This window comes from Lutjanus erythropterus, chromosome 19 (assembly GCF_056507025.1).
Source record: "Lutjanus erythropterus isolate fLutEry1 chromosome 19, fLutEry1.hap2, whole genome shotgun sequence".
NCBI classification, from domain to species: domain Eukaryota; kingdom Metazoa; phylum Chordata; class Actinopteri; order Lutjaniformes; family Lutjanidae; genus Lutjanus; species Lutjanus erythropterus.
The window spans coordinates 10,359,046-10,503,224 of NC_139335.1; the positions used below are offsets into that span (position 1 = coordinate 10,359,046).

At 38.7% G+C, this 144,179-nt stretch overlaps 1 protein-coding gene across 1 annotated transcript; it reads right to left on the reverse strand.

The window, feature by feature from the left end:
* Positions 1–20,473: 20,473 nt before the first annotated feature.
* hs3st4 (heparan sulfate (glucosamine) 3-O-sulfotransferase 4) lies at positions 20,474–117,348 on the reverse strand. Its single transcript, XM_084744630.1, has 2 exons — positions 116,025–117,348; positions 20,474–22,596 (listed from the first exon to the last, which is right to left on the reverse strand). Exons 1-2 carry the CDS (start codon positions 116,618–116,620, stop codon positions 21,942–21,944), a joined length of 1,251 nt encoding a protein of 416 aa, XP_084600756.1. The 5' UTR covers positions 116,621–117,348; the 3' UTR covers positions 20,474–21,941.
* Between the last annotated feature and the right edge of the window lie 26,831 nt (positions 117,349–144,179).

Sequence of the window (144,179 nt, forward strand, 5' to 3'; positions counted from 1 at the left end):
CATTTGATATCCTCTGAATCTTGAATTTAGAATAATGCTCTGTCTGTTTGCTTGCTAAATACTTGGCCTGCCTAGCACGGTTATCTAAGGTCAATGACTCATCAGTAGAGGGTCCTCATAGGAATAGAAATACCGTAATGTTTGTGTGTGTGTGACTGGAAGTTAAGAGCTTTTCTTCATTTGTACATTGTGTATAATTGACCAAAGTCACCACAATAGCTCACATAAAAGTCTCCAAGATAGGAGAGAAAAACAATCAGGCTCTACTGGAGTGCAAAGAAGCCTAAACCTGAAAGCAACAGAGCAGTATGAACAGTTTTTATTTTCTGTGATCTCTAAGCGGAAAATACATCCAATTCTCATGTGGATGTCCAATCAGTGTTGATATTAATGTAGTCAACTGAAGATTTAGTTTTCTTTTTAGCAAGCTGGCTTCTCTGATATTTACAGGCAGTGTGTTCCACAGCTTTTTGGTGTTAAGTGACAAAGTCTGCATTCCTGATTTTCTTTTGTTTGTTTTGTTTGATTGTCTTAAAGACAAGTAGAGGACAAGAGAGTTTGCAATGTAGCTTGGTCCTTGCCCGTTAAGGGCTTTGTATGTAAGGAGAATCAATTCTTAAAGTAACAGGAAACCAGTGCAGAGCAGCTAAAACTTACCAAGTTGCAAAGTTTTGAATGAGTTGAAGTCTGTGTGTGTGTGTGTGTGTGTGTGTGTGTGTGTGTGTGTGTGTGTGTGTGTGTGTTTTGATTTTAAGTAAAACATGCATAAGAGTAGGCTTGAAAGAAAGGCATTAATCAGTTTTTCAGCACCTTTAACAATGTTTCTAAGGCGAAAAAAATGTGTTTTTGTCACCTTACTAATGTGAGGCTGGAAGGTTAGATCTGAATCTAGAATAACACCAAGGCCTGCCCTCAGTTTTAATCCAGATTATTAAAAAAACATTTCTCTTTTTGATTTAGGACTGACTTGTAGGATTTCAGTTTTGTCAACTCAAATTTCTCTGTCAATATAGCAGCATAGAGGAATTTATTGCTTTAATTGACTTGACATCCACATAACAAAGTGGTGAATTTATCCTTTAAACATGCCATTTATATAATACAATCAGAAAAGTATACAACAAAGAGGTTAGAGAGAATTGTCTTAATTCTTTTCATGTTGAAGCCAGTGAGGAGATGATCAGGGTATTAAATGTGGTAAAAGTGGAATAAAATTTTTTGGCTGACCTCTGATAAAGCAGAATATTAAGTTGCGTTTGAACAAAAGCACTAACTGTTTAAATTACAGAAGATGTAGCAAGTCCAAGTTTGAGGCAGAGAAATAAATTCAGTCTAAGGTCATCACTGCAACTGTCTGGAGTTTAAAATACTGCATGGCAGACGTGGAGTTTCTGCATCTCTCGTGGCCAAAAAATTTGTGATTCTGGTCTTATTTGCATTCAGGCCCACGATGCTTTTCATCATCCTAAGATTTATGCCTGTCACATGTAGGGTCAAGTGTACTCCTTCAAACTTTATCTGCAGGCTGACAGAGGTAGTTCTGGTGCAGGAGGGTATAGTATATCATTTAGTAACATTTGGAGGAAAAATTTATGTTGATAGGAAATGTAAACTGTTGTCATGACCAGCTGGAAGAGTGAGCAATCATACATAGTGAAAAGATGCCGCTGTCAGCATTCCTGCCTGCTGAGGATAGATTTAACATGAGGGAAATGATAAGAATTACAAGGCCTATTTCATCCATCCTAATAGTTATTTTTAACAGTGTTATCCCCTATTTATATTTTCATGTGCAGTTGTTTCTTATCAATCTTAATATTTTACACCACTGCGATTTACAATTTACAGTTTCATTTAGCAGACACTTTTATCCATGTACATCTGAGAGCTGCTACAACACAAGCAAAGATCTAGTCCACACAGAACAACACGAGTAAGTTACATGGAGCAAAGTTCAAGGCTGAAGGATGTAGATGCCCACAGGCAGTGCCCGTGGCAATGTGTAAAGAGTGCATAAGATCCATTGCATTTTTTAAATTAAGTTTTTTTTTATTATGGATATCATTTGTGGTCAGTCAAGTGCACAGGAGTTCATGAAAGAGTTGGGTCTTCTGTCTTTTCTTAAACACTGAAAAGGACTCTGCCAATCACACAGAGTTAGATAGCGTGCTCCACCATCGGGTAGCCACAAAATCGTCTCGCAAGTCTAGCTAGCGACACTGGGCCCAGTCGTGGTGGTTGAATCAGGTGTCTATCTATAGGGTAGACTGGGGAGAGTTGCAACAGGGAACGGCTGCAACAAGCCTTAATCCTTAATTTAGCTGCTGCAGACAAACAAAACAAAACAAAAAACAACAACAACAATAAAAAACTGAACTTTTTGTAAGCTGTATTTTTATCGGACTTTTGTATTTTGAATCCTTATTTTGTTGACTCCTAGATGACTAGTGTCTAGATCCATGAGTGGGTTATAACGCAGATTATAACGCAGCTGCCCCAAGGGTTAGGGTCAGTTGCAACACCTGACGTCTTTGTTTCAAATAAAAACATTGCAAACAATATATAATATTTTTAAATGGTACCGGTAACTGAGAAACAGATCTAACTTTAATATAGCAAGATTCGATTGGTCTAGTCTGAATACTGTCTGAGTAAATGACAGAAATGCAAAAGATTTGCAACTGTCCCCAGTCTCCCCTATTTCCTTTTCTCCCTGTACTTCTATTGAGTCATTAATGTAACATAATAATTGTGTTTCAGAGTACATTACATACTAACATCACTATATCAAGACTCATTGCCAAAATTTTAAGATGCATCTGAATTATCAGGCCACTGACAACTGACATGTTCCTGAATCCATGCTATAATTTTATAGTGTAGCTATTATATTCTGTAATATTTCACATTATTTTACGTTCCTGTATTTCTTTAGTAAGAAAAGAATCCACTTGGAAAATGAATGCATACACTTTTGACACTCTTCCCCCACACAAAATACCCTCATTAGTGCCAGACAATGGGCCACTGGGTGTTGATTCCCTGAAGTGTGAAAGTTTCTGCCTCCCTTAAGTCTTGCTGTAACGCAACACTCACTTCTTTCTTCTACCTACGCAAAGTATTCGTCCTCCATTTGAACACTGTCATCTTGTTAAGCTATAAAACTGTATTTTGATTTAAACTGAGACGTACAGTATACAGTATTTTTTATCTCATCAGAACTTTTCACAGTTTTATGCTCCACGGTGACATGAATCAGTATGCATCTGATTTGGTGTCCCCCTTGTTGTTCATTAAATATTTTAAATGGAAATATTCCACATATAACCAGTACGTTGCATTCACCAGTATCTTACTGAACTCAACTGCACCACCAGGCCTTACCATTCTGGGCACATCCGCTTTATGCACCTTTTTTCCAGTTGTCTTGTTTCTGTAAAACTCCCTGTTTGGTGGAGGATTTACTGGACTCCTGTTGTCGGTGTCTTTCAGGGCAGTCAGTAAAAAATGAATGAATGTGGTATTCTGGCGTGGAAGCCCATAAACTGAAGTGAGGCTCATGTGAGGAGCACTGAAAGCAAAAACAGTGAATATAATTTGCAGCGTTATATATTACTCAATATTCAAATGCAGTTTGGCTCACGGGAAAAGATTCACAGTACGGGCTTGTGTTCACTTGGCCACAAACATTTGAACATTATAGAGTGAATTGAGTTGTCAGGGAAAGATGTGGACAGGAGAGTCACTTCAGTGACTCTGGCAACTGTAATTACCATCACTTTAAAAATGACTCACAGGTCATGTAGTGTACTTATACAGAAGTAGTGACAGCAAACGTCAGTAATGGTGCAGTTTTACAGAACTTGAATGTAATGTTTTTTTTTATTATTGGATTACTGCTGATGGCAACTTCTTCTAAGACATTTTCAGTACACAAAAGATGACATAATGTTTTCCTTGGAAGCGAATAACTTTTTGAAGGATTGATATTAATCAGTATCAGCCCAATACAAGCACCGTAGTGATAAGAAGAGACTGATTCTTTTAAGTAATCTGGTTTGTTTTGTTAACCCACCACAATTGAACCGACTCATGAGCGACTCTTTGGGAATGACTCCTGAGAATATTATTGATCCTAAGATGAAACTGACAGAAGGCCAGGACCGAGAGAAAAAGGTGCGATGACAAATCTGTCTGCTTCTTCGGCACCACAGACAGCGCCATGGATTTATCAGCACACTAAATGGGACACGGTAGGCTGGGTGGAGCAGGGTTTTTTACTTGCTGCAATTTCTCAGGGAATTTAAAGTAGGAAAACTCATAATAATGCAGTTTATTATGCTTTGTTTGGAAGTATGGACTATATTAACAGGTACTGGATTAATTAACTGGTTCATGTTAACTACAAGATCATGGATATAACTTGATTTCATTGAATTATTTTAATGTGCAATGTAAAAACACCCACAAGACTTCTCTGCTGTGCTGCATCGTCTCTGGTACAATAACTTATTTATTTTAAAAGCCGTTCGAAAGGAAATTCAGAGATTTTCTTCCAAACATATAAATCATGATATAAAATATTGGTGAAAACGTGAGAGGACTGGAAACCTTCTCGTACTGAACTGTGGAGTTAGACCTTTGAGATGTTTCTCACCATTTCTGTGTTTTTTTGGTCAGACCTGAAATATCTCAGATGATGCACCGGAGCTACACGTCATACAAACTGCTCAGAAAACGACACTGACCCCCTTGACACCCTCGCCAACGGTCAATTACAAATGTACCTTTAGAAATTCTTTCAGTCCCAATCAGCCGCCAGGTACTGCTGCTGTTCCGACAACCGAGCCCTAAAGAAACCTGCAAAAATGTGTTGCCTATACACCAAATTTAAAAAGAAAATTTGAATAGTTCATCAGCTACAGTGCATCATAGCCTACATCTACAGCTCGGTGCTTTTTCCACTATATTTTGCCAGTGTCTATTCTTGAGTCTCCCTAGTCTAGTTATGGTTGCCAGATCCAAAAGAGGAAATGTCTCTGGAGAAAATAGAGAATTTAATAGTTGCAGGTTCCACACAGATTTTTTTTTTCTTTTTTTGTCCAAAAACTGGCTCTTTTTATAGTTAAGGCTGCCCACCCCTGGACTAGACTAACATATTCAAATAAACAACCCCGCTGCTCCTGCACTCTCTCTTCTACTAGTGGATTTAGTGAAGTGATGGCAGGGTAACAAGGTGGGTGGCATCCCCTCTCATCCCCTCTCAAGCACCCACCTTTCCTTATTATATAATAATTCTGATTAGAAATAAGGAATTAAAGCAGGAAAGCACAATTAAATCAGAGGCACATGAACCATGTCCATATACTGCAAACAGATCATATGTGCATAGAGGCAATTACCAGAACAAACCAACAATCAATTCAAACTTTTAAATAATCAATAACAGTGAGTCAGTATCAGTGAACTTGGAGTGAAGTAAAGTGGGGAGCTGTAACCAGGTGCTGACTGCCTGCTGCAAAGTTATGAGTATTCAGAGCATGATAATCGTCCTCAAAATACATGCATGACTACACCAAACAACACAAATAATCCCCCATGTCACTTCTGGGGTGAGAGATTAGAGCAGTTCTGTTCGGTGGTGGCAGTGGCGGTTGCGTGTGTGTATGTTTGTGTGGGGCGGGATCAATAAATCGATCATCAGGGTGTAAGAAGTCAGCTGGACATCATGAAGGACCTCTAATGTTGGGAGCCTATTAATTGTTTTGTTTATGTAGCTGCAATCACAACATACCACACCTCTCCCACAGAAAATTAATGATTACTGGCAAAAGGTTAATATCCACTCAGCTGAAAATGAATCAACAGTGAATTAATGAGATCATTACCTGCATGGATTGATAACGAAATTAGTCTTCTTTCAAAGCAGGAGTTTCTGGGATGTGGAGGTATTGATTTGAAAAATAATGCATCTGTTGGTGAAGTCCTTGACCAGATGGCCTGCACTGACTGCTGGAGGTCGCAGCCACCGGAAGAACTGCTGGAGTTGGAATAAAATGCGCTTTTACACTGGTAATATTTGATGTAATTTAATATTTATATGAAATGCTGTGTTGACGGACTCCAATAAATAATAAATACATGTTTTTTTCAGGTCTAAATTCCACACACTTGAAAGAAATAGCTTTTTCTCCCAACAATGTAAAAGTTACGAGTGTGTGTCTCGCTCAAGAGACTCAAGGTTTTTTGTTTTTTTTTTTTTCTTTCACAGGCCTGTTTTTTCAGTTCTGAGGAACTAAACTATCAGCAGGTCCCCACAGTAATTTCAGAAGTGATTCACACTCATGAAATATGTCTCTGCAGAAAATTGTACTGGGTTATTAATTGGCAGGGAGTCAGACAGTACTTAGAGAAGGCTCTAGAGATGACTTGATTCATGTATCAATGCTTCATTTGAACAGCACTTCAAAGTTAACCAGTCAAACTGAATCTGCGACAGAAGTGAAATTCTATATTAGTAGCAGCCGGTTAGCTGAAGTGTGCTTTACAATTTTAAGAAATATAAACATAAAACCAAATGTCTCCAGAGAAGACAGCTGATCACCTATTTTCTATAATGAGCTTAATCACCTCACCCTCCCAAAATCACGATGTTAAAATTTTTCTGCCACACTACAGGGCTGTACTTTTCTCCTCTGATTTCTTTTTTGTTTTGTTGTGTTTTTGCAGTCTCAAGGTTTTTTTTTATTTTTTTAGTGAGGAGAGGGTTGCATTTCCTTATCTTTCCTACTCTCCCCCGTGTCTCCCAGCGCTCCCCTGTCTGCTTCTCCTTGTCTGTGTTTGTGTGTGTCTCGGCGGGCGCGGCCTCCCCAGCTCACTCTCCTGGCTCCCAGCGCCGCTCATCCTGCACACCTGTCTGCAATCGGCTCATCAACGGTGTACGCACCTGCCATCTATCACCTCATCAGCCTTGCAGTACTTCAAGCCCGGGTTCAACAGCAGAGACCGCGCCAAAACAATATTTCATTTAAAGGGAAAGTTTGAGAGTGGAAGTTTACACAATATTAAGAATATTTTCACAGCTTTACCATTGTAGCACTGTTGTCTCATGTGTTTGACGTCAGAGGCTGCACTATTACTCATTTGTTTACAAGAAGGGTTGTTTTGTGCAGTGGGGGAATGGCGAGAAAACTTGTGAATGATGATGATTTTAGCAAAAGACTACTTCTGCATGTGGAAGGAGCAACAAAAAAAGCCCCATGGAAGCACGTTATATTTACCTGAGTGATCCTGGAAAATTGCTAATGCATTCAACTATCCTGGCAAGTTAGTTCAGTCGTCATCCAACAAGTCTGGCACCATCTTTTTGTGTCCAGACCACATCAAAACACCGAGCACAGAGCCTGAAGTGAGGGATGTTGTCATCAACTGCTACCAAACACAGTAAGCCACAATTCTTGGGAGCGAATGACTGCACATTGAAATAAAGCAACCCTGAGCTGAATCCATAAACTACAACAACATAGGGAAACTTTCAAGTACAAGATTTGTGACTACAAGTTCTGTTCCACTGACATTGTCATCAATAATGGATTCATTTTGATGCATCAAAGGTTGCTGGTATATGACAGCTTTGGTTAGCCTGTTGTTAGTGTGCTCATTCTGCATGTGCTTTTTATTATTAGCCTCACCAGTTAAATTACTTTCTGTCTGTTAGCGTTTAGTGGTGCAGCTAAATGTATTAAATTAGTTAAGTAATAATGGAATACATTAAAAGAAAAAGTGAAATGCAACTAATAAAAACAGCCCAACTAAAAGAGTACATTGGTATATAGGCTATAAGCATTAGTGGGAAATATGAGCTCAGAGTATGTGTTGTGATATTTTGAGTTAGCACATTGACATAATGGATGTTATGTCTAATGTATATTTTGAAATATAAAAATACACTGAAAGTACAGTGATGGAAAAGAGAAAAAACACATGCTGTTGAAAATGTTTTAATAAAAAAAATATCTATTAATATCAGTCACTGTGATGAGATGTGTGGTTGAGTCATGGCCCTGCACTTGAACCTAGTGCTTCATTCATGTGCTCCTCAGATTGGGAAGTCATTCTTCCAACTTCGGTGTGTTCATGAGCTTTTAAGTTGTGATGGGGGAACAGCATAAAAGTTGTACCAGTACATTTTCATAAACCACTAAAATATTGCTTTATCTGACTTGTTATCAGTGTTAATAAGTATAATAGGTCAGTCTATGTGGACAGCAACTAATAATTACAACCCAGTACCATTACATGTGAGCAAAAAGTCATTAACCCACCATATATTTTTGTCTGTCATATGTGATGTCAGCAGACAACATCTCTGCAAAATGTGTAACAGAATTTTTTCTGACTCTCCGAGTTATTGTTCCGACTTGAGGGGGCATTTGCATGAATTTCCCGATCATTACAACACCACATGAATGCAGGATAAGTTAACTGATTAACTTAATTTTTCTCACAACCAGTGTCAAATCGTTGCCTCAGCTACAGCGGTAATGAGTCAGCACTGGGCCCCAGTGTGAGATCATCAAACGTTGCCCTTCCCATCACAATCAGAACAGAATGTCAGTAGTGGATGAAAGAAGCGGAAGCATGTAGCTTTAAAACGACCAGCAACAGCGATGCCAAAATGAATTGAAAACAGACCATCGTTAAAAGAAGAGGAGTCAACAAGGCCAAGATGGTGATAGACATGCCTACATGACACAATCTGGTGTTGAAGCAGTAGAACAGGTGGCACAGATGAAAACTAACAGGACAGCGCACCTGCACAGAATAACCAGTGATGGCACACCTTCACATTGTCTGCGCGTAGGCTTTAGCCTTTAAACAAAAAAAACAAGTGTGTAGGTTGATTATTAGTCAGATAAAGAATAAGTTCTACTTAAATCATAGGAGCACTCACCTTAATATATCCACCGGAACAACAGCTTGTTGTTTTGTCTTTCTGAAACTTTCTGAAAGATGACTATTTTTTGAAGCTTTGCTTTTTCTTTCTCAACTGCTTCTTTCCATTTTGCTTCTGAGACCCGCTTTTGTGTTTGTACTCCATTGCTTGTTTCTCACTTACTTGCTGTCTTAACACTTTTCCAGATAACCTTTCTGTGGGTATTTAACCTCACAGTGGTATTGCACATGTGGATAATTGGACCCAGAATTCTGCACAGGCACACTTTGTATATTTTTGAACATCAAATGACCAATAAATCATTAAACTTAGTTTAGAAAGGTGGCCTAGGCGTATGAGTCAATAAACTGTATGCCTGCGTATGTAAAACCTTTTTTTTTTCACACAGTAAAAGAACCACTCATGTTTGTTTTAAAATGGTAATGACAAATGTCGTGCATGAGGGCCCTGATTGGTCACGAGCCCTAATGCAGCTGCATTACCTGCATATATGGTATTTCTGCTGCTGGAGGTAATTTAGTTCAGTTTCTACTGCGCTTTGTGTTTCATTCTCTGTGTTGATTCCTGCCTGTTGCTAACTGTCTTTTCCTTGTGCTTCAGGATCATCTCTCATCTCATGCCTGTCTGTCTGCCTGCTAACTCCCAGGGTAACTCCAGTCTGCCCGTGCCACTCGCCCTCATCTGTCTATCCAGCCTGGCTCGGCTCTGCCATCCACCGTCGCCCCTCTACCCCTCTACTGTTCCTGCCAGCTAACTCCTCCATTCCTCCTGTTTCATTACAGTCGATCTTTAACTCACCTTTCTCCCTGTGTTCTGCATTTGGGTCCTCCTTCATGTTGGGAATTAAAATGGTAATATTTAATAAAAATAAAGCATTGATTCCCTAGTTGTTTTCCTGGAAAGAACTGTAATTTGTTGTGACTCACAAAAGGGGTGGTTTTCATTCTTAGACACGATATTTGGTAAACTATAGATTGTGTATCAAACACTGAGATGATTGGTAGTGATAAGGACACGCAGACATCTACACTGTAGTCTAGAGATGTCGCTTCCTCCGCCTGCAGCATCTCATCCTATTGTGTGCATTTATGTAAATGATGTAACGCAGCACAGACACTCTGGCAGAGCGGCAGCAAAGCTTTGAAATGAAGAGCGCACTCAGAGGAGTAAAGAGTGGTGTGATCATAATAAAAAGCTTTTTAAAGGAAGGAAAGCTAACGTGTCAGAAGGTGACTCCATTTTGACAAAGTTCAAAACAGGGTTCTGCTTTCAAAAGTTGAAAACAGAGAAAAGATCAGACAGAGGTGGTGTGTTAAAGTTCCAGTGTGGGTTTCTGACACAGTTTTTCATTTAGCATAGTTTTTTTTTCCATTTAGCTGAACTGATCTTTTTCAAAACTGTATCATAATTCTTTTAAAAAATATCTACTGCCCTTGTTATGTTAATATTTAATATTTGAATGTAACGTCATAATACAGCCTGCAGTTTATAGTGCAATTTTGTTGTTTGAATCAGGTACTAATAAAATATTTACCAGTTCCTACTGGTACTTAAATGTAAGTAGAGTGGAATTAAGATAATAAGACTATAGGGAACAGGGGAGTAACAGTTTTACAGCATTTTAGGGGAAGAGAGGAAAAACTATTTTTGTAAACACTGGGTGTCTACAGGGTACAGTACTGGGAAACAAAACTGACGTTTGGGGATAATATAAAAATTGATATTCTGCAGAACCTAGAAAATAATATATAACTGTCATGAACAAAGGGCAAAAGCATTTGTTTTTATTGTACTATAGTCACTGCAAAGACTATAATACGCTGGTTGGCTACACTGTTTAACTTAGCATTGGCGTTCATCTTGGAAACATAACCAAAATATTTTATATGCTCTTCATTAACATAAAATATTGATAGATTTTCCAAAAGCCAATTTCTGTACTTCTCTGGATCCCCATTGTTTTGCTATCATATCAATGTTGTTAACACCACTTTTACAAAACTTCAGTTTTATTTCCCAGTACAGTTCTAAAATGTCCTATTGTTTCTCCTTTGTTACTCACAGTATTATTTTCATCCACTGTACCTGCACTTAAGTACCAACAGAAACCAGAGAAAAAGAAGAGACATTACATCACGATAGAACTTTCTACGCTTCTTCATGCCAGACTTTGGTACTCAAAAACCAAACTATCTACATTGTATGACCTTTGATGAAGACGTACCTCTAAGCAATGAAACAGCAAATTTCAGAGAATAACATACTGACTGCTTTTACAAAATATGCATAGCTGTTTATTTGCTTTTGGTCTCAAAGTAGCATGATTGCATCTCCCATAAGCTTCAAGGACTGACACTAAAGTCAGCAACAAAGAGTGTTTTATACTGATGTAATGTCCCTTCCTGCATCCTCCACTTCCTCAAGGGAGTGAGCTTTATAATAATGAGCATCATTATAATAATAATAATGCTCACTTCCTACCTGACTCGATGATGAAACAATGAAATCTGAGACTAAATATGGCACTTTATTGTTAATATAGAAACACTGAGAAAAAGAAACTGCTTTTGTTTTGGCCTTTCACTTGTACTGCATTTTGCATTGGCTTAATATACAATAAACAGTTTAAATGATGATAGAGTATATTTATTATATATTTACCATATCTCACTTTATGTTCCCTGTATGCGTCTGTCCTATAGAGAAATAGTTTCTCCTGTTGTTTTGTGCCATAAAAGCTCCACCACTAATATTACATCTGGTTCATTTGAGGATTTGTTTTCTTTCTCTTTACAACTCTGAATGACTCCAGTTATGCAAATGGTTCACATTTTTTCAGGATTCAGCAAATGTCTGCTGAGATCCTTATTTCTTAGAAGAAATGTCCCAGTTTTTTCTTCACAGACTGCTGATGTTTTTACCATCAGTGATTTCAGCAAACAACACAAATGATCCTGAGGACGGGTTCAGCACTGATACTCATATAGGAGCACATACATCACACTGTTAATGCCGCATTTGGGCTCTTTTTTTTTTTTTTTCAATACAAGTAGCTTCAAAATCCTTGGATTTTCCAACAGTAGAGCTCATAAATATATTGCTGTCCTTCAGCCAGCTCTGAAGATTATTTTCATTAACACCGAAGCTTGGCTTCTGGATAAGAATCAGGATAAGACTGAATCCAACTATGACGTAGTTGCCTCAGGCCTACTCACACTGCCTGCACAGGGCTCATCATTATCAGATGCAAAATAAATAAATAGGAAACAATTTTAAGAAGCTCAGTTCTGCTATTTTCTCAATGATTATGCTCTCACTTCAATAATATTTTGCAGAAATTACAACACTTTTACACCCTTTCCAATGTCTTGGATGAATAATGATTTGTCAGACATCATTTGGGTGACTAATCCCATCCAAAAAGGCTCAAAGGTTCACAAAGAACACAAAAATAAACAAACAGCACATATTAAATTCTCCATGGCCGTCTGGAGCCAGGCCTTCAAGTTCAGCAGAGTTTCAGTTTCTGCAGCGTGTTTATCTTCTCTGGAGACCTTGAAAAACTAGACTGCTGCCCTACTAGTACTCCTGCTCTGCTGTATGAAGGCCCTCAATTCAAGGTGACAGAGGACCACCTTCGAAGAGCTTTTCAGATGGTGGAGTGCTGCTGGGCTTCATGACAACACCTGCTGTTGGCCTGCAGCCTAGACACTCAATTCTGCTCCTTGAGGGTAGGTGTCCTTCAGTTTTTTGATCCTCGTTCTGATCCTCCTTGATAGTTAATGTCCCACACTTGGTGCCAACAGGATACATAGCCAGGCGTGGCTGGTTAACTGTCAGGGTGCATCAAATATCTGCAGGACACTGGCCCTGAAAGACCAGATTTTAAGAACCAAGGGGCTACAGTACAGGAGAAATTAATTCTTGCGTCTTTTGCCAGTTCTCCCAGTCTGGTTACCTGTTCAAGTCACATGCAGTTACGTGCAAAGGTATCAATTACCTCAAGATTTCCTCAGAGGACAACTTTCAACTCTCCAGAGAACCCTGAGCATTTCATTTCAAAGCAGAAACAACACTGACTCTTAAACCATGGATAAATTAAAGAGTATATATTCAATAAGTTCTTAATGAGTGTCAAACATGACCTGTAGTTGTTGATGTTGATGTAGCTCAGGAGTCTGCAACATTTACTTGCGAAAAGGATAAGAAAATCTGACTGCAGCAACTGTGACATTTTCTATTTTTTCAGAGACTTTTTAAATTTATTTATTTAAATTTTTTGGCCTCCACAGCTAGCCCAGGGAGAGCCACCGGCAGAATTTATGAGGAAAAGTTGCTGAGCTGTAGGTGCAGGCTATGATGCACATTTTAGTTGTTGAAACATTTTTTCTTATTGAGTGTACAAGCCTCACATTTGGAGCAGGACAACAAAACAAGAAAACCTGTATTTATTTCCATTTGCTGTGTGCTGACCTGGATCTTAAATTGTTAAAACCACCATACGGTCTGGTTTATGTATCAATATTTTTTGGGTCCTGACACTTCTGATTTAGTACTGGAAGTTCTTATATTGCCATGTGTAAGTCAGGATCTCATGAGGAAACAACTCTAAAACGCCGTGCCCTCGATTGCAGTTTTATTGCGTGTCCTGATGTGAAATAGTGGGATAAACAGTTGTTACCAATGGTACTAATTAAGATCCTGTTCCATTTCCAGTGAGCCGTCATGTACAATAGCAGCACCCTGACTGTGTTTGACCTGGATGAACTTTAATTAGTGTCACTGGTAACAACTGTGTTTGCCCCACTACTTTATGTCAAAATGGCTGCTGTGAAAAGGGTCTATTTTAGGCCTCCAATATGACTGATATCTTGTAAATGTATGCTTAAAATCACTTACTTATATAAATTATTAATCATTTTATCATTCATATAAAAATAAATCATTTTATTGTTGAATTGATATATTTTCTGTGTTTCTATTTTATTTATTTGTATTTGTAACATTTTTTGGTTGTTCTTATTTTCATCAGTCTTTGCTTGTTTTTATTTTTTTTCCCATCTGTTGTTTTAATTTGGCTACGTGAAGCACTTTGGGCTGTATGTGTGTATGAAAGGTGTTGTGTAAATAAAGCTGAGTTGAGTTAAAATGTTCTTGGTTCACACTTTATCCCAGTTTTCATTTGTAAATAGACACCTCACTGTGCAGCTGATAAACTGATTTTGTACTGGCAAATCGTTAAAAAAAACATTTTATTTTTAGTATGTGTATAAACCTAACAAATGTCAAGAAACTTTAAGTCATTAAAAACAGTTTTGCTTGTTTCACAGTTCACAGTCAGCAGTGCGACGGATGAACCAAAATACTGGTTTTAGATGAATCCTAATATTATATTTTTTGCAATATGGTAATAATTTGTCCCATTTTTATACTATGACTGAAAATTAAACTTCCCATTACTAAATAGAACATTTAGATGTAAACATAGCCAGATAACTGGACTATTTTTGGACAATTTTTGATCATGTTCACTACTTGATGTGCTTCCAGAAGCTTCTGCAAGCTTTTCTCAAGAAGTGTACAGTACTTTTTATAGACCGGATCTTAATGTTCACTCAAAAGAGTATTTACCTCGGCAGAGAGGAACAAGTGCACTTCAAAATGGGCCACGTACCTGACTGACTGCACTGAATACTAAGTCCATCAACCTTTGGTTGTTAAAAAGAGGTTTTTCAGTTTTGATTTTGTTTTTTTTTCTGCAGTGAGATAAAAGAGATAAAAATGCATTATGTGTTTTACTTGATAAGTTGGGCTCCTGGGAGGTGATGTCAGAAATGTCTTTTTTGTGCAGATAAAGGGTGGGGAATTCCAAATTTCAGTCTGAAAATATTAATGTGATATATGCCAGATCTCACACTGCTGATGAAAAAGAAAATAACCTGTGTTTATGACAAAACTTGATGCTAGAAATATTGGTTGGACTGACCTTATTTTCTTACAAAACAAAACAAATTGACACTACCCGGTGAAAATCAATATAATCAAACTGTTTGCAAGTCACCAAAATGTAACATTCAGGAGTGCAGGGCATTGGCCATCTTTTGGTGGGGAAAAACCTACATGAATGACTTCCTGGAGGAAGAGAGAGAGAAGAATGTCCACGAGGCAGAAAAGAGTAGTGGCAGTTTCCTCCAACCAGCTAGTTAATTCTCTCTGATTAGAAGAGAAACAAGTTGGGCCTTAAGACTGGAACTGAATGTGCCAGTTTTAACCAGTCACGCACAAGAATTATGTAAAAGACCAACTCACATCGTGAATCTGTTCCTGTGTTTGTGAGAGTTGTTGTTATTGTGAGTATTAATAAAGGAGGAGGAGTGGGGGGGGCTACTGGGTTAATACTATTCAGTTGCAACTGGATTAATGCACATTATCATAACACAGTTTGAGCAGCCAATGCGATTTTCTGCTGATTTCATTAAACATACATTAATTATGTATGCCTAATTTATTGGTCTACATTATCAACAGGTTTATCTCTCAGTGATTACTGTTTAATTGGTGATTATATGATAACTGTGAGCACTGATGCTGAGTGGCATTTTTTTTTTTTTTTTACTTTTAAAATCATATTTGCTCAAGCGGACCTTTAAACAGCACCATACCTGCTCTGACACGCAGCATCTCATTAATTAGTAGAACACAGGGAACTGAATTAATAGTAAACAAAACAAGGAGGGCAAAAATAGCTCGGTAGCAAATAAGAAGAGTACTGGACTCTTTCAGTTGCAATAATGAGTCGACCTGCATTTCTGCTGCTAAATTGCTGACATTCAATTTGAGGTTTTGGTCATTTTTGCACGCTTTATTTCTAATGTCATCTGCAATTGTAATGATTCTGATCAGAGAGCTCACCGAGGTATTTTAGAGCCTTCAGGCCATGGCTAGGCATTTGCAAAAACACAAAAGATTAAATTAAATTTAGTCACTGTAAAGACTTGACGCCGGCCTGTGTGTAGGCAGGAATCAGAGAACATGGTGGGGATGGAAAATCACCCGAACAGCTAAGAGGAGAGGAGAGGTTTTGAGTCAAGATTTATGAGAGGACGCTTTTCCTCTCCCGAGGTGGCTGAAGAGGAAGCTCCTGATTTAGGAAGCGGCAGCAGATGAAATGATTACTCCTCCTGGTACCAACTGTGGTCTGTGGAAATGGTAAGAATTGTTGATCTGAGGATATTGTGGTGTGTGATTGAAGGGATTTCTAACTAGAAGACTGCACTCAGTAGAGTAGAGATCTTTATAGTGGAGTACTGGGAAGTGACAGGGAAGTTGAACTTTGACCTTTTGAATATAAAATGTATTCGCCTCAATACCATATCCTATTGGATATCTGTGTGCAATTTTAGTTATAACTACTTCACAAGAACATGAACATGAGGTCACAGTGACTCTGACCTTTGACCTTTGACCACCAAAATCTATTCACTTCATCTTTGAGTCCAAGTGAACATTTGTGCCAAGTTTGAACAAATTCCCTCAAAGCTTTCTTGTGATATTGCATTCACAAGAATGGGATGACCATAATGTCTCTGGCTGTAAAAAAGACCTATAAGTCCTTCACGATGGTCCTTCAGTGTACATTCATTATTGTGCACAAGCAAACAACAACAACAACAACAACAACAAAAAAAAAACGCTGATTGGTTCATTGACTTTCAAGAGTAGCTTGTAGATGCAGGTCTGATGATCAGGTCTGATGATCATGCATTCACACACTCACTCACATGTGCACACACAGGCAATTGCATGAGCCCCTGGTGGGAATAATAAAAATAATTTTAGTCCTGTTATTGTGGCTGTTATTGTGGACTTTGTAATGGTTATTACAGTAACTTCAGTCCTTGCTCCAACATGAGTTTCAGCTCTGAAAAGGGAGCAGAACATCATTTACACTCCACAAAGCAGGGCAGCACTTAAATACATTTAAGATTCATGGAAAATTTAGAGAATGTGGAAATGAGGAGTCTTTTGCAGAAGAAACAGACGTTCGGCGTTTGGGTTGTGAATCTCAATATGTGCAGTCGGCAATGTACAGGTTGTCCTTGGCAACCAGTGGATGCATTGTCCTTTCTCTTTGACACCCATCACCCGTCTACACACCTGAAGACAAAGATATTGAAAAACAGAGCAAAAACAAAAGTGTGGAGAACGAGGGGGGGATTGTGCTTAATCCTTAATTTGGTGATCAATATAATTCTGTGCATGGGTAAATTCAATGAGTGACTAAGCCACCTTGGGAACGTTTCCATGCAGATACAATTGCAGTATGGATAAATGAATGATTTTGTTGAGGATGAAAAAGATGAGCGCCTTGGGAGAGTGTACAGTTGCATCTCATTTTCAGCTTATTTCATTTTGTGGATATTTGTTTTTCAATTATTCACAGCTGTTGAAAAACCGTTACTGTATGTTAACGAAGAACAAATACATGTTGTTTTCTTAAAGAATTTCAAACCTTTGCTAAAACTGAATAGCATGCATCTGCTGTTTTTTTGGGGGGGGGGGCTTGGATGTTAATGGGCATTATACTTAATCCTGAGGTTCTCACAGACCCCAGAGGTCTTTACTTACATGGGTCACTGATTTTTAATTTTTGTTCTGTCTGTTCTTTTAATCAAGAAAGCACTCTGTGATTAAACTTGACATAATAATAATTATTATTATTATTATAATTATTACAATTATTGTTATTATTACTATCTCAAGGTTAGCCCAGTTGGTTTCACTTATTATACAAATAATGTTTACATGATTGTAAAGTTCCTAAAATAATACCCAGGGGCCTAATTACAGAAATATTTCCTAAGTGCTTGTCTTATTTCCTACAACAGAAAAGTTCAAGTTTTCTATCTTCCAGCTGCATGAATAAAATTCACAGTGAATCATCTTGGCAGTCGATGTGTGCCCATTAATAGATGGTCTGGGAAATTTAAAGCACAAATATGCGTTTTCGGGAGCTTTTGAGTTATGACATTTCTGTCTTCATGTTGTTCCCCTTCGATCTTCATCGTCACGGCCTTAGAGACCTAACAACAGTGGTCCTGTCATTTTTGACAGTATTTTGAGTTTAGGACAGTGTCTATACCAACTGAACTTAGGATTCCTAATTTAAGAAATTCTTCACTTAGGATGCTTCTGTAAAGCTAAATTTCAGTCCTAAGATAAGATAGGATTTTCTCCTAGATGCAGTTAGGAACCATGTTTCTGTGATACCAAAAATCCAGAATGTCACCCTAAAATGAGATAAAAAGGGATTTAAGACTCAGGAAGCTTTCTGTAATGAAGCCCCTGATCTTTTTTTTCAGATGGCATTGAATACATAACTAATAATGTTCTGAAAGGAAATATGTTAACATTTTGCTGTGAAGGCTGTTTTTCTTTTTACTGCAGTTTATTTTGGGGGGCCTCTGGGGACCCCAGTCTGTAGTCTGTGTATGTAGGATGAGGGTTAAGAGAAGGACGTTTGGAGACTAATTCAGAGTGGATTAGAGCAAAGTTAGTTGCAAAAGTTGACACCATTGTGCCTCTTTACGCAGCTCGTAATCATTCACTCAAATGAAGTGAAAAACCAATTAGTTGGTAGTAATGGAGACTCCACTGGAGGTTTTTTTTTTTCAGCCCAAACTATTCACACTGGTTTGGTCCAAACTGAGCTCGCTGTACCCTTTGATTATGCCCCTCAGCAGTATATAATTTCAGATCATATAGCAGAAAACTGAATACAACGCTTTAAAGAACCTCTCATACAGAGATTATAGCCCTTCAACCCAAAATAAACACACAAGCAGAAAAATGCAAATCACTTTCGAGGTACATCCCATAGTGTTTCCATGCCATGAATTACTGTTTCAGCACTTCGCAAAATTGTCAGTAATGACTGACAAATACGAATTTGTACTTGATTTTGAAGTGACAGCACTTAAGCAGTGACAGTTTGATGAGCAGGCGACGCTCGTTCTTCATCACAGTCTTCTTTACTTGATGCTGAAAACACACATGAACCGCGCAGCGCGGCATGACCCCCACCGGGAGGCACACATGAAGGACAGCTTAGCATGTCTTTCATGCGTCGTAACTCTCGCAGGATGTATCACAGCACTCCGCCCGTACCTAAAACAAGCAAGAGGTACAAAAGAAAAAGGTGTGTGTGTTTCAGTTAATGAGAGGTTGGATCCAAGTTTTAACTTTGGAGAGGAATTCCCTCATGCGTGTGATCCTGGAAATGCAAATGACAGCACGAGTGCATATTCATAGATGGAAAATGGAGTCATATCTGTCCTAATAAACCTGTAGGGTACCTTCTGTGGATTTCTTTGAGCGTCTCTACACTGAGTAGGAGGGACTGTCTGGTTTGGAAGGTGGATTATACATGTTCTAAAGCTTGGGGGGAAAAACGTGAATTAATAAATAATGATAAGGCTTTTCTTAAATGTATGATTAGCGCGCCTTGCTTGCAGTTATCTTTCTACAGAGCTCTGCACCTTTGTGAAACAGCTTCTCGGCTCGGAGGATGAGTGTGGAGAGGAAGAGAGGAAAAGGGGGGAGGTAAAAGTGCAGAGAGATTGTCAAGAAAACACCAAGGGATGGCTGCACAGAAAAGCCTCAAAGTGGAAGTTGTGACTCTGGGATAGTGAGACTCAGAGGTAAGTGTTCAGGCTTGGCGCTACAAAGGGCAGTATAGTGCTTACTTTGATTGAATCAATTGCTCTGTGTAAGTAGCTGCTGGTGCCGGCCTCCCCAGGGTGACAGAGAGGTCTGCAGAGAGTGAACCAATCCAGCCATCCATGGCCAGAGAACAGCGAGGATTAACAGAGCAATGCATCATAGCTGTAGCAAGCAGTGATGTGTAGCAGACTGTATTTATTGACTCATTGACTGTATTGATTGTCTCAATTGATGAAAAGTCCAGAGACAACAGACAGATGCACAGCGGGTTATGCAAAACAAAAAAATAATAAAGAAAAGATGACGGGTCATGTTGTTATTTCATTGGATGAGAAAAGGAGCATTTCACAGCAAAATCCTGTTATGTTCAACACAAGCATCAGCCCCCAGTTGGTCCTGCTGATCACAAGTGTTTGGTAGTAAACCTCTGGTTACAGCACATTTCCCTGGCAGACATCATCTCATTCAAGTTAAGTACACACAGTAATGGCTTGATCATTTACCTGGGCATGTATGTAGCTTTTCCTTGACAGCAAATTCTCTCTGACATTGACATTGTTCCAGCAGCAGCGGTTTATTTAACACGCCATTAATCTCTAACGACAGAAGACCGCGCCGCAGCAGATGTTTGTTAACAAACTTCTGCTCGGTCCTTCCGGTGTTGTTCTTCACCCTCGTTGACATGTATTACTGTGACAAGAGCAGGGTCACGAGGCAAACAGTGGAGTATTGCAAGAGTTAAAGGGACAGTTCACCCCAAAATTAAAAAAAAAAAACATATCTCTTACATGTAGTGCTACTTATCCAACTAGATGATTCTGGTGAGAGTTGCAGAATTTTGGAGATATCAGCTATAGAGAAGTCCGCTTTCTCTTTAATATAATGAACCTAAGCTCCTCTCAAGTATAATGACAATATAATGAGACTAAATGACATTAGCTTGTTGTGCTCAAAGCACCAAACAAATACATTTGAAAAACCCTTTCCAGAATCTACACACCCTGTTGTGAGCAGTTGCATGAGGGAAATACTTTCTCACAAGTAGAAAGAATGAAGTTCTGGTAAATTTTCCTGCAGAAAGAAAGTAGTTTCTACATGAAACTGCTCACAACAAGGTCGTTGGTTTCTTGAGTAACCAGATCATGATTTCTAGACTAGGGTTGAATTTTTCAAATGTATTTTTTGGCACTTTGAGCACCTCAAGAGTCCCATTATATTGGAGAGAAGGCAGAAACCTCTGTGGCCAGTATCTCCAAAATAATCTGCGCAGATAAATAGCACTTCAGGTAAAAGGAAAATAGTTTGATTTTGGGGTGAATTGTCTCTTTAACTGATTTTTGAGTGCCTTTTGGAAACAGGAAATGTTTTTGTCAAGATGCAGAATAATTTGATCCACAGCCCACCCTTGATATTCGCAGTACACGGATTCATTTGTCAAATTAAGCCAAAACCACTGATACTGCAGCACATCTGAGTGCATGGTCATCAGTATGCTAATGTTCAACTATGCAGTGAAACAATCCAATTATTGAATGATGGCCACTGTACATCAGCTCTCTTATTGAATATGTGTGCAATTAATGGGTGCAGAACAACCAGAACACTGACACTGAGTAAATTAACACTTTGGTAAACTTAGACTGACAAAAAAGGATTGTCTCCACTCAGAATATGGGAAACTGAAAAAGATGAGCACATGTCAAAGGAGTATTGTACTATATGTCTATCATTTTTCTCTTTTCTCTTTCTTCTAAAGCAGCAGGACAGTGTGAAAAGACAGAATACAGAGCACTTCATGGCCTCAGCCATTGAAATAGAATATCTTTTTGTACTGAATGCTGGTGAGTGGGTGTGAGGGCAACAAACTGCAGGAAAGTAAAGGGAGAAGAAACAGGCAGAGTTTACCCTTAGGGCTCATGAGGTAAGGACACTTAACTCATCGCATGCATTGCCATAGTCAACATGATTTTTATACCAGCTCTATGCTTTAAAAACAAAAAATGAATAAATCATCTCCTTTTCACAAATATAAATATATTTTATGTTTAGTATATACAATAATGATTTGCCATCATCAACAACATTAGTATTGAAGGGAGAGAAAAAAGCATGTCAGTAAACTCTTGCTAATGGATACAGACACTGCAAAGACAGCCATGATTGATTGGCGTGCTCAAGCACTCTCTCTGAAGACGAAGCGAGACAATAGTAGTTTTATTGAGAAGGCTGGTGGTGTGGCTGCGCCGTGCCATGCCGCAGTCTGCTAGTCCTGAGAGCTACGAGATTCACTGTCCTCCTCCAGCTCCCATTCAAAGTTCTGGCCGGTCATTTGGTAGAACATCATGTTAAAGGGTTTGTAGAACTTGTGCAGCCGCCGAATCACGTCCGGGTCTATTTTAGGGTGAGTTCTCCCTTTCGACTTGCCGAGGCATCTGGGAGTGCTGCTGTCCTCCGGCTTCTTCAGGCATGGAAATCCCTTAGTCTTATTGAAGTAAAAGTGTTTGTCTGTGACGATCCGTTTCAGTCCCAAGAAGTCCTGCACTTTGGCCATCTCGCCCGCGGGATCCACGATGAGCCTCTCCCCGCTGACAAAGTGCATTTGGGAAAGAGGGAAATACTGCATCCAGCTCTCCAAGTGGAGCGCATATATTCCTATACGCAAAGCGCTCCATGACGCGTCTATAAGACCCAGCGTCCGGTTCTTAAAAGCCAGAACCTCAAAGGTGGGAATCTCGGGTTTCTTGGACAAAGTCTGAGTGTAGTCTGAAATGGCTCTAGTGACAGGATTACGCACCACAATAATAAGCTTGATGTCCCTGGCCATGGAGTGGATTCGCTTTGGGGCATGGTTAGTCACAAAGTAGCTGGGCGTCTTCTCCATGGTGATCTGCCCCTCCAGCGTCGAAGGCATCAGGTCTCTGGGAACACAAACAGAGAGAAGAAGAAAAAAGCAGCTTAGCACAGTATTATCCTCAACACCTCTTCTAGTGCAAATGAAATACCCAAGGACACAGTGCAAGCAAATTTGGTACATTTATTAAGCAGTACATTATTTGAAATTACAAGTGAAAATAACTGTTATTATCACTGGACATTATGTTGTGAGGAGAAACATACAGCTAATTACATCCATGGAGTAATATGCAAGAGATAAAAGAAAGAAGATGAAACGGCAGGCAAGCAAGTATGCTCATTGCTTAATTGACTCCATCTGTGTTACTCCAGGAGCTGTTTTGGAACTTTAATAATGAGTTCGCTGCATATCATTAATACTGGGGTGCCTGGGGTATTGTTTTGTCATACATTTATTATGCATGCAAGGCTCACACTCTGTGCAGGCAGTTTTATTTCTTATGCACATGCACTTCCAATGCAATGGGTGCAGGCAGCTCTTTTCTTCTGCTCTCTGTACTATGTTTAAGGTTGGGGGCCGTTCATTGAAGGCAGCAGTGATTAATTATCAGATTCAAGGTGATAATTTGTAGTACAATAGAAATGTCCCCGACTTGAGAAATTTATCCCGGGAATAACGGGAAGCCATTTGCCAGTGCCACAGATATTATGTTCAACTTGGTCTGTGAGAATGAGTTGTTGGATCTGACGGTGCAGAGGCAAGTATATCATACGCACAGGAGCAAGTCTTGTTGCTACAGATGCTATTTTTGTATCAATAATAAAGCATAGCATTCGCCTCAAGCAAATCCTTATCAAATGTTTACACTGATGTTCATTCCAATCCGCGCTGTTTTCTTTGTTTGTAGGCTATGTGATTCAGTGCTAAATTGGTACATTAAATCCTCTGTGAGACACGCCGTTTATTTAACTACTAACAAATACGAGCACAGGAGCTCCACAATATAATCTAAAGTGAAGCAGAATCCAAGCATGCACACTGTTTTTGCCTGCACAAATTAAGTAATATTTACTTGGAAATTAATGCATAAACAGCCAAGCAAAAATCCAAATGATTCCATCTGGAGTCTCACCGACTTAGGGCAGAAGAATTCTCCATAAATTCTGGGATAAAAGCTATTTCCTTCTCCCTGCAATATTTTTTTCCATTAGGCTGCCCTGCACCCCAAACCTACAGTTGTAACGATATAGTCACATCAATCATTTGCATCTTGGACATATTCTAAATTAACTGTTCTCCAGCAAAGAATCCAATTTACTCTGCAAAACATAAGAGCTGTTATGCACATATCGACCACCCTCACACACACACACATGCACCCATGGATACTGGGCTGAAAGTCTCACAAGTGGCCTGGTAATTGCATCTCAGTAACAGTATTGCCTTCCTGATGGGTAATTTCCCTCCGGATTATGTTTGTCTCTTGACAGTATAGAACTGTGGTTACTTCTGGGCCTGTAATGGGATATTAACCATATCTACAGATAGCATAGTGACTAGAAAGAGTATTAGTTTTCATTATATTCCATCACTTTCCACACTTCCTCCTTTACAGTAATGAATAGCTAAAGATTTTTGTAACCTTTCAAGGTCTTCAGCTCTTTCTGCCATTTAACTCAACCCCAAAGTACAGTAGGTGGTCGGAGGATGCAACATCACCATGCGCGGTAATAAAAAAACATACACCACAGCATATCACCTTGAAACAACCGGTATCCTACTGTACGGACATGAGCGGCAGAGTCTCAGTGGTAATGTGCTGTGCATCTTTGGAGCATATCCAATTGACAGGACAGATGTACAATGTTCAAGGTTACCTCTTTGAAGGCGTGCACATAACAAGCTATTGTCCTCATTGGGCTTAATCATCATACATTTAATTATAAAACAATGAAAACTGCACAAGCCAAATACTTTGTTGTGTTACAGGCTGAGGCTCCATTTTGATTGGGAATCAGTCATGGATCATGTACGTCTAAAATGTCAGTGGGACGGCGAGGCGGGACGGAAATCAAAATGCTGATAAACAAGCTAATTTCTCTGTGCATGGCAAATGACTCCTCTGGCCTTGCAATCTAGTGGAACCGGAGTAAACAAGAGCAAACTGTTAACTCTCGCTTTCTTTTTTCTCTCCGCATCAGCTGCATAGCTCAACACAGGTCATTCAGGTGGGTAGGTAAATAAAATCCATAGCGCTAAAGAGGCCCTGCAAACCATCTGCTGTTTACTTCCTCAGACCGAGGACATACTACAAAACATTTCTTGCATTTCACACAAGCATGAAGATAAAGGTGACTCATACTTGGAGCATGGAGTAACTTTTCATGATCACTACTATAGAAGGCATGCTACAGTATGCCTACAATAGAACATTTGTTGCAGTGAGATATATAAGAGATGGAAGTAAATAGGGGTTCATGCAGAATGTGACTGTGATACTTCACTGAACAGAGAATAGTCGAGAGGCATTAAATTTCCCTGGGAAACATCTGAATGCAGTCTCATTACTACTCTATAATTCGTAAAAATGCTCACAAAATCCATTAAATGCAGCTAAAACATCATCCAAGCCAGACAAATAAATAATAAAGGAGAAAATCAACCTTTTAAAACGACATTTCTCCAATCGCACTGAGGCTGTGTAAGATAACTTAGGAAGGAAATCCATTTCACACCCACTCTACATGAAATTCGGATCCAGAGCATGTCCAGTCGTCTCTAAAGGTTGATTCATCATTCAGAACGTGCGAGTGTACCAAATCACAGCAAGTCTTTGTGTTTGTTAAGACAGAAACTAATCTTCGCAGATAATCACAACTCTTCATGCCTAAACGCCCACCGCGAAAGTGCTCTGGAACATGCCCAAGCATTTAACTCAATGTTTCATTACGTTCTGTCAAATTAGTGCACGGGGAATATTTTGAGGCATGATGAGGTGAGAGGATCACGCTAATTTACATTCCCTGATACTAATAGGTCCAAGCTGTTTCTGGAGGAATAGCGTTTCTCCAGAGAAGCTAAGTTCTTTCTAATAAACTCTGGCAGGGAAATAAAAGCTCCCCCCAGTCTCTCATTTGGATTGATCACGGCTCTGCTGCAGAGTATCAATCCGCCGAGCTTCCTCCATGTCATGTCAAATACAATCAATTATTCCGAAGGAGTCCACTCATAATAAGCTCCTGAGTCCTCGAAAAGCACATTTTTGAGACCGTGCCGGTGATGTCAGCACACTACTGTGATCCTACTGAATAAAAAAAAAATTACAGAGGGTGTATTTGCACTTGGGTGAAAATAGGCACATGATATCTATTCATCCAGTCTCTCCCAAACCCCTTAGTTCAGCTATAAATAGCAACAAATTTGCTGCTAAAAACAGGTTGCTGTGGATGGATGGGTTATATGGGAGAGTAGAGTTTTAGTCTAATGTTATTTTTATAATGTTACTAGTTTTAAAATGATTATTTTCAGTTTTCAGTCACAGTTTGGTTAAGTTTAGGCAACAGCTACTAGGTTAGGTTTAGGCAGTCTTGGTTTAGGCAGCACCTACTTTCTTTAGTTTGAGGCAACAGCCTATTTGCTTGGTTAGGTCCAGACAACAATGACTTGGTAAGATTTAGGCAACAAAGCTGTTTGGTTAGATAATGGTTTGTCTATGACATGCAGCTTTTTACATCCTGGGTGAAAATAGCATTGTCGGCTACAGACGGAAGAGATCATGGATCGTGTAAATGGCCACATTGGCTATTCCACCCTGGAAGCAAATAGTATCTGCCAAAAAATATGATGGTACTGAAATAGAAATATAGAGATCTCTTTTTGCTCTCTCAGAGACAAAGACTAATCAGTCTGTCAGGAATGTTTAGAGAGAAACTTATTAACTCGTTTTAAAGTATCAGGCATTTTCTCAGTAAACCAGCCTCAACTGTCAGTGCAGGCAGACGATAAAAGTATATCAGAAGGTAAATGTTACTGAGGTGTTACTCTGAGCCTGATTGCAAATATCAGTTGAGGGTGTAAGCAGCTACTCATCAACAACAGTCAGTGAAGACATTTGAAGTGAGAGATACTGTGGTCAGTTTGCAATGAATAATCCCATTATTACACCCTGAGTGACATGTTTGTGATTACAGCAACACAAAGAACAAAGACACTGGTTTGCTGAGAAGTGGAGTGGAGAGGGAAAAAAACAAACAAACAAACAAAAAAACGCTTGGTCAAATGAGTCATTCTTCACTCGGCTCTCAACAAGTGGATGCGTACATGTTTGGCACACTCGGAAAACAAGCCTACAGGCCACAGCAAAGGGTCTTAAAGGGTCTGTTATGGAGTGGGAGGTTTTGTTTTGTCACGGTTAAGGTGCAACTTTCAGGAGGAAAACAATACAGGTTAAGCTGCCATTCCCAGTGATCAGATCAGGCTCAAGTAATGGTGGAGAGTTGGCTTTGTCTTTGTTTTTCTCAACCCGAGTCTGACCTCCCCACCTGAGTGGGCTTCCTTGATGCTATACTGGATGTAATTATGTAATATACATAGACCTACTGTAGTTTAGGTTGTGATTTTTGTATTTTCTCTTGTTAGCGTCATTCAAGTTGTCAGTCAGAGAAATTATAAGCTGCAAAAAACATCCCCATGTATAATGTATGATGTATAATAATAACAGTGTTAATAGAAGATGCATGATGCAGTAACATGTTTCATGGTATCTCTCCTATCTGTTTCTTTATTCACAATCTTTAATTCACACATTTCACCTGTGAGGTTCACTTACACCTCCTTTTCCAATTAGTACATTTTATTCTTCACCCAATCCAGTCAGTCTACTTCTTTGCTTTTTATAGTCTGTTAATTTATACATTGTTCATTTCAAGTCCTCCAAACTGAATGGCAAAACACATTTTTACTAGTTTATTAGGTACACATATAGTCAAAACTACTGCACTCTAATACAGCCTATAATGCTCAATTTTAGCTGAAACTGTTCCACAGAGGTCAGTGTTTTGTTGCTCACTGTATCCATCATACCGAGGGGTGTTTCTGATATTTTGTCTGCACAATTAAAATCCTCTTAGATCCGTTTTAATCCTGCCTCTTCTCTGTATGATTACGTTACTGTAGTTTTTGCCTTCTTCATAGTATCGCTGACACTATTGTTGTACCTGTTTCCCCTGCGTTGAGGCTGACACTAGCCCATCTGCCTCGACTGGAAAGCACTTTGGTTTCACACATGTTACACATGTTCAAAGTGCTATTTGAATAAACTGACTCAACTTGATTATTTCATGTGAGGGATGTCAGTGATGTGTTTTTTTTTTTCTCTTGGCTCTTCTTGCCAGTTTGAAGTGGACGTTTGATGTGGATCAAATAGACAAATGTGATGTCACTTACTTATACTTACAATATTTAAATCAAAATCTAATGACAGCTGGTGGGTTGTTTGGTCATTGTCAATCAAATCCGATAAACCCACATGAACACGGTCCTGATGAGGCAGATGAACAGAGCGTTTGAGTGTGTTTTTTCACTTTGATTGTTGCTTATTTAGTCAAAAATATTTATTGTTATGAAGACATACTTCCGGCAAACAACCAGCACTTACTTATCTGCTGAGGACAGTCTCTTCAGATCTGTTAACCTTTACATCCTATATGCTGTTGTCCTTCAGTGTGCCACAGCACTCTGCTTTCTACCTCCTCCAGTATCCTGGACCGTGATGGATCACAGACTACATATCTCTGAGTCCATCATCTCACCTACACAAACTCCCCTTCAGATCTCTCAGTAATAAATACATTCCTGAGTCTGCTGGTGGGATTTAAGCCAAATGATCCTGTCATGAATAAATAATGTTGTTAATTTAAAATATTATCATTGGTCTCTCCTGCGTCCATTTGATTTTGGTGAATGGTAAACCATGTATGTTGAATGGCAAGAAGAATAAAACTGATGAGACTAATTAAACCGTGACACAACCTCCCTGCTCTCAGTAAGATTATACTTCTGCAGGACTGTGGGCTTCAACAGAATAGCTGAGGACAGAAGTGACAGCTGGTCCTGATCAAAACGTTATTCCCTGCTCTCTTCTCACGATCCCCCAAAGACCGTCCCACTTCCAACAGTGGGCAAGCCAGGTACTTCTCTCCCCACATCACCAGACGGCGGCGCTGAGATCTGAAGCTGTGTTCAGATGCCCTTTGGACATAAAACATCATGAAATAAAGCGGCGCAACGAGGGAAACTATGAGGATGTTTGGGATCCTGCATCATTAGTCCATAACAGTGCATATGAGCTAGAAAATGAGTCTATTTTTAACTGTATTAAAGTCCGGGGAGAAAATGGAAGCAATCTTATCTCAAATCAGAGACTCAAAGGAGGATATTGCTTTTTTCAACTTCAGTGTCTAGTTTTTAAAATTACTGGCTATAAAAAGGCACAGACTTAGAAATAAATATACTGTACAAACCTTAAACCAAAAATAAAAATCTTACATAATGGCTCATCTGTGCTCTAATAAAGCAACAGCAGTCTGCCACCCCTCTGAAAGATGATTTTCTTCTTTTGTTGTTCTTTACTTGTTTGTTTATTTGCCTTTGGATGAGCTGATGAGAGCACTTCAGGCCACACTCGTTCAATTTGATCACAATTGCCCTCAATATTCCGTTATTGATGTTGCCACTGCAAAAACAAGCAGTCGTGATGTGTTGTGTCCCCACTCTGCAGAAGCAGCAAACTCACCCATAGAGAAAAGAAAAAAAAAAGAGCGCTGGACACTCTTAGTTTCATTTATGGGCAAAGTTGGAAAAGAAACAGAACGTGCATACAATAATAACAGGCCAGTCAACAGGCAAATCACAGTGAGCCTAAATTATCCTGTCAGTGGTGGTTCAGTTCAGATGACTTTTATCTATATTAAACAACAAATGATTTTTCATTTATCTCTCCAGTGTTCTCTTATGCTGCTAAAACACTCAAACTGTGTATTAGCTCAAAGAAAAGCACTAAACAGGCAACTGTAATTGGAAGTCACACCTGAATACATCGGAGTCAAAGGCTAAAATTTACATCCTGGAAATGTTGCAGATCCGGCTCAGTTAAGCAGAACCAATTAATATGACAGTTAGAACATGATAGATTTCCTCGCCTAAGAAAGATGGCCGACATTCAGGATCCGATCATTTCACTGGGGTTGACCACAGAGAAAACTGTCCGTCTGAAAACGCCGTCTGACTGCAGCATACAAAGCAACATTTCACATGAAACCTTTTGTGCTGAGTCATGTTCATTACATGACAAGTTCAGTAAAGGAGATATTCATGACAACATCAATTTTCTATTTTTTGTCATTTTTGACTTGCAGTACTTTTTATCCCTTTTAATATTTCTCTATATTTTCTTTATATTTTTCTATCTGATTCTGAGATTGATAAAACACTTGTATCAAGTGGCTTCATCTGAGTGACTGACTGGCTCTATGTGTAAAATTATGCAGTTTTCAAAATAAGAGCTCTCCTGGCATTTAGCATTTATCTTTACCAATTACACACTGTGCACCAAGCCAGCAGTGACACAACATCTGACAAAATGACAAGATTGAAGGGCATCAATTATTGTGTGGATAAACAAGTGGCCACAGAAGATAAAAACTGTTTTCCACCAGAGAAAAGCCATATGGCTGAAGCCATCATCGGAAACAAATCAAATAAAACTGGTCATTAAAGACACCAAATTAAACAGCATCTGTGTCTGATTTCATGTGCTGCATGCAAGAGCACAAAACTGGTTGAATTTTGATTTTGACCTGTTGATTTAATACCTGATTTTTCTTGTATGCGGCTTTGAGGTATATTGAACTTGGTGCAGCTTACAAGAAAGAGAGTCCGTCTGTCTTTTTTTTCATATGCAAGAGGTTATTTTTTTGGCAGCACTATCAGTTAAACACCTGAACATGAACCTTTCCAGGAAATTACCTATCACAGTCACTTTTTTCTCAATTTCTTCCAATTCATTATGGAGCTGTAGGTCAGTGTGACACCACAAAAGGGGAGGCTGTGCAAACTCTTTCCATTTTCTGTGCAAGACATTAGCGCATATATCCGGTAATACAGACAGAACGTGATTCAGAGAATTTGTCAGGTTTCTCCTTTTGTGGAAATTTAAAGGTAACTCACAAAATGTCAGGATGAATATCAGGGCAAACTTATGGCACTTTTGCAATTTTTCATATTGCAAAAATTGGTGATGTGTGCCATAAAACTGTTGGGAAATGTCAGCGTCGGTCTCTGTCTGCACAGAGAACAGTAATACCACCTCTGGGTCTACATATTTTATCAACCTTCACACATTTCAGTGAGGGATTTATTCCTCAAATGTGTTTGCTAACCTACCAACATTGTTTCAAAGCTTTAGTAAGAGGAGTAGGTATAAATCAGCAATGCAAATCCAACAACAATCCAAAATGTGGCTGGTAATCTGCTGTAAACATAAAAAAATATATAAAAACAAAATGCAGCATATATATGTACATAATGGACTATAAATATTCCAGTTTATTAGCAAAACGGTAGCAATGAGTTCAGGTCTGATCGTGGCAACATTTCAACCTCAGTTCTCTCTGTCTGCTTAAATTCGTCTCAATGCCGCCATCAAAAGCTAAACAGCGCTGCTCAGTGCACTTTTGTCTGTGTGTGTGTATGTGTGTGTATGTGTGTGTGTGTCATGATTCTCTGTCACAGCTCGTGTTCGACAGGACAGTTGTTTTCAACCTGGAGTCCAGGGACCAACAGGGGTCCTTGAGTGGGTGGCAGGAGATCCACAGCAAAAGGACGACAGGAATATTTTAATTTTCATCACATTTTTTGGAAGTTGAAACAACAAAGAAAGAAATAGCATTGGCCATTTGGAGTGACTGTTATTTATAGTGATCCAAGTTTGATCATTTGTTGACTATAAAGACGTAATTATTTTCAATCCAAAAAAGAAAAATGTTTGTGGATTCCGCCAAACAAAATCCTCTCAAAATCCTTATGAGGTCTGTTATCTAATGTGCATCTACTGTGGAAAAAGTTTGGGAGCCCCGGCTACAGGCTGCACTTTTATTGATTTGTCTTGGTAAAATACTTACTACTACTTTAAGAATAGTTGGGAAACCTGAAAACTGCTCCATCCAAGGCAAACCACTCTTTCAACTGCACATTTATCTTAAAACAGTAATTATGAATAAGCTGTGTTTATTTAAATGCAAGAAAACTGTCACCAGAGCAGACATGATGACACACAAATGCCATTTTGTTGCCCGACTTAATCTGAGAGTCAAAATAAGACGGTTGAACATGTTTAACAAATGAACAAGTTAAACTTGGTTGTTCAAATAGACAGGATAATTTTGCTGCATTCTTCTCTCTATCACTGACAATTTTCAAGCTCAGCAGGAATTTCTCAGCGATAAATGGTGTGTGAGTCATGAATTAAAATGAGCAAGGAAATGAGATGACAAAGACAAATTTTATCCACAGCCCTAAAATATTGATATATATATATATATATATATATATATATATATATATATATATATATATATATATCAGCAAAAAGGGTTAGCTAGCTTAGCTAACTTGTCTTTAACTATGAATCCCACCTAATATGACACATTTGTCTCCAGCCTTCAGTCTTATGTTTGAATTCCTCGGTGGATTAATGGCGGTGTTGTTACACGGTAACAACAGTGATGAGACGAGCCTCTACATGGTAACTCTGTTTGTTCCTGGGCCAGTGATGACGACGTCAGGTTCGATCAAATGCACCAGATTGTGTGAAGTGTTAGTCTGGCAAAGACAAAGAAAAAAAACCCTTGGAAGATTGTGTAATGATGTATGTGTTACCTCGTTGTTATGCATCCATTAAGCTCATTGACACTATAGGCTCACATCTACAGTGTCTCTTCCTGCTCTTTCCCATTCCAAAGTGTTCCACATTTTCTATTTTAATTTCTTTTCGTTCTAAATTGAATCATTGAGGCGATTTGGTGAAGAACAGTGGTGGAGTAATAACTGCATAAAAGTGTCATTTAATTGTAATTCCTCTGTATGTCCACTGCAGTATTGCCTCCATCATCAGAAGTGCCACCGATGCCTTGTGACTCCTGTTTAACCCTTGTTATAATGGCCCCATACAGCAGCAGCACACTGACATGGGATATCAGTGGAATGTGTATTGATCCTGCTATTTAAATAGTGGCACAACATGAGGGGCTTTGAAATTAGTTCAAAAAAGCAAAATGTATGTGAAGCGTTTGGTCAGCAATTTACAGCTGCAACTGGTCAGCAACTAAGTGTGACAAACGGTAATGATTTTCTCTCTTGAGGGGGGAGAGAGTCTATTCTAGTGGGTGAGTGTGGAAACCTGCTGGTGTGTGTGATTTTTAGATCATTTCAGACGATCCACCATCATGTTTATGACCCTGTGCTGATAGCCCTCTGTAAACATTGTATTTTTTTTTTATCAACATGGTGTGAATCATGTGTGATGTTGGGCTGTGATGACAACATGTCTACAGCAGGGTTGAGCTCATTAACTTCAGCACCGCAAATTGTATCTTGAATGGTCAATCTTATGTTTAGATCAGTGCGTGGATCTATTAATACACCTAAGGATCAGCGCTGTTCCACACAAGACAGGAAGACAGCCTCTGATTGGTTGACAGGTCGAGAACACAGCCTCTGATTGCAACATGCTAACAACAACAACAACAACTGTGTCAAAACAGAAAAATGGATAAACTGCAGAAGACAGAAAACATTCAGTGTTGGATTTACCACAATGGATTTATTTTACCATGGTTTCCAAAGAGATGCTGCAGTTCAGAGCTGAATTATAAAGCTTCTGAAAGGGATATGACAGCAGTGGAGCTGACGTTATGAAGATGCAACACTAGTATTAGCATTAGCTTATGCTAGTCTCATGGGGGGGCTTACCATTAAGCAAAGGTCAGCAATTGTTCTTGACCCTAGCTGCTAACGGCCCTATAAAATGCCTCCTAATTAAAAAAAACTTTCTGTAAATCAATAGTGTCTTTCTAAAAGTCAATACGCTAAAATGTAAAAAAAATAATGCAGAATTCACAAGTGTCTCAGGACCTCTCAGCTACCTGACTATTACATGAGTTAACTGCATGTCTGCTGAAATGATTCAGGAAGACAGCAGCCACCTCATTTTCAAGTGAATATTGAAAAATAAAGAGATGTTAGCCCAGCGGTGCTGAAAAAAGGAGGAATCAAGGAGGATACTAAAACATAATACCCACCCCACCCACAGCCTGTTCACCTTGCTGTCACCTGACAAGAGTTACTAAAGTACTCAGTGCCTCCTAAATACATCCTCCACACTCCATGAATAAAAGTTTATTTTTATGACTAATTATTTATTCAATTATTGAAAAAGGGGGGATGTAGAGGTACCTGTATGTGTTTGCGTTAGTCCCCAAGCTGACCAAACACTAACTTTTAATTAACAGTTGGGAAATAAAAGACAAGACTTTTTTTGGTCTTGAGAAGCTGCAGCATTTATTAATGGACACACAGTAACCTGCACTGTACATTTACTGCCAGACTGACATTTCTGCTCTGCTATGAGGAAGCTGCTCACACTTATACACTGCCTTTTTCCTTAAAGGAGCGAAGCTACACTTATAACAGTATCCTTCAATTCAGTCCAATAAAGTGTAATTATTAAGTAACTTGCTATTCTGCTGCTGTGTCACCAAGGTAAGAAAAAATCCATACTGTCTCAGCCATAGTTCATTGTACAGCATGCTGACACTGTTAGTATGTCAGACTTTTACTCCTGGTAATGGTATCCTCACTGAGCACTGCAGGTACGTGTTAATCCTTTCAAATATTATCTAGGCTCCAGGTATTAACTCTATACTGAGGGATACATGTACTTGGGAATGTGTTGTACTTTGGTCTTTGCATTTGGAAAGCCTCCAAGATTTTTGCTCCCAGCAGACAAGCAGAGAGGAAACCAGCTTCACCAGCCTCCTCTTATCTCTATTTCTTTGCACCAAGATCTCTCACATATGTTTAATACACACACAAAATGCACAGTTGTGTGTAGTTCGCTGCAAAGGCACCTTAAATACCAATCAAACACTGTGACACAAATTAAACTCTTTTTAGCTGCTGTGTCAGGTCATGTGGGCAGGTCGGCCCAGCCCAGTACTCACTGTAAAATATTGATGCGGGCTGTAGCCATACAGGAGAGAAAAGGAATGGAAATGGCTCCTGAAAAGCTAAAATGTGGTGAAACTGACACTGGGAGGAATGGGTGCTGATTTTAGAATCTCAGGGAGATTCTTGAATACACGATCTGTTATTGTTTCTGAACACCAGGATGGATCAACTGATCGTCCCCACATTTATTTTTGCCTTGTTAAATTAAGTTGACATAAAACTCATCTGAGGTGACATTAAACATTCGAGCATTTATGCTGCAGACTGTGATGTTTCTTACTGGTGAAAAGAAAAATATGAACTGCTTCCCAATTATTTTCACACTGTGAAAATAACATGTCTGCCTAAAATGTTTACTAAGTCATACTGATTAGATTATTCTTACTCTTCTTGATGCCATTACGCACTCTCAGTCTCAGAAAGATTAATTGTGAACTTACTTAGGCACTCTGCTTAACAGTATTCCTTATAATGTGTAATACACTGATAATATAAACAAAGTCAACAGATTTTGTGTCCTCAGTGTGTTCTGAATGAGAGAAAAAAGTCTAAAGGAATCATATGAAAGGAAAGTTTCAAAAATCACCTAAATATGAGCCCTATCAAAAAAAATTCTACAGGCATTTTGCGAGAAAAAATCCTCACACAAAATACAACAGAAAATCTAAAAAAAATGTTTTGTGCAGTGTTTCTTACCCTGGTACCACTGTTTTGCTTCCTTAAATGCCATATAAACATTGGCAATGATTAGCATGAATTTAAAACAAAATCACTTAATTTCACTAAAAACAGAGCTTTTAAATTACTTTCGAAATATCAGTGACTGCCACATTGGCACTAATCAACATAAATTGCTGAAATGATGAACATAAATTTTTATTCCCTTTTAAAGATACTGCAAAAAAACAAACCCACAAGGTTAATTTGACCCACTTAAGCATATAAGGGTTAAGAATTTCCTGCTGCACCTTCACTGTACTGTTCTGGTTGATTGTGGACAGCACTGAATCCTTTGTGTGGGCATCAGACAATAAGATGTGTAAATCAGTTTTTCACATGGGAAGAAAATGGGAAATTGTGGATTCAACAATTTCAGTGTTTTTCAAAGCTTTCCCCTTCTTGTATTTCTTTTTGCATATTATAAATGACATATTTATGAGACTAGAGTAGTTGAAATTGTTTTTGTTGCAATTTGTGCAGGGTCGTATAATGCCTGCACTATTATTGTATGGTTGAAGCACAACATAAAGAACTTGTTCTCCTCATCCTCATTGAACCCACCTTTGCCAAAACAACAAAATGGATGTTTTTGTTTGAAAAACTGCAAAGAAATAAGAAAGAAACAGATTATCCTGATTAACTTGTGCAGGATAACCCCAGTGTTCTGAGCCAAATGATTACATTTGTGCATCCAAAGGCGCCATATTTATCTCATTGCTTCCTAGATGTTCTGCATTCATAAAGCTGTGGGCTGCCCTGCAGCAGTCTGCTGGAAAGTGTTGCTGCCTGCATGTGCCGCTCATAAACTTTCACTTTAATGTCTTCAGCTTGTAAATAAAACTCATTTGTAAAGTACTTTTCAGTAATAAATGAACCCGTGAACAAAAAGTTTGTTGATTCGTTGACTAAGGAGGGGGCGTTAATGAAACTGCACTCTTAGAAATAAGGGCTCCGAAAGAGTTCTTCCTGAAAGGCTAAGATTCTAACTAGAAACTTGGTCTAGGTCACAATGAGTATGTTCAAGCAGCCCTTCTAGAAACGTTTTCCCACATGACCTGACGTATATTTCTGCATGATCATATTGCTACATATACAGCTCCACAGTTGAAGGAGGGGAGAGGAGGGTATCTGCGTTCAAATCTACATCCCTGCTTTTTAAAAACAGCTCAGTGTGAGTTTGCATTTGAAAAACCCGTAAAAGAACACAGATGGAGTCACTCTTTAAGCCAGACTGCACTTTGGAAATATCTAAACACACAGCAGTTCACACACACATTTGGATTGTCGTTTGCAAGAAAAAAAAAAAACAATTGATTTTTCTGGTAATCTCCTTTTCAACTAATTTCCATCATTGACAACACCACTTATGAACCGTTAAAACCTTTAACCTCATCTTGGCCTGTTGTACCTGCCTATTGATTGTGCTGGGAAAGCTGCTGAGAATCACTTTGTATTATTATTAACAATGCACCCTTGAATCCTTGGCATAGGTGAGTGCACTGAGCTCCACACACAAACACACACGCCAGCTCGTATGACTTGAGGGACAATTCACTTCAGTATCAGTGTTACCCATCAGAACAGCTGAAAACGTCTGGAGGGAGCTCTAATTTATAGCGCAGCTGCAAACTGAACTATTGAAAGTAAATTACACAAGAATTTATGGCAATTTAAAAGCAAAGAGTGAACAAAATGACTGAGCTGCTAAATATCAATTAACTAAAAGACGTTCTTCATGCCAGAATTTCTCAACAGTGTCACAGCTGAAAAGTCTGGTGCATCTAAAGTAATGTGACATTTTGATGCTTTGATTTAGCAAACAGATGAAACAGCAAAATCATGTTCAATATACCAGCTTTTACAATAAATTAAATGTGGCAAATAAATGAGCAATGCTTGAAATCTTTTATAGCTACAAAAGATGATTTAGACATTTATTAGGAACAGCAGCACAGCTCCAATTAGATTCCTTGTCAAAAGACATCATATATGCAGGGATATTTTTAAAAGTGCATCGCTTTATGTCACTGTGATCTAAATTTGCATTGGGCTTTAAAGGGAGGCAGAGATGTTTGTACTGTAACATCTGGATGCAACGAAAAAGGCTGCTAAGAATGTTATAATCATGCAGACAAGGCCTAAGCTGCTCCATTACGGGCTAAGCTGACCTATCAGTGGGGCTTTTGCTAATCCAAATTGTGCTTTAGCTGGCAGAGATTGCTCAATTCAGACAGTCTGCCGGGAGAAAAAAAAAAAAGCTAAAATAGTTCACGTGCCATGTGAGCTGCTATCATTTATAAGATATTTATCTCTCTGTATCATATGTGCAGGAAAGCGGAGCTATATTTTGTCATTTAGAAAAGCATTTTCATGCTGGATATTCTATTTGCTTACCATATAAATGCCAGCTATGACCAGTTCGGGGTGCCTTAAGCGTGCTTTCATTTGACACAAGCTTAATAGCCTCAGCTGCCATACTTACATCATACTCAAATGTGCTGAGTGACAGTTATATTTACGACTGCAGACAGGGGAACGCACAGAAAAGGTTCTTTTATGCAAGATTTACTGTGTTTACTCTTAGAAGCACATGACTGTTTCTCTTCTGCCTCACAAAAAGCTCTTATAGGATGCTTCTGTTTTTAGGGCATCATTTTTGGGAATGCTAATGCAGAGTTTGGCATCCTTAAATTCCTGTTTGTCTTCAGGGAGTTTTTATTTTTACTGTGACTTTTTGTACAGAGGCCAGCCACTAGGTTAGCTGTTTCATTTTCAAAGCTGCTATGACTGCAGCTAATATCAGCAGCTCACAGTTGGCTCCACAGATACACTGCGTAAGCCAGGCTGACATGACACTGGGGAAATTAATTTGCTACAGTCATATAATGGTTGGTTATTTAATCACTGTTAGATTTAATCTAACACCTTAATCTCAATTGGTCGCTTCTCCTCCTGGAGTTTTATACCTGCAATAGACTGAAGGGATTAGAGACAGTTCACTAAGAAAAGGACCTAACTCTGCAGTAAGAGTGGGTTCATCATGCTGGCAGAGAGCAAATGGTAACAACCATTGTCTTAAAGGAGCAATATGTAACAATTGTGCATCCAAAAATGAGTACTGCAGTGCAAATAGCGAGTTGGAGCCATAGACTGTATATTACATAGGCTGAAATTCTATCTAATACATAATCTATGGCTGAAGAGCTCATGCAGGCTGCAGGAACACTGCAGGAACAAGACAAGTGTAACATTGTACTCTGACAATAACAAGCGAAAAAGAGTCCTAACTGTCAGCTGTCGTTGTCAGTTGTCTGTCAGTGTATTAGTTAATGGATTAGTGTGTAGAATTTAGTGGCATCTTGTGGTGAGGTTGTAGATTACATTTAACAGTGTCTGGTTTCTCTGTTCTGGGCTACAGTGGTTCAACATGGAAGAGGACCAACTTCCTCTGCAGTGATAAAGGGCTTGTTCTGGTAATAAAAACACAACAATTCACTTTTCAAAAGTCCCACCCCTTTTTTCTCTGTGCTCTGATAACAGCAGCAAAATTGGTACCAAGCAGAACCTTAGTCAACGTTCTCCTTTCCTGTTTCCTGTACTTAGAAATGCTATGTGCTCGGCTCGTCTATGATGAAAAGAACACCAGACTCTGAAGATGGTTAAAAGTTGTCACTGGGGGACGTGTAAAAGTCAGATATAGTCACATCTAAAGTTAGCTAATGTTAGCAAAACACTGTCTAACAAGCTAGACAACAACTGATGCAGATTAGCTAATTAGCTAGCATTTGGCTAACTTTAGACATGCCTATATGTCATTTTTACAGTAGCTATAAGATGCAACTAGCTAGCGATTGATGTAGATTAGCTAGGTAGTTAGCTAGTGTTTTCCTCCAGAGCAAAACAGCTAACTTAAGACGTGACTATATGTAGGATATGTCACTTCTACATGGCCCCCAGCAACATTTTTTAATCAAAAGGTGTTTTTCTTTTCACCGTAGACAAACCTAGCATGTAGCACATCTGAGTACAGTAAACAGGAAAAGAAAATGTTAACTGAGGTTCCAAAAGGGGATTCTAATTTTCAGGGGAATATAGATGAATGAAAACATATTTAAGAATATTATATTCAATTTCTGATATTTTCAGCCAATAAATCCCCATAACTTGCAGCCACACTGGTGAACACTAGTCAAAGGTCTCAGCTGACTGCACAGAAAGCCTCTGCAGGACCTCTAACCTTTATTAAGGCTGTTCCGCATTATTTCTGCAGGTTACAGCCCCAAACCAACACAGAGATAGCCTTTATCGTTGAGAAAATGGACAGACAAACACCTCGGCTGTGAAATGGCTGTTGCAAGTCATTGAACATCTCGCTGGTTTTCAATACTCAAGATGGGAGATATGACGATGTAATCCTTGAATGGATCTCGGTATAGCCCTCAGCCCTTTGAGCAGCTTGTTTGAGGACTTCCAGTAAACCCCTGTACACACCCTTAATCTCCCCAGCAGAGGTGGTTTGACACAGTGAGTGAATCTGCCATAAACACACATCGCAAATGCAGGATAATGTTTTAGAGATAACTTGTGTAATCCAGGCTGCCAAAGGGAGAGCTTAAAGAGAAATGTGTCAAATGTTTATAGATAGAATAAAACCAAATATTAAACCTTAATCTCCAGAGGCTTTTTTCTATTGTTGTCCTCACATGTTCTGCGCTATTCTGGGAGTGAAGAGAACATCAATTACAATTCAATTAAACAGCAATGATGTAAGTAGCCTGAATAAAACATATTTTACCAAATACTGCATTTCAGTTTAAATAAGCGCTAAAGACAAAATACTTCTTTGAATAAATGTCAATGACTAAAAGAAAACCCGGGTACTAAAACCAGATTCAGTGAATAAAGTTAAGTCACCTCCATCGAAATTGTTTTCCAAGATATCCAGGAATGACTGAGTGATTCAGTGTCACACAGAAATTGGCAATTAATTTGGAAAACAAGGCTGTTAAAAATGAAACCCCTGCCCTAAACAACAGAAATTATTCTGCTGGGAGATGTGCAGCCACTTCACTGCTGTGTCAACTGGACAAGAGCAAGGTGAGAAAAATCACAGTAATTTTGCCACTTTAAATAGCATCTGATTTTGTTTTTTATTTGTGCTGCTGACTGACACAACATTGCAGAAACATAGAACCTACCAAGTGAAATATATAGTGAAACATATATATTCACATCTTAAGCTGCCTAATGATAGAAAGATGCAAGCTAAATAGCTAACTAATCCACATATATAACATTTCTAGTGTTTTTAGTCATTTTTATGCAGAAATATTACATATTATGCCTTTAAGGGGAAAACGAAGTATATTATTTAAATGTTAGACATGTGTTGAGCTGCAACAACTTGGTCCTTTGAGTATGAGGGTACATGTTTTGGTATTCTGCAAAGACCATTTCGGGGAGAGCGGGGAGAGAAGAATGAACTTCAAAATAAAGCCAATGATCAACTCCTTAGCCGGAGCAGTCACACTTGATCGCTCCCACAAACTGCTTTGAGCATTACGAGGTCATATTTTCTCAGACAGCAAGTCAGAGAAATAAAAATAAAAAAACAGCAACCACTGTGTTTCTTGTGATGTTTTGTCTGAAAAATGGAATCTGAGACCAGACGCACTTCTGGTCCAAATGATAACACGTTCTTTGTACCACACAAGACATTTAACTGGCACAGTTAGTTTAGAAGTAAAGGCACTCCAGAAAAAGGCGTTCCAAAATGGTTCTTCCTGAAGGGCCTAGGTTCTACTCTTTTCTGAAGAGAGGGTTCCTTGGGGGGTTCTTGGTAAGACTACGGGTTCCGTTGAGAACCCCTTTCATCCAAAGAACTTCTTGGAAGAAGAGTTTTTTAAGGATTGTTGAACTACTCAAAGAACGTTTTTCTCCAGGTTCTTCATTCTTTGTACCCTTTGTACTCTCTCATAAAAAGATTCACAGTTGAACTCCCTGTTTGCATTCTAGATTAAACCCCAAAGGTCCTTGGTTGAACCCACAGGTGGGATATCTAGAAAAAACCTTTGGAATATAAATTTGTTCTTGGTAGAAATTCCTGTTTGTAATCTAGATTAGACCCTTGGAATATAAAACAGATTTTGGTAGAACCTCTTGGGTGGGTTCTCGTTCGCATCCTTAGAAGGTGGAAATATTCTGGACAGAACCGTCAGCAAGGGTTCTGGGTGGAACCATTACTCCATAGGACTCTCTGTAGAACCTATCATAGGGTGATCTGGGTGAAACATTTCACAGATGGTTCTAGGGAAAACACTTTATGTTGGGTAAAACTCTGAAAGGGTTCCAAGTGCAACCTATATAAACAGCTCCGCCAGGAACCATGGGGACAAGCCAAAGAACCCTTAATGTTTTTAGTTAGCACCTTTGTTTCTAAGAGTGCATGAATTAACACCTTCTTCATACCTTTACAGTCAGAGGCATTGGACAGCATCAAAATAAACAGCCCAGATAAGAGCGAGCAGCTGAGGGCCATACAGTATATGGTGTGTGGCTATAGCACCGGGGGAGCCATTCGCTTTAGGGCAACATATGGTTGATGCTCGGGAAGCCTCGCAGCCTGCTGCAGCAGCACCGCTCACACCTGAGGGAGGCAAGTCTGTGGCCTCCACACCGCACCTCAACCTGCCGCTTAGCGATGCCACGGGAAGCTACATCTCCGACCAATTTCCTCTGGTTGACGGATGAAATCTGATTCTGAAGCCTACATCAGTTATTCCCAACAGGTGTTGGTTCAACTTGGCTGCAAATGTGACATCATTGCCCACCAAGTCAGTGCCACAGCTTGGCTGTTTATTTGGCCCACATCTCTGCCAAAGAAAACTTGCTGACTGGATAATGCACTGAGAGACATACTGTGTGCCACACTATCCCCACGCACATACTTATTAACTGATAAATGCATATTTGCAAAGCAATGTGTAGACTCCATGGTCCGCTGAACCTAAGTTCCTGTAGTCCATATGTTTGTATTTACAGTGTTAAAATGTAAGTTAACAGTTTTCTTTCTGCACTTTCAAACACATTGTTGTGCATTATCTGAATATTCCCTGTACAGCCAGAGGGGGATGGCTCTGATTTAATTTTCTGATGAAATATACATTTCAGAAATCTACCTGATTAAAACCTGCTAAATTATGAAGCTGAATAATACCTTCATTACTGTTCAGTATGTTGACAGGTGTGCATTCGTTTTCTGAAGTGCACACATATTGCTGACCATGAAAATCCCTTATCAATAACCAGCACTTAAAGCAGGTTCGCTTCCAGCACAGAGGATAAATGAGTTAAAGCAAATTATCCATATGGGCTGAGTAGCATGTTTTAATTACTTGTGAAACCTGCTCTGCTATCTCTAGCTGTCTGCATTTCACATCAGTATTCAATTAAGCACTGTGATCAGATGATTTGGCAGAACAAACTGCATTGCGGCTTTTTGGTGCCTCTCTCGCCATAACGCTGGAGAAACCTGCACTGAAGGTATATCACAAAGATTTTTTTTTCTAATGGATGTGATAGTATGTGGACCCTAGCAGCCACATGTCATTTTTTCATTCATCGTGATTTTAATTCCCCTTCTATCATTCAAACCAGACTTCAAACTGTTGTCTTATCTCTGTCAGTGCCCAGGTTTCCTTGAGCGAGGCAGTGAGTCCTGTGTTACTATACATCATTAACCACGGTGAACTCTTTACTGATTTATCATCCAAGAAAAAAAAAAAAAAACAGTCTTTGGTGTGTACACCAGTGGAGCTGACCAACTCTTGAACTCTCCATGTTACGCTGCAGTGGATGTGGACCCACCCCTTATATGAAAGAAATGCTCCGGCCATTTGAAGAATGTAATGTTAATATAAATCCACCCTCATAAATTGAATTGGACACCGGGGTGTGTAAAGTTATACAATAAATTAATTGCCTAACGACTCTTGCACATACAAGCAATATATTCTCATGATAGGAGTGATAAAATAGAGGGCTTCTGAAAGGCTTTAGTTTAGAGCTTTACAAAGGCAGTGAACAAGAGCCTGTTGGATCCCCCTGTTAGCAGATGTGTTTGTAATCTTGTAATGGCATTTCAGATATCCTTCCCAACACAATGTGACTTTGTGTTTTCTTCAATAAGAATCTGCTTAGGCAATAAATGCCAGAAGAAAAAAAAAACTCAAAACAACTTTTCCAATCAGCTCATTCAAACAGCAGATATGTGTTAAAGGAAAACAGTTAGTCTCTTCCAGTGATGTATGATTATCCCCACCACCCAGAAATTTAGAGTAAATGAGGCACCGGAGTGAAGTACAAGAATATCCAGCTGCTATTTCATTTAAGTGTGAAGTGTTACAAATATTTTTCTCTGAAGAAACCGGTGCCAGGAAGGTGTTTTTCTTTTTCTTTTTTTTTTTTGTTTGCTTTTTTTTTCTTCTTTTTTTTAAGAACAGTGGCATTTAAATCATACTGAATATATTCATTTCTTGACTTCACTCTACATAAACTTCTGTAATCCTTCTTAAATCCTATAGTAAATATCTATACACTGTAAGGCTTCATGTACTTTTGGGCTACAGGGTTTTTAGTTCTAATTAAAAGAAATTGTATTACGGCCACATATAATTGTGTTTTTACTAACATTAATACGATTGGATTACCCCTAATTAAAAGCAAACTTGAAACAATATTTAATTTCTTTTGGGTTGCTTTTATAAAATCAGAGTTGAGGTATATTCCACAGTTTAGGGGCATTAAAACATAAAGCAGACTCACCAGACTTATTGTGGGGAACATTAGTAACGTCAGTGTTTTGGTGAGGGAGAGAACCTTTTGGATGAACTGTGTGCCAGATTGTGTCGCCCAACATGACCCCACAAATGCTGTGGTGGCGGATTTGGTGCAAATCCCTGCTGCCAGGTTCCAAAGTCTTGTCTAAAGCCTTCTCAGAAGAGTGCATGCTAATATAGCATCACTTTAAAGCTGGGGTAGCCAGTTAATTTTTGGCATCACTGGGCAAAAGTTTCATGTTAACCTTTAAGCATAATTTAATTCAAGTGATCTGAGAGAAAACAAGACTCCCGCTACTTTTCTTGGCTCTGTTTTCAGGCTTGAGAAAATCTAGATTGAGATGGAAGACTTGAGCCAATCACACAATTTAACAGAAATAATAAAACCAAAAGAGTGTCATGAGACATAGCAGAAAAGTATTCAATCAGAATCTGACGGTCTGTTTTCTGTCACAGAAAGTCATACTTGCCCTCGTTACAAAAACGCAGGCGCAGACTCAGATGGACACATGTCAGCAAATACTTCCAACTCAAGTTCACCTATAAGAAGACAGAGGATTTTTGCTCTCGCCCATTATGGACTGTCTGACCTTAAACAACATTCTCATAGGAGCAAATATTTGCCTCCCACATGTTTTAGTCCTTAAAATCATTGATGCAACTGTGCAACCTCCTGCAATTTACCAGAATGCGGGAAAGAAAGTTTCTAACACCCACAGTCTGATGGCAGAAAGTTCCCAAACCCCTCTGCATGATTTGTCCCTTGAGCTCGGGGCACCTGTCAAGCTGTCCCTCATTCTTCCAAACTGAAGGTGCCAACCCTACTGGTAACTTATATCTGATAGCTAGTGTTAGCAAAAAAGCTAGCTACGAAGGTTGATAATCTAGGAGAAAGCTGACCGAGGTTCTATTGGGTATCAAGCTTGCTCAACTGTTTTGATTTGAGCACAAAGCAGAAAGGGGTGGGACTTAGGAATGGTCAATTTCATATGGGTGTAATATTCAAGCATCCACATCCTTTTGTCGCTGTATCTTTAAAGGCAATGTTTTGAATCGTGTTTCACTATTCTTCACATTATCATTATTCAGAAAATAATATGGTTGTTTTTGTTCAGTTTCTGTAGAATTGTATTCACGGTGCATTCATTTTGTGTCAGTTCCTGCAGTTGCTCTGAGCAGATGTTGTTGTAATTAATATTACACACCACTGTCATCTTTCACACAACAAGGATTTATGTGTCATGGTTTAAACTGGAAATCTCCAACTGTTGGCCTCTCCCACCGCTTGTGTCTTGAAGAAATTATGAAATTAAGAGTGGTTTCAACAGGGATAATCTCAGATGAACGGAAATGGATATAGAGTTATTAATGCCTTTAATGGACAGTTTTTATATCTGAGCATAGCAGTTAAAAGCTTGTCGGAAAGAATTTTCTCCTCAATTAATCCTCTGCTTAGTTGTTCACATGGTCACATTTCAAATGTACGTTTTCAAGTCAACAGGCACTACTAATCTTTACAAGCCCAGATGAGCGTCGTGTGCGAAAGCTTCAGCGATTTGCATGATTCATGTTAATATTCACACACTGCAGAAGCACGTCAGTCTCCAGTTGTAACAAGCGCAGGAAGAGTTCTGCTGCTTGTCTGGGGGAAGGTTTGTGAGCCAGGAGAATTTCAGGGCATATTATGAGAAACAATATTATCACGAGGTCCACCTGATGATTGCCTCATTATAAATGGGCTCCACATTGACTTTTACCTCAGCAAGACAGAAGGCTATTAAAAGATGCTTTATTCTCCTTCTGGATGTTCATTATTTCTCACAGCTAAGGATGCTGACATCTCAAACAAAAAGCCTGAAGTGACCAGCCTCAGGCCTGTCAGAGGGAGTTGAGATAAGCCTCATATGCATTCGGTTTTTTCCCCGTGTTTACATGACCAAGAATGATGAGGTACCATCATGATAACGTTATTTTTTGCATAATTCTTTCACACATTGCATTTCTTAAACCGATCTCTGTGTAACCTGGTAGCAGAGAAGAGGAAACAAAGGTTTCAGCTGCTTCAGACATTTCTGGGACAGAGTGATGAAGTCTGAGAGAAAGACTTATATTATTGATAAAGATACGGTGCAAGTCCCATTTGGACAGCTCTGTATTCAAGATGACTTAATGTGCAGCTTGTGACAAGCCGAACCAATCTCATGACCACGTTGTCAGACATTCCCAATAAAGCCTGCAATTATTCATGTTGCTTAAGTGCTCCAAAGCAGAAAAAGCGTTTGGTTGACTAACTCACCAACAGAAGCAGCCTGATAGAAAGAGTCTTGTTTTCTACTTAGCACAGTTTGAATTCTTAAAAATTTCAAAACTGCCTCTTGAGGCAAAACTCAACATGCTAACAAACCCATGAGATCTTTAAACGGATGAGGTGTTGACGTGCACGGGGCCACTTCTAGGTGTATGACACTCTCTAATGGCTCCCAGGTAATTAAAATGTCTAACCAGCGTGTTTGCATACCTTAAAGGTTAATTTTGTTATCCTAGACTGTGTTTTTTGATGTCCCTGACATATAGTAATCAAATCAGACACTTATTATGTTGATTTGATTAGTATTTAGCAACATAGTGTACCCATGATATTTCCCAGTTATTCTCAGAACAGATGTTCAGTGCAATCTGATGAAGCATCACGGGCATGTAAAAAAAAAGCTGTTAAAACAAATGTGAAGGGGCTGTTATATATATATATATATATATATGCTGCATATTTACAGACTGAATATTCAGATACATTGGGTATAATTATTATAGTGAAATAAATGTAAATAAAGAGCCAGAATTTTCTATATTATTAAAGTACAGCATCATTCCAAAGAACACAGGTCTATATTCCTGAAAATTAAAGCACTTTCCTGTAGTCTGATACAAACACAACTGACCATTCACTGCCCCCCTCGTTCCAACGCTGAAATTTACAATGCAAAGTGTGGCACATTACCATGACAATCACAGTCATTTTTGAAACAATGCCTCCGTGATTTTACACAGAAGTAACAAAAGCAGGCTGAGGACTGAAACTAGCAGATGAGTTTTGTTTTTTGTTTTTTTGCTAGTGTAAGCTAATGCTGAGTTGTTAAAAACAAATTACGCTAATCATTATTTGTATTTATCAGAAATATTTATGCCACAAAGACTGAATTGATCATTCAGACAGGATATAGGAGGAAATTTTATATTACCAAAGGCAAGAATAAACACAAACAAATGATTATATACCCAGCTCTGCATGAATGGAATGTTAAGAAAACCAACAAAAAAATAATAAAATTAAATTAAAAATGTTTCTAAAACAGCATCTCTGGACTAAAGACCTTGAACTGAAGCAGAAACTATGATTTTTCTTGTTTCTAACTGCTTTGAATTATGAATCATATTTCATTCCTTGGTAAATTGTGCAGAAACAAATATAGTGCTTATCGTAAAAAAAAGTGGTGGATACCATTAATTAAGTCTAATTAATCATCTATTTTCAACTTTGTGTTGCCAAGCGCTTGTCTGTGTATTCTAGTCTTTGTGCAGTAATTTTTGTAATGATTTGTGTTATGATGTAAATGTGGTGCACCGTCACAATGTGAGCTTTTTGTGGACCCCAGGAAGAACAGCTGCTGCAGTGCTGTAACTAATGGGGATCCTAATAAACTAAACTCGGTGGTTGAAAACGCCTTTTGTAGCTGATGTTTATGTTTAATCTCCATTGATTTAAAAATGAGAAGCCTGCTAATGGGTCTTTAATTTGTCTACATGCATGATATCATGCTAAAGCAATTTTGTTTAAAATAAAACACTCTCTTTCCTCCGTCAGAGTTCGGTGTTTCAAGTTCTCCGCAAAGCTTTGTGTGCTTTTAAAAACATCACTTTCACTTGCAGCGAGAGTGATTTGTGATGTTTTGATGATATGACACTCTCTCTCGCTGTGTTTTCATGTGCGTGTTTCTCGGCCCCAGACAATCCTCTACCTGCACTGCGAGCTGAGTGACAGAGTGTCCCGTCTGGCTGTCATCTGGCCTGACCATGACAGAGAAACACATGGCTGCGGGCTGCATTCGCATTCCTCTGCGCTGAATCTGCCTATGACATTGACACTCTATCTCAGCTGGAATTAGCTGTGTTCAGACCCTGAAAGCCAATGTTAGTGTCTGTAATAGAAGTAGAGGTTGCACTGAATACCCGTCAAGATACATCACTGTTTTTCCTTTGGGCCATTTTAACTAAAGCAGCAACACAAGAAACACAATGGAAGCTGATACAGCCAAGAAAAAGCCCCCTGCCCCACAGCTGACAGACTCATCAGCTGGTAGTTTGGTGGGTTTTTTTTTTCTGTACAGGAACAGCAATCACTCTCCTACCATATCCATATCACCACGCTAGGTAGAGTCACACTTTATTTTACACTACACTAATGATGTAGCACACTTTCTATCAAATTAAACAAAACTGGAAATAATTTGTTCTTTATTGGACAGTATTGTACCCTTTATGAGACCCTTATTAGACTTTCTCAGGGGGTAATTAGGGCAACATTACAACAAAACTAGATTGTAAACTAAACTGAAATCATATATCTGCCTCTTCTCCATTTAAAAACAATATGTGAACCAGATCTACTAAGCAAAGGCCAACATTATAGAGGTAGAGGAATATTTTCTCACTCTTCATCTTATTCGTGTACTGTAAAATAAAGTGCAACCCTTGGTAGAATAGTAAAACCCCAACATCCTAAAATGTAGTAGATATGATAATGTAGATAATTAAATAACTTGTATAATTTTATGTCAAACTTTTTCTTTTACATTTGCACCTTCTTTCATTGGACTTCATTGTAAGTACAGTTTGTTTTAGTGTAACCAAAGCAGACTTTGCCGAGTGCATGTTAACATTAATGAAACTGCTCTACTGACCTCTAAATCTGATTTGAATTCAACACATCATTTGCCAGAGACACTCACCACACAATTGTTGGCAATAAAGTAGCACTGAGCTAGTTGTCACTGTTTTGTTTCAATTAACATAAGCTGTCCTAAATATGCTGAACACTAGTCTTCTTTAATACCACCCCAGGGGCAATGCCTTAGAGAACAAAATAATTAACAGCTGTGCTGACACTTAAATCTGTGGCGTTTTACTGTTTTCATTATCTGTGTCAAAATCATTTAGCTGTGTCATCTCCACCAAGAACAAACAGAAAATTGTAAACAGAAATGACATATGTCATTTGAAGATAAATAACCTGACTTCATAGAGTTTATCCTTCTTATCAGTGAGCTGAACAATGACATCACAGCAGGAATTCATGGTTGGACGTGTTTTTTTTTCTTTGTTTGTTTGTTTTTTTTGTTTTTGTTGTTGTTGTTTCGAGTTAGACAAAAAGTTCACAGCACCCATGGCGACACATGAACTGCTTTTAACATGATGCAGTTTTTCCTCTCACATCTCTAACAAACAATAAATGTACATGGTTAAAATAATAGTTCAGTGTTTTCAGATGACTGATACCACTCTCATATCTATGTGGAAAATATGAAGCTACAGCTAGCAGCTGCTTAGCTTAGCTTAGCATAAAGAGTGTAAACAGGGGAACAGGCTCAACTTCAACTTTCAACTTAATTTGTCCCCAAAGGGCAACTGGATTTTGGCTCTGTCCAAAATCTGCCTGCCAGCACCTCTAAAGCGTATGAATTATACATCTTGTTTTGTTTGTTTAATCTGGACTAAAAACTGTAAAAGTATCAAAACACCTTGCGGTGGTTGTACAGGAAGTTATGTGCCAGATTTGGCCACGAGTATTGATCCCTTGGAGTGCTGTCATAAAAATAAGATTGTCAGTAAACCCGATGAGTCTCCAAGAGTCTCTTTTTGCAGCTGGTCAAGAAATATGCTGTATTTGAAATCACATACTGTGCAGTAAATACCCAACAACATTTTTATGTGGAAATAAGCCATAGTGTATCTTTTTGGACGCACTGCTCAGATTGTACATGTATCATGTCATGGAGGTGTGTAACCATGGTACCCCATGCCAACAATGAACTAATTCTAAAAAGTATATTGTGAGTTGCCTTGATCATTGTGCACCTTTGTCTGTTATGTTGTTGCTGTTTCGACAGAGGAGGGATAACTGCCTCACCCTGTTTCCAGTGTTTATGCTAAGCTAAGCAAACCAGATGCAAGACTGTAGCTTCATAGGCTACAGTACTTACTGTGCACACATGAGAGCCGTATCAATCCTCTCATCTAACTCCCTACACTATTTGATGACTATTAATGTTAAATTGAAGGAAACGATGGCCCGCAAAACAAAAAGTGATAAAATCTCAGGGTCATACTTAAACCACTGTACTGATGACACGTTTTAGTGTCAAAGCAACTGGCTGTAGCCTTTATCCTTCGTCATATGTGCACCTTTTGCCCATTTCGCCACTTAAACCATCTGCCTGACCAAGGTTGCAGCTGCTGCACTAATCAACCAACCGCCTCTCACAGAGTCGTATCTTCTCTCGTTAAGATTGTAGGTAAAACTCGCTGTGCCGAAGCTAAATACTGTGCAAATTACTTTCCTTCCCACGCCTTGTTATTTCAGCGGATTGACGGCACATGTCACAGAGTCTCATAGTTATTAGAACAAGAGTCAGCAGAAACTGATCAACAAACTCAGGATTTCTATAGGGAATAGGACTCCTTCACATACAGAGATGAAATAGCCTTCTTTTTCTGAATAACAACTGCAAATCCAAGAGTATTTTTAAATCTGTCAAGATATTGTAAGAAAAAAGGACAAATTCTTCCGCTTTTGTCTTATAAATATGTTTTTAACATACTGTCATCCTGCCTGTCTTGTATATCCAAGGGTCATAGAGGAAATAAGTCTGACTTTTCTGTCTTTATATCCTACAAGGTTATCCTGCGTTTCCGTTCTTCCCTGCGCTTGCTTGAACTACTTGTTGTACTTTAACATTAGAATAAATCTTGTCTAAACGGCTGTCATTCCTCCACAGTAGAGCTATTTCAAAGGTTACACAAAGGAGATGGCGAGGCTATTACCCGCATAGGCAGAAGTGTTTCGATAGATGTCTCGATAGGGTGGTCTTGTGGAATCTTGTGAATAAAAATATGAAGAAAATGTCAGTCAAAGCAGTTAAATGTCATCTAAAATACAGCGTAGATCAGGGCCTAAAACTTCATTGCAGCCAATTAAAGATAAATATGCCACGGACTGATACAAGAGGTGTTAGGTTATCAGGTCACTTTCATTTCATAGCAATTAGCCTGCTGTAGACTCAAAGTTTTAGTGAAGGCTGAGCTGCTCAGCACAGTGTGAGTAGCTCTGCAGACCTGGCACATGACATCAGTTAGCTCGAATCAAAGTCTCTGACCTTTGCTGCCTCAAAGATTGTCGAGTTTTCTGCACCGTGCTTCCTACAACTGTAGCGTGTACATATCACAGCGAGGGCAGATCCTGTGACCTCCAGGCCACTTTATACCCCTCGCTTGTTGATGCCCTTCATGTTGTACAACACGTGGCCTTTATAATGCGGGAAAAATAAAGAAATACCTTGCATGACCTTTCGAATGCTCTACCACTGCCATTAAAAATGACCTGTGATTCCAATTATTTGCCTTCCTTGTCTTCTAGTGTACAAACAACTGCAGAGAAAACAACAGTTTAAGGGCATTAATATGGGCGTAAGACTTGGGGGATATTGTGTCAATTAATTCATAACAACAGCAGCATTAGCCGAGTTCATTCCTTGATCTCACATCTTTTTCAGTTTGCCTACAATTTCTTTGACTTTAGCAGAAAAATGATGTGTTATAATCAGAAATCAACATGCGAGCCAGGCGGGTCGCTCGGTGTCGCCTTGCGCTTGTGCTTTATTAACCTTTGCTCAGGTTTAAAACGTGATGCTAATGTTGCTAATCTAGTCACAGCAACAGTGAATGAAATTTGAACAATTTGTATCAAGGCCATTGCAGCGTGGAGCCACTGCTCCAGTTCTGCACTGACCTGAAATAATCAATGCCATAAAAACAATCATATTTACACTTCTGTGACATTATTACATTAGTGGCAAAGAGTCTTTGCTAATTTCATCAGGAGAGACAAATTGAAAAAGCTTTATTGGATCAAACAGTTTGAAACTACCTGCCTGCACTATAAAAATATAATTCTAAAAAGGTTAGCATCCAGGCTGCCTTCACAGAATCACAGAAAACAAATAAACATTTCACGTCAAATAAACTTTAGATTATTTCAGTTGTACTTGTGAAAACATGTTCGATAAACTCCAGATATTAAGTTGAACCAACAACTGTCCAGTCACACTGATGACTGATGATGAAAAATTGTTTTTTCCTCAACATTTTGAAGAGTCATTTCCTCATTTCACACAAAGAAATTACAGCTGCAGCTGCTCCCGTTGGAGTTACTTTGTTCCAGCACAAAGACAATATGTGAGACTGCTCAGATGAATTTATTAAATTGGTTCGTAATGTTTTAATTATTGTGAAAGCAATCAGCCATGTCACGTCATGTTTTCTTCAAAATACAAAACAAAAAAAATTAACTCTCAAACAGTGCATGCTGGGATGTCTGCTAACATGCTCATCATGTTTCTCTAGACAGTTTAATGAGTTGATTGAACTCTGGACATTACATTCATTCATCTCAAGTCAGAAGACTTCCAAGTTAAAATAACTCATGTTTTGAAGTTCTAAAGTGTTCTGAAAATAATGACTGGAAAGTCTAATTAACTTGAATGAATAAAACTTGTATATTTTTGTTAAGTTAAGAAGAAAAGATTGGTTGATTTCACTGAATTTCAGTATGATTTTTTACAGTGTAGACTGCACTTTAAGCGAATGTTTTCCGGGAGATGAACGAAAAGCAACAACTGGAGTGACAGCGACAAACAGCTGATGGAAATAAAAATCTATTAGTTTGTCATTAATTCCTCAGTGCTTGTTATCGAAGTTGATTGGACAGTTTTGAACTGAGGGGATGCTGCCTCTTTAAAACTGATTAGAGGATAAGTAGAAATGCACGTTAGAAGAATATTGGGACTAAAAGATGTAAACCTTGATTGATTATGTAGGAGGGGACGGATATTTAAATGAAGTATTCCTATTGATTGAGCCGGTGCTTGGGTTCATTTGGCAGCTCTGCTGAAATGCACTAACCTACACACATTGGACGTCTCACTCTTCCTGTGCCTGCCTTATTTTCTTAGCTTCATTATTGTTGAATATTATATATGTTGCAGAGCTGAATATTTTGCACATGATTGTGTTTGCTCCTGCAAAATTCATACTTTTAGGGACCCTGATGTTCCAGAAGCTATTTTGTTATAAAAGCCTGTGCAATATCAGAGTTTATGTACTGTAGTCGCTACAACTAAACAAAGAATGCAACATTAATCTCCAGCCTGTAGCATTCAGCACACCAGATACTGAATTATTGATGCCTTTTGTCAGCGTTGTGAGGCACTCATCCCGCTCTGCCTGGAGTTTAACAGGTTAATCACTCAGCCATATTAAAGCACAGATTTCCACAGGTTGGCGCATCAAAGAAAATACACATTTCAGAATTTGGATGATCTGAAACTATAGATACAGTGCACCAGCCGGGATGGCACTCTGGAGAAAAGGAGAAACAAACAATATCATTAAAAATGGATGTTTGTCTTCTCTTCTAAAGCAGCGCATTTGACCAAGTAATGGATTGTTCACATAGCGATTGAGACACAAAGACATAGGCTATTCAAGCAAAACAATACGGCCCTTTGAGAGGATATGATCGCAGCGAAAAGTATCTTAAACACTGCTGTTCCTGCTCAGCAGAGGAAAGACACTGTGGTGGGGAACCCACACACACATTTCCAAGGTTTTGGTAGTCTGACAAGGTTTGTCTTCAGCTATTAAATTTTAACTTGTGACGAGCTGGTGCCTTTGATGTTGTGTTCTGACGTCCCATATTCATCAAGTCTGCTACTTAAAATCATCTTGAACAGTCCTTCAGCTGCACTCTGTTAGACATGTGCTTTTGTCTGAAGGGCCGCTTCCATTTTCCCCCTCACTCTGCTAATTGGTATAAGTGAATAATCCGCTGCAACACTGACACTAATAGATGTGAATGTATTGATTTTTCCGTTACTGTGATGACACTAAAAGGTGTGAATATCTGTGGGAGTTCTGTTGACTTGATTGAAAAGTAGAAACAGCTGTAAAATAAAACCAAACATATTGAAAATGCGCCTCTAATTAACACGGCGTCCTCTGCATTAGTGTCACTACAGAGCCCTTCTGCACTTCACTTACGGTGAGCTCATCGAAGTGTGAGACCAGTGGGGTCAAAAGTCAGTGACATTAATATAGATTTATCGGCCATCAGTTATTACCACCATGTTTCTTGTTTGTGAGGTGTGGTATTGGTCTTCCATGTTTTCATTTAGGAGCAATATGTAACAACTCGACGCCCACAAATGAGTACGGCGGTCCAAAGTGAGCTGAAGTCATAGATGGTATATTAAATAGGTTTTAATATACAGTCTATGGTTGAAGTGACTTAGCCCCCTCCTCGGCACACAACATTGTCCTCTGACAGCAAGTCATCAATTGTCTGTCAGTGTAAAGTTAAGCCCCTTTCACTGAAAACGAAAATACACACTTGAGAGTTCAATGACTGTCTGCATTTCTGCCTGCCAAACTCCATTAACATATTGCTCAGTTTAACCGTTCTAAACTTCTACTCCTTCTATAAGATTTGTACTGATTTCTTATGACTCATAAACAGGCACTTACTCATGCGGAAAACATTCAGCATTAATTAATGTGAGACATTCAAACCATAACACAAATTATGGGCTGGAATAGGAATTTCAAAGGAGGACGCTGTGGCTGTAGCATTGTTGTAAGCAAGTTATTTCAGTTTAAACATGTAACAGATTTCTCCTTTACTTAAACAATAGAAAGACCAATGCAAGTAGCTTTTATACTCTTTTATTGCCTATCATTTATGGGCAGTTTTTAGTTTGTGCTGGGTCTATAATTGACTTATTAACTAAATGCTAGTCTGCTAATGAATGAATGAATTGAAGAATGCACACTGGTATATGGAGGACAACGCAGCTGTAGCATTGTTGTAGTAGTGAAGTATTTCAACTTTATGTCTAGCATGATCATTTTGAGATTTAGTACAATATATATATATATATATATAAATGTCTCCTTTTATATACAAGAACAACTCACACATCACGATTATCAATAAATATCCTTCCTCTTATTTAATTTCTTAGTATAAAAAGTAGAAAACAATGCTATTCATTTTTGCATTTCTTAATTTCATAATCAACAATAGTTCTTTATGTAATATTTTTTTCATAAGTACACATTTTGTCTGGCGAAGATGTAACCTCTGTTCAGTTTTAGTTTGAGATCCTGTCTGAAGTGTGAAAAGCCGCAGGGCTTATTTACTCCCCTCGTCCATCATCTACGTGTCAAAAGCACTTTTAAATTCTTATCACTTCATCTGGGGAAGGAGAAATTAAATGGCACAGCAGAATGAAAAATGTGCATGATGATGACAGGCGGCCAGCCACGATAAAAGGTGGGCGTACACACAGCAGTGACATGTCTACTGACAGCCGTGTTTGTTAAAAAAAAAGGGCAATATATGTGCATATCCTGTACACTGTATATAAACCTGTTCCTGCCTCATATCCACCAAGACCGAGGTGAGGGATAAGTTTGCACCTGCACTGTGTGGTTACCATGGTAACAATAAAAAAGGATCATACCAGGGCCATCTGTTTATTGGAGAAAAAAGAAAAGACACAAAGAGAAAAGAAGAACACAAAAACAGATTCAAATATACATGTGCTTTTAAAGATATTAAATTTTCAGCAGATTTCAGGTTCAAACATGGGCCAGAAATTTTTTCAAAATAAAATGAGCTAAAAATAAAGTGTGTGTTAAAATTTTAATGAATAATTTAATATAAATATTAACTGCTCTTAAAAATGTGCATTTATAATATTCAGTAATTTATTCTCCAATAGTAGCGGCAGACTCATTATACAGTAGTTAACAGATACGTTGCATTACATGTAAATATCATGAATAAAAACATGCTGATTATAAGTCTACATATTTACAAAGTAAACAAGAAACTCTTATCTTGTCATATTCTCCGCTATTTTAAGCTCCTGAGACTGAGCTGAGGCTGACCTTCATATGGAGATACAACATAGAAGATAACGTCCATTGGGATTATAAAACGGTGAAAAAACATGCTCATAAACAGTAGAAAGTGCATTCCTCTGAGTTTTATTATTATTCAGCTATCACTGAAACTTTTTGTCATGAATTACATGTATCACTTTTCAATTGTTACATCCTCACTTTAGTGCCTTGCTGCTTATTCTCAAAAAAAAAAAAAAAATTAAAAAAACTAACGCATGCAAATCAGAAGGAAAACAGTGATTTAATTACTGATACAAATAAACAACAAATTAGCCCAGTGAAATGAGAGAATATTACAGCTGTTTTGGGAAAAGAACTGCTGTTTCATGTGCTGCAATAAAGATGGCAGTAATGACCCACTGGACCTGAGCAACAGCAGACACTAATAATTCTCAAACTATAAAATCCCTCTTCTTGGTGTAAAGTTATCTAAAGTCAACAGACAGTTTGATGCTAAAATCCACTTTTAAAACACAATATAATACCAGTGACTTCTTTTAATATGAAGCCCTGATCAATACAAGGAATTGTTTATGTCTATAGGAACATAAACATGGAATATTCATTGAATAGACTGCAGCCACATATCATAGCATTCATGCCTCAGGCTAATTTGCAGTGTCTGTCTCTACATTGCCCTTAATTGCTAACCGCTGCTTAAATGCTAACACTATGAATTTTTCAGCAACCATTAATGAGCAATAGCTTAGAGAAGGCATTTAATGGATCATTACTGACTTATAAACCTTCATGAGTTTATTTATGAGCATGGCTGTGAAAGGTATTGTACATTACGCAGTATATGAAATTTATTTACATTTTCTCAGGGAATGGTTTCATTCCAATGGCGAAAAGGGAAACACTCTTCAAAGTTAAGAATTATTATGGAAATAATCTTGTCTCTCCATAAAAGAAATGAGTGTGTCATGCTGCTGAGTCATGAAATGATGGCTTACCCTTTTTGGCTAAAATCACAGCTTACTGAGAGTGTTTTATTAATCTTAAATATTATTTTTGTTCAGACAGATAGCAGAAGACGCATTACAAACACTGGTTTCGTTTTCCCCTTTGCATCAAGCTTCATGTTTTATTTTCAGGGCACTGCTAAACACATTTTAGGAGTGGGTTTTTCCTCAATTTATACATAACCTGAATAGATTAACAAACATTAAAAAGCAGGCACAGATTTAAAAAGGGTTGTAAATATCAATCATTACAAAATCTGGAAATTTTAGAGCAGCGCTGAGCCGTGTACTCCCTGGTAATCCCTTAAAACCCAACAAATTCAGGGAATTTGGAAAACTAATGCCATGCTTGACCGCTCTGATATGCCTATGCTGCTTTAGCACAGCAGCGTAGCAAACAGAGCCGTTTTTTGACATCTAAATCACTGTTTGTCAGCACACGTGTGTGCAGATAGTCAGTGGTAATGTTCAGATACAGCAGCTTATTGGAAAATATCACACGCGATCATCTATTTGCGGGAAGGTTGTGCTGTGTAAGCCGTAATTATTTGATTTGAGAATGGAACTGACAATGATCATTATTAAAATGAATGACAGCAAAAACAGACCAACTAATTGAGCGCGTTAAGTGTCCTCAAACCAAATGAGGTATGACTAAATGCATCCTTGGAAATCTGAAGCTGCATTAGGTTTTGGAAAACAAAGAGTCATTGCATTCTTTACCAAACAGCGCAGCATGCAGAGGCATATGGTTTCATGCCAGACACATAAAATCTGCAATCAGCAGAAAACTGCGTGCCAAAAACAGACCCCATGATTTCTAATGTGCTGTGACTATGATGGAAATCCTAAATAAGCTGTGTGCTGTGTTTGCCTGTCTTTTCCATTACACTGTGATGTGCTGTGTCTGTTGAGCTTCAAACACAGAAGGCAGTAAGAAACAGATGAAAATACTATCACTAATTTACAGGGCTGATGTCAAACATCCGAGATAAACCTGAGACACACTTCTCCTCCAGATTTCCATACTGCAAAAATACTGGTCTCTTTATGTGTTCTATTAGTTTTACTTCTTGGTGACAATGAAAGACTGTAAAAATAGACACAGTGATCAAAGGCACATGTGGGACTGGTGAGAAGAAAAAGAATTCATCAGCAGTCGGAGAAAGTGGGTCTGCCGCTGCTGCACGTCTGTCTAAAAGCAAAGTATGGAGCCGCTTCTCGCACATCTCCTCTGAGAGCCAGGTGCTCAAAATCACCTGAGGTCACCAGCCCTCCTCCCACGTGGGCCTCTGTGCCCTCAGCAGGCGCTATCAATGTTTAAAAGCTTTATAAGCGGGGAGAGACTGAGAGGTAGAAGAGGGGGTTTGTCATATAAAACTAAAAGCAAGAGAGGAAAAAAAAAAAACTATTAGACAGAGAGGGGGGGGGGGGGGGGGATCAAGGGAAGAAAAAGCTGGGTTTTGGGAATAGAAAGTGGATAGAGAAGTGGTGGTCATTTTTCTTCACTTTCCCACCTACAGTACATCTCTAAAACCGCTTATTTCTGAAACCTCAAGTGGGTCGTTCATTTTGGTCTGTTTGTGTCCGGCCGATCTGACAAAATCAGCAAATTCACCACCTTAGTTACAAGCAGACCAGGACAAAAGTATTTAAAAATGATGGGAAACAAAAGATTATTTGACTACATTAGAGGGCAATTAGAGACACATTACAACTGACCTATTCTATAAACTAGAAAGTCTAATAAGGGTCTAACTGTGGAAAATAATACATTTTACTTAACAGTATAGTTCTGTTGTGTCCCTCATTACCTCTAATAAAGTCTACTAATACAGTCTAATTTATCTAAAGATAAAAAAAAAAAAAAAGAAAAGGCACATTATTTCTAATATTTGCCTAAATTGATAGTAAGTACACCTTGGTACGTCTTTTTTGTGTACCATAAGGTGTATGGTGCTTAATTAGGGACTAATGAAGAACATATTATTTCTAGGTTTTGTCTAATTTAATAGTACATAGTACAGCTTGTTACATCTTAATAGTGTACCATAAAATAAAGTGCGACCAAAAAATAACCTAAAGTGTTTGTTAAACACTGGACAATAATTTTATTTAAACATCAATTTAGCCAGGAGGAGCGGTGCCTCGCAGTGTACAACTGATATAATTAAATACTCGCTTCATATGCGGCGGGTTTAATTGCTCCCCAAAGCTGTAGATGAAGAGAGCACCGTTCCTTTTTTTTTTTCTTTTTTTTTTCCTTTTGGGTGATGTAGCACTTTTGAGGATGACGCTCAGCGCTGGTATCGGGCCCAGTCACCATGCAACACAGTAACACAGTACAGTGTTATGTGTGTGCTTCATACAGAGAGTCACTTTTAGCCAAACTGAGATCCAGAAACCTGCAGTGTAAATTACAACAGCCACAGCCGTCAGCTAGAAGTTGGTCGGGTGAGAAAGCCATTACTGGAGATGTTACAAGTCATTACTAAGTGCCAGGGTATTCTTGGTCGTGAGCAGCATGTGTGTAAATAAGTGCTTCTGATTTGGGAAAGCAGTACGGAGACGTGATGAGAGGGCTGAAGCTCGCTGTATGTTTTCTTTGACAGAGTCTGAATCACAGCTTTGCCTCCACAAATAGAGTCTGATACACTGGGAAGACCTTTTACCTCCGGAGTCCATCCTTCAGACGGAAGTGTCAAGGAAATACTTCACAATATTTTGATCCAGCATGAAGTCAGAATATCAAACAGTCGCTGAGATTCGGAGCCGATGAACTTTTGTCCGGCCGTGTGACATTACAGTAAACTCCCCCCCACGCACTTGACACAGCATCAGCATCCGGCATCGTTCAAAACTGTGTCAAGTACGCGTCTGGAATCCTTTGAGGATGCTGTGCCCCCCTTAAACCTCTGTTTTGCTTAAAAGTTTGATTCACTCACAATTACAATTGGTAGAAGGTATGTTGAATTACAAAAACTGTCTGATTCCCCTCATAGTTTCAGTTTGGAGATGCATGCAAGTGGCAGGTTTGCTACTTTCGCAAGCTTGCTTAGTGTTTTTAGTCAAATTAATAAACAAAATGAAATATTCTTACACCTATAGAGAGGTGATGTCTCACCCCACCATGGGACCACAGTTTGGTGTTGTTAACGTAGCCAGTGACGAGAGACAAATTATTTTTTGTTTCCGCTTGATTTGTACCATGAATTACACATATGACGTTTGTCAATTTAAAAGATAATTTTGCAAGACAAGAACATCACAACTTGTGGTAGGCTTTGTTATAGTTTGTTTACTTTTGTGTGAAACCGCTTAGTGAACTTCATCTCCACACTAATGCAGTATACATCCTCAACACTATCATCAATGTCCTTTTTGTAAAGTTATCTGACCTGAAGAGTTTTATCCAGTAACTGCTGGTCTTTTTATCAGGCAGGAATCAGTGGCTAACATTAGTTTTGGAGGGAGAAAGTCATGATGTCACTTAAACCACCATTGGCTGTGTAGTCTTTGTAAATACTTATCTTCACAATTTGATACTCAACAGTATTACGACATTGTTTTTTACTAAAATTATCTTTTAAATTGACAGACATCATATGTGTAATTCGTGACACAAGTCAAACAAAATCATAAAATTATGTCTCTCCATTTACGATCGTACTATGTGTATGATCACGTACCGTGAGAGGCAAGTCCAAAGAAACGTTTCTGATCATCTTTTTTTTTAATCTGGAAGAATTAACTCTTTGCATGAAACTTGCCTGAGCTTTCTGTGTCATGGTACATTCATTAACTCTGACTTCATCCTTGTTAAGCAAAATCTAAAAATAGCTGAACTGGCATCTCCAACTGAAACATACGCTCCAGGCCAACCGTAGCTTTCGCTATGAAAAATACATGTTGAGAAGATTCTCATCATGTTCATATCAACTCTCTGCATATATTGTATGGATTGCATGTAGTCTACATGCTTGCTTCCAGTGGACGTTAAATGATGTGTCATCAAACTTTACCTTTACTTTACCTACCCAATGGCAGCATCATTAGGCTGAACGCTTTGGGAGCAGTGCTCAGCCATGTGACAACACTGTCAGAAACGTGAGGTGTGACGGCGATTAGCGATGAAATTTGCATCTCAAAACAAATCTTCTTCTGCTGGGCAGGACGCATAGCGCCGGCTCTCGCTGCGGTTTATGTACATTTCAAGTTGTCAGTGTTAGCCATGTCACATTCCTGGGCATAGCACTGTGAAAGCAACCCGCTGTGCTGTAAACGAGATGAGATGAGCCCTGTTGAGAGGTGGCTGCACAATCTGTCTCGTTTTGTGTGCCTCTGACCTTCTAATGATCGAGTCATGGGCACGGGATGGCAACCTTGTCTAAAACTGCAACTCAAGCCAGAGTCTGAGGAGGGAGATATGAACGGTTAAGACTATGGCGCGCAGAGACTCATTTCATGGCACCTCGCGAAGCTGATAACGAAATCCCTCTGACATTAGGGAGGTAGCTGCCCTCCCATTTTAATTACCTGGGAAACTGCAAGCCAAACAGTATTACTCCAGCCTCCAGATTCTTTGATGGCATTTGTCATTTTAGAGAGATAGGAAAAACTGTCAAGTAGGGCTAACCCCTCTCTAAACTGGCACATAGATTTCCAGCTAATCCGGGTGGGAGAGGGAGACTGAATGGATAAACACTGAATAGAACTGAGCAAGCAAACAATTTTAGCTGCTCCTCAAAGCATGTCTTAAAGTAAACACCCCCATCAAAGAGATGCTCCTAAATTGTCATACCTTGAAACAGAGGATGTACTACAGGGGTTTTACTTCAGACTCAGGGGGCAAACTGCAAACCAGTATGTGGTTTTATTTATTTATCGTGCTGTTTTAGTTGTTACAGGATGGCAGACATTTTTACAGAGGACTCTTCTTCTCAGAATGTCTGAAAATAACCCTTGAATAAGACAGGGACTGAAAAACAGAAATAGTGTGCTGTGCCATTGTAAGCAACATGCCTGAGGTGAAAAGGCGCTAAAAGCCAGGGTCTGCTCAAAGCTCCTGTCTAATCCACAGTATGCTTAATGGCACGGAAACAGGGGGTCAGGACTGGTGTGCCTTTATGTTTGTGTTGGTAATGGTAGAGCATCTCTACTAATATGTGGCTGAGTAATTAATGAGGTCACAGGATCAATGTGCCGTATACTTTTCTGTTGTTTTAGAGATCTCAAAATGAAAGAAACGACTAACATCATATGTCTTCAGATATTTGAAGTTTGATGTTTGAAGTCATATCCTTGCAATATTTTAATAAGGACATTACTGCACAAAAAAAATTCTATTAAACTAAAGTTTTGCACTTCCTTTACGTCTGAATATAGAAAGGATAAATGATTGAATATGTTATTTGCTATAAGTCTAGTTTTAATTAAAGTCTAATGGAACTGCCACACCACAAAAAGAAAAGCAGATCAGTATCATATTACAACATAACAGGTTTGTTGTTAATAACAAGTTGTTTTTTACCTTGACAAGATGACAAGATATTTTAATGTTATCATGACCTACAATCTTAACAATACATTGTTATTCTCAACTTAAATTGTTATGACATGAGGTAATAATGTACAAGTTATGACTTTTTTACAATATAAGGTTTCACATGATAAGTAATCACTGGCGCACTTTCCTCAATCATTGTTAACATTAAAGATAAATTAATTAATTAAATATAATGACAAAAACCTGTGCATCTACCAAATAATACTAAATGCATTTTTCACCCCATCAATCAAAGATTTATTGCCTCTGCAATTGTGATATTCTCTGACAGTGTTACGCAGAATATGAAACATATAAAGACACTGAATATCAGACATGTGGAGCTCGCTCGTAAAAATAATCTGTGCCACATTGCTTTTTTTTATTTCTTGATTTATTTTGGGATCCTCAAATTCCTAATGATCATTGATTAATTGTCATCACTCCTATAGTTATCAAGTTTTTCACGTTATACCAGGATAAATAAACCTGATACTGATCCGTTTTGCTATCGCTGCAGTACTTTTTTTAATCCACAAAGAGCCACTTCCTGTGTAGATAATAAATCACATATTTTGAGCTTTCTTGCTTGGATCAGACTACACAAAAATATCTTAACCTTACTTTGATTTACTGTCTGAATAATGGGTAAAATAAAACAAAATGTATGTGGATACAAAAGATGCTGGAAATGTGTTTGGCTTATTATTGTCACAGCAATTATCTTTATTCTGTTGTGGTTTCTTTTCCTTTTCAGGGACCAGATTCAATCCAGAGTTCATCTTTTGTCACTTAAATGCCAGAGTACCGTAAGCAAACAATATTTTGTAGTAGACTGAGAGATTTCCTCTCGACAACAGTAAAGCCTGTATCGAAGCCTTTTTTTAAAATTTTGTCTCGTTGACGCAGTGTAGATACAGACAGGAAACACGGGAGGAGGGTGTAACACGCTTTAGTGGAGGGGCAGACTCTTACACATTGTGCACCAGGTGTGTTTCATTTATTCTGGTTCCTTCAGTCGGTCTGCTGTTATGGAGAAATTAAAGAGATTTTCAGAAAGATATACAGATACAATCATTTAATTATTCTGCTTTCATAGAGAAAGCAGGTTTCCGACACTGTTATTCAAAACAGTAATCAGTGTTGCGTATCCTTTAGAGTCGTCTGGACTTTAAGTAGCACAGCGAGGTGATGATGAACGACTCTGAAGGAGGATCCTATTTTTCTCCTTGATCAATGTTATCTCCCCCTTTTCTGCGATGTTTTCTGCACTCTGTTCTTGTCCACTTGCAGTAAGTCTCACTTGAGATAGTGTCAGTGGAAGGGTATGCTGAGCACTTTAACATCCCCTCTGTTCTTGAGACACTCTTTGTCTCTCATCAAGTATCCGACCAGACATGGACAAGCACGCTCAAAGGTTATCTGCGGTCATCGCACGCCACCATAAATGATAACGTCCCGTGCACAATGCCACCATTCAGCAGCACGGTGGTGTTTTAACAAAACACAAAGCAAAGTACAAACCCATTTAGTTTTAAAATTCCTTTTATAAAGTGTATATTTGTTTCATAACAGATTTCCTCCCAAGCCGTGTTTCTACTGCAGTAAACAACACCCTCAAACCCTGACTAAACTGTGTGATTTTCAGAAAACTGAAACAAAATATGTCTCAGGAGAGGAGAAAAGGAGAAGTGTGCTCATTTGATTTACTGCAGAGGCTGCAAAGAAGAAAACTTGAAAGACACAGGTTTACTAGACTGAAGCAAGGCTTCCCCCGGCACACTCTAAATTATCTTTTTCACTTTGAAAGTTAGAAGCAGAACTTGAACTAGGAAAACAGCCTTTGGGGGAAAGATGGACATCTGTTGAGAGTGATATATTTCTGCTAGAAAAATACTGTACATGTTTGCATGTGAAACCCACAGTACAGTTCTATGTACTGTATTCTCATTGAAACTCTTTAAAATACGTCAAGGAAACATTTTTCATACCAAGAATAAATGTCTTCATCACACCACCATGATCACTAACCAGAAGTGGGCTTAGTTTCTAATAGAAGTCCTGTTAAAATCAGGCATATGTTATATTTTTTTTAATCAAATGAGAATTGGCAATGCAATTGTTACACCTACAAAGCATCAAAACGATTCAGTATTGGCATATAGTTAATTAGGAAAAAATATTTCCACATTTTCATGCTGTACTATTCATCTACCCCTGGGGATACTGAAAGAAATGTTTTATAAATCAAAAGTGTCTGTTTTGCAGTAGAAATGGCAATTCTACAGTAAACATAAGCTTTACAAGTATAACAAAAATATCCTTGAAAGAAATAGAGATTATCATGGAGCTGACTATATAATCATGATGATCAACTTTGGAAAGAAGAAATATCTGTTCATGTATGTTGATGGCCAATGTCAAATTTCTTTTTGACATTTGTATCTTCAGAGTGCGATCAGTGGTTTAGACAGCATTTTCTTACCTCACCCAACATCAGCTCAAATAACTTATTCAACTGTAAAATCCAGCACATTGTTGGTAAAATATACAATACGTGCCTAAGGGTCTCTCTCTCTCTCTCTCTCTCTCTCTCTAGCTATCTGTGTGTGTGCCTGTGTGTGTGTGCTTCATAGTGCAGGGAGGGGGGCATCATAACTAAGTTACACCACAGCTGTGATAGACTTGCAATATTTTTTAACTGTATTTTACAAGGACTGTTTTTTGTTGTGACATTTAGCGAGTTTGCTACTTTGCACAGTTCTGTCATTACATGCAGCGAAGAACCCTCGAGTAAAGGGTGTGTGACTAAATTGTGCACTGAGTGGTACCATTTGTGTGCAAATGTTAGCACTTCAAATTTTCTTGTGGAGTATTTAAACTGCCTGGTTACAAATTATGCCTGAACAGCACAAATGTACAAGACGGACAAGACTTTATCTTGTCTGAGAAATATCTGAACCTAAAAGTAACATTTATCATGAATGGAAAAAGATTTATATTCTCCTTAAATTTCTTGTTATAAAGTACCAGTTCTTTAATATCCCTTCAGCGGCTGATAAAGAGGTGAAAAGTCCTTTCCTGTGATAAATTAAGATTTCTCTTTCTGCTCCTGACATGTGGTGATGTGGCAAACGTTCTCTACATTTAACACTTTACACGGACTGTGGTTTCCAATAGGTTCACCGGGAGTAAGAGGCATTTAAAGAGGAGGGAGAGGAAAAGGAAAACCAGCCGAGCATTTACAGAGCAAAAGTCTTTATCCCTTACAACGGCAGTGAAAGTATGTATAGAGAGTAGCAGGGTAAGTATGTGAACGCTCCCATTATGTTTCAGCAGAGACTAAGCCAAACTTAATCAATTTTGTCACTGAGTCTTCCTAAAAAGAGAGTGATATGGTATTTTATAATCTTTTTCTAATTGTTTTTACTTACAGCACCATTTTTTTGCAACTGCAGGTCGAAAAATCAGTATTGCAGTCCAAATAGCAAGTTGAAGCCATAGACGGATTATTAAATGTGTTGGACTCCTGTTTATTATAAGATCTGATGTTGAAGCAAGTTGTTTCCCCCTGCCTCCTCCTCCCCAGACTGGAGGAAGCTCAGGCAGGCTGCAGGAACACTGCAGGAGTGCAAGACAAGAGCAATACTGTAACAATAACAAGTACTGATGAGTCCTGCACTGTAAGTTCTGAAAGAAAAACACACTACTCAAAAACAGTTATTCTGACCCAGAAGTAACTATATTCCAGATTTCTCCCTAAATGAATACTTCCCTTTTTGACTTGTGATGTTTTACAATAAAGAAATGACCTAGAGATCGTGTTTAAGTTGTTATAAGATCCACGAAAAAGTTCCACCCCTCTAAACTCCTCTAAGAATATTAATGTTTTTGTTGTTGTTGTTTTGTTTTTCTTTGGTCTCCAATCATCTCACAACCCGTCACATTTATCTTGTGACCCTTTGAAGGGGGCTCGAACCTTTGGTTGGGAACAACTGAATGTAAAATTAATAATGTCATATATAATTTAACAGCAGTCACAGGGGACATTTTAGTGGAGAAGTACTCCTACTCTTGATACTTAGAGCACGTTTTGTTGATACGTAAAGTAGGATTATAAATGCAGGACTGGAGTATTTTTACACTGTGTTTTCTGTTTTCTGCGGTGCTTGTACTCTCAGTTATGGCTTACAGTTCACTTGATTTAATGAGCAGCATGTGCATATAATTACTAATTGATGAGATATTTTGACAAAATTTAATAGGATGCAATTCAGTATAAATATTCAGTAAATGTAAATGCGCCTCAACAAACTAAACTGACTGCAGCGGGTTAGAGGCCTACTGGGTACAAACTGGGATTCACTGCCCAGACCGTAAAAAATAGAGCACACACAGACAAGGATGCTGAACAGAAAATTAATAATAAGGGTCAATTTTTATAGAGAATACAGTGGCTTACGTTTGACCAGTATCATAAAGTGTCACACAGTATTGCTTACTGTCATTACGGTTGGCTAAGAGCAAGTGAGGCTCAAGTAAACAATGATCCTGAGCGGCGACCTACTTCGCCCATCAAAAGCTTTACTGGTTGTTTAAGGCACTTGGTCATTTGGGGGGGAAAAGGCTGAGATAGTTAATTTTTAACATATCTCTTCATTTATTTATTTTCTGCATGCACGGTCACTTTGTGTCATCCACCCCAGCTTGAAAAGAGCTCTCTGGTGCACTGCCATAGGGAGCCAGTCATGCAGTGTAATGTTAGAGCATGCAGCATGTGCAGGCTTGTGTGACACAGTAACATGCTGAGGCAGAAGAAACTGTACGATATCCATTTTGAGACATCAGATTTCTGGTTTAAGAACTTTATATAATCTATTTTGTTGCTGTTGTTGGTTTAAGCCCATAACATATACTGATCTTTTGATCTTTGTGAATTTTATTAGCACACAAGAAGTGATAAAACAAGTATGTAAAACACAAACATAGCTGGGATTGTGCAGGAGAAGTAAGAGGCTAATAGTTAAAGCTTCCTCCCAGGATTAATACTGTGGTACTTCTCTCTTAAGCATCATTTAAAACAAACAAATAGTTATGATTGTCATAAAAGAAACAGGCTTAGTGGTAATTCTTGGAACTTGTTTCATCATAATGAAAATATAATACCGATAAACACAAGCCACCGGGATAATTGAGAGGTACAGAAATAAGCAGCCTCATGTCACATTGCAATCACAACTTTCATTCATTCCACTAATCAGCTCTACATGTGACATTTCATCCAAGTTGTTACACCTGAAGACACGTGTCATTCGAGGCCACAGAAATTGCAGCATCAGTGCAGGCGTTCAACAAAGGGGAAATGTGCGAGAGAGAGGAAGTGCAAGCAGCATAAAAATGTATCAAAAACAGCTCATCTTGTTGTTATGAGGCAATATATTAGACTGCATGTTGTGTAAGGCTGTAATGAATTGTCACTGCATACCAACTTGTGTGCCTTCTACACAGGATGAGAACAAAAGACAAAAGGATAAAAGAGCTAGTCGTCTCCGATATTGGATATTACACACTATGCCCGCAGAATCGCTAATGAACTCCATCCAGTTTCATGCTAATGGTTATCAGGGTGATTTCATTCCCCCGGCCTTTGTGTGTAATTATTGATTGTCCCAAGAAAGGTGGGGTGTACAAAGCCCAGTAAACAGCAGGTAATTAGTATTTTGGACCTTTGGCAGGATAATGTCCTGTGTTGCTTTTATTTGTATGCATGAAAGCAGAGAATGTAAGAATTCTTTTCACACACCAAGATAACTGGGACTCACAAGCTGCTACCTGGAGCTTCATTTTATCTTCCTTTTTAAACGTGTTAACAATTAGAAATTACAATTGGAAAACACTCACATTTTCAATGAAAGGCAGTAACATTAATAATCTGCTAAGAATCAGAGTTTTCCATGATAATGGGAGTGGTGCATGGAAGAACTCTTCCTTCAAGCCTTATTGTGCCTGAACACCTGAAAAGGAATAGTATTACATGTTATTCCAATATGCCGACATTATTCTCATTATCATGATTTATCTGAAGCTCTTCAAGAAAATACAATGTGTGAATCCGTCTTCTCCCAGAGGATAAATGGCATGAATTAAGTATAATCTAGCAGGTAGGCTTTCATATTCATGGGGTGTCTCAGCTTGAGGACCCAGTGGTGCTTCGTGGTACATGCGACGCAGGCAATTGCCTAGGGCAGCAGTGCGTGGGGGGGGGGGGGGGGGGGGGTTGGGGTCGCATGGAGACGGTGAAAAAAATATTTCTTCTCAGAGTCATAACTCAAACCTGAATACACAGACATGATCATCATGATGAGATATTTTCTTCAGTCAGTTGTACTGCTGATTGTTTTCAGTGTTGATTAATCATTTTGTCTAAAACATCACAAAAAAAAGGGGAAAATATCCATCATATTTTCCCTATAAATGTCTTGTTTGACCAACAGTCCAAAACCCAATGATGTTCAGTTTACTGTTCTATATGACAAAAAAAGCATCAAAAGATTTGAGAAAACCGAATAATTGATTTTCTGTCACACAACTAATTGATTGACCATATAATTGTTTCAGCTCTAGTTGTCTCTATATCCATGGTAATGTCTTGATTCCACAGGGCATAACTCTATGTGGTTTTGTTCCGTGCTCTGCACGGCTTCACACCCCATCTGGAGCGTTTCAGAAGTGTTTTGCCTGCCAGATTGCTCAGATATTGTGTATTTGGTTATTTTTCCTTAACTTCTGTGCTTCTACCACGGTTCTGTAGGCGACGTAGTCAAATGGTTTCTTTTTGTATGTTTTACGATCGGGAGTCAAAATTGGCCTGATGCTCCACGTTATTCCTGAGTCTTCCTGGCCGGCTCAATCTGCTTTTTGTAGCTTGACAAGGCTTTTGTCAGAAGTGCGTATTTGAAGTAAAGCAGAACAGAGAGCCACTTCCGGGATGCTTGTAAATGTGCTGTGGCGCTTCTGGTTGAATCACAAGCGTCGTCTGGAATGGCCATGATCAGCTCTGGTGGACACATCGCAGCCATGCCCGGTGAAATAAAGCTGTAACAGTTCTAATGCACCACAATTCAAATTTGCCAAATATATGCACAGGAAAAATTGGGTCAAAATGACAATTTGCCTAGAGCTGTGAGACCATGACTACAAAGCAGGGCATGTGTATACACTGTGTGATAATGCCCAGCATGCTTGTGCATTGAATGTCACATCTCATTATGCAACTCATAACTTGCATGAGTCAGATTTGGAGAAACGGGTCCCGGGACCACTGTTTTTGATTGACAGCCAAAACGTTTACCACAAATAAAATTTCAAAGAAACAGCTAGCTGAGTGCTTTTTGCTTACGTGTTACCTGTAAATTAGTGAGCTATGGGGACATTGATTGGCATTTACAGTAGCCAACAGCACCATGCGTATAGCCCCCCTCCTCATCCTCCCACCCCCTCCCAGCTAAAGTGATACATGAATGTAGAGCGCAGAAAGTGATCGTATTAGCTGACGCTTCCCGGACTGAGAGCTCCCAGAAGGTGGAGGCCAGTTTGACTCATTTCGTGCCCCAGTCAGTGTCATAAGTAAGCAAATGTTTCATTCAATGAAAACTTAGTAACACCCCTGAGTGCAGGATGAGTCATCAACTGTTTTCCAGGAAAAGACAAACTCTGAAATACCATTACAAATAACCGGGAATATCTTGTCATTGTTGGGCCACATACTGAAACACATGATAAAAACCTTTAAACATCAATTTTGACCTCATGGGAACTTTAAGGCTCTGTGTGCAGAAGGACTTGGTCAGTCATTGCTAAAACACTAATTTCTAAGATCATATCCACAGTAATTGCCCTTTTCTTGAGGGGCAGAGGGAGCAGAATAATGTCTTGTTTCATATCTATTATACTCTATTTAATGCCTCTCATTCGTCCAGTCCTAAACACTGATTACCAAACACCCTGCAGGGGGGATGCACAGTGTAGACTTTGCATTAATTCACCAACATTGCCATGTGAGACTATGACCATGTGGTTGTTGTTCATGAAGTGGAAGTATTAGTTGTATATTTCCATCATAGGAAGCGGCCACTTATCAACAGGAAACCATTTCTCAAACAGCGTCTTTTATGCAGAGTGAAATGGAAAGCTGATTTGTGCAGCTTGGTGAAGCATCACCTCGGTTGGCGTGGATGGGATGACCTGTGCCAGGCTGGGAGAATACAACCGACTTGCATGAAACACAACACACCATTAATGGACATTTGTTGTGGATCACTCGCTCCAAAATGTCAACACGGTCACAGGCTGACACTTCCCTCCCCCTTTCCAGTCCTGGGAGCGAAGCGACGCAGGGTCACTATTAGAAAGCCCCCTGCAGTTCTACATGTGCATGCATCATTCATGGGCTGGCAACAACATGCAAGCTCTGAAAGCGATGCCAGAAAAACAGGAACATATAGCTGGTTATGAAAGGACAATTGTTTAAAATGAAAGGAACTCTGTGTTTGTTTTCTGGAAAGATTAAAGTATTATTTTGATCCTGCAGCCTTGCATTACAGTCTGTCCTGGACCCTCAATGTAGGCACAGTTCCTAAACCAAAGAAAACTTTGGCTGTCTAAAGTTTTGGGAACCGAGTGCCAGGTTTCAGAAGAAATATGCACAAACACCCACGCGAGTCAAACCTCTTTTTGTCTACACAGGTGGTAGAAATTCATGTGAAAAGAATTTCTGTCTCTTTCCATTAAAGGCCTAAACCATAACTTCACTGTGACGCAGCTGATTTAGTACTCAGGAGTGATTAGACACATATTTCTACTCTAATAATTAATTTAGTATGAATGTATGAATGTTACAAACACAAATAAACAAATAAGAATATAACCAAAACTTAGTGCATCCTTTCAGGTTTGGAATTATATCTTGAATGTATTCCAACATGGCAGGGGTACAGAATCAGAAAAGCATAAAAAAAACTAATGTTTTTATTGCCAGTGTTTATTTTCTCAGCTGCAACTTTGTTTGTATGTGTGTTTATTCAATACAGACAAAATGAAGAGGAAATTTTAATGGATTTAGTTTTATAGTCTTGCTGTTGGGTGGGTTCATAACAAACACCACCTGCAATGGCATATGTTGCCTCCGTCCTCCTGCTAGAATAAATCAAGTGCAATGATCTCAGAATAAATCCAGAATGAGTACACAACTTTTACTGCACATTCTCTGCACTGTAAAACTGCCTGTGATAAAAATAGGTCAACCAAAAAGTGCTGGGTGATTACAGTTTTGTGGGGCTTCAGCAGAGTAACCACTGAACATTTTCTCTTAGTGTATCTTTTGCAAGGGTGAAGATTTGGGTAGGGACTGTAAGGACATGTCCCTACCAATATATGCAGGAACTGTCCTGAGCAATAGTTTTGATGAAAATATTAAAAATATAATCACTGCTCTCTATCAATGTCTAGTCAGAGTTAAGTGTGGCAAAGCACATGTGCTAATTATGAATACAAAACAATGTGTTTTGAAAGATTGTGTGCTCCCCCTCATTAGCCCCACATTAGTTAGTTCACAAGCAATGGGTCTGTATTTACTGCTAAAATTTCTAATATATGAATTAATGACTAGCGACAAATCTAGCAAGTTAATCACACGATCAGAGGAAAAGAGAGAAACAAACACAAATCTACTATATTGTAATTTATTCCATGAGTGCTGTAATCTCAGTCAGCACTCCTCTGGCAGCAGCACAGCACCCAACCCCCCCCAACCCCCCCCAACAGGCCCTCGTAGCTCCAGCTCTGACATGACTGTTCACTGCGATGTGAAATATCCACCCTTGATATTTTGGCACTTATGACCCGAGCCGCTGGAACAGTTGGCCTGAGGCCTAATGAGGTCAGCTGGAAATGCTGAAATTTGTAGACGCAAACTTAAAACCTGCCTGTTCAGGCTGGCCTTTGATTCAAATATTTTTTTGTTTGTTGTCTGTTAAGCACTTTGAATTGCATTAACCCATATTAAAGGTGCTTTTCAAATAAATTTATTGATTTTTACATTTAATTTTGAACTAAATCTCACCCTATTTACGCCTCACTGATCACAAACTTCTTCATAAACTGTTGACTATTAAAACTGATGTCTGCATGAGTTCGCTACGAAGTAGATTGAAACAGTTCTGATGTAAAAGCTTCAGAGTAAACTGTTAAATTTTTCAGGGATGTTTGCAAATCCTCTGAGCGGGAGCACAAAAACCTACTCTTCACTGTGTACCTGATGCATTATTTAACCACCTTCTAATGACACTAAGCGGTGTGAAAATTGAATAAACTTCAAGGAGGCACCAACTAATTAAAACAACCTTTTCATTTATGCACATGTATGGGGGTTCATAGTGTAGGTGCAGCAGTGCCGTGCCCTGGGATGGCTGCCATGCTCCCTGATGGACAGACAGCCTCTGGGCTCGTCTGTCTCCCCCTGACACCACATGACCTGATCGATTACGACGACTGCCAGTCTTCCTGAGAACTGCCAATATCCAGTGTCTTGCCAAAATAAAGGCATCGAGGGTGTATCTACAATTACAACGCTAAGACTCTCTGCGAGCGGACTGCAGACTCATCCCTACCTGATACCTGAAATTTCATATGCTCCAGGCTCCATCTTTCTCCTGAATTTGTGCCTCATTTCAGGAAGATTAAAGTCATCAACAGCTTGATGCTGCTTTTGGTGAAGTTGAAAGTGAGTAAGATAAGCTGGAAACAGGGTGATAAGGAGCTATCCATAGAACGAAACAAGAAAAAATCTTTTCAGCTCTAGAAGGTATAGGATAATTACTCCACAGTTTTTTTTTCTCTCCTTTTATCCACGGCGGCGTTAGATGTTGCCTCTGACAGAATATGGAATCCAATACATCATAAAAGAGAAGTAAGAAGTCACACCTGTGCCCCTGAACAACTTTCTGAGCGCTATACACAGGTGAAAAACACACTTCATTAAAAAGACAAATGTGTGGAGTGGTGAGATGTGAACAAAGAACAGGGGTTTGTATCAAGACAACACACCTCTTTCATTAATTAATTCTGCCACACGGCTCTCACTATAGTATCTCAGATTACAGAAAGGAAATTGCTATGTAATTACATGCTAAAAGTTAGACAATTACAGCTATGCTCTCTTTTCTACAGTAACAGCTGCATAATCACATGTAAATGAGTTTTGGGGCTTGTTATCATTTACCTATGTGAATGGCATGCTGAAACCACTAAGGGGCAATTTTACTCTCAAATCATTTATTCTACCATTAGGAATAACAAAGGCTCATGTACAGAGAATGATAAAGCGTCTGTATTTTTTAATGCACCACACACGTCTTAGGGTTAAAAAAGATCTGAGGTGTGATTGCACCAATGGTAGCATCATGTTCTCTAAATAACGAACAATAATGTAATAGTAGCAGTGATTTGGTTATAGGCTTAGTTAAGTTCCCTGGATGTCTCACTGTGGAGAACGTGGAACGAGGCCATGGTGGGCAATCGTTTTTACCTGTTTTTTTTTTTTTTTTAAGGGAAGGGAGATGGAGAGCTGGCCTGGCAAAATCAGGGAAGACTTCTTTTCGGTTTCTCCACTGCGGTACCTCCTGGCCATCACTTATCAGCAGGCAAATCAGCTTAGTCATTGACCTTGTGCCCTCTGGCACTCATTAGTGCCGCGTGTGACAGTGATGGAAGGGTGGGCTTGTCCTGGAGTGTGCTGCGCACACAGGGAATACATAGGTCACAACTAGTGGGTGGCCAGATTAGTGTGTACCAGAGAGAGCTCTCTGGTGTGCTCTGCCCCGGGCGAGCTTTTTCCTGCTACCCCTCCACCCCTCCCATCACCACCACCACCACCACCACCACCAAAACCCTTATTCCATCGTTTTTTTTCTTTCTGTTATTCTGTTCTTGTTACCCTGGATATCGGAGGAAAACCTAGAATTGGAGAGTGGCTGCGCTGAGTGATGCCATGTAGCTCAGGCAAGCACTCAAGGCATTATGGGCCCAACGTGCTGAGTGCACTAAAATGAGAAAGGATCAGCTGCAGCTTTCTAGCTCTTTCTATAGCATCATGGGCCATGCACAGTGTTGCATCTTTGGAGAACCCCTGAGGTCACTGTGGCAGTGCCTGGTGTCATTGTTCTTAACTAGAGCCAGGCAAACAGGACAGTGTGTTAAAGTACACAGAGGTGGACACAGTAACAGCAGTAGCTTTTTAGAGTGTGTAAGAATTACTGGGATTTATTGACAAAGTATGTCAGAAATGGAATAAAATATTCAATATGTATGTTTTCATTAAAGCAATGCATGCAATGCAAAAATATGATATTGCTTTTATACAACAGTTCTACAAGCACAATTTGTTAGTCAGCAGTAATAAGTCTCAATAAATGGTTTATTTGTTTATTTAATCTTTTATTTTGCTGGGACTGGATTGTTGCCAATGGGGCCAAGCGATATGATGATTTTTAAGCTATTCAGCAATATACAATACAGTATATATCAGCATATACACACTTTTTCTAAAGCAGCATACCATAAATTCTATAAATGGTGAAAACTATTGGGCTGGGCAATATAATTATCACAATTATTTTGACAAAACACCTCAGTGTTGCGACAAAATTGCATGGATGACTGTTGGTGCTTTCACAAACTATTTACACAATGAGATCTTTGATGAAAAATCATCAGTAATGTGGATATAATGACAAAGTGGGTAAAGCCAAATAATAGAAGAGCTAAGGACAGTCTGGGAAGTTCAGAAAATGACATCACTTTGCCATAATGCAGCCCTTAAAACCAGGAAAAGTCAACACTTACGAATTATCATGATATGATGATATCTGAAATCTAAGACCAAGTCTAGTCTTATATCACAATATGGATATTATGTCGATATATCGCTCAGCCCTAGCTGCAACACACAAGCATTTTCCTGCTTGATAACATTAGTTTGCTAGCTACTTTACTCCAGACATTAGTTGTATATATGTAATTAAAAGTTCCAGTGCTGTTGTACTCTATATCAGCGCTCATGGAATGTCACTCGTCCAATCAAATTACTAGGTCAAAACTAGCTGTTGTATAGTGTATAATCACCTGAAAATAAGAATAGTGGTGTTTTCATTACCTCAGAATGAACCGTTTATACAAACTTTTAAAACGAAGTAGCCCTGACCAGATAAACCAAATAGCGGCTTTGAACACTGCCCTTCACATTTTGAGTTTTGAGCTTCATGGCCACCATAGGATGTCCTATATGCTTCGAAAGAGAGTGTGAGGAGACGTGTTTGCAATCTGCAAGCTCACTACTAGATGCCACTAAATCCTCCACACTTGTCCTTGAAATATAATGAAATCCCATGAGCTCAGCATCCCATGAATTTTTTACGCAATTTGTGGTGTTATTGTATGGAATTGCATAATACTGTATTGTGTTACTGCTAATTTGTCTCATAATATTGAATCCAGCACAACTAACCCCCAAAATAAATAATAGCTGATGTTTCAAAGCTAAAGTTAAAAAAAAATATATGAGTATCTACTGCAAGGCTACAATTACGTAATAGCAAAAAAAGTGCTTGCTTGTACTGTTATGAGGCAAATAATGTATTGCTTTAAATATCAAATCATCACTATCTCGAGTACTAAAAAACAGCTCGACCAATAAAAATCATATGTTGTCAGCGAGGCCTCCACATTTGTTCAGTCTGTCTTTTTTACTCATCGGGGGATTTATTTTCAGATCCACACATCCCCTCCCACTTTCTCACTGTTCCACCTGGGGACTGGCTTTTCAGTGCTGATACTACTGTAGGTGATGCATTCGGAGGATTCTTCCCGTAGCTTTAGGTGTTTATTGGCTGCGCTTCTCTAAATAACTCAAAGTGCAATGTTAACACGTAAAGCTTCCCGCAATTGATATAATTACTGTGCAACAGAAAAATACGTAAAGAAATTGCAAAGAAAGAAAAGACTTAAGTATGTGGGACGTGTGGCCAATTTCATTCTTTCGTATAGGCGGGTGTGAACACTATGGAATAGTGTTCACCCACATACTGTATTGTCCAGATTAAGCTGGTTGGGCAGAAGCTCCCATGGTATTTAATCAGCTTCCCCAGGCCATTACCCCAGTATGGGGGAGTGCAAACACCCAGTATTGTCTTTTCTCTAATTCCATGCTATCGCTTATTAAACCAGCATGACAAGAGCAGACGTGGAAGCGCCGGTGTGTGTGTGTGTGTGTGTGTGTGTGTGTGTGTGTGTGTGTGTGTGTGTGTGTGTGTGTGTGTGTGTGTGTGTGTGCAGAGGGTGTACTCTTGCAAGGCTTTAAGGAATGACAAGTGCAAAGAAAGTCCACAGAGAGAAGGTAAATAAAGGAATATCTCAACCTCTAACAAGGATTTTAATTGGCTATTCAACAATATAATTACGCAGACTTTGAGTAACAATTACTCCAAATATATGACCTTCAATGCTGTTAACAGTAACCAAATTGGCATTGCAACTGTATGGCTGTGGTGTCCTTAGAAATAAATTATTCAATAATGAAATTACACTCCATTTGAAATGATAAAGAGCAAAGTGTGAAGATGAAGGAAAAGGAATTGTTCTTTCCTTTCAGTTTGCACCTCTTTGACTTTGCTTCCACTGACACCGATGACCTCATCTGGTGGACTCGTTTCTTCAAAGAACATTTCCTTTATTGTACCTTACCTTGAAATAGATTTTTTTTTTTTACAAGTTAAAAAAGATAGAGAAATATTCTGCGTCTGTTAAGCTCTGGTACGGTACAGGGGGAGCTGGCCTCTCTGAAATGGAGATGACGAAGCACAACACTTGGCACAGTTTCTCAGTGAAAATGCATTAATATAATTACGTTTCAAATTTAGAATCGGATGTAAATTAATTGTAGTGTAAAAAAAGGAAACGTTGAGTTTAAGTACTCTAACAACTATGCTATAGCTGCGGTATCTTCCTTCAAAATGTCTATTCTGTGCCAGAATGACATTATGTCATAGTAATTAAAGTTCAAATTGATGCTGAATGTTCACTGAATGAATCTGTTTAAGTTGTAAGAAATCATTAATAATCTTTTAGAAGTTTAGAACGGTTAAATTAATAAATATGTTAATGGAGTCTGGCAGTCAGTGAGACAGGCAGCCACTGACTGACTCACTGCCGGTGCTTTTGTTTTCAGGATAATGGGCTTAATTTTACAGACAGATGATTTTAAGGAATGACAAGTTATAAACAGATAAACAACTTACAGTGTAGCACTCGTTGTCAGCTTCCTCGAATCTGGGGAGGAGGGGGCAACTGGCTTCAACCATAGATTATATATTAAATAGGATTTCAACCAATTTAATTTACCGTCTATGGCTCCAGCTTGCTTTTTGGACTGCAGTACTCATTTTTGGACGTGCAGTTGTTACATATTGCTCCTTTTAGCACATTTGAAAGTGACAACATTGGCTAAGATGAACGGTGCACCACCAAATACTATCAGTGCCTTTTGCAGCGACTTAAATCCTGATCTGCCTGAGCTCATAAATATTTGTTTTTCACCTTCCCTAATGAATGCAATAGCAGATGTTAATCTGGGAATGAAATGATTGAATTTACACCAATTATGAAAGTGATGATTACTGGCTGGGACTTGGTGTTTTTTTTCTTACAGAGGCAGTCAAACATGTTTTTAACCCAAATCTTTTAGCTCTTCCTTTGTTCCCTTCAAAAACAAGCACACAGCTGAGCTTCAGAGGAGTCGGAGGCAGTTCAGACGCTCTGGCAGAACTCACTCAACAGATCAAAGTGTGAGGCTTTGTCCGGTTTTAAGATCAGCCTGTGAAAATGGGACCGGGGACTGGCAGACTCAGCTCTTTCCCTCCGTATTGGGTTAATGCAGTTGTGCCACTAAACCTGTCAGAGCCTGTAGCAGCAGGGCAGATGTACAGCCACATGCTCTGAAATGCTATTACTGGTGCTACAGTCAACAGCAATATACCTACGAATGTCAAAAACCTCACATGTTAAAAAGAATCCAATTAACACTGAACCATTTTTCACTGCGGACAGTTTCACCAATTGACAGAAGTCTTATATATTACATTATAGTCTGTTAACAGAAAATGTTGAAATCTGGTAATGTTTATACATTTCAATAAATTATACATTTTCGCTTCATGTAATGATATTAAACCTTGAAGGGTTTCAGATTAATGATGTGATAATCATATGTGTAAAGTTTGGACATCAAGAACGGCTGTCACATATAAGGACTGTCAGATTTACCACAGACCGCAGACGTCTGTGTTGCAGTATGTGTCTTTGTTCTAAAGATGAGAAGATTTGAAAGCTATGTCATGCTTTCATCTCAGACTGACTGACTTCACAGGCTGGTCTCCACAAGTACAGCTACAATCTAAATGAAGTGTTTTAGTGTATAGACCCATCCACATGTCCAAAACAAGGACGCACTAACATTATAATGCAAACAGAAGGCGACACCATACCCAGGAGCCTTTCTTTCCTCCAAAAACATTTCTTTTTGTATCTATTATGTTTCTGATTCAGAGGCCCTCAGAGGGGAAGACAAAGAAGATTTACTTTGTTCAATACAACGTAGGCCGTCAGCTTTAAAGCAAGGGTCAGGCCCCACAGAGTATTCTCTGACCAACTCTGGATGGGAATCAGAGAAAACCACCAAACCCAGACTCATAGGCTGCGGTTTTCACGCTCTGATAGGTTATTATGAGTGGTAGTAAAACAAACAAAACTATGAACACAAATAATTACCTTGTTATGTATGAGATGACTTCCCTTTTTTTGTTTTTTTCTAAATGAAATTAAATATTTTAAGTTCTTTAAGTGGTATTTATTTAGCTTTCTGTCCCGTAGCCCTGGGCTGTAATGGAGAGTGGAGTGTGCAACTTACATGTAAAAAAGCTTAATTAAACCATTTAAACCACCACTACATTTTGTAATACATTATTAGATGCAAATCGCACATAGAAAACTGTGGTTTATGTGGGTTTTTCAGGGATTTTAAACACATGAAGAACCAAAAGGGCACTCAGAGAGCGCGGCCCTCACCAAGGCCAATATTCCACTCTGATTTGCAAATCTGCAAACTTCACTGTCAATACTACTGCTTGTTCTGTGAAGCGTAAAGTTTGAACATTATTCCCTAACATCTCTGAGGTTATTGCAGACAATTTACATTTGGATGGGACTAAGGGTCAAATCACTGGTTGATTTGTATGCAGTTAGGTTTCCATAGCCACACCTTAATTTGTTACAATGATGGTGATCTTATAATTGACCCTTCCGAAGTCCTGCCCCTCTTTGCTCTGTGCTCCAATAGCAGTTGAGCAAGTTTGTACCTGGCAGAACCTCAGTCAACTTTGTCACTTAGATATTATATCCTAGACTTAGTCTATGTTGAAAAGAACACTAAATGTTAAGGATGGTTTAAAAAATAATGTGTGCTGTCACATGTTAAGTTAGCTAATGTTAGCCAACTAGCTAGCTAATCTCAAGGAAACAAACAAAAAAAATCCTTGGCTAATTTACATCAATCTTTAGCTAGTTTGTTAAATCTGATAGCTAATATTAGCAAAACATTAGCTACCTAGCTAACTAATCTACATAAATGATTAGCTAGCTAGTTAATGAACATTTTGCTAACTTAACATTAGCTAAAACATGACTATATGTCACTTTTGCAGATATCCCAACAACATCATTTGACCATCTTTAAAATTTGGTTTTCTTTTCAACATATAGGATATCTAACTAGCTACAGGAACGGGGAACTTTGGCTGGGGCTTCGCCACTTGTTCATGAAACCAATGTCCCCAAGCGCTCTATAATGTTTGTTTTCTGTATGAAGCTTGAGCAACTAGACGTGTAGGCTAGGATTAGTGGCACCCATAAATGTGGAAAAACAATTTCTGTATCTTCCCCGTGAATCAAATCAGCTCCAAACTTTAATAGGTCCTCTCTTAACCCATGCTAAATCCTTCCAACAAGTTTCATGACAATTGTGCCAGTAAATTTTTTCCATAATTGTGCAGAAAAAACAGACAAACAAACAGCAATGATAGCATAACCCCCATGGTAGAGGTAATAATTTTAAATATAGATATGAAAAACTAAAAAGCACTCACAAATAACCAAAAGAGTGCAATCTCACAGGGTCAAAAGTTTGGCCTCAAATTTGAAGGCAGATTTCCTGAAAACCACTTGCTTCTCTCAATTTAAAAAAAAACAAAAAACAAAAAACCTTCATTGGTGTAATCAATAAGTTTATCCCATAATCCGTGATAACATAGTAACCCCACAAGGATGAATGTTTAATGACTATTAGTCATTGTTTACGCCTGCACATATTGCTGGAAATACAGTTTAAAACTGACTCTTTATAATTGGGAAGGCCTCATTAAATAAATTGAGCATAACCTGGAAATGCACCCAAGAGCCAGTCAGTTAATATTTGCAGCCTAGTTTTTATACCTTGTAATGCTGGGAATGAGAAGCATTGCATGGAAATGTACTGTAAGTCATTGTACAATACAACAGGCATATCTATGAGATACTTGATGAAGGAAAAGTCACTTTTATTGCAAACAGTGTCCAGGAAATGTTGATTACAGCTGTGCACATGTTTTCTGCATGATTCGTGATTATTAATGTTAAAATCTTATAGGTAATTTATCATTTGAGAGGAAAAATCTGTGTCATACTGTACCTTTACTAATAATCTCAGGTGGTTGGTTTCCATCTGTGCCCACAAAGACTTAAAAATCTTTAAACTGAGTTTAGTTCCTAGTTCGAGACACATTGTGAAGTTTCAAAACTATCGGATCCATTTAGGCATTAGAGTACTCTCCATGCAAATGCTGATAAATGTCTCATCTTTCACACTGTTATGTGAAAAATTTACTCAAATACACAGCAATTTAAACTTGTCAGTATCTACTCAGTTGAGAGTACAACAGAAGAGATTCCTGGGACTTTCAGCACATTTTGCATTCATATGCAGCCCTATTTACCCTCCATCACAGAGTGGCAAATTACATGAACATTCTTCAGCTGAATAATGTCGCAAGCAGCGAGACTCATTACTTTCCTTGATTCAAGGGTAGTTCTTTTGCTAATCTGTTGTGCAGTGTCAAGAGCTGATTTTGATTAGCTGGCTAGCAGAGTGAGAAAGTCGGTTTACTGTTGCCATGGAAAACTGTGTTTCACACATTGATCATCTCACCATTTCAAAAGAGGATTTTGCTCCAGGGAAGTTCTAAGGATATCGAATCAAAGTAATCACACTGATCAAAACATTTATAAATCAGATGCCCTGTGTGCAAAAAAAAAGAACAAGAAACATGTGTGCCTTTGTTGCAAGTGTTGCTACTGTGTTCATTAAAATTTAACAGTCAAACACTACAGAATATGTCTGAATCCCCTCATGAAGCCCTGTAATCTAAGTGCTCTTCACACTCCAAGGTATTATTTTAAAAATCCATCAGCAATAAAGCAACTGCAACCATAAGCACGAAGTTTACTCTTTGCATTGAACGTGTCACAGAAATTGTGGTTTAATTGAACAACAGAAAGAACATAATGCAACTGTAAGACAGTTCTTTATATGCGAGTGAACACCTTCAAGGTGTGATATGTGGCAATTGTGTGTCCAAAAATGAGTACAGCAGTCTAAATAGTTACTTGGAGCCATAGATGGTATATTAAACAGGCTGAAACCCTATTAAATATACCATTTATGGTTGAAGGGAGTTGTCAGTCGCTGTGTGCCTTCTGCCTGCAAGACTCCATTAGTACATTGCTCAATTTACCCATTATAAACATCTAGCTCATCTAAGAAATTATTAATGATTTCTTTGGACTCATAAACACTTACTTGTTCCGCAAACATTCGGCAGAAATTTGATGTCCAATTAACATGAAACAGGCAAATTAAAACAGTTATTCCAGCCCAGAATGGAAATTTCCAAAGGACGACACTGCAGCTGCAGTGTGGTTGTGAAAGTAGTGAGTATTTCAACTTAGCATGTTTCCTTTCTTTCTGATAGTTCATTTTATGATTTGTTACACTAGATATATTACAGATTTATCATTTAATTGAACAATAGAACGAACACAATGTACCTGTACTGCACTTTTTGTATGCAAGTGAAGAAACAGCCATGCACTATATCCTACCCATTTTTGGGTAGTGTTTAAGTTTGTGCTGGGTTTACACCAACCTCCCCTAATGAATGAATGAATGCACACTGATATGTGCTGTTTCACTGTTCTAAATTTAGCAGGAAATGGGAGCCAGTTGTTTCTGTGAAAGGGTTAAGTGCTTCCGGCCTCTGGCTTTGCCCTGACAGCGGTACTGTTAACTGTGAGCGGGCAGGCTGGCCTCTATCAGGAGGGATGCAGCGGGCATTTCCACAGACAGGTATCACTACAGCCAGGATGCATGAGGACAAGAATGAAGGTGGATATTAACATATCCTCTCATTACCATATTAACAGTATGCATGAAAATGTGGCCCAAGCACTTACCTCAATTAAACTACAGTTGAATCCCAAGGTCACTGTTACATTAACTCTGATCCTTCAAAAAGTCTAAATAAATCAGTTTTTCACAGCTCAATATGTGATATATATTCACTGTGAAACACAAGGGTCAACAATGTGAGGGTGTTATTTCATCAGATAAGTAAGTGAGGGTTTTGTGTGAGTGTGAGGGCGTTTGTTGTATTTATTAATTATTTTTTTCGTGCTTTGTGCGGGTGCTGAGAGCAGAGATCACTCTGCTAAGATGGCAGATATCGCAGACTTCTTCTTAAGTATTTCCCAAACTAAGAAATAGCACAACAATATCTTCAAAATGATGAAGGTGTAACTTAATGCTGCATGCCATGTCCTATGATTAGGGATGTAACAATTAAACTAAGACAGTTTAAGTCTGAGTCGGTGTCACAGACAGACTTGTCCCCTTCTCTGGTCTGAACAGCAGAGTCTGACAGATGGGGAGGACCGAGCACAGCGTAGGTTAACATACGCTAAGGCTGGATGCTAATTCCCATATCTGTACAGAGGCACGCTGTTTACATAATATTCTAAGGGGAGTTGTGAACCACATACGGCATGCTATTTAATATCATACACTCCACAATTTCCACATTACTGGGCATGCAAACAGCCCACTTTAATCAGTGAGTCACACAGTATATAAATAAAGCATGAATGTAAAGCATACAGGGTTAAAAGGTTCAGCTCCTGTTCATCGAAACGCTCGAACAGGCAGGACGTGTGATTTCGACTTTTAACGTGTCATGGCTGTCGGTGCCACACTCTTCGAAACAGCTGATCTTCAGGGATTTGGCACGCCGTCGTGTTTATATTTAACTGAGAATGGCGTGACAAACTAAAGCAAACATGCAGTCAAAGCAGTGTGATGACTGATACGGTGCAGGGAATGTTTTCTTAACACAGTTTGGGCTCCCTGGTATCAGCTGACCGTCTGAAGACCACAGCTTGCATAACAATGGTCGCTGAATGCAAAAGAAAAAGAAATATGAGTGAGTTTCTCACAAAAAAAAAAAAAAAAACAGTGACTAATGTGTGCAGTCCAAATCTCTGTGCAATTATCCATTTACAAAGCAATATTACATTTTTTTTGTCCACTGTAAAACAGAATGATCAAATTAATTATTTGTAAGTAAAGACTTAAAAATTTGTTTAGAGGTTCTAGCTTAAAATGTTAAAGTGATTTTCTTTCTTTTGTGTTTATTTATAACTTTTCAATTAATGGGAGAAATTAGGTCTCTAAAACACAAATATTTTAGGAGATTCAAAGGAAAATTTTATTTATTACTATGTTGACTTTCCTGAACAGAAAATAATGAGGTTTTATACTTAAAATATATTCAGTTTTCTGAGTGAATGAAAATTCATAGTTGTATGTACTGAAAATATTTGAGCTGGCTTCATTCATAATTATAATTTAACTGTAACCAAATATTTAAGTTTTGATAACCTCCAACATTTGAATTTATGTGCTCAAGAAAACTGTGGCAACTGATTCCCTCAATTTTTTATTATTCATGTTTACAATGTGTGAATTACAGCATACTGCATGTGCATTTATCCTGTAAAAATCAAACAAATGTCCATATATCTGTGTATATAGTCTGTGTGCATATTTTTGATTCATATTTTATATTTTCTATATTTATATATCTATATCGATATTTATTTTATTTTATCACTTACTCCTTTTATATCTGTACTTTTTGAGCTGCTGAAATGTGTGAATTTTCCCAGTGTGTTATCTTATTGTAGGAGCTATTTGTTTGTTGTTAGAATTTAGTTGTAATTATTTGATTTATTTTGATTGGATTTTCCTTTCTTATTTTACTTACTAATTAGTTTTATTTTCTTTCTTTTGTGTTAGTAGTATTTTTGTTTGTGGTTTAAGTTTGATTACTTGTTTTTAGAAGAATCTGAGGAATGTATGAACAATGGACTTCTTTTGTCTGAGTACATTACATACTCATGGTGCAGCAGTTGCTTTTCGATTAGATTTTTTTGACAAATGGCCACAACACATCTAATCTTATTTTATCTTATCTTAACTGCAAGGATGTATGTGTTTCTAACAACACATACATTCAGACTCCTTCTCTAATTGCTGCATGCAAATACCCCTCGCAATGCATCTTATTGTTTTAAATATTCAGTGAAATTGCACATTTGTCGATGTGTCGCTGCGACAGGCTGTCAGTTTGAGGAATGGTTCGTCATAGTCATGCCCATGGGCAGTGTGAATTGAGTTGCACAGCTGGAGTTATGTTAAACGTAAGGCGAAGTGACAGAAATGCTAATCAAGTATCAAAACTGACACTGCATTCCCATCGATGCACATCAGACCTTCAATGATTTATTAGTCAAAGTGAAAGCATGTGTCACTGTGTTGAGTGCTCATGGGTAAACACGGCTCTCGCCAAGGTGCACCACTTAGCAGCTCCCCCCCCTCCGCCTCCCATCGAGCATGAACAGCACTCTCCACGAGGGCCGCTGATAGCACGGCTGAAGAGTAACTTTCAAAACAGGTAAGCCACACGCAATATATCCAAGCAAGTCACTTAAGAGTGTACTAAAGGGCTATTATAAGAGCAGAGGTAGAAAGGCAATGTGTGTCCCTACTTCAAATGGCTTCTTCTGCTGAGTAAGCCCGCTTCCCTCCCTCTTTCCCCGACTCCCATTCCCTTCCTGTCGTCAGATCAGAGAGAGGACAGAGAGCTGCAGCAGACCCCAATTATCAGACCGTCATTCACAATCCTTCATTTGCCTCCTCAATCGCTGCTCACCACTGCATTAATTTTAGTCAGGATATTCCTGCCAGAGCCTTGGGGAACCGGGGGTGGAGAGGTTAAAGACTCCACAGAGCAACTGAGTTTTGGCACAAGAACCGAGGGGACGATACATAAAAGAAAGCCAGCTCCTCTTTTTCCCATACTGGATATTATTTGCATCATGGACAGAGGAAGAAAGTTGTCTGTTTGCTGTGTGTCTCCACTTTGGTGTTGCCAATTAATTCTGAATTTCTTTGTGAGTGGATTGCTGGAACAGGGCCTGGTTTGATGGATAAACAATGCTCCAGTGCATAATTTAGTTGAGCATGGAAGTGAAAACATAAGACCATTCACTCTCACTCTCTCAGTTGTATTCTTAGTATCCACTTAAGCTAACTGCGGGGTTGTAATGAGATTATTGTGAGTGAACGATGAAAAACTGATAATTGGACACTTTTTTGTCACTAAAATGTTTGCAACATCAGATACCTACCAGTAATTGTGAAATCTAAATATATGACATGTAATCACGCCTGCCTCTCCCTGTGCAATAAAGAATATCACATATAGTAATAAATATTGGAATAGCTGCTTTCTGCATAATTCATAAATCTTAACATCTGAGAGAATGCCCGCCCCCGCCAAGACATTTCATTGGCTGCCTTGCAAATCAAGACGAAGTCCCTGCTGCCAAGTTTTGCAGCTATAGTGGGTTTGTTCATTTTTAATAGCAAGGGGAGAAAAAATAGAATGGCTAATGATGTTGATTATTCAGTTGGGCAGACCAACATGTGTGTTTTTGTTTTTTTTCTTTTAGAAAAGCATGAATCATCACAGAATTATGGACTTCCATATAGAGGATACTGTCCACATGCCAACACACACACACACACACACACACAAAAACCACACACTTATGTGCATGGGTGCCTAGTCATAGTTAAAAGTGGGGGTGAGAGATAAGTATGGGAAGAAGGTTTTCATTAACACCTGATAGTGCCATTTCACGCAATACAGAGCCTTCAATCTTGACCAGTAAAGCTGCTCTTTCACCATAAAGCCCAGTTTATATCGTCAGTTTTATTGTGTTCTGTACTCTCAGCAGTGAGTGACAGATAAACACACACAGAGGGCAACCATGTACTGCATGCTGCTGTTAGAAAGTGAGTACGGGTTAGCTTGATAATTAACCTGATCAGCCACCATCAGTGATAAATGCATACATTATTATACGAGTAATCAAACCGATAATTGACAGCATCATCCTTTAACAGTTAGTATTTCTGTAGTCATGACAAAATGTAGAAAAATAGACATATTAGCAGCTTGAAAAACTACCCTGTGCTCACTGGGGGGAATATTACACTGATCTCACTTTAAAAAAACTAGAAAATATTAATAATTTCATATATTTCTGCAAAAACACACAATTCTAGAAACAGTAAATACAAGGTGTCATGTGTTGACAGTATTCTTGTCAATTCAGCATTAATGTAAACCCTAAAGATAAACTGTGTTTCTGTGCAAACCTGCCTCAGCTCACTACCAGACTCAGATGCTCAGCTGCACTATTTTAGTAAGAAAAGACCATGACAGGTGAACCATTTCAAAATTAAGATTTCTCACTAAAATACTCCCACGGTTGGTGGCTCAGATACATGCCAAATTAAACACCAACTAATAACACTATTTATTCACCATCTATCGTGTGCGTGTGTACAGACCAATGTTTTATTTTGTGATGTTTTTTTTTTTCTGTGTCCGTAAAGATTTTGCCTTGGTGCAGCTCAAATCTTCAGTTCTATGATCAAAGTCTAATAAGTGTAACAGTGGGGGTACAACTCATTGCTCAGGCGCTCATGCACATGTGCGCAATTGTTATCCAAGGATCCATTTAAGTTCCTTCAGTAACTTTGATGGCGTTTATCACCATGAACAAGATTCCTGTACTCATGTATATAATTAATGCGGAGTCTTTGATTACCCCAGAAGAGAAGGGGTTGAAATTAATATTCTACTCTAGGCAACATTTATTTCCACAAAATCATAATTATGTATAATAAAACCCCTCCAACCATGAACAGTGGTGTCCTATGTTTTTTTTCTTCCTCTAGATGTTTGCTCTCTGGGAGCAGTTATGTGAATATGATGCCTGCTTTTCTCCCTTACAGTAAGGACAGTATGAGCTGTTGTTGCATGAGAGTAGCCTGGAGCAATTTATGCTTTCATGTGAAAAGTGAAGCGTAGAATGCAGCGGGAGATTAATGGTACATAAACAATATAAATGACTTTGTAAGCATTGAACTGCTGTCCTGTGTATGTTGCTTTTTTTAATCTGTATGCATTTATTTTTTTATTTAGTGCAGAAGATATTTCGCATAATTCGAGTTTAATCTCAAAAGACATGAGGGTTTTTTTTGATGGAACATTTGCACTTGAATAAAACAAAAAGGTGCTTGGTGGCTTGGGTTAATTATACACGGCCAAATCGAGATAAACACATGCTGACAACAATAATAATTCTTCTGTCTGTCCACATCCGTATCATTGCACGATGAAACGAAATCTGATATGTACTATGTGCAGAAACAGGCCTGCTGCAGAGGCGAATCTCTGGCACCGTACCGCTCGCTGAGAATGGCTCATTTTCCCCTTTGTTTCATTTCAAACAGGTTAGTTAGAAACCTGAATCGCACATACCGAGCTGCAAATGAGCAAATTTTCTGTTATGTTAGTTTATGTTACAGGCTTTACATCAAAGTCTCGATATGGTGTGTGCATTTCTCTCCATTCTTTCATGAAATTGCCTAAAACAAAGAAAAGCTTCTTTTTTTTTTTTTTTTAGGAAAAAAAATTATTTGCTGAAGAGTTGAGTGAATGAAGTGAACGAATGAGTGAACATTACATGGTCTTATGAATCTTCCACAAATCAATTTGAGGCCCTCTGAGGATTTCTAATGTAATGCAAATGTAAGTAACCCACTGGGAATAGAACCTTTAATTAATTTGGACATGGACCACACGTTCTGGACTTGCGATTGAGGTGTAAACAGATGCTTGGCAGTATACCTCTTCTATGTAATAAAGATGTCCCCGTCGCACTCCGAAACAGCTCCAATATGCAAGTGAGGAAATTCACAGTGTGCCCTGATTTATTTGCAGTTATTAATGGGGCGGTGTTGAAGGAAGTGGTCTGTGGCTGCCAGCACAATATCTGACCTCTGAGAGTGCATTAAATCAAGGCATTAGGGAATGCAGTAATAAAGAGGCCAGCTAAGGCACTGAACCTGCTCCAAAATAAACAAACCACAAACACTGGCATACACAAGGCTGAGATCACACCCAGAGGCTTTTCTCCTATAGAAGAGGTCCACCATCATGTCTCAGTACAATGGCATCAGCTGTTAAGCATCATATGACACAAACCTGTTTCTTCAGTGGTTAAGATCAAATAAAACTGCTTCAATAAGACAACTTGTTCCCTTTATTGCAGCAGCGCAACTGCATTTTGCATGTTTTCATCAATTTATGCACAAGTGCAAAAAAGCAACATATTCCCTGCCCAAAAAATGATTTTTATTGGACTTTATTGAAGGATACCATTATAAGCATATCGTAGCTGCTTTAAGGAACAGTGCAGTGTGTAATATGTGTGTGTGATGTGACACTGGGGTAGAGCGAGCAGCAGACTGAGAGTGAGGCTGCCATTGACAGAACAGAAACTTGCTCATTGTTTCCAAATTGCTGGAAAAGTGAAGGAGTTTTGCTCTGAAGTAAGCTAAATAGGAAAGGCTAATGTTAAGCTAAGGCTAACATTAAGCTAATGCTAGCATTGCACCTTTGCAGCATTGGCTCCAGTGTGATCATATCCCTTTCAGAAGCTTCGTAATCCAGCCTTGAACTGTAGTGATGTTTTTTGGGAGATGTAGTAAAATAAATCCATAATGATAAATCCAACACTCAGTATCTTCTGTGATTGTTTATCCATTTTTCTGTGTTGAAAACAGTTGTTGTTGATAGCATGCTGTTACCTGTCCACTGACAATCTTATGATGCCTTGGACTGAGTGTTGATCGATCAGTTTCTGTTTTCCTAACTTGCCATGTGTGTAGCTCTGATCTCAAATGCAATACACAAGCCCTTCAAAATAAAATTTGTGGTGATGATGGTACTGAGCTCAACCCTGCAGTATCACTGCATCACATGATGGTGATATTGCAGTAATGTGGTTATCATCACAGCCCTACTTTCCACATCTGTGAATATGCAAGGGTCCACATGACACATATTTTATCATCAGAGGGTGTACACACAGATTCTGTGCAGACATCAACATTACCTACAATTTGCTGAGAACATGCAGACTCATCCGAAAGGCCACTATGCTTAACAACAAGCTACAGAATATCTTCAGTACATGTGTGGAACATGTCCTCTAAGTGGACCAAGAGGACTCTCCATAGTGTCTGCAGTGTTCACAGTATCCATGTTTGCATCCATTTGGGAGTATCTTCAGGCCTTTAGTCATAGCTGTGCTTTGAGCAAAAAAATATCATAATTGCCTACTGTGACAGTGCTAACATGCTGATATTTAGCAGGTAAAATGCATTCAATGTTCACCATTGTGCCACAGTGTCTGTGTAGTGCTGTGCTCTCCTGTGCCCAGGTTCTGCCCCTCCCCCCTTGCAGGTTGCAGTGATTGGCGTCAGGTGCAGCTGCTCTGCAATCAGACCTGGTGCTTAAAAACCTGGGGAGTACAGCCAGTCACGGCCAGTGGGCCCTTCGGCAGACTACAGTCTGCTGGTCTGTGGTTTAATCCTGCAGCAGCTTGCTAGCTCGCTCAACTAGTGAAGTCACTTGCCTTTGTGCTTCCTGTGCCTTGTTTATCTCCGTGGTTGTCAAGGGCACTCGTCTGGGCGCCCCCTTGTGCTTTGCTAGTCCCGCCAGCTAGCGAAGGCACTCTGTCTTGTTTGTGTGGTGTTCTTGTTAGCCTCCCCGGCTAGCATGGACACTTGTCTCTTGTGTGTGCGCATTTGTTGTTTAATTTAGTAGGTTAAATTAACCCTTATATTAGTTTAATTTGTTAACTTAATTTGATACACTTTATTAATAAAAGAACCTTTGTTTACACTTTTGTCTCAGTTCTCCTTCCTTCCTTTTTCTCCCGGGTAAATTTATTTAATGTTGCACCCCTCATCCCCTAGCCCAACTTGGGGGTCGTAACAACCATGTTCACCATTTTAAATCAACATGTTAGCACACTAACATTTGTTAACTGGTACTAAACACAAAGTATGGTTGATGCAAATGCCATTAGTTTGGTTCAAGTTAAAATAACCTGATGATGGCAAGAGAAAGTCAAAGGATATCCTGGTAATCCACCCAGTTGTCAGGAAATTTCACTGAAAAACTTACAGAGCCATCAAAGTCCAGATGATTTATTCTCTGGAATTTCTGCATATGTGTTGTGCCAGTACATTAAGAAGATGTTGAAATATTTCACTACAGGTGAAACTTTTGACCTAAAGATGACATTAGAAGAAAGGTTATGGGATCACCAGAGTCATGACAATTCAACTGTAACATGTCTACAAAACTGCATGGAAACCTATCAAAGCAGTCGGCTGACTGACACACCAACATTGCAGTCCTTAGTTATGTGATTGGCATGGCTAACAATCTAATGACAAACTTGTGCTGGTCAGGTAACTGTTTTTGGAACAGTTTAACAATAAACATGTAAAATAGTCAATATAAGCATATATTATTTTAGTTCTTTGACATTGAGACCCTTTGGGCCTATTTATTTTCTTATATTTGTGTCAAAGTACTATAAAGGCAGCAGTTTAAGACAGCTGTTATTTGCACTACTTCATCTACCTCAGTTGTAAAATCTTAAGAGCTATATGGAAACAGTATTAGCTAGAAAAAAGAGGACTGTAGCTTATTCAGACATTGAATATGGAACTGTGCCACTGTGTAGAGGATCTAATCTGTCTGAAACATTGTGCTTGTTAAGCCTGTTGGAGAGTTTTATAGTGACGGCAGAGGCAGCAATTTCTCAGAGGTAAAATCACACAACAATTGCAGGTAACTGTTACAAGGAACAAAACTCTTCAGAATGTCCTAAAAATGTTTAAAATCTCATGATAGCAGAGATTCACACAACTGACAAAACCTGGCAACCCTATTTAGTTAACATAATTGTAACTTCTGAACAAACTTCTGAACAAATTTCCCCAAAGATCACAAAAATGCCTCCAGATTAGCTTTTCAGTTGTCAAGACTTTACAGTGTCGTTGTGTTCATTTGGTGAAATGCCAACAGAAGAGCGCACACACCCGGCAACCATCTGCTCCACAACTTTTCCTCTCACAGACTTAATAGTCGTTCTGGCCAAGACCGTGCGTCACCTCATTTACTGTACTTCCCTAGAGCCGCTGCTATATGCAAACAACAGCTTTAAGATGCAGCCCCCACTTCGCCAAATGGTCTCTTGACTCCTACTAGCATCTACTTGATCTGTCTGTCAACTCGCAATGTTTGCATGAGCCTTTACACTTACATTAACTCTCACACTCCGCCAGTGCTCATCTATACATGCTCAGTTTATTTGAGTTTCTGTAAAGTTACCTGTAACAGTGAAACCAAATGGCTGTATTATGTTCTTTGAGTGACCGGTGGAATTATGCTTCCCATCGATTCTTTGTGCATCATAGCCAAGAATTTACATGCCTGAATCAAAACCGTGTGTGAGGCACACTGTGGGAAATTCAGATATAATGAATGCAAAACAGTCAACTTTCTATGAGAAAAATTTAATGTGGATTGGTGACAGGAGTCTCATACTCGATATATCCACTACATCAATACGAACATTGTATCTTATCAATCCCGTCTGTAACCAAAAGTAAAAAAAAAAGAATGAGAGTCAGTAATCACTTGATCCACCATGGTATTGATATTGCAAATGCAGTGTGTTTGTCCTCTGATGTGATGTTATCACATGAACCCTATAACAGAACATGAGTGGTGTATAGAACACAGAGGTTTCCTACAACTGCATTCAAATGCATAAATGTTGGTTAGAATTTCTTTATTTATCACATCTGGGTTCATAAAATAATGCCTCACACAATAGCTCTTATCCCTAAATGTCCTCCAGTTACAGATATCCTATCATGTACTGTACAGTATTTGGTGGAGAGGGATCTTTCCCTGTTTTATATGCTCATGGCTCCGAGACCTGACTTTCTTTTTTGTAATTGCGTCAAAACCACAGGAGGCTGAATCATTACATTAATTTTCACTGCACGATTTCTCTGGTGACTTTCAGAAATTGACAGAACGTGCGGTGGACATTGTTGTGCTTTTTAGATTTGGAGCTTTCAGGAGTCTAAAAAATGACTTAGGAGACAAAAAGCAATGAAGTCATGGATAAAAAGAGCCATGTCTGACTCTGTGGGTTAGCACTTATCCAGGGCAGGGGGCATAGCCTCTCTGATGTCAAAGTGTCTGTGCAACCCACTGTCTCATTATAAGTCAGAATAATTTGCCACCGCACCTCTGCTGACATTCCTCTGTGAACCCAAGAATGGCAAGCCTTTAGAAATATTTTAAAAAATGTATCTTTTGTTGACATTGTTCTGGCTGCATTTATGAAGAATGTAACACTAAATCATGTTTTTAAAAGAGAACGTTTGCAGAATTGCTGGAGAGCAATTAGTGCAGATTGGTTTGGAAGTAGATGAGTGTTTAAGGCAGTAGTTCTCAATCCAAACCCTCTGGACCTAAATGCCTGCTGGTTTTCACTCTGAACATGTAATCAGGAAGTGGTTTTACACCTGGGATGCCAGGTGAAGGCAATTACCTGCAATCAACTAGCTGGCAGGGTACAAGGAAGCAGTGCTCCAGGCCCTCAAGACCAAAGTAGCAAATGGTTTTACAATGAAAATAGTGGTGCGTTGAACAGCCTGTTTATAACATCATATTTAGGAGTCCAAGCAGCATCGTTCACTGCAGATGGCTATTGTTTTTGTTCAGATTATTCCGTCTTTCTTTTTCTTGCAGGAAAAACTATACAATGAAATTTTACCAAAAATGGCAGGTGGATTGCAAATTCAAAAGCCTACTTTTACAAACTCCTCCCAGAACGTCGGGCCAATCAGCAAAAATATGAGTCGGCATCATCTACAGACTTTACTAATATAAAGTTATCAAAGGAATTTTGATTCGTCAGTCCTTTTGGATTGTAGGACCAAATCAATAACTCTAGACATGTGTTCTGGACTATTCATTAAAACAAAGGCTCAAAGCACCACAAATGCAAAAAGTTTATATCTTGTATTGGGTGCATGGTTTCATGAAAAAATCGTTTTGCACGATCTCAGGTCATGACTCAGTGGGCGTGATTTATTACAATAAATCTAAATTTATAGACATTTCACAAGGTGAACTTCAAAAAAATCAGCTGTTTGTCCTGCTGAGCTGAAATTTCTTCAACACATCTGCTGAATTGCGACTAAAGTTTGTCTCACTGCAACCTGCAGTCAATTCAAAAGTTTTTCAAAATATGAAAAATCAATCAACTTCTATATCTCCACAAATCTTCATTCAAGGTGACCAGAATCAACACAGATGTTCTAGAGATGGTGGATATCAAATGTTTCGAATCATGTTCAGATCAGTCATACAGTGAGTCTGCAGTGACATTTAATATCTTGCTGTAATTTGTACTGTTTGCACAACATTTTCTTTTTTGTTCAGTGTCTGATGAAACATCACCAAAATATTTGACAAAACAACTGAACTTTTTCAGAATTTTATAACCAAGATTTTGACTTTGTAAGTGTTTTAAGTGTTAAACAGATGAACGCCCCAGTTTTGCACGTCTGATGTGATCGCCTCACCTTCTGAGAAGGTGTGTGAACACCACATCTCCCCAGTCTGTAATGTACCTTCTTTAAGGATCCAAAAGTCAAGGGCTTGAATCCACATGTGACCAACTCCTTCTTGCCAACAATGTGACAACGTCTGCATGACTGTGTGCTGTGTGTCTTGTCAGTACTTATTTCTTACAAGCATCCAAATATTTGCAATCTGCTTGGACCCCGTTCAATGCAACTAGTGGCTATATTTTCATATTTGGAGTTGTTCTTCAGGGATCTCAGATGACATTAATGCATTCTGCTGTGCTGGTGTCTGGCAGCAATCGCCATTCATTTACAAAATGATACATAAGGAAACACTTTCCAAATCACACACGAGAAAAGTATGAAAGTACAATCTGACAAGTGCAAATATTCCATTAATCATTTAAAGGAGTCTGTAAAATATTTACTTTATATTTAACAAATCATAAAATGACAACAATATGCCATCAGAGATCAAAGAAACATGTTAAATTGAAATACTCGCTTCTCTTTGCTATTTGGACTGCTGTATTTATTTTTGTACATGCAATTGCCACATACTGCTTCTTTCAATTGAGAGTCTTTACCAATCACCCCCATACTATACCTGAGAAATCCATATAAACATACACATGTAGACTATATCCTCAAAAATAAAGTTGTTTTGAAATAAGTAGCTGGCTTTGTACCAGTATGTGATGATCCATCTGTTCAGACACGACAATACAACACCAGGACCATGAAATAACATGAAGAAACATATGCACATTACAACCAAGGCAAATTACACTATATATTATTAATCTCAAGGTGTGAAATTCCTTCCTCAGGCATTGCTTAACTAATTATCGTGGCACATTAATTTTCCAAACCCCGAAGCCTTTGCTGAGTTTACCCAATGTGCAGCGCGTATGTGTTTATTCCTGTAAAAATGAGGTGTATTACAAAACAAATTTAAGAGAAAGTAATTCGCTCTGAGCTGAGACAACACAGAGCCAGCAGCTGCTGGGACGGCTTCATTTGTATTCTGCAGATTGCATCAGAAATTTAGAAAATGTTAATTGGAGACAATGTGTTAAGAGGAAGATATGGTCTGACATGTAGCCAACATAATAGTATTAAGGATGAATTAATTATTACAATATGCTGAGGGTGAAAACAGAACGCCATTCTCAATTCATAGAACTACATAATAGATTACAGAGATAGCAGTGAATGCTAAACATTGGCTTGGACAAATGTGCCGGAGTGCCTTTCGGCTGACATGTTGAAATCAAAAGACACTGCTTCCCTGCATCCAACAGTGGACATGTTGACAAAGCCCTCATTTATTACAGATTCCCAGCCCGGCGAGCGTAGCCACAGCGTGACGCTGATTAGAAGGCTTGTATGAAATAAGCTTGAGAGCCCCATTTCACCACAAACCTATATTCATTTAGTTCTGCAGATTTATACATCCAGCTATCTAGGCACAAAAATCCAGCATGACATGAGAGTGTATTCTGCCCTTTTGAAAAAGGGGTTAATCTCTCTTTCTTTCATGAAGAAACCTCAATCTTACAGTGACCAGCATGTCTCATATGATGCAGCGGCTGAAGCAATAAATTGAATTAAATAAACCCATTAGTTACAGCAGCTACCTTCTCACCTCGGCCCAGATACACTTTCATGGTAAGCTGGTCCTTTATAAAGACCAGAGGACACAGCTTAAGACTGTGATGGCAAAGTGACCTTGAGTCTCTGAGACAGAGAGCATGTTCTCCTTGTTCATTACTCAAATCAATTAAGACAGCCCGTGTGCTGCACAGCGCAGCCCCCGTGTGTTCTGCAGGTGTTAAAAAGTAAATGTATGCTCATTCAAAAATCAATTCATACTTAGGATTCTGCCTCCTCCTGTCTTGTAGACATGAAACAAACTAGAGGTCGATTAGAGTAGAGAGCGACTGTTGGGAGATTCAGCATGGGCGTACTTAAAATGCATGGAATGACTAACCGAGCGCAGTTCACATGAACTTCCCTATAAAAAAATAAAAAAAAGAAACACAAAGAAGTCAAGGATCCTAATCTGCAATAGCTTGAAAGCAAACTGGAGTTTTACACTTTTCTCCCTGACAGACTCCTCCAATAAAATACTGTTGAATTTTGGCTGATATTTGTTTTAGATTAACAGGGATGAAGACAAAAGTTAAAGGTTAGAAAAGTTTTAAAGAGATTTTCAATCATTTATTTTACTGAGAGTGAGTAGAGCAGCGATCAATACAGTCTCGCTGATTTTGGTATAATGTCAGTGTGGTTACAACTTTGTTAATTCCACCAAGACGAACCCAGGAGATCATTCCTGCCTGCGGCCATCAAACTATATAACTCCTCCCTCTGAGTGTCTGACATTCTGAGTAAAAAGACTGACCCTTATGATTTATTTCATCACAGTTAGAGGCTACTTATTCATGTCATTTATATGTTCAACTCAGCAGAAGATAATTATTATTTATATTTAATTTACATCTTCACCTGTGCAAAATTGATCTAACAATATAGTCATTTGTGCAATAATTAATCTGTTTAATAATAATTCACTAGTGCAATGTACTGGTAACAATGGCATCATTACTGGATTTGTGCATTCAAACAAACCTATACCCTATACTCTTGCATTATTGTTGTTTTAAGCTGTTTATGTGTACCACTGTTGTGTATTTTGTTGTATATCCTTTTGTTTGCATATTTTTACACCTCTCATTTCTATTTTCTCTATATTGCTGTATATAATAGTATAATGCACATTTTTTTTCACATACTCAGATTTCTTTTTCTATTCTTATAATTTCTTTATGCTTATATACACTTCTGTTCTTGAATGGGAGCAACTGCAACACAAACAATTTCCCCTTGGGGATCAATTATGTTTATCTGATTCTGATTAATAACTAAAATCCATCAAGTCAAATGTATTGGCAGTTTGTCATGTAATGCACCTTTAAATCCTAATTTACAAACCTCCAACAGAATAAAAGAAAGTCTGCAGCACACTTTGTTTATTATTCTCCATAAAATATGCACATATTGTCTGAATAAATCCTCATAACTCATACCTCATACCAAAATAGGCTGTTCATGAGCGGCATTACAAAACAACCCAAAGTGGATTTTTCCAACCTGACAGCCCAGCCCGTGGCACAGCTATCAAACACTGTCTAACCATCAGTTCATTCTAATGTGCACAGCTGCATTAGAACATGCTTTTAAACCTAAGTGCCGTGGCACACTGATCAAACCAGTCTGATGTTTCTCTGGTGAGTCGCTCATGTCCACTACATGTGCCAACAAGGCATGCCACACGTTGTTATCTTCAGAACAAGTTAGGAAACTTTAAAACTCTGATTCCAAATGCTCCGTACTCAGTCAGTCAGCAGTTGGCTTCACCCGAGCCTGTTTTTTATCTTCTAAACTTACATGTCAGCAAATCTGCACCAAGCTGCATTAACAATGTCTGGTTTCTATACAGTCTGAATTCGATACTATACAGTTTCTAAACATGATATGTTTTCTACATGAACATGGAGGAAACAAAAGAGAAAATGCGTCTAATGGGTTAACACATAGACGGAGGGCTTTGATTTCTGAATCGTGACGCTTCCACCAGGTGCTCCACAGGGTTTAGGAAGGCACGCTCTTGAAAATAAATGCCTTTAGTACTTAATATGATGTGATTATAATTGAGTGATTCTATTTTTAAAACTTATGAGTCAGTGTATGTAGAAATGGTTTGTGAATATTGGCTTTACAACAACAGGACGAGCAGAGTCTGTGAAGGCCTCTCTAAATTCTCTCCATCAGCCCTGGGGCCGCACTAACGCTGTATTATGAGCACCATTTTAACTAAAGTGTTACCAGTTTCTGTCTTTGTCTGAATCACAATTCATTGCTGATTTTATTGTGTGTGGTTGTGCGGTACATTATGCATAGATTACAATATATCACCCATATCAAAAGGCCCCACAAGAGAGGAGTTGGCTTCATGGTTGAGAGCAGGTAACAACCTTATTAGGTAGGCAGAACACGTCGACTCTCTCCTAAATCTCAAATGCCAATAATCTAAATTATCCAGGGAAAACAATCACCTCCCGATACAACCATTAGCAATTAGCATAATACCTAAAAGCGTCCTTTTGAATTTCGTTGGCTTAATCCAAGTCTCAGTGGAGTTTGGCACATGGCACAGCTTGTGTTAATGACTTCCAACATACCGAAACACACTGAGCGCGCTGGTGGCGGAGACGTCAGCAATATGTTTCACGACAGAGTTGTGAAACTGATCAAAAATGTTCCTCTTCAAAAAGTGCCACTCAATCCAGCACGGCAGCGTCTCTGCTGCATGTAAGAAGTGTGTTGAGTGCAGTTTACACATCTAATACTCAGCTCATACATTGTTTCACACTGTGCTAAAATTATTCCAACGGAATACCCCATGGTGATTTGAGGGAAAGAAAGAGCATGAATAAGTAAACAACATAAAGCGATGAGAAACTTCAAAGGCGATGGGACAATCACAGCAAACAAGATCCTGGAAGCCAATGAATGTGTTTGTCTTTGTTTGTGACAGTGACTCAGGGGTGTAAACAGAGGAATTAGCTCGCACCTCCGGAGTCTCAGCACATCACACAGCCATAATTGAATTAAGTCTGTCAGGTTGTTGCTGAACTGTAGATGCTGTGAGGAGCACGAGATGCATTTGACTCCAAAGATCACCTCAATAAGTGGTCCGAACTTTTCATTTTCATCAAATCCTTTAACAAAAGGTGACGAGAATGGCGAAAAACGGCTGAAATGGCATCTTTGTTTAGCAGCCTCACTGTAAATCTTTGATCTAAATTAACAGTGAAATCTGAACAGTATTCTGCTTTGTTAATGTCATACAGTTTAATACTGTAAACTGAAATGCAATCTGGGAGAAACATGATTACAGCACTTTAAGAGAAAACCATTATTTACATTATTTAATTTGAAAGAAAAGTGTAGAAAAGACGAAGACACAGCCATACTACAACCTGCTTCTTGTCATATGGGCTGTATTGGTAAGGCAGCCTCCACTGAATTACTAGTAACCACCTTTATTCTGCCATAAAGAATCACAATGTCAAGAAATGGCATACCATTATCCTTATCTAGGGAATTTTAAAAATAATTGTGATGCTTTCTCCAGACATTTAAGTTACAACTGTGTTTTAAGAAAGCTGTTGCATATTTTTAATATTCCAGTGAGCTAAAAGTAGCCCATGTCAACCTTCTGACTCAGCTGACATTAACATTAAAACAACGCTGTTGCTTTTCCTAGAAGATGATTTAACTATGAGGTATTAAGTCTAACCTCTTAGTCTTAAAGAGCAACTGTTGTACTGTCCGATTGAAGCAATACTACCAGGAAAACATTCATGTTCATGTCGTCAGGCTTAAATTTTAAGCAGCTGACTTGTATTTGTTGTCATACATAACATACTTAAACACAAGATATAGATCATTACTAGTATTTTGCCATTTCTAGTTCACTAACTGTTATTTTTCTGCTCTGCTTTCTACTAAGACACTGACAAACCAGCGATGTATGATGAGTAGGGAGGCAGAGACTTAAGGTTTATGAATATTTCGCATTTGTCGTTTTTCATTCTTTTTCTTACTGTCATTATCATTAGAAGTATTAATGCTCTACTAACACTCTTTAATTATTATAATTTAATTATTATAGGATATCACTGGAGATTCAAACAACATGCTGTGAATATGCAGTAATTTACTGACAAAACTGTAAGCAGTGTTATGTTGTAAATTTGCAAGACTACAGTAATGAATTGCACATTTATTTCTAGTAATGCACTAAAATTATAAAATACAATAAGAAGCTGTAAAAATGCAGTACTTTGCTGGTGAAACTGTTGCCAGTTAGTGTAAATATTCAGTGAAAGGTTTTACAGTGGTGCATTAGATGCTAATTTCTCTGCTTTCACAAAATGGCCAAGGTTTTCCTCATCAAAAAAAGCCATATGCTGCATATTGTTGCATATGTCATCTATGTAATGGTCATATGATAATGTTGCCTATACTAGTGGGAGACGCCAACATTTTCATTCCCCCATCTCTCAGCATAACACAGCAGAGAGGCACCTATCAGCTCATGGACACACATTTGAAACATACTCCCAGCAGTCCCCGTATCTTGGCTTCATGACCATTCCTGTCAGGGTTTTCCCTTTGACTGAACAAATGCATCAGCTTGTGTCATGAGACCACATCCCTCGCAGCCAATAAGGAGCACAAGCAGCGCAAGTGCTCCAGGAGATGTGGAAAGAAAATTGGAATCTTGACAAGTATGATTGACATGCGTATTTGTCCCAAGGTAGTCTTATTTGCAGAGATTTAAAGACGTCTGTAAAGCAGCATTCTGCAGAACAGAATCATTGTTCCTCCAGACTAGAAGCACATCACGGCAATTCTGTTGCATGCAAATAATCTTTTGGGAGAGATGAATCCCTTTGAGCATAAAATGACTTCAGCTTATACTTTATTTTGGGTCCAAAATAAATAATTTAACAGATGAAGCTATGTCTTTCATTTTCAGACAATCTGTCCATGTCGCGGAACAAAAACACAAGCCTAAGTCCTCCCTTCTATTCCAGCAACAACGCAGGAGAAGGCTGCTCCGAATTTTATCTGCCTCTTTTGATGGACACAAAAATAAAGTGGATATGAGCCTTGATGGTGAACCATAACCCACGGCCACTTCATCGCAATGGAAGGGGAAAAAAAACGGCGAATTAAATTCTAACCATAAGTAAAATAGACTTCCACTTGAAAGCATCGGAGTGTAGCTACAGCAGGGCAAGAGAAAGAGATGAATGTGTGTGTGAGAGAGGAGGAATGCACATGAATTCTGAACAGGACCAAAGGCAGGATGAAATTGGCTATACCCATTAACTGCTCAAGAGGATTTTTTTTTTCTCCGTATGCAAAAAGGATGGAGCGGTATTACTTCTTCCATAATTCCCATGTTACAATAGAGATCGCTAGAATAAGATCAAACCAATCTGTAATCCTGGAATGAAATGAAAAAAAAGGAGCCTCTATTCAGCCAAAACAAAACAGCACTGAAAGGAAAAACCTCCTGAAAGGTAATTCAGCACCATGCTCTGTACAGTATGTGTTGATCCACCATATTAGGATATCTGCTCTGGAAAATATGAAACCTGGAGAATAGTGTTGTAATGGTTGTACTAATTAGCTGTACTGAAATAGTTACAGCTCCGTGGCTGTACTTGTTGAAATTCAAATCTACAATGTATTAGTGTACAAAAGGAAAAATTTCACCTGAGATTTCAATAATTCAAAACCCGATGATGTTCTGGTCCATCTGCAGACAAACGTATTCAGTGGGGGAAGTGCTCCCAGTGCAACCGTCTCCTGCAAATTACATTTACACTACTCATTTGCAACATCAAAAACGTTTATACACCAGCCTGAATAATGTTTCCGGGTACATAATGAGGAAATGTTTTCAATGGCACAACTGGCAAAATGTTCACACTGCATGTTGCTAACCATGCGTGTCATTTTCATCCAACAGCCTCTCCACTTGTTGCAGCTATACAACATGATTTATGTTTGTGGCTTTGGTTGGATATCGGAAAAAGCAACACTGAATTAAATCACGAGACACTAAGTGTTTACTTTTGTAGTATTCAGCCAAAAGCATCCTTAGCCAATTCTCCAGCCTGGACTTTGACTTTGACTTTCCCTAACTTTAAAGGAATAGTTTGACCTTTTTGGGTCTGCAAGTTCGATGAGATGATCAATAAAACTCTGCATGCTAAATATGGAGCTGGAGTCAGATGCTTAAAGCTAACAATAAAGGCTTGAGACAGGGTGAAACAGTAACATAACAAAAATCCACCACCACCTGTGAAGCTCTAACAGGGATGTGCCTTAGCAATAATCTGTTAATATGAAAAGTATCACGATACAGTGGTTACAGTTCTATATATTACTACTACTGTACGCGAGATGATACATTGCAATTTATTCATTTTCACCATATTTTGGAAAAAACTGTTAAGAACACACCACAATGTGCATGAAATCTGAGTAAAATAAGTTCACTTTTGCATTTGTATTTAGGCTGATGCTATTTGCACCCGGTTTGGAATAGTCAATGTGGCTATTTGCACCAGTGGCGGTTGGTTGTGGTTCTTTACACCAGGTCTATATTGCCTAACATAGCAGAGATAAGCACCCAGGTGCCCATAGGAAAACACGCTATGTGCACCCATGGTTAGATATAGGAAAAAAATCATGGTTTGTGTCACACAGTAGTTTTGTTGCCAAAATCTAACCAAGTAGGTTTTTGCCCAAACCTAACGAGACTGCAACTGAAAACTGAAAATAATTATTCTGAAAAATATTTAATAACCACTGAAATGTAATTTCACACTGTTGTCAAATCTTAGTCTCCCAGAGTGGGACTTGAGTACTGCTCAGCAAATCTTGCACATAATTCAGTCATATTGCTAAAATAAGGCAGCTGGGTGTGAATAGCCAACAGCTGCTGTGTGCCTATTTGTACCCAGGTACAAATAGACACTTGTATTTATCACAGGTCCTGTAATATCCAACATCATAGCACTATTTTTTGTGCAATCTGAGCAAACAAATTAACATATCTGACATATCTTAACAAATGGAAGAACTGACTGAGTGATTTTGGTTGCACGCGTTGAGCTCAGTGGTAACTTTTGTGTGCAAACATGTTTCAGATTGAGTTGACAGGGATCCACAGTGGTCAAAATGAATCACTGCCATGAATCTGCATGTAAATTATTAATTAAAAATCAATACAGTGTTTCTGAGAATGATACATTATCACAAAGCACGATATTGCAACACTGAGGTGTATCAGTATCTTCTTACGTTTATGCCAAGCAACATGTTATATCTTGCTTGTTAAATTCCTACAAAAACCAAAGGCAAGAAATCGTCTGCTACATAACCTCGTGATTTGTTGTGTTTATGTACGGATTAACACATCAAGATGTGATGTGATCTTTTGTAGGCGGATTTTATACCTTTAGACAGAGACGGGCTAGCTGTTGCCTCCTGTTTCCAGTCTTTGTGTTAAGCTACGGCGAACTGGCTGCTGGCTGTAGCTTTATACAAACATGAAAGTGGTATTGATCTTCTCATCTAACTCTCGGCAGGAAAGCAAATAAGCATATTTCCAAAAATGACTGCAGGCCGACAGTGTGGGACCAAACTGGCAAAAATAGATCTCATTGGATTATTGGATCATAAAATGTAATGGACATCCATAAGACTGTATCATACCAGAATATGAATTACTATTCATATCTTATTCAAAATATGATTGAAATCAAGGAATAACAGATGCAAGAGTTTTAAAATATTTCAAAATTAATGTAATTGTTATAAAAAAAATTAAAAGATGAATCATCTCATGGTTTCTATTGGATGTCTGGCTTTGGGAACAGAACAAACTTCCACTGAATAAATAAACACATAAATACATTAACACCATGCATGCAGTGCATGCCATTAATGATTCATGTCACTTGATGCAATCATGTATATATTGTTCCATACAAGAGGACATTTATAATGTAACAAGAATCATATTAAGTGCAATCTGAATCAGAAATACTTTATTGAGCCCCGTGGGGAATTTGTTGTGTTACGGATGCCTCCAGTCAAGAATACAAAAATATATAAGCACGGAGAAATCACAAGAAATAGAAAATAATAAGTATGTAAAAATATGTAAATTCTATCCAACAGAGATAACAATAATATAACAAAATAAATAAAATAAGATGTGTGTAAAAAATGTGTGCCTTATTCTATAATACACAACAGAAATATATAAATATAAAAACAGGAACATAGAGAGAAAATAGAAATAACAAAATATGAAATAAAAGAATGATATACAAAAATGTGTATCATCCTACAATAGCATAAATAACAATGCCATATGTATTGCAGAGGTAAGTTATTGCACAAATTATTGTAATATCAAGTCATATTCCATAGCTGAATTATTGCACAGAATTATATAGTGAAATAAGTGGAAGTGCAGTTTCTTAGTTTGGAGACTGAACAGGCACTCAGTGGTGCTCCACCATTAACACTCGACAATCAGCTGCAGGTTTGATCATCACTGAGGATGGAGAGTCGTTTCACAGTAAGAAGTCACTTCTGACTCACGGAGATGAAGATGACTTCATCATAATATTGATTCAACAGGAGGTTTACTGTTCAATATAGTGATTTATAAAGAACTGTGTGTATGTGTGAGCTGTATGATATAATGAGTAATTTTCTTGTGCTATGCTGCATCTAAAGAGATGCTCAAACAAGAAATAAACATGATTGCTCCTGTGGTAGCTGGAACCTCAGAGCTCCATGATGCTTGGGAGTTTAATCAAGTGGAAAGAGGGCGGGCAATGAGAAAGACTGTACTGAAGCGGTCCACTCTCTTGACAGCGCAGGGGTATGCTGCTAATTAAAAAGTTTAATTCCACAACTGCAGCACTGGCATCGGAGCACTCAGAGGTGCGTCCTTGTGAGTCTTGGCGCCGTCTTATCAGGCGTAGGCAGATTCTGCCATGTTGGGGAAGGCGCAGGACAGGGAGGCACTGCAGCAGCACACAGGCCCAGCTGGAGGGGATGGCATCCTGCCTACTCCGGGATCTGGCCCACCTTGCTCCTTCCAATCTCCCCTCAGAGTGGAGTCACGGGCTCCCAGTCAGGTGGCAAGAGTCAGGGGCTAAGCTGCCCATGGAGCAGCTGAGAGAGGGAAAGCAGGGCTAAACAAGGGATAAACGCTGGATTTAGGTTTTCTGCTGCTGGGCGCGACAGTGGATCCATGTCTCCATTACACACCTCCTGTCGCCGGGTCCTGTCTTACGACCGGAGGTTGCAGGTACACTAAAGCCTGTGCTGCAGTACACACTGTTCCTTCAAAGTCCCACAGAGGCTGAATCAGACATGATACACTGACACTGTCTCCATGAATAGACTCTAATATTTTTTTTAAATGTGAATTCTTCACAATACAGAGCAAAGAAAGGATCTGTTTCTTTGATAAGGTGAGGAGTGAACGCACTCTATTGTGTGACCTTGGCTGAGCTAAAAGTTTTGTAGCTGTGTAGGATCTATTGATTAGAGCACATTACAACTCACACAAAGAAAAAAAAAGTCCTTGGAAATGGCAAGGCTCATTCTGTTACATCCTTTTAAAAGGCCACATCTTATGAAGCATCAAGAAAAGATGATTGAAAAAAAGTCGGCAGCGGAAGTGAAATAGTTTCAGAGTGTGCTGGCATAAAAACAATGTCTAGTGGGACTAATCACCACGGAGCTGGAAGCTATCGCTGACTCGTTTCTCAGCACAGGGACGTGGTGCTGAAAGAATAAGAACACAGCTCTAAAGATTTATAGGCACTTCCCCTCAACTTTTATTGCAGAGGGGGTTAAAGTGTCATTTTAATAACACAGAGATATTAGAGCTTGCAAACCTCAGTAAAACTTTGGTTCTGGTTCACAGTTAGCTGACTTATTTTATGTATAAATACATTCCAGAGGAGACAAAGGATAGAAAAAAAAAGAACATTGTGCACATGCAGACCATTGCAGGACTGGTGATTTTCTCACATCTAAATATCAGGTGTCATAATCTTCTTGGATTAGTTTTTACTGCAGCTTTTAAAGTTTTTTTTTTTTAATTCATTAACGTGAGTAAATCAGTGAAAGTTATGAAACTCCTTCAAAAGCCAAAGTTGTTTATATTATGACCTGCTGTTGCTTCGTCTTTTTCTCCTTAAAATATGTTTTTAATTTAGCGCTGCCAAGTCCCGACTGTGCAGCTGTGATTTTGATAGATGATGTATTCACCTCATAAACAGGTAAGCTTGGCAATAAATCCTTTAACACCGGGTCAAATCCACAAAGTGTGTGGTGAAACTGTGGTGTTAGAGGAGGTGGCAGCCGTAATGTGTTAGCAGTAGACCGACAGAGCGATAAGTTATTCAGGGTGGCTACTTGTGCTTTCATATGCAGGATCTACACTCCCATTAGCAGACAGCGACAAATGCTTCTTATACATGGCTGTCTGGCCTGTTCTCTTAGCTCTTACCATCCCTATATACTCTTAGTGGCAGTTATTTGATGAAGTACAGTATATAAATCGATTTTATATCCTGTTAAATCTTTTACTGAGAAAATTTATGAGAGAAGTATAATTTATGGCTTTTGGTGAATTATTGTGGGCCTGGACGTGAGTGTAAGACTATATACAGGCTTGTTCATAAACACAGTTTAAATGGACGGACATCTCATTTTAATAGATTGTATTTCAACTCATTTTGGTATATTTGAAAATCAGCTGGTTTTATTTGTAGCACAAAATGCGTTTTTTCCCATGTTTTATATGGACTAGTGTATATGTAGCCCTCTCAGATGATTTATTTTGTATTTGGCAACATGTTGTCACTCCCAGCTTGTCAAATACAGCAGCTTGGTCAGTGGCCCTATGATGATTTGACTTTCAGTTATAAGGTCAAGATTTTAGGTCACTTTTTATTTTGCACTGATGGTCATGCACAAGACTATCATGTTTTGATTTGTGAAGATCAACAGATCATTGGTTTTATGCCCTCAAAACTGTCATTTACATTTTCATTTTTTTAAAGATGAATAACAGTTGTCAGGGCTACATGGTAACAAAGGTGATATAATTGCTGTTCAGCTGCTCTGTGTTGTCCTTGAAGTGTTGTCTTTTGTTTTTTTTCTTTTAGAGCATTGGATGCTGCTGTTAGGTGGAAGTGGAGAGGAAAAACAATACTGGTCGTATCACCGATTTTGCCTTTTGATTAGATTGTTGAAATATGATTTCAATTGATTTTTGATTTAATATTGAAATTGTGAAATGCATAGTTGGCACCACCTATAGTTGGTAGACTTTCAAAATAAAGGCACAAAAACTACTTGGTTGGGTTTAGGAAATGATCATGCGTACACATGTAATGCAATTTACCCAAGTTAACATACATAAATACAAGTCTTGTATGTCAGTTTTGTACGTGGCTAAGGGATTATTGGTTTCACACCGGGCATGAACACCTGGGTGAAAGTGTTTGTTTGACACCCACGCCTCCCTCTCCGGACACAGACTGCCTCGCTCTTTATGCTGCATCACCTGACTTTGACGGCACATTTATGATGATGCTAGAAGGGTGTCTGCAGTGTCATAGTCATAGTTATACAACAGGAGCACTGACCAATCTGCCATACTGATGCACTGAGAGTGAGTCCGGGCTGCTATTTAGCTACAAGGTCTACAGTCTTATAGAATACAAATGGATTTCATTGTGATTCAAACCTGATTTAACAGGATTTGACTAGGTCATTTTGCGACCTTGTTAAATTAAAAAGTGAAAAAGTCAGTGGTGCCACCCGTATATTTTTGTTGCACGTTTTGTACAGCATGTATTATTTTAGTCAGTGTTATACATGGTGAAGTTTGACTTTCCTCCGTGTGGGATCATTTTCAGGAAGTCTTAGAGCAGGTACTGAATGTTACAAACCATCCTTTCACAGAAGAAGGGTGGGTTGCACAAAGACACACACTCAGACACGCACATACCAGAAGCACAAGGACACAGAGACAGAGTTACTTGAAATTTTAAGATCTGTGTTTCATAGCCATATTGATTTTTGATAAATTTCACACATCGTGCCGGAGTTCGGACCTGTGGTCCTGTGTCCATGTGGCTGTATCTCTGACTCTTGTATCGATTTTCCGATAAGTATCAGTTCAACTTTGCACCTCTGGCAGAAGCAGATACTGATCACACCAAAGCCCAAAGTTAGAATACCAACACATATAGTATGAAACTTCTCTTTACCTTGTATCTCAGCTTTTGCTCATAAATTACAGAGATGTTCGAGGACATGTTTATGTGTCAACATTTAATATTACATAATTACACATTTATTACACAATTCCATTATTACCAGAGCACATTTCTCATCATAATTGCTCAATATCAGGTTATTTCAGCGTGAAGAAAGCAATTCTTACTCATTGTGAAAAGACTGATATGACACGTTGCTGACTGTCCACTTCACACATCAATGCAGAGCAAAATTCCATTGAGCCTCAGTAGATGAGAAACCTCATGCCTTGTGCTTTATTATTTGATCGGGTCACACATGCTCTTCAACTGGAATTAATCAAAAATGGACAATCTGACACTTTTCAGAATGCTGTTTTTTTCCAACCTGATAGGCTGAGTCTGCGACTGTAAATCTACAAGTTAACTCAAATGTCAAGAGCTTCAAAAATGTATACTTTCATATTTTGTAGTGTAATACTTCTTTTTCAAATCAGAAAAATAACTGCTCTGTCAGCCAGATTCCACTGTAATTGATCATAACATGTTTTGTTTTTTTCCCTCAGACAGCAACATTTCTTTCCGATTATTTTTATTCTTTCTAGATTCTCACTCTGGCAGTGGCTCCTTTCAAACCATATTTGTTAACACTCATTTAAATGCTATTTGTTTGGCATTTTGCAAAAATACCAAGCAGTCAACCTCACTAATAAGCCCTCATTAGGCCAGACCCTAACTAGTGTGAATTCCTACTAAGAATGCTCAGCCACAGCGGACATAAATCTTCATGTATGATTGATAATCAATGACATTCTTTAGCACAATTTATAAGGCACATTATCTTCCCGCTATAGTATGCAAACGCTGGCACAGAGTTGAAGTAACATTTGCTGTATTGGTCATCATGCATCAGACGTATCCTATTCCAGGTTGAGGCATGCTCAAGAGAACAGATAAGTTAAATCCTTGCGGTGGTGGCTCATCCTCTTTACTCAGAAATAGAGGCAACATTAGAAGCGCCAATTGGCTGTTGAAAGTCCTCTGTGTACGGTAATGATGGCACTACATTGCTAATTGCTTGTTCAAGTAAGCCCAAAACACACTGGAGAAACTGTCCAAGAGTGCTAAAAACGGGAAAGCAGCACCAATCACCAATCTGGGCCCGTCTATGGAGGTTCATACCAGACCCACAATAAACTTTGTGATCCTGATGTGAATATTAGATATGTGCTGGATTTATGCAGAATTTTAAATGGAGATGAAACTCTGTGTTTATACAGGAGTCTAAAACCCTCTTTGTGCCACATCCTGAGGTGATCACTAGAAGAAATACTTTACAGACTGGATTAAAACTCCAACTACTAAGTAGACAAAACTAAAATACAAAAGGTCTAACAGCATTGTTTTCCATCTGCATCCTCTTCAGGAATGGAAAAACTACTTATTTTTTAATCTTAATAGTTTGAGTTACTTTTGCTCATTTAGCTAAATTCCTCCAGCTGCTACTGCTGCGGTGTGTAAGAGAACAACATAACAGTAAAAACGGCATTGTGCTATTTCTGAAGCTCCATTGTATGCAAATTAAATCAGGTAAAAGAAGGACATCAGTATAGGTTTTTTTTTAATTGTACAGCAGATAACGTGTTTTGAAGGTACTCATCCAGAAAAACATTAGCAAGCGATACAGCAGAATCTAACAAGCACGATCAAGGTCTAGACATTACAGTGGTACAGATGTTTGAATCTTAGTTCTTTTACCCCATCCTATTCTCTATTCTGCCACTTAGGGTCTTTCTCACATTAAAACAATGAAAAAGTTGTCTGAGGACGTTGTGAAGTAGCATGGGATCATGGGAGGTGTTATCTTCATTAAAAAAAAACCAATGTGTCTGTATTCAACCAAAGAAAATCTTGGTCGACTGAAATTCTAACTACTGTGTAACCAATAATTGGTCAAAGGGGGAAAAAAATGCACGGCACCACCAGACAATTGAATCAGCCGCAGAGTGACTCTACCTGCAGCCTAGATGGGTGCTAATGAAAGTTACTCAGTGTTGCCAAGAAAGTGAATTGCTGCAATTTGACCATTTGTTTTTCACACATAGCTGTATCATTACCTTCAGGGTATGTTTATCAAGTACATTTACAGACAGCAGCAACACACACACAAACACACAGAGTGGCGACAAGGATCACGGAGCAGAACTGACTGGCTTCTGTATAACACCACAGCCAATGCAGCTCACACTGTAGTATAAACTTTCGCAAAAAGCAACAACAAAAAAAGACAACAGTTGCTTCAAATGAGGTTTAATGTTAATATGGCTTCTCTTAACTGTCCCTTGATCAATATTACAACATTAGTCTAACATCACCCTGGCCTGAGGGAACAGCCACATTAGCCGTGCAGCATGCTCGCACCAAATTCAACAGGATAACCTACAAAATCAACACTAAAACAACCTAAAACAAGACAAAACTGACAACTTTTATGTTTGAAGTCAGGTTGCAGACAGCTGATATCAATCCATCAATTATTTTATACAACTAACCATCATGGTGACCATGCACCATAGTTGATGAAAATCCAGCTGATGTGACCACTTTCCTTCCTCACTATCTTCATCACGAATCTGGTGTATCCCATAGTTCTCCTGGAATTCATAGCAACTAGCTAGCAACAGAGATGCACCATTACCTTGTACTAATCATGGATTTCTCTTCATTTGAACATTGTTGGAAATAAATATTGCAAAAATTGTCATTTGGTCTTGGAGACTCAAACCTATCAGAAAATATTTCAGTTGCAGTTTTGTCAAAAATCAACAGCAAATTACCCATATATATATATATATATATATATATATATATATATATATATATATATATATATATATATATATATATATGTGTGTGTTTATTATTCATTAACTTATTTATCAAATAACTTGAAATTCAATAAAATGCTCTTATTAGGATTAGACCTCTATATAACAAATGCATGCACAGCCTTTACACACAATGAACTGACAGGATGCTGTCTGTATTTACTTCAGTGAGAGAGCACGGTGGCTGTGGAATAGGAGGGGGCGTTTGCAGCTGCCTACATAAAAGAGCACATATTTCCTTTTTTCCACCACTGTCACTGATGTTTGGCCATATCAAACATTTGCCAGGCTAATGATAACATTCTTGGTGGAATGGATTCTTTGTGATACTTTGCCTAAGTCAGAGGAAAGTGACAACAAAAACGCCTTTAGTGTATGACTCCTGGACAGAGGTGCATTTTTTTAAATTAAGTGTGTGAAGCAAGAAGGTGGCAACCAGATGATCAAATGGCATAAACGTGTTCACAATATGCTTTATTTAACATCAAAGTAATGTTTTACAGTCTAATTCGACCAGACTATCCCTATGATAACATTCGGTGAATCAACCTGAATGAACCCTCACTGAATATTCTCACTTCATGGCAGATTCAACAACCCAAACATACATCACTGATTCTTTTTAAAGATCACTACAGTTTATCCTAAACATATTTAGGAGTAAAGCACACATATCACCAGACAATACAAGCTTCTAGTGCAATAACACACAGACATTACTGGATCTACCATGTCGAGAACAGACTGAACGAACAGTTTGAGCGCATGTGAGCACCTACAAGATGCCTTTGGGTTGCATCCCCCCGTAGTGTGTTTATCGTATCCATCAACATGTGGAGCAGGTGTTACTGAGACAGGCCCAAATTTATGAATCACATTTTATGAGATTACTGGTCTCGTTCAACTACACCAATGTCAAATGGTTGCAAACATCTGTAACTGATCATAATTTCACTTCCATTAAGTGCACATTAGCCAGAGCGTCACAGACAGGGAAGAGAGATGCAGTATAATGCATCATTTAGAAACAAACAAACAAACGTGGTCTGAATGAATTTTTGTATCCGCGTCTGAAATAGTGGCTCAACTTGTGATTATTTTTACCCATTTAATCATTAACTTTAGCAAAATGTGGCCTGTGTGTTTATCGGCGCCCTGAACGCACCATTCTGAGGTGAATGTTCTGCACAGGACAATGATGGATGTAGAGTTTAGGCTCCTTTAGGATTTTTTTTTTTGGCTACGGGGCCCTAAAACACACAAGCACACTTATTATTATTTATGTAAGCATGTCATCCTCCTGTCTAATGAGCCTTTCACCGGAAGCATAATGAAACAGCTTGCATTAACACAGGCTAAATGAACAGCCGAGAGCTCCCATGTCTATGCAGCAAGATGAAAGCAGATGCTCCGCAACCCAAACACCGGCGCAACAGACCCAGGTTTCTACGGTGAAACAGAAGGGACTTTGAGTCAGAATCATTCTCGTCAGCTCATTGACTCCATTAGAAAATCTTGAATTCCCCTGGTCAAACACCATTATGTGAGAAGAACGCCTAACCCAGCCACGACCAACTGACCATGAATGAACCCTCAAATTGATTTTTACTCCCATAAACACGGCCATGATAAACAGGGACTCCTCTGGCTAATAAAACTGGACTCAAAGTGAATGTCAACCATCACACACATCACCTAACTAACAATTCACACTCCTTTGAGAACCAGCTGCAAAGTATAGCAAAAAAGACGACAGCTCTTACAGCAATATCACATTTAATTATATGCAATTTAGATAAAGGAGGTGCTTAGCTAATTGATGGGTTGCATGTTCTGTTGAGAGGGGGAGAGAATACTCACTGACATATGATGAAAACACAGTAAACACCAGGAAAAAAAACTTTACTAGTTCTCCATTAAATACTTACATCTAAAACATGATATGTAATATGCAGTCCAGCACTTATCACATAAAAATCTACTTGTATAAAAGAACTCTGTGTGCATGCATGTGTCAGTGAGTGTAAGGGAAACTAAAGCTCAGGAATAAAGTAATTTATAATCCAATTTCACTTTATCAGTGTCAAAATAGCATTGAGAGATAATCGGCATTGCACTAATTATTTAATATTATGATCACATGATTACTCTCACACAATGTATTTCATTTTTACCAGCGGATATGGGAAACAACCTGAAGTGTACGATGGTTCTGCCAAACACTTTGTCAAAAGCATTCAAATCAAACAGGTAAAATAAAATTAATCTGAAAACAATACAGTGACACTGATCTGGTTGTGTTTGCGTGTCAAGATATGTGTGTGCAAATGTTGTGTCACCCTTTTTAAGGTCTAAACTGTGTGACAGAACATCATTTAGACTGGGATGCACCAACAAGGGTCCATTTTCAATCTCACTTAAATCATAGTTTAATTCTAAATAATGTTGCACCAAAAAAATTAAATTAACTTAAAATAAAGATTCAACTTAATAATAATGATTTGGTCAAAAAGTATTTTTCAAAGGAAGATAAATTAGAGCTTCTGCGCCAACACATCATGAGTAGGCTAATTAGGCTAACTATATTTTTTATTAGCTAGCTAGCTTTTTACTTTTTGGCATGCAAGAAAACAAGGACATTGTTTAACCTTTTAGCTAACTAGCAAAAAGTACATATTTATTAATTTATTACTTTTTAGCCATCTAGCAAACAATGCAATGTTTTGCTAACTTTTTAGCCAGTTAGCAAACCAATATAACATCAACTAGATGCTGACAGCACTTAAATTTATTTAGTTATTTATTTTAATTTGGGTGAGCAAGCATGTTCATATTGACTAAACTATTTAATCTCGGGTTTACATGGCTAAACATGAATTTATTAAACTGAGATTAGTTCTTAATTGTGCAACAGAGCTCTGCTTCATTTCAAATCTGGATTTACTTATTAAATACCGAGTTTTACTCAACTCTGCTTCGAACTAATCTTGGATTAAATTAGTTTGGTGCAACCCAGTCTTACTGAGAAGAACTGCTGTTTAAGACTACAGTGGGTTTGAGTTCAGTAGATTATAATACACAGCTTGTCAAACAAGGTGAAAAATCAGCTTCTATGTCTATTAACATGTTTAAATTCTGGCAACACAAGATTATAAAACTCACTTTATTCATTCACTGTTACAGCTTGGTAACGGGGCATTTAACAATATTCTAAATACTAATACAAAAACAGTACTAATCGCTTTCCAAAGGTGTTAAATGACTTATAATTCCAGGCAGCCATTGCTTTTCATTCCTGTCACTGTAGGGTAGATGAAATGAATCAACGTGCAAATACTTTATATTTTCTGGAGTATTCAATCTAGTGACCAGATAGGGTTGAGATTATTACAATTTATCAGAGCCCAAAAAATCATTGTTTATTTAAAAGTGCAGAGACTGTAAAGTTTGCACTGAGACGATACGCTACAGTTTGACAATTATTTTCACTGCGACTGATCTAAATCAAGTTTTAAGTCTTTTGCAAATTGATTTTCTCGCATCCCAGACAGATTTTCTTTGGAAAACAGTCAACAGCAGCCTAAAGTTTGCGTCCTAAATTTGGCTAAAACAAAAACACAACTGAGACGGTAACTCACCGGTACCAGTCCAGCCCCTTCTCGTAGTTCCTGTCAAAGAAATGTGGCTCATTCCCCACGGCTCTGACGTCCGGGTGCACCCTGAGAGCCTCCAGCAGGGCTCTGGTCCCCCCTTTCTTCACCCCGATGATGATGGCTTGGGGAAGTTTCTTCTCTCCGTAATCCATGGTGCAGTTCACCCTGAGTTCGCTGTCCGTGGTGCTGAATTCCTGGTGCTCCCTCTCCAGCGCGGTGGTGTGATACGCCGCCGCAGATTTAGTCGGAGCCGCCTGGGTCCTAATCCACTCCACCGTCCTTTGCTCGGCCTCGGCATGGTCCTTCACGGTGGAGACCGCCGTGCTCCTCTCGGCCTCGGTGAATTCGGTAAAGCCCTGGGAAGCGGAATAAAGTTTCTCCCTCAATGTCACAAAAGTTGTCTCCTCCGTCACCAGCCTCCCCTGATACACGTAGTTCTCTTGCAGGGGGAACTGCAGCGAGTTGTAGCAGCTCATCAAGCTATAGAACAAGTATGTGACAGAGAGGGAGAGGGTGAACATGAATAAGATTTTCCGGGGCACTTTAGAGGTGAAAACCGAAGTGCTGGACCAAAATGCCATCTCTGATAGCAGTGATCCTCTCAAAGAAGTGGCCAGACATGTTTCCACCCCGAGTCTTGCATGGACAAAATCAACAGCAATAATCAGTCACTATCAGCGCTGCTCCAGCTTAAAAAAGCGTGAAGCTGGACCAAACCAACCTAATCCAAGCAAATCGCATATTTATAAGGATAGAGGGGAAATAGATCGTTAAAATTCCGGAAGAATATCGTGTCCCTTTTCTTGAGTATCGATTTCTTATTCCAAGGCTGACAGACAATGTCACAATTTATTGGACTGAACTTGCAGATTTGAGAGGCTGGAGGTCTGGCGTCCTTCCAAATGAGCAGCCTGGCTTGAAGTGGACAGAGTATGATGAACGAAATCCTGGCATTTTATGAAGAAGGAGCGAAAAAAAAAAGAAGAAAAGAAAATGAAGAGCAGAGTGTTTAAAGTCTTCTCATCAGCCGCTCAGCTCGGCGCGAAGTCCAGTCCAGTCTGCGATACAGCCATCCAGGCAACATCCAAATCCACTCAACCTTTCCAACAATCCTTTACGCTTCTGTCTCTTCTTTACTTTTGGAGTAAAAGTCGGCAGCCTGTGTGTGCACAAAAGCATCCACTCTCCCTTCTGACCACCAGGCTGCTGCTCGCCGTCCTTGCGCCTTCTCACGTTGGTAGGATCCTCCGATGTGCGCATCGGCTGGGTGAGCTCATCTGAAGTGAAGCACCGTAGAGCCACACAGCACAACTAGTGTGTACACCCACTTTTTCCTCTATCCGTGTACAAGTAGGGCTCTAAACGTCAGATTTCCTTATCTGAAACACTGGCGTGGAAAGCTGCTTCTCTTCCTGCATGTGGCCACTGGCACAGAAATGAATTACAGAGCTGGAAAACACGAGACGTTATTACACCGTGAATTGTTTCATACTGTATAAAGTTCACCATAAAACTCCATCTCCTAAAGATTATTTTGAGATTACATTTTACAGAAAGCTCATGTCTGCACCCTGCTGGTTTTCTGCGGAGCATTGCATAAGTTCATTTACAAGAAAAAAAAAAGGACAGAAAAAGAAGTTTATCCTGATAAATGTAAAAGCAGGTTATGTGAATCAAAGTGGATAATGAGCAACGTTGTGTTCTGAATTAAAGCGATGTGTCACTGAGGGTGAATCTCCTCTACATGTTTAAATGCAAGAGAGCACATGCAGAAAACAATCCTGTGTTCTGCATTATGCTGAGGCTGAGAATGCTGCTGCTTAGGCGTATTATACACTGAATTTATTATACATGGGCGCAGACTATAATTACTGATGAGAATATTCACTAGACCTTAACTTGTACACTTTGTTGCCGCAATATGAGGATTTAAAATTGCATGCCACTGAAATGTCTCCCTGTATTACAGAATCTCATTCATCACACACCTCCAACACACCAGGAGAGCCAGCATCACACTAAGTACTGGGTCACAAATAATTTGCAATGCCTCGCTCTCCCAGAACAGGAAGCCACTGTTATTTTTAAAGTTATGTGTGAAGATATATATATGTGCATGTATATGTTCCTTGACCAAATTTGTCTCCTCTAACTGTCTGCAGCCAGCTCAGCGTGCAAACCAGGGGTGACACAAAGTCATTCTATGTGTTGTGTAGGGTGCAGCAGTGTTACTAAAGGACAACAATAAAGCAAAGGGAGCTCTTTTACATTCAGCAGTGTGTTTCCACTGAATCTGAGAAGAAAATCTGTCATCCAATGAGAGCTACCAATACACAGAGAAAATATGTCTTCACAATGCTGACTATAACACATAGCCAATAGGAATATAAGTGCTGCAGGTGATGTTTGAGCTTAAAGCATCAATGTTGTTATAATAAAAATGTGTCAAATTAAAATGTGGAAATCTGTTTTTAAAAAAAAAGAATTTTCACCCAAGTCTGCAGCTCCCCTCAACTTTACAAGTTTCTACTCATTGTTTGGCTTTTAGTTCGCTCTCACCGCCATCACAGTGTCATTTTGTGCAACAGTAAGCAGCTGTTTTCATCAAATAAACACTAAAAAGCCAGTGTAGACTATTTGCTCAGCACTGATCAGCAAACAAACAATGTTAGCGACTAGCTGGTGAACATAGTTGAGGTTTTTAACAGCTAAAGAGCCAGATATTTCCCTCAGGAGTTGGTAGAGACCAAATCTGGAGCTAAAAAAAGAGTGGACATAAGACTCTTGTGCAACCATTTAACACTATATGACAAAAAAAATACAAAAAACTCATTCTTTAGATTGTCATATCAAAATCTTGTTTTTCTTCCTGCAAAAAAAACAACCCATTTCAACCAATAATATCATGACCACCACCCATCAAATCATCAGACATATGTTAATTAATTTGTTACCTAGTTAGTAGTTGCACAGTACTTCAGGTTATCACACGCCACTTTTCAATGTTCAAATGAAACAACCCCCCCCCCAACATTATGTCACACCTGGACACATGGAAGCTAGATACTCTTGAAGTACCCTATTCATCTTGACTTTAAAAGGTAATAATATGTCAGTATTGTGTTCTCAATGTTATTTGCAGCCCCCAAGTGGCCAGAAAATTACATATTACATCTCAAAAAGAATTCATTTATTGTTTTCTCAAATTACCCTGTAATTTGTTCTCATGGCTTTCTGACAGTTACAGTTATTTTGTGCACCGTCTTAGTCACTAAAGAAACACACCAAGTCAGTAATTTAAACATGTATAGCTGTAATATGTGTTGCCTATTATTTCTGTGAGATGCAGAGGTCTAATAAATAGTATCACTATGTTACCATGTACTCTATATCCTCTTTGTGAGAACTTGATCCAAAACACTGCTGCATAATTCTTCTGTTTTTAGTTCCAATTTTCTGTCTCAACCAATGTGAAATATTCAGTTATTTACAAACTAAAGCTTGTCCATAACCGATGCAGGTGATTGGGTGAGGGGGAGGAAAGTGTGAACAAGTGTTTGGAGCACAATGGTTACTGGGTGTTTGGCAGTCAAGAGAGCGTAGGAGAGCTCAATGGGTTTGTTGAAAATGTTGTATTCGTAAATTGCCACTCGGAGAAGCAGAGAGCTCTCTAACACGAACTGCGCCGTTTGTAAATTCTCACTGTTATCAGACTTCCTACCTGTCTAAGAGTCACCCTGTCAGAGATTTCTGAGCATGCTCACACACTCCGGCGGTGGAGCAGCGGCAGCAGAATGTTTCAGTTTTAACAGCACAAGTGAAGTGGTATTAAGATGGCTGCCGCTGCTGATGATAAATTATTATCAGAGCACAAGAGAAAATATATTGACCCGTTTTATCTCCCCTTTGTTGTGTCTATTATCTGAGACATTCATAAATCGCTCAGGCGCTGTCTGTCCCTGTGAAAACTGAGTGCTCAGATTGTCTCTATTTGCATTTACAAACAAGCAGTCACTCAGGAAAAATGGAGTTTATTAAAGTTTAGTGTAAGTCCAGACAGCTGCTTTGTTAAAAAGAGAATTTACTGGTTGTGTCACAAGGCCAACATCAAATGAGCCTTTTCTATTTTACGGGTAACAGATCTGAAGAGGAATAAAGTTAAAAGTTTTAAAACATCAGTCAACAATTCACACAGTCCATATAGTCGGGGTTGGGTAGTAACAAATTACATGTAATAAGGATAATGTAATGAGATTACAAAAATAAGTAACTTCAGCCCAAATTATATTTTAAAAAACGTGTAATTAGATTACAGTTACATTGCCATTAAAGTATGGTAATTTTTAAATAATGAAACATGATTTTGTGAACACAGTTTGATCTGACCAATTCTAAATGCCAAACATGCTCTACTGTACACTAAAGTAAGTTAGTCCTGTCTTTGCCAGCTTGCCATTTCTTTTAATGGTGGATTATAAATATTAATATTTGTTTTTCAATGATGATTTAGGGATAATGGAGTTTTTATTCCCTTTTTGATTCTTAAAAGATCAAGTCCTCCGTTTGGCCTCAACAGCAGCAACAAAAATTTACACAAAAGAAGTAGGATCCTAAATGTCCTGTACTGTTTTTTTTTTCTTTATTTCTTTATTGTTAATGTTTGATTTTGAAGTAATCCAAAAGCATTCGGGTTCGATAACATTTTTTAATCCAGTGGATTACGTCTACTAATCACAAAAAGTGGTGTGTAATTTTTATTCAGTAACTGATTACATTTAAAAGTAATCTAACCCATCTGTGAATTAGGAACAAGCTAATCACTCTGCTCTCATTCTACTAGCACACACTCTGACGATGAGACTGAGCCACATGAAGCACAGTGGCCCTCTTTGCAGCTGGCATTAACATTCACCTCGTGTCTAGATTGTATTCAGATATGAATTATCCATATTGCATTTATACCTGGAATTAAAAATGTGTCTCAGCTATCCAATGTGTCTGCAGCTCCACTGCAATTATGGTTTTCAATCCTGCCAATATCCACTCACAGTTAATGCAAAATTATTCATCTAATTCGTTATAAATATCATCTCACAGGCTTTAGAGGAGCCTGCAGTGCCAAGTCTACTTTATTCTAGTGCAGTATGTCTTTTATACACATGTGGTCCACCATGTTTTAAAGCATGTTTTTTTCCCCTGTTTTAATATTTCTGTATCACAAAGAAACGACAGTATTTAATGGGACTACAGCTGAATAGATGATATTAGAACTACTTATCTTTAATAAGAGGTATTTTTCATAACCTGTGCTGTATCAGGTGCAGATAATGAGAGTTTTTCATGGCTTGTATAGCTTTTAAAATCTAACCCAGAGAGCTCTACACCAGTTATTGGTTGTCAGCGCATTGTTGTCTGTGTTGAAGTGCTGGTGGTGAAGTCTGGACAGTCTGAAGGCAGTTAGCACAGACAAGGTTAAGGACCAAAGTGCACCTTATGCAACACCTGCCGCTGCTTCTCTGGTGAACTAATGCGGCGACAGATCTCCTTCTGTGTCTGATTCATCATCAAAAGGTGCAAACGCAAAGGACCCCAGAGACTCTGTTTTATGCTGGGAAAAAAACCCCAAAGACTGTAAAATAATTCCTGTCCAAATCTCTAAGACACATCACATATGAAGCTCCTGTGCTGTCAGTGCAAAATACATCAGGCCCCTGGCAGTTTCTCAATATAGCTGCAGCTCAGGAGCTGCTGCACCACCTTGAGATTTGGGTCTTCTAATATGAAATGACCTGATTCTGAACTCTGCCATAGTCTGAGCCTGTCTGCTGGAGCTGAGATGAACAGCCATTGTGGGGAGGTCTTGGCAGGTCCAGGCTGTTACTGTGCTCAGTGTAATTTAAGTCAGAGTACTGTGGCCACTGCCACACCCTGTTGTTCCACTGTGGCTGACAGCAGAGGTGCTTTATCAGGCTGCAATTAGACAGTAGGTGACAGAGTGGATACAAGTGACCATCTCTCCATCAGTTCAAATTCAAACAATAACAAAACAGACTGTGCAAAAAAAAAAAAAAAAAAAAAAAAAAACAGTGATAGCAGCACATTACTCCCCAGTGCCGTGAAAAGCAAATGGAAATTCATAAAGAAATGTACAGAACAGATACAGAAATAAATAACAAAAACAATAATAACAAATACAGAAATAAATGGGAGGGGGGATATTACAGAAATAAAAACTAAAAACATAAATGTATTTTAAAGTAAATTAATTCTTACAAAATACATGAATTAATAAGGAATAAATTTTAAATTGGAGGAAATGGGGGAAGTAAATAAAGAGGGAATATTAATGAATGTATTTATTTATGTACTCATTTATTCATTAATTTTTCATTTTGGCAGTACAGTCCTCCAGAGTAAAATCTACTCACTGTGTATTTGCAAATCACCATTTAGGACCTGCTGATGTGAGTCATGGAATACAAAGTCACAATAAAGTAGTCAGATATGTTACACCTTATAAAGAAATATATTTTAAAACACACACACACACACACACAACTTACATGAACCTGGGAAACAGTGGACACTCTTTCATGCTGGCTCAGGTTCAGTAGAGTCTACAGGCTTGTTGTTGGCATTTAATGAAGATGACAAAATTCATGAGGAAAATGCCTTCGAGTGATACTTGAAGGCATTTTCCTCATGAATGTCTTTGAAGAATATCTCTGCAGGAAGATTGGAAAAACAAAGATTTCTTATACAGTACGGGGCCATTAGTAGAGGGATTGTTAAAAGATGTTATGATTTTTTTTTTCCTTTTATGCAGAAGAACACTGCAGTGCACATAACTTCAAAAGACGTGAATTTCTATAGAAACACCAAACGGGAATGCCACATTTTTTTTCAACAAATCACCTTTACATTCAGGATGTGCGAATCCCATGCTTTATTTCTGAGCCCAGAAAATGCATTTGGATCAGTATCACACAAACCTCTGTGGAAAGCATTGGATTTCCGTTAGCATACCAAATATAATCAGAAATTTGGTTAATGCATATGTGAAGGCAAGCAAGGCAGCAAGATGGGCAACCTGAAGCCTGGGGCCATGCATATAAACCAAACCTGGGATCTATAAAACACAAACACAATGTGCAAATATGTGCTGCACTTCACAGCTACATGCTTTGGGTATGTGCTGTACTGGTTCATGGGAATTTGAGTCTGTTGGATGATAGCATTGAAAGAAAGGGTTTGGCTACACATTTTAAACTGTGCATATGTTTTAATGTGACTGTGCAAACATGCTGAAATTAAGATTTGTTTTTATTTATGTTTATAATTTGTAGTAAAATATGAAAAATGCAGTAGTTCTGTAAAAACTAATACTGAATGTATTATCTCAATTAAAATGTCTTGTGTTCCACATAAATACAGTATTTTGTGTTTGACACAGCTGTGGACAAATTGCAACAAATAAAAACAAGAAATGACATTGCTGAAACTCAAAGCTACAACTTTGGATTTAGCAGTATGCTATAGGTCATCACCCACTGACCTACAGGTCTCTGACACCACATTATTAAGATGTCCTTTCTTTTGAGAAATTTAGATACAATTCAAATAGGAGGGTCAGCAGAAAATATCTTTAATTGATTTTTAATGCAGTCATCAAAAAAATCAGTAAAAGTCAAGATAGGTGCCTTAGGCAAGTTATGCCTGTAAACTTTCCTGCACTTTTTGCTAATTAATAGTCTTTCCAAAACTCCATATACTAAAGTGACATCAAAATGGCTCCCCACTAATTTGAACTCTTCCATGACCTTACTGCACATCTGTGTAAATGATTTAGGAAGACATTAGCCAACTCATATAAACAAATGGCTTCATGACTGTTGAAAAATGTGCAAAAATTCCTCAGCATTTCTGAAAAAAGGAGGAAGCACGGGGATACTGAAAGACGATACTCATCCCAGCCACAGTCTGTTCAGTCTGCTGCCATCTGGCAAGAAGTACAGAAGTATCCACAGCCCTATTACCAGACTTCAGGACAGATTTTTCCTGAGACTGTGACATTCCTCAACCTATGTCTCCAACAAATATAAGTTTATTTTTTCATGACTTATTATTTATTCAAGGATTGAAAAGGGGGAGAACAAGGGATGTAAAGGGCTCCATGCCTTTAGGCGCTAAAATGATTAAATCCGCCCCTGTCCAGATGTATAACTTTAAACTCCAACAGAGGTTTTACTGTGAAGGCAAATGAAGTAAAAATGAATAAGAAAATCATTTGAATGATTATTTAGACATCCTGTCACTGTTTGTGTGTTTCATGCCTGGACATTTATTAATCCAAGCTGCAATAAATTATGACTAACAGGCTCTGCACAGTAATTGGAACTCTTAAACAATGGCAGGGTTTGGCAAGAAAGTGGATTTAGACAAAATTCTGATGTTTTTTTGGTGTCGGTATAACAGATTTAATGTTCCAGACTCTGACAAAAATGCTCTGCTTTGACAAATTTGAGACACTTCAGAGCAAATTAATATGTCAAAAAATAATGTTCTCTTTTGTAAGGACCCAGATCGAACCCACATATGATCTGCTTCACAGTCAGGAGAGGCCTGAATATTTAGAATTACCGTTGTGAGTAATGCACTTTTTGTGGACAGAAAGAATGAGGTGACATAGAAACTGAAAGGCCAAACAGGGAGAAACCGGCGGCATTTAAAGTAATAACAAATTATGGCTAATTGTAGGAGCTGACAGCTATTGATTTAGTTAGCTATTAAGCTTGTTCCTGTGCAATGTACAATTTCATATGATTGTGATTTATAACAACAATCATTTCTACTGATGAGATAATTTTGTAAATTAAGAAAAAGTGTGTGTAGATGTGTGCACTGCTCCTCACTGGTCATTCTTTACAAACATTCATACACTGACAGATCCTCTGATCCTGCACTAAATAAAAACAGTTTTGGAGCACAGTTTTGCACAACATGCACATTTTCAGCACTCGCACTGGACAGTTTCACTGTCCTCTTGTTATGGTTCTTGCACAGCTGCAAAAACTCTGAATTCCTGAGTGAGCTGTTTGAAACCAGATAAGTTATCTGTCGCTTTTGCCTGTTATTGTTGAAGAAAGCTTTTTTTTTTGTATCACTGAAGTTGTTAGTACACCTCAGCAGGGTGACCTGTCAGAATGACTAATTGATGCAGGGATTGACAGTATTGATTTGTTTACTTGAACGTTACAGATCTCAGTGTGGATGTTTGTATCTGTGTGACAGTTCAGGAGGTGTCTGCATCAAGATTTCACAATTCCAAAACCAAATACATCATAAGGCTACTCCAAATCTGGCGGAGAAAGGAAGCCTCGTTTGGCTGAATTTGAAGGACACGTCATTTGAGGCTTCAGTATGGTCCAATCCACTGCACCTAAGCCATTATTGTTTACTACTGGATCAAGGCAGTCCATTTTTAAAGTCAGGAAGCAGCATGTGGACATTTCGCTATTTATTTTTGCCGACATATGAGAACAACCAAAAAGCCACAAACCTTCAGTCTCAAAAAGGATGCCTCTGTCAGCCTATGAACTGGGACACAGTTTCTGTGTCTTATCATGTCACATCAATATTTATGATAACGTGCCCACTCATCCATTTCTTGTTTCATCTCGACTTTTGTTTTCTTAGCATTCCCCCTAGATTTTGGCAACATGCATACTTACCGTAGATCCTGTTTACTGAACAGGTGAATTTCCCACCAGTGATAAATTAGGCAAAAATATGACCAACATCAAATGACATGTCTTCATTGTTTCATGCTTCAGGTGGACTTTACATCACTTAACATGACTTTAATGCAGTATTCCATGAACATAAATGGATGTGTCGTAAAAGAGAAATCTAACTAAACCAGTGTTTTTGTAGGTGTCTCCAGGTGTTATTTCAGATTAATTCCAGACTAATTAAACCAAAATACAAAACCAAATTAAACCAAATAACTGTACTCATATTATTCTCAAACAATAATTGTCAAACGTGCTTGCGTGTGTGTGTGCATGATCAATGGACCTGCAGTTTGTCCACACCTAATCTCAAATACTACTGGAATGATCAGCTGCAGGACCTCTGTGATCCAGAATTCTTGAAAAACCTTGAAAAACCTATGTTATGGCTCCACACTGGCGACAGCCATGGCCTGGGGCATAATGTTTTAAGACCATCTCATTCTTGTGGATGCAACTTCTTAAGAACGCCTTAAGGGAATTTCTCCAAACGGCACAAATGTTCACTTGGACTGACAGATGAACTGATTTAAATTTTGTCAGACTGTTAAAGACGAAGGCAATGGTGACCTCGCTAAACATATTTTTGGCTCTAATTCAAGAATTCCTTATCTAATTCTGACAATATTACACACAAATATCAAAAAGGATAAAATGATGAATGTGATGGCCAAGGCCACACAAATGGACAGTTGAGGGTAAACCTATGCACACTCACCTCACTTCCTTGTTCAATGCACAGGTTAGTTTAATTTGCAGTCAACCACACCCCAAACAATTCAGGTCCACACTACAGTTTATTTGAGTTAGAATTTCTTTATTTTCCTTTAGCTTTACACTGTTTAAATTGAGTGCACACATTTTCACACTGTAAGGTTAGATTTAGTAATTTTCTGTTGTATTAATCATTTTTCTTTGTCTTTTTTTGAGTTACCATGCTGGTGGGTGTGGTTTCCTCCTGGACGGGCAAAAGGTGTGGCACAGGAGTGGAACCTGTTAAATCCTGTGGCCAGCTCATCAGGCCGTACCATCTGCAGCCGTGTCAGAGGGGGTTTTTGGGTTTAGTTTGTTTTTTCTGTGTATTAGTTTTAGTAGATACCATTTTGTTTTCCCCTTTTGTGTTAGTTGGTTTGGCCAAGCCGGTATATATGTTCCCTCACATTTCATTTTGTTAGGTCAGTTTGTTCAGTCAACACAGTTTTGTTGCTGTCATTTCTGAGTATAGTTATATTTTGTTGACCTCTTATATAGGCCTAATTATTCAGTTCTTGATTTATATTGTTTGGCATTATTTTTTGGGTCAATAAAAACCCTCTTTTCAACAAATTCCTGTTCTCCTCGTTGCCTTACTGCTTGGTCCCTGACAATGAAGCAATGCCATTTTACATTCAAAAGGTCAGAGGTCATCGTCACTGTGACATCATAATATTCGGTTCTCAGTCCTCTGTACTCCTCTGTAAAAAAAAATATAATCTCTAAGCGAAGACAGCATGTTTCTCACTGGAAATGATTCACTGGAATCACACATCTACAGGTGTTAAGTCCCATATTAAATTCTTTCCCTCTGTAGTCTTCACCACATCCATTATATGAGCCTGGACAGACATGGATGTAAGCTGTAACTTGACTGGTTCATGGAGACATACAACTGTGAGGCAGTAATTCTATTTTTTCACTGCTCTGTTTTATACGAACACTGACTGCTGACTTCTCACTCCTCTTAACCAGCCACTGGGGGCCGCAAGTGATCAGCAACTGTTTGAGTTTGAAATCTTGTTTCAGCTAGGTACAACATATATTAATGTTAATGAAACTTTGCAAATCTCTGCTGGTTTAATCTGGCAGTTGTGGTGGCATTTCAGTCGGTGCTTCACCATCTGTTGCCTGGAGGGGATCTGCACTCTACTGAATGGACTCTAGTTTTCTCATGGGGTTGCTATCTTAAATATTGTCAGACTGTGTAATATATAATAATGAAAAGTCTCGTATTTATGGCTGTAATAATTAAATATATATTTCCTCTCTGCATAAAAGATAGTTATAGCAAGACTTTTACTGTTTAACTATGATCTATATGAATTATGAGTAGGCCCGAAGGCATTTATAAAGAGATATTAGTATCTCTCTGCAGTTACCTACTTTACAGTGGGGTTTATGTTTGCAGTAATTGTTGCCCTGCAAAGTCAGAACAACAAGTCTATTAGTCGATGGTCTAACCGAGGAAAACAAACAAACCGCTTGTGTTTTGAATGGCATTCATGATTCTCATCGCACCTTGCTGCAGTTATATTGTCTTCCCTGTTTTCAAAGGGCTGGAGTGTCGATGCTAAGGTGAAATGATAGATACTATCCTTTACTTGATCAATAATTCTGCCTTCCTCCAATGTTGTCCAGGCTGCCACACCGCGGACTAATTAGATGATAAAAAGTGATGGATGTGTATTAAATTCTGCTGGCCCTTAAGAGAACTCCTTTGGGCTTTGTCCCATTTCCAGCTGACCTTTTGGATCCTAACTTTATTGTACGTGGATGCAGTTCTATCAGTTTGTTAGATGTTTGTGATGCAGCAATTGGCTCATGTTGCATTGATTCACAAAACTCTCTGTTTCTCTCTCTGTGTCTATCTTTCTCTTATATATATATATATATATATATATATATATATATATATATATATATATATATATATATATATATATATATATATATATATATATATATATATATATATATATACATATATGAGACAAAAGGTATATTGATTCTCATCTCACAGCACATGAGATAATGAGATTTCACATTTTTTTCCTGTGAGAAGAGAGGGACAAATTATCCCTACTGGAGTTTGTTGTGCCAGAGAATCCAATAACCTCTATGAATGGGTCATACATGTTCAATAGCATCCTATGAGGATCTGAGGACCAGGTGACCATTACTGGAGGGAAAATGAAGAGGCTGTAAATCAAGGGTGGCTCTGAGTTCACATGGATCAGATATTCCCAACAGGATCAGCGAGAGGCCACGAGAATACCCTTATAAAGTAACTGCAGAATATTTTAACATGGCCTATTTTACCATCAAAGCTTGGGCACAGAACCCGGGGGAGTCGGAGGGGATGAGTCCCCCCAGTTTCTGAAAAAACATTAAGATGCCCTTCCCAATAAATTATTTCCAAATAATTTATGTAATTGAAAAATATATATATTTAATAGAAGCTCCACTTTTGAAACAATTCGCAGATAAACTTTTAAATTGTTTTGTTAAGGTCTCCCCTATGTGCTGCTCAGTGGTCTGAACTGTTGCATAGACTAAACAAAAAGGGAATATTTGATATGAAGTTTGCAGTTTACTTCATCCTGACACCTTTGAGGGTAAATCGGGTATTTTTCAAACTGGCATATGACAAATAGCTACAAAAGGTTTTGGAATTGTTCTAGTAGCTCACCTCAGCTGGTAGCTGAATGACTCCTTGAGGGCAACTGCATCAAAGTACGTCCACTAAAGTGCTTGTTTTTGTCATTGACAGGCTCAGGTTGTTATTCTGATTGTCTGGCAACATTATGAAAAGAATCACAGAGATAGACCATTTTGTTAAAGGAGAAATCTGTAATATATAAACTGTGCCACAACACAGAGGTGCCACAATTTCAATATCAAATCAAAAATTGAAATGAGTGAAAACAAACAAAATTTGAAATCAAAGGCAGAATCACAGTTCTCCCAGAATCAGGACAAGAGTGTTAGCTGTTCCACTGACAGACAATTTACAGACAGTACAGGACTCAAGCTTCCTCGAGTCTAGGGAGAAGGGGCTCTGAGAAATAATTCACTTCAACCATAATATGTATGTTAAATAGGATTTCAACCCATTTCAACCCAGTCTGTGCCTCCAGCTTGGTATTTGGCCTGCAGCACTTATTTTTTAATGTGTAATTGTTACATATTGCTCCTTTAAAGAATACAATCATGTTCGTTTAACCAACAATAGTCTCTCTCTCTTAAGCCACCAGTCTCCCTTAGAAAAACAGTAACTTTAGTTACTGGTCCTTCTTTGCCACGATCAGTTAGTTTAGTTTCTGTTATTGTGTGACTATGGCTGGAGATATACTTGCATTTAAGAATGCGTGTGCACCACTACACATCCACACATATCATGGTTGCCTCATGTATCCTGCATCCATTTGGAGCGATGTCTGCGCACCTCCTCAGAAATTTGCATTATGCAAACACATGGTCAAACAGCAAGTATATCTCCGGCCTTTGGTGTTTTAAGTTGTAATGAGATCTGCGCCTTTGCATCAAAGTACAGTAAATCTTGAAAGTTTTATGTGTGTTTAGTGTAGTTAAAAATGGATGAACTTCAAGCTAAATAGTTTATAGGTCACAGGGGCAAAAAGCAGGATTTCTTTTATCAACAGCACAAAATGACCAATACTCTGTTTTGGAGCAAAAACTAATTTCAAGACTCTCCCAATCTCCTTCTCTCATCCACTACTCTCCACACATTCTGAGCCGCTGAGTGATTACAACTTAAACAGCTTTTTTTTCAAGCCAAAAAGGTAACCCCCAAATAATTCTGTTGCCACTGTGCAGTATTTTGCAGTATGAGTATCTGTAAGGACATAAGCTCTGTTAGAGGCTTCCCTTCTTAAATCTGAAGATACCAAATATTTTAATATGGCCTTGAATGTTCCCTCAAAGATAAGGGATTTTGTAGACGTATTTGGGGGATGTCTTTCTTTGTAAGGTCTAATCAAACAGTTTGCAGAGGATTTTGTGTTTTTCGCCTTTTCCCTCATATTGTTTACTCATGCGTTTTGATCACATTTTCTTTTATACTCATCCTCCCATTGTGCCAGTGTACTATCTTTGGGGTGTTGATGTTAGACTGATGCAACACTTGGCCTGCTGTGCTTTTTTCTTTAAACATGTTAGAGCAGAGCCAAATAATGGGGCAGAATTAAAGCGGTGGTGAAAATGTTCTGTTGGAAGCGTCATCACAGAAAAAGCAACATCTTGAATGAGTTTCTTTTGGAGCTGGCCTAAAAATCACTTTCCTCTAATGACCTATCAGTGGAAAATGTCTTGAATTGATGACATCCATTTGCCCTTTCCACAAATTGTGCTTTGGAAGTCAGTCCCAGCTATAATGTCCTCCACGGAGTTGCTGTAAAGGCTCACTTTTCCCAAGGCACTACAGTGCTCCTGCACCGGAGCTACGTGAAGCGAACTGCCTGTGGACCGCAGGCCTTCTCCCGAGTCGTTGTTCCTGAGTTAGCAAGACGTCCCCCGGTGCCTCCCAGGTGTGGCTCCCTCAGCATAATTAAGGTGGGATCTGCCAGGGCTTCTGGGCCAGGGTCATTCATCAACTGGATCACCCGCAAGATTAATGTGCACTTGCTGCAGCGCTCCAATGGATTGCTGCCACTTGCTGAGATCATTAGCGTTGGCCTCCGTATGACTGCAGAGGGCTCCGCTCAGTGGATGGGGAGATTTGCAGCTTTGCATACTAAATGAATAGTCCATCATTGCCTAATTAAGGGATTATTGGAGACACTTGTGTCCAGTCCCCCGGACAGTAAACCATAACTGAAGGGCAAACTAGATAGATTAGCTCCACCTGCTTAGTAGCAAAGTGCAAAGTAATGAAACTGCTGACAAAAGTAAGCTCAAAGGAGGACGAGGAGGGAGTGCGTCATTACACAGCATGTAAATCCCAGAGGGACCCAGATACACTGTTTAATGACTCAGTTTTTACAGCGTAAGGAGTTGAGATTGCAACATTTCACCATTCAAACACACTTTGGCTAAAATTGATCCTGCTGATAATCATGTTCTGCGACTTTGAAAAGACACACAGTTTGAAACGTGATATATTAATCTGAATACAAAGCAATATTTAGACCCTGCGTCCATTTTTGTTTTTCAGGCAATAGGTGAAGTATCTGGAGGAGCGCTGGGATGAAGTGCTTGTGGCATGAGAGAAAAAAAAACACATCACGCAGGTTTGACATTATGATTGACATTACCTAGGTAGCTAACTGAATACTATTTTAACAGAGAGTTGAACACAGCTTACAACAAGCTTACAATTCAGTCGTGGTCAATCTGGATCTCCTCTTCCCCACTAATACGACATAATATCAAGGTGCTTCACTGTAAAGCATAACCAGTTACATATCTGCACGGCTCTTATGGTTCATTTATTGTGTTACTTTTTGCAGCTGTTAATTTAAAATAATCTATTTACACATGCTTTGGATGCACACTGCCGTGTCCATATATTGTGTGATTTTACATTTTCACTTCTCAAATCAGGAGATCTGTCTTTTCACTTGCAAACTTTTTCTCTTTGTTTCCTCGTAGTAAATCTGTCGTCATGCTGCCAGCGCTCGTGCTACTGGTGCACCTGTTTTTTAAAGGTGTTGAGAACTGACTTTCTGATTATTCTATTGCATGTTTGGCCCAAAGCTTACTCATGAATTAATCAAGGCACTGAATCACAGCTGATAGGTGTATTCCACTGTGCGCTGCTGGTGCAAGAGGTGGGACCAGGCAGGATACCTCTGTGCCCCTGGCACAAGACAGCAAAGGTGGATTTGGACACAACTTGAATAAATGAAATCGACTGCACCTTGTGTTTTTAACTTGTGCTTTAGATCAGCAAAAGATGTGTCTGATTTTGTTTGCTTATATATATATATATATATATATATATATATATATATATATATATATATATATATATATATATATATAGATATAGATATGTATATATATATAGATATGTATATACATATATGGACTCAACAGTACTGTCTATGTGTGGCCTGGGGAGCCAAAACATAAAAGCAGCTAAAACCTGCACAGTGCTGCAGGGATGATTTGGTGGATGCTTTTATCCAAAGGGACTTAGGATAACAGCATTCAACCTCCACAGACGTCATCAAAAATGTAAAATGATTATTATTTTCTGCAACAATACAAATTTGAATATGTGAAAATGACTAAAAAGGAGAGGAGCTTCCACTTGTTGTGTAAACCATTATACAGTTTCACACTGAGAGGCGAGGGGAGGGCTGAGCACGGCTTTTCTGGCTGTAAGCCTCCCTGTATATGAGGCTTGTTTTTCATTGACTGTGTCAGGAATCAAGAGGGCTAATCCCTCAGAGACTTCAGATGAAAGTTTCAAAAGAAATAATGAAAGGCATACTGCCTGAGGGTGCATATCGGGGTGAACGTACAGCAAGCTGGAGAGAACAGCAGCGGCGCACGACAAGCAGCAAAGGAAGAACATAACAGCTTCCCTTGCTGCCACCCCCACCAGTCTAACTATAAATCACATATTCTGTCTCCAAGACATAAACAAATACGCAGCAGAGCACATCAGAAACTTGGCACAGCATGAATACTTATAAAACGTAACATTTTGCAGCTTGTACTTTTAAAAAATCTGAATGATCCGTAAAAATGACTAGAGACTTTATAAAAGGGAACAAGAAAGCACTGTTTTTTTATCTCTTGGCTTTGTATCAAAATGTCCTCTTCCAGTATTATGCAATCTTTCGATATAAACAATTTGCATTTTGTGACTAAGATATATGTAATTAGAAGGATGTGTTCTATATGATACAAAGCCATTGAATCAGATTTGGCTGCAACATTTGGAAAGGGTCCTCTCTGTGTGGTGGTGTGTTTGTGTGTGGTTTCGTGTATGTGTGTGTTTGCATTTATTTTTTTGTGCCTGTGTGGGTGCATGGGTGAGTGCCATGTGGAATCTGTCCACATTGTTAGGTAGGTAGATATAAAATTTAAAGGCTCTTGGCTTCACACTTTCGGAAAATAAAACGATGTACAGCAATGTAACAGGATTATACCTGATATATAACTCTGCTGTTAAAACAATAAATATTTCTGTTAAATTAATAAGTAAGTCCACCTTTCCACTGGACAAATACCCACCAACTGTCTTCTGTATTCAATGGGAAATGGTCCAATCAGTGTTCATTTCTGGGTCAAATGACCCTCCAGTAGTCATTTATCGCCACTGCCACATTAGTTTTCGCTCCTTTTCCGCCAGAGGGAAAGAGAGCTTGTCACCTCAGTCGGTAACTTTGTGCGACTCTTTGGTACCCTTTCCTTACACATGTACATTTGCTGGCTTGGCACACTTGAAGGTGTGTAGCCTGTTTAACTGATAATACATTTGTCTTGAGACAAGCAGTTGTAAAACAGTGGATAAACACATTTCATTTATTATAAAGTTGCCCAAATAAAAATTCCCCAATATTTAGTCAATTCAAAGCTTTTATTATGCAGCAGAGGTTTGTGGATGTGTGCATGCATGTTTGTGTATCCGAGTCCCTCATCGTCTTCCCTGTGTCTGTTTTCAGCATGATGGCCTGGTAAAGGTGAACAGTACACTACAATATGTTTCTGAAATAATTTTAGGTGAGAAATAGGTGATGCAGTAAAATAATTTTGAACTAGCTTCAGGAGTCTTTGTTGGGAACCAGAGCCATAATGACAGCCACCTGGTCACAACATGTCGTGTATTACGGCTAAGCAGTACACTAAAATATGTTTCTGAAAACAAGCATGAGGAAGCAATGTAGAAACAGAGTCTTGATCGATATTTGAGTTTCACAGTTTCATCTGAATTTTGTGAGTCTCTGTTTGAAACCACACACAAAATAGCAGTCATCTGGTTGCAGTATTATTTGTAATTAGTAATAGGTAACAGCTTTAAGACAGCAGCTTTAAGACGACTACTATCAGCTGAAAGCGAACATAAAACAGTAAAATCAAGGAGATATCTGAAAGTACAAACAGCAACGCAGGAGAGACACCAGTGTTAAAACCACAGAGATTCAGTTAGAAGCGACAAAAGTACTGACAGCTGCACACACAGAGACTTTAAAATGTTTCTCTCTGTTCTCCTGAACAGATTGAGTCTTTCTGGTGTGTGATGCATCAGAAAAAAGACAACTTTAAATGCTGGCAATGAAAAAGGAGTCAATTGCCTATTTTTTTTTAATTTAGCCCATGTTCTAAAAACCTGAATATGTGTGCTAATTTTAATGTAAAAACAGTATAAGAGTAATAAAAAGGCTGGATAAATAGGTGGATCTGGTGGACAAATCTCTTCTCACCTCTCTGTGATTATGGCTGTGCCACCGGTACACCTGTGAGATGACTCACCATATAATACACACCATCTGTAGAGGCCACAGAGTCATTCGGGCTGCAGGACATCTGCATGTGATTCTTTACTAAATGGACCCTTGTTTCATTTTTAGGTCGACATTACAGCAACTTGGAATGACGGCATATGTTCGTGTCTCTCCTTTTAGTTCAAAGATAAATTGGCCCACCAAGAGACACCAATTTCGCCTGGCCATTACTTCCAGTTGGCTTTAATGGTTTCACAAACAAATCACTCCTGAGCCCTCAACTCCTGCAGCAGATGAGACATGTAGACTCTGACCCGGGGGCTTGAGCTGCATAGAGTGCGCACCATACCTCTGAAGTGACCAAATTAGAATGCCATACTGTTCACGAGCCATGTGCAGTGAATGGAGAACACCCCTAATAGTGCTGGCAGAGAAATGCATCTGCATTCTGCTGGTCATGCATATGTAAATGTCTTTTTCCCCCCCTCCACATAGTGATGATTTGTAGGTAGGGCCAGGCAACTTGGCCAATAACCCTTGCAATTATTAATGTGCAAATAAGAGTTTTTGAAAGATGCTGTTAAGTCAAATTTCTTTACACAGCAAGATCAGTTTGGCTGTGGTCAGTATCACTGCTGCCAGCCACTGGCAGAGCAGGCATAGTTTCATAGAGGCTGGAACCATTGCTCATAATTGACCTTCTTATAAAAAAAATCCACTCAGCTTGGTTTACATTACTGTGTCAATAATAATTAAAAAAACTATTAAATGAGAGGTAAAACCTCTGCCTGGTTATACAGTTGCTCCCAGTTGCAACCAATTTCGACTTATAGCTCTGGTTTTATAGCAACACAGATGAACACTGTGCATTCTGCTCACTCCATATAATATTGCTTCTAGCCCAGTATTCAGCACACAGCCAGCTTGTAAAGTACAATGGTAATATGCTTTCTGCTGGGACCAGGTGCAGTGTGAACTGGTTGAATCAGCTGCTCCTTATAAAATGTACGTCCACCCTGTTCTCATTCCCAGGAATGAAAGAAAGTCCACATATCGAGGGTGGGTGGATAGCTGATACATACATGGGACTTTAACCCAGGATGCCGAAGCCAAAACATACATAATGTTATGTGGATCTTGTGACTTACATAATGTAGGGAGGGAAAAAAGAAACCAGAAAATTTTCACATTTAAGAAGCTGGAATCAGAGAATCTCCAGGATGAGAACTTTACTTTTTCAGATAAAGTATTGGTAAACAATAAAAACCATAATAAATAATATTGATGATAATGTGGATTATCATTACATGAATAATGATAATCCACCATCTGTTTACATAGTTCAATAATCAGGGTGCAACTGAAAAAGAAATGACATGCCTCCTGAATAAATCTGTCTAAATGTGTGCATGACATTGTTTTCTGAGAGACGGAGGCCCAGATCAGCTGTGAGGAGCACTGCACATTTTCATGCACTGAAAGAATAGTGGAGGCAGCTGTCTCTGATTCTCCACCTGATTTACCAATAACTGACATGCAGAGCGGGTTTCCACAATTGTTCTGCTCTGCTGGGCTGGGATTTAGTTTCACACATTGCATCAGATGTCAGAAAAACAAGAGGGTCAGTGTTTATTGCAGGCATCAGAAAAAAAAAAAAATAAATTCACATTCAAGTCTCCCCTCGGGTGCCTCCATCGCCTAACCTGAATCTTATCTTCCTCAGCACCTCCTGTTCTCCACAGCCGTTCCTCTATGCAATACAGTGGTGTTGAGCATGAAAAACACAAAGTTAAGACATACTTTCTCTGTTCACATCTGGCCCACCTCAACTTATGTTAATTAGGGTTGAAAGTGCAAAGCTCTGCGCTCTGTTTTCTTTCAGCGTACTGGTTAAGACTGATGAAGCTTTAACTGTGGCAGCCCTGAGACTGTCTAATATAAAAGCCATCCCCAAAGTATCAGATCAGCCAATGGTTAAACTGTTCCTAAACCCTGTTCTAATTCATTAGCTTTTCCCTGTGTCTGACATGTTCTTTTTTTCCCCGATGTACCTTTATAAGCTTTTAACCACATGAGTTTCAACTCTTACATCTTAATTATGCCGCTGGCATTTGGAATCCAGTGTCCTTTCCTTCATGTACTGTAGTGACGTTAAACTTTCTTGAATTGAATGCCACATTAGAACATCTAAATTTTATATTTAAAAAGTGAACTTTTCTGTAAATGTTTTTCGTAAATCGAATGGGTCTCTTTGGATGTGCATTGCTGTTTTGGGGACATGCTATTTTTTCATTCCAAGTTATATTTCTTTACTGTGTGTTTGGCAGAACTGTGAAAAAGAATGTTATGTTTCTTCCTGTGAACAAGCATGGAGTAATTTAAAGGATTTATTATAGGCAGGACATGCTGGGTGCAAAGGGAACATTTGTCCAGATGTGAGATTCAGGATATACAGTTCCTCCCCATTCAGAAGAAGACCAGAGGGTAAATGTTCACATGGACAAGAAATATGGTCCTGCTCACTGGAGTTTGATAACAGCCAGACAGAGGTTAAGTTTATCCACTATGTCGAGAGATAAAGATTCTGGTTTGGTTTTTCCATTTCTTCCAGGATACACCGAGTTCTTATCACCTAAGTGTGACATGGTGGAAAAACAGAGAGCCGAATGTTGTCGGTTGTTACACTCTAAAGCAGAGCAGTTGTGACTTTATATTGCATTGGTTATTGTTCAACTCCAGTCATATTCAGTTATTATTTTAGGATTAAAAATGCAAAAGTATGATTGTTGCCAAATTCTGACAAGTGCTATTTTCCATGGTCATTTTATTGTCTTATTTTATTTTCCTTTTATTGAAATACCACCAGCGTCCCCTATCAGTCAGATCTGTACTATAATTATGACAGATATAAGCATCCAGAAAACATATTTCTACCTTTATTTTCTAAGTGCCTACTCTCACAGAAAGCAAAGAGCACAATTACTTGAATTTAAATGAAAGGAAATGTGTAAGATCTTCATATATTTGCCTAATATATTTAAATGTGCCTCATGTATTTTTATTTTACTTTTTTCTGTGGCAGGTTGAGCCTTAAAAGCCTCCCTGTAAGAAACCAACGGTCTTACTGGGCTTAAATTTGGAAACCTGTTCATTTCAATCATCACAAATGGTTTTAAAAATGCACAAAGTTAATAACTCTAAATTAGCTAGTATTTGGCTCAAAACAAGACTAAACAGAAATGAACAGAAGAACTCTTATGCAGCTTCATATTTTCAGAGACAATTTTAATATTGGTCCTGGTATTGAAACCTTGTTTCTATACCCTGATAGTGATGAGATAAACATTTCTTACTTCCTATAATAAAATCCAACAAAAGACTACTGAATTTCTCTGTATAAAAACACCCACAACCTTGAGGTAGTGACAGAATATACTATATGATAACATTGTAATGGAAAATAGTAGCATGTGTGAATGAAGTGTACTGAACAGTTTTCCGAATGGCCGACAAATTGAAAGGAACTAGAAGAAGCAAAACAAAAACATTAGTGTGAAGCTCAGTGAAGGTCACAGGGAGCTCGCCGCAGAAGCTGCGGCGGGACCTTTACTAATTCACGCCACGTTTTGAATGAAAAGCAACTCAAGCTATACCATCAATTCATGAGCCTCTCAACTGTCCAATTAGTCTTATCTGTGCTTTGCAAGAACAAAAATGTGTCAGTTAATAGAAAAATGTGATAGAAATGTTTGAATGTAACTGTCCAAAGAATCAAGAACAGAATATATCACCAACTTAAGACCTAATTATATAATCATTTTAAAGCTCGGCTTGTGTCAAGGCCTGTTTCATGGGGTGCTGTGGGTGATTGTGTCCACAATGACAAACGAAGATTTCAATTAAAGATGGCTTTGATGAAGGAAAATTGTACCGGCCTGTCTTATAGACACAGTGTTACACAGCCAATAGGTGTGTTATTTAATCCTTAATCGTGCATCAAACTGCAGGAGAAAGTCGTATGAGTGAAACGCTGAGATGAATCAACCTCCTAATGGGCGACACAACATTTTTTTTTTTAGTTTGACTTGCTTTCTTTTAGCTTACAGGAGAAATCTGTAATATATTTACTGTAATAAATCCTAAAATGATCATGATATATCATCATGGATTAAGAAAACAGGCTACCTTTAAATATCTGCTTCTCTGACAACAGTATAGCCACAACAGGCTTAACCTTACATTGACAGTTGTTTCCTCTTGTCAAATTACAATGCAACCATCTTGCTCTCCTGCCATGTTCCTGCACCCTGCCTGAGCTTCCTCACGTCTGGGAAAGGGGGATGTACAGTCTGTGGGTCTCACTCACTATTTAGACTCATTTTTGAATGTGTAGTTGCTACATATTGCTCCTTTAACCCCGGCAGAAATGCACAAGATTGTAACTATATATTCTACATCATAGCTGGTCATAACAAGGTCCATCTGGTCCATCAAATATTCAGTCTGACGGTAAATGTTTCCATGACAGTGATGGCACTGTGACTTCAATAAAGAGTGACTCGAGTGTACAGTGAGAATGAACGAACAGTTGTAAATAGGACAGCTTCTTTATCAGATGATAGACATTTCTGAAATGCATCCCCGGGAAATGTTTGCACACTATTCCAGCTGTTGAATTTCAGACATCAAACAGTGTCATTACGTCTGCTGGCATCAAGGACACCTCTCGCTTAAAACAATTCTACACTCCTCCGCGGGCGAGTTGTTACTTCTCGGCAGGTGCCTGTTGCGATTGGAAGTGTATAAATCATAGAGCGGGAAGGCTGTCAGCCATGATGACACTCCTCATAAACACTGCTGACCGCTGGCCATGGCATTGTACTTCTTCATCAGCTCTCCCCATCACAGACGAGTGCTGAGGGCGCCATCCGCATCCTGGAGCACCAAACTCTCTTGCTGACAGAAAACAGCTCTATCCTCTGGAGTGCAAAGCTTTGAATTGTAGTGATGTTTCCTTGGCAAAATTTAGGCCCAAGTGCCGCCGGCGTTGATGTAGCAAAACAAAATTTGATTGCAGCGAGTTTACATCACACTGTAATGTGGCACAGGCTTTTATCAACATAAGCAGGCTGGGCCACTATGATTGGATGTTTGGTTCACATTAATATTTCTCTCAAGGCTATTATATTAATGAATATGGAAGAAAAACACAGGCTATACTGTATGTAGTTCTACATGCAGGCTGACGTTAATTCAGCAAGACAGCAGCAATTTGATTTAATGGTTTTCAGAGATGTTCTCCAGCACCCCATGATGCACTGAAGGTTTACTCACATGCTTTGGGTTATTTAATTTTTTTCACAATAAAAATGTGTGTATCTAGATAAAGTGCAGTAATAACAGCATCAGTAAAATTACTGAAAACAGCACCATTGCTCAAGAGAGAAGGAGTAGCTGTAACGTCTGTAACATCAGAGGCAGATTGAAAGAGTGTGAGGTTACCTGCTTCGTCATTTTGTTGGTGTGTAGATTCATGTTCCTGTTCAAGTTCCTGTCAGTCCAGGTGTTGGAGCTCTAGAGATGTGAGTCAATCAGTCCACCACTTTGGTCCGGAGTGAAGTTCTCAAAGGGATAGATTGTCATAAAATACTCTGCACTCATTTGTCTGGTGGTGCACTCTGGTACAGTCATTCCCAGAGACTGGGTAGTCACAGAGGATTTTATGTGGGTCACCAAATAAATAAAAGACTATGGAGGAAATTCCGCGAATTTCGGATTTATATTTGCGGTACACCTTTAATAAAACATTTCATCTTGTTTTACTGATGAGAGGGAAAAACAAGAGCCTGTTAATTCTGCCCAGATGCACTTATTTTATATGTATATATATATATATATACACAAAGACAACCTGTGGACACTGCAACAATACTGAGACTACAGAAATGTAATAATGTCACTTCAACAGTGAATTACAGTTTATGAACAATATAAACTCTACAGCGGCGGCAGACAGAAGCATTGATATTAAAACAAAGAGAGCTGCCAGTGTTTCACACATCACGTAGCACGCAGACACAACCACTACGTTGCTAGGCAATGCAGTGGTTGTACTCACCTGTCTGAACTTTATTCTCTGAGCCTAATGCACCACAAAGTCTTCAACAGTCTGCTCATGGTTCAACCTCTTTGTCTGACCATTGTCAGCGCATATTATAACCAGTCCACCCAGCCGTTCTGTCCCATTGTGTCTCCTTCTCACTGCCTGGAGATTCACTATGAGCATTTGAGCATCTGGCGTTTTGCCAAACCCAGCATGCGCCTGTTGGTCACGCAACATAGGGTGTGTTTAATTTGTGTCACTTAACATGCTAGCTGGGTGGTGCATAAAATTAGTGAATGATAAGTAGGTAAAGTTAGATGCAACCTTTTTTTTTTAACTATATCATGATACAGACCAAGGTACAGGCTCAGTGAGCATGTGGTTCCACTCAGAGCTTCAGGCTCAGCAACACATAGAGCATCCAGAAGGAATTGTGAGATTCTCCTACGAAAATCCTCACTTGGATAAACGGCTTTTTCTGTCTGGGGAATTATCATGTGGAATTCCTTACAGGCAGAACTCAAATTTATCCAGATTTGGATGATTTTAAACTTAAACTGAAACAGTTTTTGAAGAGGCCTCTGTCATGTAGTCATGAATAATTTGGTGCTTCTTATTTTATGGTGCTTTATTGTATAGTTGGTGTCTTGTATTGTTCTATCTTTATTTTCTTGTTGTTTGTGTTTTGCACTGTCTCCTGTGTCTTTGTCGCTGAATCTTTTGCATTTTAAAGGCCATTTTACAATAGCATAGGCTATAAATGCTGTGGTTTGTGGGATTGTTTTTTTCATACACTCTTGTCCCTATACAAATATCCATTAAGAAATAAAAATAACACCATCCTTTTAGTGCATTGCTGTGCTGTCAATCAGTAGTTTAACTACAATTTGAAGTAGTTGCATGGTAGTTTCACCACATTCAGATCTCAGTAGCATTTTCAGTTTGTCCAATATTTTGGTTTATGTTCATCAGGCTACCTACAAAACTCATATCATGATTTTGAGCCTCAGTTGCGCTTTGTGTTTAGTTCAAATTTGCAAATGCTAAAATGCAAAACTAAGATGGTGAACAACACTAAACATCAGCATTTAGCTCAAAACACTACTGTGCCTTAGTACAGACACACAGAGCTGCTAGCATGACTGTAAACTATATTATTAGGAGACTGATAGTAGCATCTGTGACAATAGATAACTCATTCATATTGTCATGTTTTAATATGCCGTAGAGGTTTGAGTCTTCTGTTTTCCTCTGCTGCCTGTGGTATATTTCAAAAATGGACCAAGAATCCTTATATGAACCTACTGTATAGATGAAACTGTTCTCAATAGGTGAACAAATCCTTTTTTATTTTGTCCTTAGGTTAGCAGTAAATCTCTGTTTTCTGATTGAGAGCCTTATTCTCTGATACCGGGGCTACGACATTCATTATTTTCCTGTTTTCCTCCTTGCACCAACAGTTTGATTTCAAGTATATACTTTAATAACTTTCCATAAAATAAATGAGATGTGGATTGTGTTAGCAGTAGTTGCTTTTTCCTCAGGGTATCGGGGACAAAATGCCCGTGATTAATAATTCATGTGATCCGTTTGATCCCATCATCATAGAAATAGTTTCCTCCAGCTTAATGCCTATCAGTCCAAAATTAAATAATTTTATAAATCAAATAACTGCTGTCTCTGGAGGACAGTACACCTCATCTCCTCTCTAATGTCTCAATTGCACTCACTACTTTGATACGTGCTGCATTTTTAAGACCATGTGTTGTCAGGTGGAGGAGGGGATATCATTTCAGAGCAGACCTCAAGTAGCTGGATTAGATTTTAGCTGGCAGGGTTGTTAACAGAAGTGCTCTTCTTGTGTTGGAGGCACAGAAGGGAACTGACTGCAAAATGAACGCAGGCCTAACCAGCTTTCTGCACGACATTTATTCACTCTGGGGGAACATTTCATCTAGCGCACCTCAAGGACCTGGGACACTGTAGAGGGGTGAAGATGAAATGGACTGTAGAATGAAAAGTAAAGTTTCATTATGAGGTGTGAGCATCATGTTGCAGCCAGACACTGCTGTTCCTCTGTAATATTAGATCATACTTCTTTTCCTGTCTCTGTGATATTGTTAGAGAATCAATCTCTTTATCTTGCTAATAGGATAGCAGCTTCATTATTTTATGTTAATCAGCTCCGTGCTATTTATTTATGACCATAACGGCATGACATCTGTCTGTTCTTGCTATTGAAATGCAGCAAGCTTAATGTCCATGTTTCTCAGGCTTAATGGAAAGACATTACACAAAGGCAGTGATAGAGGATTTAAAAAAATAGGTGCAGTTATTAAACAGTCCAAATAAGGTCTGCAGCATATTGGTCATCTGGCAATAATTTCAGGCAGAGCTCTATAAACAACAAAGGAAATTATATGTCAGATTGGGTGATCTCAATTTTTAAACAGCAAAGCGTAACGATATTGATTGGTGTGCCACGCATGCATTTAATCAAAGCACAAAGGAATTTAAACTGTCTGGCAACATGTGTAACAGCAGTATATGTGCATCTTTAAGGAGGTCTGATAAGTAGGGAGCTATGCGCTAATCAATGACCATTAATATTCTTGTGGAGGAATATTATTCAGCTGGTTATATCATATATTCCAATATAACTTGACCCTGTTGTGACCGGGGATTTAATGCAGCGCCAAACACATTTCTATTTATCATAGTCAGTCATAGATATCTTTCTGGTTGCTGCAAATTTTTATTTTTGTTTGTTTGCAACATGTTAAATAGGAGATAAAATATGAAAAGTGGCAACCCAACAGCCAAGTGGCTTGCCCTAAAAGAGTATTAAATTTCATCCTCACAACAGCAAAAATAACTTGAGTGAAAAATCAGTCGCTCATCTCTACAAACCCAAAATGTAATTTTGTTCAAAGAAAGAAAGGTGCTAACAGTTAACAATGAAAATTTTCTTAACATATTCAACGCTTGAAAAGCTATGACACTATGTGTCCAACACAAAATAACAGTTATCTTCTGTATCCAGCAAATAAATTTATATTTAGTGTACTTGTGT

Bases quoted from the DNA above. Each gene is read 5' to 3' on its own strand.
- hs3st4 (XM_084744630.1), bottom strand. From the start codon at position 116,620: ATGGCATTTTGGTCCAGCACTTCGGTTTTCACCTCTAAAGTGCCCCGG. The intron at 22,597-116,024 runs GTGAGTTACCGT...TTGTGTTCCCAG, and splicing joins AAGGGGCTGGACTGGTACCG to AGACCTGATGCCTTCGACGC.